The 144,179-nt window shown below is 45.0% G+C and overlaps 1 protein-coding gene across 2 annotated transcripts; it reads left to right on the top strand.

Moving 5' to 3' along the window:
* Positions 1–48,420: 48,420 nt before the first annotated feature.
* On the top strand, positions 48,421–142,925 carry PHRF1 (PHD and ring finger domains 1). Of its 2 annotated transcripts, none has more exons than XM_077458946.1 (20): positions 48,421–48,536; positions 72,260–72,376; positions 79,426–79,512; positions 83,834–84,039; positions 91,274–91,357; positions 93,835–93,950; positions 102,495–102,589; positions 103,429–103,595; positions 106,200–106,329; positions 106,705–106,799; positions 108,224–108,411; positions 108,643–108,759; positions 111,501–111,655; positions 116,497–119,264; positions 123,397–123,508; positions 128,403–128,728; positions 130,273–130,450; positions 131,319–131,374; positions 135,364–135,492; positions 142,252–142,925. In XM_077458946.1, the coding sequence occupies exons 2-20, from the start codon at positions 72,283–72,285 to the stop codon at positions 142,399–142,401; spliced, it is 5,253 nt and encodes a 1,750-aa protein (XP_077315072.1). In that variant the 5' UTR covers positions 48,421–48,536; positions 72,260–72,282; the 3' UTR covers positions 142,402–142,925. The 2 variants fall into 2 exon arrangements, with proteins under 2 accessions (XP_077315072.1, XP_077315063.1); XM_077458937.1 differs by having other exon boundaries at positions 123,397–123,652.
* Positions 142,926–144,179: the final 1,254 nt, after the last annotated feature.

Here is a 144,179-nt window from a genome sequence, read left to right as displayed (position 1 = left end):
AATCCTCAATGTGTGGCAGGCTACGTGGCAAGTGGCAATCCGCAATGTGTGGCAGGTGACGTGGCAAGTGGCAATCCGCAATGTGTGGCAGGTGACGTGGCAAGTGACAATCCGCAATGTGTGGCAGGTGACGTGGCAAGTGGCAATCCGCAATGTGTGGCAGGATACGTGGCAAGTGGCAATCCGCAATGTGTGGCAGGTGACGTGGCAAATGACATTCCGCAATGTGTGGCAGACTAAGTGTCAAGTGGCAATCCTCAATGTGTGGCAGGCTACGTGGCAAGTGGCAATCTGCAATGTGTGGCAGACTACGTGGCAAGTGGCAATCCGCAATGTGTGGCAGGTGACGTGGCAAGTGGCAATCCGCAATGTGTGGCAGACTACGTGGCAAGTGGCAATCCTCAATGTGTGGCAGGCTACGTGGCAAGTGGCAATCCGCAATGTGTGGCAGGTGACGTGGCAAGTGACAATCCGCAATGTGTGGCAGGCTACGTGGCAATCCGCATCTGGTGGCAGGCGACGTGGCAAGTGACAATCCGCAATGTGTGGCAGGATACGTGGCAAGTGGCAATCCGCAATGTGTGGCAGGTGACGTGGCAAATGACATTCCGCAATGTGTGGCAGACTAAGTGTCAAGTGGCAATCCTCAATGTGTGGCAGGCTACGTGGCAAGTGGCAATCTGCAATGTGTGGCAGACTACGTGGCAAGTGGCAATCCGCAATGTGTGGCAGGTGACGTGGCAAGTGGCAATCCGCAATGTGTGGCAGACTACGTGGCAAGTGGCAATCCTCAATGTGTGGCAGGCTACGTGGCAAGTGGCAATCCGCAATGTGTGGCAGGTGACGTGGCAAGTGACAATCCGCAATGTGTGGCAGGTGACGTGGCAAGTGGCAATCCGCAATGTGTGTCAGGCAACGTGGCAAGTGACAATCCGCAATGTGTGGCAGGTGACGTGGCAAGTGGCAATCCGCAATGTGTGGCAGGATACGTGGCAAGTGGCAATCCGCAATGTGTGGCAGGTGACGTGGCAAATGACATTCCGCAATGTGTGGCAGACTAAGTGTGAAGTGGCAATCCTCAATGTGTGGCAGGCTACGTGGCAAGTGGCAATCTGCAATGTGTGGCAGACTACGTGGCAAGTGGCAATCCGCAATGTGTGGCAGGTGACGTGGCAAGTGGCAATCCGCAATGTGTGGCAGACTACGTGGCAAGTGGCAATCCTCAATGTGTGGCAGGCTACGTGGCAAGTGGCAATCCGCAATGTGTGGCAGGTGACGTGGCAAGTGACAATCCGCAATGTGTGGCAGGTGACGTGGCAAGTGGCAATCCGCAATGTGTGGCAGGCAACGTGGCAAGTGACAATCCGCAATGTGTGGCAGGTGACGTGGCAAGTGGCAATCCGCAATGTGTGGCAGGCTACGTGGCAATCCGCATCTGGTGGCAGGCGACGTGGCAAGTGACAATCCGCAATGTGTGGCAGGTGACGTGGCAAGTGACAATCCGCAATGTGTGGCAGGCTACATTGCAAGTGGCAATCCGCAATGTGTGGCAGGTGACGTGGCAAGTGACAATCCGCAATGTGTGGCAGGTGACGTGGCAAGTGGCAATCCGCAATGTGTGGCAGGTGACGTGGCAAGTGACAATCCGCAATGTGTGGCAGACTACGTGGCAAGTGGCAATCCTCAATGTGTGGCAGGCTACGTGGCAAGTGGCAATCCGCAATGTGTGGCAGACTACGTGGCAAGTGGCAATCCACAATGTGTGGCAGACTACGTGGCAAGTGGCAATCCGCAATGTGTGGCAGGTGACGTGGCAAGTGACAATCCGCAATATGTGGCAGGTGAGGTGGCAAGTGGCAATCCGCAATGTGTGGCAGGCTATGTGGCAAGTGGCAATCCGCAATGTGTGGCAGGTGACGTGGCAAGTGACAATCCGCAATGTGTGGCAGGTGACGTGGCAAGTGACAATCCGCAATGTGTGGCAGGTGACGTGGCAAGTGGCAATCCGCAATGTGTGTCAGGCAACGTGGCAAGTGACAATCCGCAATGTGTGGCAGGTGACGTGGCAAGTGGCAATCCGCAATGTGTGGCAGGCTACGTGGCAATCCGCATCTGGTGGCAGGCGACGTGGCAAGTGACAATCCGCAATGTGTGGCAGGTGACGTGGCAAGTGACAATCCGCAATGTGTGGCAGGCTACGTTGCAAGTGGCAATCCGCAATGTGTGGCAGGCTACGTGGTAAGTGACAATCCGCAATGTGTGGCAGGTGACGTGGCAAGTAACAATCCGCATTTGGTGACAAGTGACGTGGCAAGTGACAATCCACATTTGGTGGCAGGCGACATGGCAAGTGACATCCTCAGGGCTCCCACTGATTCTGCATTATGGTGAGTTGAACCATTTAATTTTATATTACAATGTAATAATAGAAATAATACGCTTCAATCATCCTGACACCATAACAACCATGGTGCCGTAATGATTGAAGCGCAAATACCAGCCATTTCCCATATAAATTGCCCCCAAAAAAACATATTTTATAGCAGTGCCCCTCCCGAGATTAGACTCTGGATCCGCCCCTGCTGCTGAAAGGTAAAAGTGGCCTAAGGAGCAATGGGCTGGACTGGTGGCCCCTCTGTTAACTGGGGAATCGCAGAAAGCTTATTATGACCTAGAGCCTGACCAAGCAAAAGACTATGTGGTGCTAAAAGCAGAAATATTGGCAGGGCTGGGTGTCACCCTGGCAGTCCGGGCTCAGCGTGTGCATAACTGGACTTTTCAGGTTGGAAAACCTCCCAGGTCTCAAATGTATGATCTCATTCACCTGAGCAGGAAGTGGCTGCAGCCAGAGATTTTGACCGCACCAAACATTGTGGAACGTGTGGTTATGGATCGTTTCCTGAGAGCTCTTCCTACTGCCATCCAAAAATGGGTAAGCCATGGAGACCCAGAAAATGCAGATAAACTTGTGGATCTGGTTGAGAGGTACTTGGCTACAGAGAACTTGACCACCTCTTCCAGGGACTCACGGACTTTCCCCCCTAAGACCAGATCATCCCCAGTGGCGGGTAAGATGACTCCAAGGGGTGAGGGTGGAGAGAGTGAGAGGGTGGGAGTTCTACCTAAGGTCTGGCGGGAGCAGCCCAGGAAGCCCATGCTGCAAGAGGCAGCGAAAAAAATTATTTGCTACCGCTGCCGGCAAGAGGGACATATTGCAGCCAATTGCCCAGTTGTGGATGAGCCTATGCAATGTGACTTTATAAGGGAGAGACGTCAGTCGCTGTTTGCGACAGTTGCATGCACTGCCATTCGGGGACCTGAGAAACATTTATGTAAAATGTGTATTAATGGTAGACATGTTGATGTGTTGCTAGATTCAGGTAGCCTGGTAACATTGATAAAAGCTGAATTAGTTACTACAGAGGTCTCTGGGAAGAACAGGGTGGCTGTTATTTGTGTGCATGGGGACACCCGAGAGTATCCTGTAACTTCAGTGTTTTTTGAGACCCCCAAAGGTAACCTCTCTCATCAGGTGGGGTTAGTGTCTCAGATACCACATGATGCTATTGTGGGAAGGGATTTTCCAAAATTCTAGGAACTCTGGGATTGTCCTGAGGCCCCCATTGGTGCCCCTATAAACCAGGAAGATGACCAGAATTCCTCTGGGAGTGGTGAGGACTCTCCTGAATTTCCCTTGTCGGTATTGGCGGGGGAAACTCGAGAAACTGGGGAGGAGCCAACATCCTCAGATGAAAACATGCCGTCTGTGGAGTTTTCGGATCTTGAGGTTCACAGGGAAAATTTTGCCACAGAACAGTTAAAAGACCCCACCCTAATAAAGGCACGGGAAAATGTGGTGAAAATAGATGGCGAGTTAGTGAACCCAGATAAGACTTGCCCTTATCCTTACTTCACTATGGAAAGGGACCTGCTATATCGAGTGGCTCAAAGGGCAGAAGAAACCATTGAGCAACTTGTAGTGCCCAAACCTTACAGGAAGTTGGTGTTAGAATTGGCTCATGGACACATTCTGGGAGGTCATCTGGGGACAGAGAAAACCAGAGAGAGGGTATTGCAGAGATTCTATTGGCCTGGGGTCATGAAGGAAATAGAAAAGTATTGTTCCTCCTGCCCTGTGTGTCAGAAGTCGGCACCTATGCCACATTTCCGTAACCCACTGGTACCTCTTCCTATCATTGAGGTCCCCTTTGAGAGGATCGCAATGGATTTGGTAGGTCCGATAATGAAGTCTGCTAGGGGGCATCAGTACATTTTGGTTATATTGGACTATGCCACCCGTTATCCGGAAGCAATTCCTCTCCGAAATACCTCGGCCAAAACCATAGCCAAAGAGCTATCCCTTGTTTTTAGCCGCGTGGGTATTTGTAAGGAACTGCTTACGGACCAAGGTACACCCTTTATGTCCCGGGTTATGAAAGAATTATGCAAGTTGTACAAAGTGAAGCAATTGCGTACATCTGTGTATCACCCCCAAACAGATGGGTTGGTTGAAAGATTCAACAAAACCCTAAAACAAATGTTAAAGAAGGTGGTGGATAGAGATGGAAAGAATTGGGATTGTCTAATACCCTATCTGATGTTTGCCATTAGGGAGGTACCCCAATCCTCTACGGGTTTCTCACCCTTCGAGTTGCTCTATGGGAGACACCCAAGAGGGCTGCTGGATATCGCCAAGGAAACTTGGGAAAATGAGAGTTCTCCTCACAGGAGTGTGATTGAGCATGTCGCCCTGATGCAAGATAGAATTGCACAGGTAATGCCAATTGTAAAGGAACATTTAACCCAAGCGCAGTTAGCACAGCAGAGAGTGTACAACCGTGGGGCCAAGACACGTACTTTTTCAACGGGGGATAGGGTCTTGGTGCTAGTCCCTACGGTTGAAAGCAAATTTCTGGCCAAATGGCAAGGTCCATATGAAGTAATTGAAAAAATTAGTGAGGTGAACTACAGGGTTAGACAGCCAGGAAGGCGAAAGCCGGAGCAGATCTATCACGTCAATCTGCTGAAAGCCTGGAGGGATAGGGAATCCCTAGTCGCAGAGACTTTGTCACAAGTACAGCCTGATTGCTTAGTTCCTGAGGTTGGAATAGCAGACACCTTATCGAAACCCCAACAACAGGAGGTTAAAGAGATTGTACTTCGTAACAAAGAGATTTTCTCTGAGCTTCCGGGACAAACATCTGGCGTAGAGCATGACATTATCACCCCGCCAGGAGAAAGGGTAAAACTAAAACCTTATAGAATACCAGAGGCCCGACGGGAGGCAATACGTGGGAAGGTTCAAAGGATGCTGGAATTGGGTGTGATAGAGGAGTCCCAGAGTGACTGGTCCAGTCCTATTGTACTAGTGCCCAAACCTGATGGGAGCTGGCGGTTTTGTAACGATTTTAGACAATTAAATAAAGTTACAAAATTTGACACCTACCCCATGCCACGTATAGATGAGTTGGTTGACCGGCTGGGAACAGCCCGATATATGACAACTCTTGATCTCACCAAAGGGTATTGGCAAATTCCCCTGGCCGAGTCGGCCAAGGAGAAAACTGCGTTTGTAACCCCAGATGGGGCATTCCAATATAAGAGAATGCCGTTTGGGTTACAGAATGCACCGGCAACATTCCAGCGGAAAATGGATAAGATTCTGAGGCCCCATCAGAAATATGCTGCAGCTTACCTGGATGATGTGATTATCCATAGCACAGACTGGGTCTCACATTTGCCAAAAGTACAAGCAGTCCTAGACTCTATCCGGGAAGCTGGGTTTACGGCCAATCCAAAGAAGTGTACCATTGGACAGGAGGAGGCCAAATATCTTGGGTACACTATTGGGAGGGGGGTGATAAAACCCCAAGTCAATAAAGTCGAGGCCATACAGAGTTGGCCACGTCCCAACAGCAAGAAACAGGTACGAGCCTTTCTGGGAATCGCTGGCTATTATCGACGATTCATTCCCCATTTTGCTTCTCAGGCTGTGCCCCTCACCAACCTGACAAAAGGGAAAGAGTCGGTTATGGTTAAATGGTCCCCAGAGGCTGAAGAAGCATTTCAGTCCTTAAAAACAGCCTTATGTAGCCAGCCAGTGTTGTACTCACCAGACTTCTCTAAGGACTTTGTTGTACAAACTGATGCATCAGACGTTGGGTTAGGAGCAGTGTTATCCCAGGTCTGGAACGGGGAAGAGCACCCAGTCATTTACCTCAGCAGGAAGTTAAAGTCCCATGAGGTAAATTACTCCACGATTGAGAAGGAATGTTTAGCAGTGAAGTGGGCTCTAGATTCCCTTCGGTACTATCTGCTAGGTAGGCACTTTGACCTGGTGACTGATCACGCTCCTTTAAAGTGGATGGCTCAAAACAAGGAGACCAATAGAAGGGTAAATAGGTGGTTCCTGGCCCTACAGGAATTTAACTTTACAGTTAAGCATCGCCCTGGTGTTAAAATGGGGAATGTGGATGCTTTGTCTCGGATACATGCGTGTCTGGCTGCTTGTGTTACAACCCCAAGGTTGAAACAAGATGGGGGGGGTATGTGGCAGCACGCAGGTAAAATCACCTGGTTGTATTCAGGATGGGAAATATGTGTGTCCTAGATTCAGGCTTTATGCAGACTTTTACAATTAGAGGGGAAGAGTTAATGAGCCCAGCTGTAGTAAGTGGGCTCATTAAGACCTCTACAAAAAACCCCAGCATGCATAGGGAGATGCTCCATCCTGGAACCAGTTTTGTGTGTATAGACTGGGGAGTCTGAGATCTGTTCTGTGCGGTGAGTTAACGCCTGTGTGGCAAACCCCTACAATAGAGACAGGGACTGGGGCAGCACAAGGCTGCACCCAGTTGTTAGACAGGGAGTCTACATGTGTAGTTAGAGGTCAAGCTGACCAGGATTTATTTTCTTGTTTTATTTTGTTTGGCTGTTATATGTATCACTGCATGTAGCCTAAATAAACCGGATCTTTTGTTTTTTGCACCTACACCGCTGTCTGCTGTGCCTGACTTTGTGTTGTGAACCCGTCCAGGGGGTCACACACACCCGCTACCGAGCGAACCCCCTCACAATATATATATAAAATGTAAATTGTACTTGCTCCAATGTAATGTCAAGTTAGAATACAGCATTTTCTTAGCCGAAAGCACAATATTTTATATATATATATGCACTATATTTTATATATATATATGCACTATAATATATATATATATTATAGTGCATATATATATATATATAATATAGTGCATATATATATATATAACTACAACAATGCACCCCCAAGTCAAAGACTATATTATCTCTGCATGGGCTTTAGGTCATATTATCAATTTTTGGAGTAGCTTCTTCATTCATGGCAAAATGCTTCTTTTCTCAAATTAATAATAGTTCATGGATTATGTACAGTTTTATTTTCCCATATTGTAAAAATAACTTGTCATCTGCTTTACTGAGGTTTTGGTTTGCCTGGATCAATAGGATTAAAATAGTTCCACCATACTGAAGGTTGGTTCTCTTATTCTCTTTGGACCTTAGTAGCTTTTGATGGCACAGTGGCTTTGTTTGATGGGCACAGTGGCTGCGTTTGATTGGCACAGTGGCTGCGTTTGATGGCACAGTGGCTGCGTTTGATGGGCACAGTGGCTGCGTTTGATGGGCACAGTGGCTGCGTTTGATTGGCACAGTGGCTGCGTTTGATGAGCACAGTGGCTGCGTTTGATGAGCACAGTGGCTGCGTTTGATGACACAGTGGCTGCGTTTGATGGGCACAGTGGCTGCGTTTGATGGGCACAGTGGCTGCGTTTGATGACACAGTGGCTGCGTTTGATGGGCACAGTGGCTGCGTTTGATGACACAGTGGCTGCGTTTGATGGGCACAGTGGCTGCGTTTGATGGCACAGTTTGTTTGCACCCCCCCAAAAATTTTGAGCGCCAGCCACCACTGGATGGGATCATCATTGTGCCCTTCTCCTTACTTGTTGAATGACAGGCTGAGGGCATGTACATTCCAGTTGAATGCCATTTAATGAGGCTGGCTGTTGTTCAAACTGGAGGGCTTATTTTATTTTTAATTTTAATTATTTTAATTATTTATCTTGCTACTTATCTTGCTCATTCTGCTTTCAAAATTAACGCCAGGCATCTATTCACACACATATGTGAAATGTTTCCTCTACCAAAAGATATATAATTCTGTGCAGATATTTTTGCGATTCATATTCCTCTGCCAGACAGTACACCCAGAATGGTGTGACAGTACCACCTTCTCTATTACAGTTAAGTAATACAGCAGTGTTACCCTCTCCATAAACCTGCTGACGATGAAGAAGCATTAGACAGTTATCAATTATGCTAATTATGTTGTTATCATGGCTGCGCAGTCTCTGACCGTCTCCTGTATCATTGTCCACACAATCTCTGACCATTTCCTGTATCATTGTTCACACAATCTCTGACCATTTCCTGTATCATTGTCCGCACAGTCTCTGACCGTCTCCTGTATCATTGTCTGCACAGTCTTTGACCATCTCCTATATCATGGTCGCACAGTCTCTGATTATCCCTGTATCATGACCACACAGTCTCTGACCGTCTCCTGTATCATTGTCTGCACAGTCTTTGACCATCTCCTATATCATGGTCGCACAGTCTCTGATTATCCCTGTATCATGGCCACACAGTCTCTGACCGTCTCCTGTATCATTGTCTGCACAGTCTTTGACCATCTCCTATATCATGGTCGCACAGTCTCTGATTATCCCTGTATCATGGCCACACAGTCTCTGACCGTCTCCTGTATCATTGTCCGCACAGTCTCTGACCGTCTCCTGTATCATTGTCTGCACAGTCTTTGACCATCTCCTATATCATGGTCGCACAGTCTCTGATTATCCCTGTATCATGGCCACACAGTCTCTGACCGTCTCCTGTATCATTGTCCGCACAGTCTCTGACCGTCTCCTGTACCATTGTCTGCACAGTCTCTGACCATATCCTGTATCATTTTCCGCACAGTCTCTGACCATCACCTGCATCTTTGTGGTGTAATTGTCTTTCAGCACCCTGTCTGTGGCTCCAACTTTTCATACCGTGTTAGCCAGGTAAGAGTTTGCTTGTCATTACCATAATAAAACTCCTGTATCACTGTCGGCACAGTCTCTGACCGTCTCCTGTATCATGGCTGCACAGTCTCTGACTGTCTCCTGTATCATGGCAGCACAGTCTCTGATCGTCTCCGGTATCATGGCTGCATAATCTCTGACCGTCTCCTGTATCATGGCCACACAGTCTCTGACCGTCTCCTGTATCATGGCTGTACAGTCTCTGACCGTCTCCTCTATCATGGCCGCACAGTCTCTGACCATCTCCTATATCGTGGCCACACAGTCTCTGACCGTCTCCTGTATCATTGGCTGCACAGTCTCTGACCGTCTCCTGTATCATTGTCTGTGCAGTCTCTGACTGTCTCCTGTATCATTGGCTGCGCAGTTTCTGACCATCTCCTGTATCATTTTCCGCACAGTCTCTGACCATCTCCTGTATCTTTCTGGTGTGATTGTCTGTCAGCACCCTGTCTGTGGCTTCAACTTTTCTTACCGTGTTAGCCAGGTAAGGGTTTGCTTGTCATTACCATAAAACCGTCTCCTGTATCATTGTCTGCACAGTCTCTGATTGTCTCCTGTATCACTGTCGGCACAGTCTCTAACCGTCTCCTGTATCATGGCTGCATAGTCTCTGACCATCTCCTGTATCATGGCTGCACACAGTCTCTAACCGTCTCCTGTATTATGGCCGCACACAGTCTCTGACCATCTCCTATATCATTGTCCACACGCAGGCTCTGACCATCTCCTGTATAATTTTCTGCAGTCTATGACCATCACAGAGCATAATAAGCAGGCAGCTGCACAATTTGATCTATATCTGTGTGCGTGTAACATATATATTTATAATATATATATATGTATATATATATATATATATATATATATACACCAACCCACCATATGTTTAATATTTGATTAAAGAATAATTGGTTAGACAAATTTATAGAAACTGTGAATTCATGGTTCATAGGATTTAAGTTAATATATGCACATTTATACAGTTAACTTTTATTGTTTTTATAATATTTTTCCCATTATGGGCGTGAATGGGGCCTCATGTCTAAGTTTTGCCTAAGGCCTCACAAAGTCTAGAGCCGCCTCTGATTATAGCGGTATGTACTGGGTACAGAGCACGCAGACAGCACGCACTATCTCCTGACACTACTGACTGCAAGCTCTATTATTAAAGCTAGATCACTAGCTATATAGGTGAGGTGAATATCACGGTGTATACTGCGGTCAGGGCACGCAGACAATAACCAGAAAACAGCAGAGTTAAAGGGGTATATACAGATGTATACTGTGCTGTGCTGGAAGCACACACAACTTCCAATAACTCCTGCAGATGGCAATTGGGCCCAAATAGAGAACAGCTATGTAGGTGGATTATAGCGGTATGTACTGGGTACAGAGCACGCAGACAGCACGCACTATCTCCTGACACTACTGACTGCAAGCTCTATTATTAAAGCTAGATCACTAGCTATATAGGTGAGGTGAATATCACGGTGTATACTGCGGTCAGGGCACGCAGACAATAACCAGAAAACAGCAGAGTTAAAGGGGTATATACAGATGTATACTGTGCTGTGCTGGAAGCACACACAACTTCCAATAACTCCTGCAGATGGCAATTGGGCCCAAATAGAGAACAGCTATGTAGGTGGATTATAGCGGTATGTACTGGGTACAGAGCATGCAGACAGCACACACTATCTCCTAACACTACTGACTGCAAGCTCTATTATTAAAGCTAGATCACTAGCTATATAGGTGAGGTGAATATAGTGGTGTATACTGCGGTCAGGGCACAGACAATAACCACTACACAAGAGCAAGATAGGAAATCAGCCAAAAACGATTGGTGTGTAACTGTGTTGAAGGTACACAGAACACCCACTGCTTCAGATGCCAACACACTACACGAGGCCGCCTCAAAGGCGGCCTTATATAGTGTGGGGCGTGCACTACACAGCCTGAGCTATGATTGGCCACAGGCAGGATGCCTGTGGCCAATCATGGCTCTCCTCGCTGCTGGCGCTGCGATTGGCCAAGCATGCGGGGTCACAGTGCATGCTTGGCCAATCATGAGCCAGCAATGCACTGCGCCATCGCAGTGCATTGTGGTCCACGCGCGCCATACGAATTTTGACGCGAACGGACCAAGAGTTTGGATTTCGCCGAACGCCCGAACAGCCAATGTTCGAGTCGAACGTACGTTCGACTCGAACACGAAGCTCATCCCTACTGTCCATAGACTCCATGGACTGTTTGACTTTTATAAAAATGTATCAGTCCTGGATTACCAGCTATGAAGCCCCTGATGCTGACATCACTGATTAAGTCTTTTTGGGATGTGGAATCTCTGCAGGACTTCGAGATTGCCTAGCTTTGAGGGTGTTCAATCATTTCATCTGGAAGAATGTTTTTGGTATAGGTTTCATTGGCACAATTAACACCCAAAGACCAATTTTTCAGCACCTGTTTGACAGGTGCATATAATTGCAAGTTTTTCACAAACTTTTTTTTATTGATACATGTCCCCCAGGGCAGGACCCAGACCCCTATAACCATTGTATGCCCAATTACTTGCATATAAGCCTTCAAAATGGACACTTTTTTCATGTTTGATGTTCGGGTCCCATTGACTTTAATGGAGTTTGTTATTTGGGTCCGAACTTTCTCTGTGTTCAAAAGTTCTGGTACAAACCGAACGGGCCTCCGTTTGGCCCATCCCTAATTAATGAGCACCCGTGGAAGAAAAAGTTGGATCTGTGAGAAGTGCAAATGGTACAGTCCTTCCCCACACGAAGCTCAACCTTACACTTAGTGCAAAACAGGTCCTGGAGGTTGGTAGATCTGCTGCATTAGTAGAGTAACAACCTTTCTTTTAATGCCAGACATGTTGTGATATCCCAAAAAAGAATCCCCAAGGGTGCTGGCCTCCAGTTTGTATGTGCCTGGTGTCCACTTCTCTTGTAGGTGGCAGTATAACTCTGGGTTGCCTATTATCAAGGTGTGGGGCTCCCTCAATACATGAAAGAGAAGCAGAGTACTCTCTAGTCAGTCTTTGCTCCTATGTGCTGTAAGTGCAGCTTGAAGCCTGACATGTTTGGAGTGCAAGTCCAGGCCTGTCAAGCATACACGTCTGAAAGTTATAGATTTTGGGACAGAGCTAGTCCCCGTTTGGTGTGGAGTTAACAACAGATGAGTAACTGATAGACATGTGCAAAAGGAAAAAATGTGTTTAGTTTTGTTTCATTTTAATTCGTTAATTAATTAATTAATTTTGTTTAGTTATATTCGTTAAATTAGTTAAATTCATTTTCGGATTTCGTTTTGTTTTCTACTGAATTCGAAAAATCGGTCGCATTCGAAAATATTTCAATCAAATTCGAAAATATTTCTACCGGATTCAAAATGATTTCAACATGATTCGAAATTATTTCAACTGCATTCGAAACGATTTGAACCGGATTCGAAAATATTTTGCGACCAAACTTTAGGGCCATGTATCTCGGGGTCACTTGGTGCTAGATTTGGAGATGTTGTAGTGCTCCATTCTATTGTGTTTGCATACCAAATTTGGTGTTTCTAGCTATAAGTGACCCCGAGATATGTGGCCCCAAATTCGGGTCGCAAAATGTAATTGCTGCAGAAAAGTGCTTGACATTTTGTGACCCGAATTTAGGGCCACGTATCTCAGGGTCACTTAGAGCTAGAAACCTGTCACATACCTGGTAGGCGAGCCCAGAATGCAAGGAGCGGCCTCTCGTAGCCTCTGGCTCGAGAACCCCTGAGGGTGGTAACAGGGATTCAAAAGTTCAGAGGGCACAAGTGCCTGGCAGATGTAAGGCAGATCCGGATTGTCAGCAGCAACACAGGCAGCAGGTAAGAACGGCTGGTGACAGTCGGCAGGTGGCAGCAGGCACAGGCAGTTGGACTGGAATAGCAGAATATCATCAGCAGGTGACAGCAGGCTCGGGCAGTCAAGGCTGGAACAGCAGGAGGTTGTCAGCAGGAGACAGCAAGCTCAGGCAATCAGGCTGGAACAGCAGAAGGTCGTCAGCAGGTGACAGCCGGTACTTGGATATCCGATCGGATCAGCAGGAGGTAACAGCAGAGTCGGGGACAGGCCGGGTCGGTAACGGGCGGACAGCAACAGTGCAAGGGAAGAGGCAGAGACGTAGTCAGACTGGCAAGGAGTCGGTGGCAGGCAGCAAACGAACGTAGTCAGGAACAGGCCGGGTAACATGAATCAAGGCAACAGATAGCAAGTAACAGAATCTCCGGACACGCTGTAGACTGGACAGCAAGAGGGAAGCGGAGGCAGAGTCCTTAAGAAACCTTTAGGGCGCCAAAGCGGTCGCACGGCGAGTCTGCGTGCCCCCGCGAGTAGCCGTGCGTCCGTTCGTGACCCCGCGCACCCGTGTGCGCTCGTTCGCAACATCACGCACCCGCGTGCGCCCGGTGGTACCAACGCGCACCCGCGTGCGTCCCTTTCGCGTTAACACGCGCCAAAGGGTAACGACAGGTTCTCAGCAACGGGCCCCTGCGAGCAGACCTCCCATGTGCGATCGGATCGCCAGGACAGTCATGACATTGCCCCCCCCCCAAGGGGCAGCCTCCGGATGCCCAATTGTGCCATCTTACCCGGATGGGACCTCTTAAAAGCAAGGATTAGTCTCTTCGCATGGATGTTGGATTCTGGTTCCCAGGAATTTTCCTCAGGCCCGTATCCTTTCCATTTAACCAGGAATTGAATCTGGTTCCGTCTCTTCCTACAGTCTAAAATGGATTCAACCTCAAATTCAATATCCCCATCGATAATTACGGGTTCCGGAGGACTGGTATCTCGGTTGGCAAAAGAATCCGGAACTGCAGGCTTGAGAAGAGATACGTGGAAAACTGGGTGAATCCGAAAAGATTCCGGAAGCTTCAATTCGAATGCCACACTATTTAACTTCCTCACGATCGGAAAGGGACCCACAAATTTTGGGCCCAATTTCTTGGATGGGCAAGACAGTTTTAGATTCAGGGTGGACAACCAGACCTGATCCCCGACCTTGAGATCCAGTTCCCCCCTTCTCTTCCTATCATACACTTCTTTATTGTACTCCTGTGTCTTGGTCAAAGTCTCTTGCAGAAGCTTGTTGTTTGTCGTGAAGAAGTTGAGGTTCTCCTGCACCGCCGGTACCGGACATTCGGGGAGATTGCCAGATAGAAATAGCGGGTGAAAGCCGAAGTTTGCAAAAAACGGGGATTGCTTGGTAGCAGAGTGAACAGAGTTATTGTAGGCGAACTCAGCCAAGGGCAGAAGCGAGACCCAGTCGTTTTGAGAAAAGGAAGAGAAGCAACGTAGATACTGCTCCAACGTCTGATTCGTCCTTTCAGTCTGGCCGTTGGTCTGGGGGGGATATGCCGAGGACAAGCAGAGTAAAATTTTCAGGGCCTCGCAGAGTGCTCTCCAGAACCTAGAGGTGAACTGCACCCCCCTATCCGATGTGATATTAGCGGGGATGCCGTGGAGCCTCACAATCTCCCTAATGAAGGTCTTGGCCGTCTCTGTGGCTGAAGGAGTGCCCCTCATGGGCAAAAAGTGGGCCATCTTGGTGAGCATATCTACCACTACGAAAATTGTAGAGTAATCCTCTGAGAGGGGTAACTCGACGATGAAATCCATGGAGATCATCCTCCATGGTCTGTCAGGAACGGGCAGTGGCTTCAGCAGACCCCAGGCTCTCGACTTACTGCCCTTACTCCGGATGCAGGTGGTACAAGCCTCCACATATTTCCTGCAGTCTTCTTTCATCTGTGGCCACCAGAATGTACGTCGGAGTAACTCCAAAGTCTCATGCACCCCAAAATGGCCGGCCAACAAATGGTCGTGACAGGAGCTCAGAACTAAAGTTCGTACTTCCTGGGGAACAAAGATCCTATCCTTGTACCAAATGAGATCATCACTGGATAATAGCGGGATGTCGGGTGGAGAGGCAGTGCCTATGGAGGCTTGCTTAATTTGGGACAGTAAGTCTCCCTGGAGCAAGAGGAAGTTCCCTGTGGAAAGGATGGTATCCGGAGACGAAGGGCTTTCTGGTTGACTAAACATGCGAGACAGGGCGTCAGGTTTGGTATTCTTGGATCCTGGACGGTAGGTAATGTGAAACGAAAACCTGGAGAAGAAGAGAGCCCACCTGGCCTGACGTGGTTTCAGTCTCTTAGCCGATTTAAGATATTCCAAATTCTTGTGGTCTGTATAAACCAGGATCGGGTGAGTGGCGCCCTCAAGAAGATAGCGCCATTCCTCGAGTGCCGCCTTTATTGCCAATAGCTCCCGATCACCGACATCGTAATTCTTTTCCGCCTCGGATAGTTTGCGGGAGAAGAAGGCGACCGGGTGCAACAGAGACTTGGGCCCCTGTCTCTGGGAGAGCACTGCCCCAACCGCTATTTCTGAAGCATCCACCTCTAGGATGTATGGCAGAGTGGAGTCGGGATGTTTTAGGACTGAAGCTGATACAAATAAGTCCTTCAAGATCTCGAAGGCCTCCTACGCCTTGGGGGTCCATCGGAACTTCTGACCCTGTTTGGTCAGTCCGGTGATGGGGGAAATGATAGAGGAAAATCCTTTAATGAATTTTCTGTAGAAATTAGCGAATCCCACAAATCGCTGAACCCCCTTCTTGTCAGAAGGGGCAGGCCAGTCTTGGATAGCAGAGATCTTCTGGGGGTCCATCTCGATTCCTTTTACTGAGATGATCAGACCGAGGAACTGGATGCTTTGTTGCTCAAAGACGCACTTTTCAGGCTTGGCACACAGGCCGTGAAGACGGAGACGAGCTAAGACATTCTTGACATGTTCTCGGTGATCAGCTAAAGTGGAGGAAAAAATCAGGATGTCATCAAGATAGATTATTACAAATAGGTCAAGGTAGTCTCTAAAAATATAATTAACAAAGTGTTGGAATGTGGCTGGGGCATTGCACAAACCAAACGGCATAACTAGATATTCAAAGTGCCCGAAGCGGGTGCGGAAGGCAGTCTTCCATTCGTCACCCCTCCGAATACAGACGAGGTTGTAGGCACCCCGAAGATCCAACTTGGTGAATACTTTAGCAGATCCTAGTCTCTGAAATAGTTCGGGTACTAATGGCAGGGGGTAACGGTTTTTGATAGTAATTTTGTTCAGTGCCCGATAGTCCACACATGGGCGTAGGGAATGGTCTTTCTTTTCAACAAAGAAGATCCCCGCACCCGCCGGGGAGGTGGAAGGTTGGATGAATCCCTTCTCTAGGTTGTCATCTAGGTAGGATCTCAAGGTACTCAACTCTAGTGATGGACGAACTTCCGACGGGACGTTTCGCGAACGCGAAACGCGAACGGACACAAACGTTCGCGAAAACGACCGTTCGCCGCGGGCTCCATTGACTTCAATGGGAGGCGAATTTCGCAAACCTTTAGGTCGAATTTGCGGCCACGGGGTAATTATTAGGGGGTAGCACGTAGTCCCACCACCTGGACAATAGCATAATACATGTATGAGGTGAATTTGGGATCGATAACTACAAGCATTTTTTTTTTATTTGGGAAATTGTTCTGACAATTCAGGACTATGGAGCTAATGAAGGCAATGGAGGAGAGGGAAGGTCAGGGACCAGGGTAGGCAAACAAGAGGGTGCAGGAGATACAGAGCACTGACAGCAGCACCGTAATACAGAGCACTGACATCAGCACCGTGACATACAGCGCTGACAGCAGCTCCGTGACATACAGCGCTGACAGCAGCTCCGTGACATACAGCGCTGACAGCAGCTCCGTGACATACAGCGCTGACAGCAGCTCCGTGACATACAGCGCTGACAGCAGCTCCGTGACATACAGCGCTGACAGCAGCACCGTGACATACAGCGCTGACAGCAGCTCCGTGACATACAGCGCTGACAGCAGCTCCGTGACATACAGCGCTGACAGCAGCTCCGTGACATACAGCGCTGACAGCAGCTCCGTGACATACAGCGCTGACAGCAGCTCCGTGACATACAGCGCTGACAGCAGCACCGTGACATACAGCGCTGACAGCAGCTCCGTGACATACAGCGCTGACAGCAGCTCCGTGACATACAGCGCTGACAGCAGCTCCGTGACATACAGCGCTGACAGCAGCTCCGTGACATACAGCGCTGACAGCAGCTCCGTGACATACAGCGCTGACAGCAGCTCCGTGACATACAGCGCTGACAGCAGCTCCGTGACATACAGCGCTGACAGCAGCTCCGTGACATACAGCGCTGACAGCAGCTCCGTGACATACAGCGCTGACAGCAGCTCCGTGACATACAGCGCTGACAGCAGCTCCGTGACATACAGCGCTGACAGCAGCTCCGTGACATACAGCGCTGACAGCAGCTCCGTGACATACAGCGCTGACAGCAGCTCCGTGACATACAGCGCTGACAGCAGCACCGTAAGCAGCCCCAGGAGGAAGTCAGCACAGCACAGGGATGGTGTGATCCCCTCATAATAAGAACCCCCAGGAGGAAGTCAGCACAGCACAGGGATGGTGGGAGCCCCTCATAATAAGAACACCCAGGAGGAAGTCAGCACAGCACAGGGATGGTGGGAACCCCTCATAATAAGCAGCCCCAGTAGAAATATGACACCGCTCAACCTCTTCAAAGAGGAGGGTAGGGGCATATAGTACGGTGTGCTTTTTTGGGGCAGGGAAGTGAGCCAAATGAATTAAGAAGGTCTGTGTGCTTGATTCCAAAAATTGTTTATAGACATATACATGGTCTACTGATCACATGTGTTGAATTCCTCCGAGATCCATGCCTCATTCATTTTTAGAAATGTGAGGTAGTTAACACTGTGGTGAGCTAGGCGAGTACGCTTATCGGTCACAATCCCCCCTGCTGCGCTGAACGTCCTTTCGGACAGGACACTGGATGAGGGGCAAGCCAACAGTTCGATTGCAAATTGGGCAAGCTCTGGCCAGAGGTCAAGCCTGCCCACCCAGTAGTCTAGGGGTTCATCACTCCTCAGAGCGTCCACATCGGCCGTTAACCCAATGTAGTCGGACACCTGACGGTCTAGGCGTTCCCTGATGCTGGATCCGGATGACACCTGTCGATGGGTCGGCTGAAAGAATGACCTCATATCCGAAGTCACCAACACATCTTCAAACCGGCCTCTTCTTGCAGGCGCTGTTGGATTGGTACCCGCAAATCCTTCTCTGGGAGTGGGAATTGCTCCTCTGCCAGCGCACGCAAAAGCAGAATGCAGCATTTCTCGAAGCAAGGCCTGGAAGTGCTGCATTCTGACAGCCCTCTGCGACGGCGGTAACATTTCCGCCATTTTGTGTTTGTACCGGGGGTCTAAGTACGTTGCCACCCAGTACTGGTCCTTGACCCTCATGCTTTTTATACGGGGGTCCCTATTAAAACACTGGAGCATGAAGGCCCCCATTTGCACTAAAGTGGAAGCGGTGTGGTGGCCTGGCTCCTGCTCATCATCCAGGATAATGTCGTCCTCTTCATTCTCCTCTCCCCATCCTCGCACAACAGGGATCCCAGAAAGGTTTAAAGCATGCTCTTCTTGCTCCTGCTCATCCGCCCCGGCACCATCCTCCTCTGACTCCTCATCAGACTCCTGTTGTTGACTTGTCTCAGATAGAGTAGCCCCCCCTGGGAATTCATCCAGCATTGCGACTTCCTCATCTTCCCGCTCCTGCTCCTCCACAGCCTGATCAATGACACGACGCAATGCACGCTCCAGAAAGAAGGCATAAGGTACCATGTCACTGATGGCGCCATGGCTGCGACTGACCAGTTTGGTGATCTCCTCAAATGGCCGCAGAAGTCTGCATGTGTCGCGCATGAGCAGCCACTGGCGCGGTGAAAAAAAACCCAGCTCCCCAGAACCGTTTCTTTCGCAGAGTTCATACAGGTAGACGTTAACTGCACGTTTCTGCTGGAGCAGCCTATCAAGCATATAGAAGGTTGAGTTCCATCGCGTCGGGCAATCGCAAATAAGACGTCTGACCGGCAGATGGTGTCGCCGCTGAATGTCAGCAAGGCGAGCCATGGCCGTGTAAGATCTTCTGAAATGGGCCGAGATTTTCCTTGCCTGCCGCAAGATGTCCTGGACCCCAGGGTATTTGACAAGGAATCGCTGCACGACCAAGTTTAAGACGTGTGCCATGCACGGCACGTGCGTGATTTTGCCCTGTTTCAATGCGCTAAGCAGATTGGCACCGTTGTCACACACCACTTTACCAACTGTCAAATTGAGCGGTGTTAGCCACTCATCTGCCTGTGAACGCAAAGCTGAAAGGAGTGCCGGGCCAGTGTGGCTCTTTGCTTCCAGGCACAACAGACGCAGCACGGCATGGCAACGTCTCACCTGGCATGTGGAATAGGTTCTGGGGAGCTTGGGCGGTGCAGTGGAAGAGACGCTAGCAGCGGAAAAGGAGGAGGCAGCTGAGGAGGAGAGGGAGGAGGATGGAGTAGGAGGAGGAGAAGAAGAGTCAGGCCTGCATGCAATCCGTGGCGGTAAAACCAAATCTACACGGGTGCCACGGGTTACATGCTTGACGGCCGTCAGAAGGTTCACCCAGTGGGCAGTAAAACTGATATACCTTCCCTGCCCGTGTTTGCTAGACCACGTGTCTGTGGTCAGATGTATCTTGGCACCGACACTGTGTGCCAGAGATACATTCACTTGCCGCTGAACATGGCCATATAGCTCTGGGATGCCCTTCTCTGAGAAATACTTCCTTCCTGGGACCTTCCATTGTGGTGTTCCAATGGCCACAAATTTGCGAAAGGCCTCCGAGTCCACCAGTTTATATGGCAGTAGTTGGCGGGCTATGAGTTCTGACAAGCCAGCCGCCAACCGTTGGGCAAGAGGGTTATCCGGCGTCATCATTTTTTTACGCTCAAACATTAGGCCCACGGAAGCCTGCCTTTTTGCAGAAAAATGTGAGCTTGGCGTGATGGAAGGTGGAGTGGAGGACAATTGTGAGGAGAGAGGAGAAGGAGAAGTAGAAGACGAGGCTGGACGGTGAGAGCCTGCAGTGTGGCTTTGTGTGTTCCGTTGCTCCCACTGGGCTCGGTGATGGCTGCTCATGTGCCTTCTTAAGGCGGTCGTCCCTAGGTGAGTATTGGGCTTACCGCGACTAACGCGTTGACTGCAAAGATTGCAGATGGCAACGCTATTGTCAGCAGCGGACACGTTAAAAAAAGCCCACACTGCGGAGCCATGTGCCGGTGTCCTGGGAGCGCCAGATGTGACCGTACATGGTCGATGACTCGCTCCTGATACATTTGCAGTCTGCTTTGTCCCTGCTGTGCAATGTAAGTCATTGCTGCTTCTCCTCCCTATCTGCTGGTCCATATCTCCCTCTGAACTCCCCTCCTCTTCCTCTCTTGTGGGCACCCACGTGACATCACTAGACACGTCATCATCAACGTCACCTTCCCCACCGCTATAAGTAGAGTAGGCAGCAACACCGGGGACCAACCTCCTCCTTGGGCTGATCTGGGTACTGGCGTCAGACTGCTGAGTAGCGCTTGTTGCTACCTCCTCTTCCTGATCCAATACCAAGAGTGGCTGCGCATCAGAAATGTCCTCTTGATATGGATCGGAAAATAATTCCAGTGACTCAAGCGGAAGGTATGTGGTGGTGGTGGTGGTGGTCGTGTTGTTGGTGGTAGTGTCTTTGGGGGTGCACATAGCAGAGAGTGAAGAAGAGGGTGCAGATCGAGAGGATGAGGAGGGTGCAGAAGAGTAAGGCTGAGCGAGCCACTCAACCAAGTCTGGTGCATCCTTTAAAGTAATTGAACGCACCTTCTGCAACTTCCCACTTTGGCTCAAGCCTGTTGCTCCTGCCCTACCCCTACCACCCCTGCGGAAGGGCCTGCCTCTTCCTCTGCATGTCATTTTTTAAATGACCCTGTGACAAAACTCTTAGTCCCTATACCGCTGAAGGACTGCTGCAGTATAGGTGAGCGGTCAGCAGTGGTGCACGTCAACCCTATCTATTGTGGACCTATAGCGGTCCTTACAGAACAGCAGACTGTACCGCACTCAAGCCTATGTACCGTAGCACCCTATACCAAGTTACCAGTCCTTATAAGAACTTTTGTGGACCAAGCAGGTTGTGTATTAGTGTTTAGCAGACTGTACGTCAGTCCCTATACCGCTGAAGGACTGCTGCAGTATAGGGCAGCGGTCAGCAGTGGTGCACGTCAACCCTATCTATTGTGGACCGATAGCGGTCCTTACAGAACAGCAGACTGTACCGCACTCAAGCCTATGTACCGTAGCACCCTATACCAAGTTACCAGTCCTTATAAGAACTTTTGTGGACCAAGCAGGTTGTGTATTAGTGTTTAGCAGACTGTACGTCAGTCCCTATACCGCTGAAGGACTGCTGCAGTATAGGGCAGCGGTCAGCAGTGGTGCACGTCAACCCTATCTATTGTGGACCGATAGCGGTCCTTACAGAACAGCAGACTGTATCGCACTCAAGCCTATGTACCGTAGCACCCTATACCAAGTTACCAGTCCTTATAAGAACTTTTGTGGACCAAGCAGGTTGTGTATTAGTGTTTAGCAGACTGTACGTCAGTCCCTATACCGCTGAAGGACTGCTGCAGTATAGGGCAGCGGTCAGCAGTGGTGCACGTCAACCCTATCTATTGTGGACCGATAGCGGTCCTTACAGAACAGCAGACTGTACCGCACTCAAGCCTATGTACCGTAGCACCCTATACCAAGTTACCAGTCCTTATAAGAACTTTTGTGGAACAAGCAGGTTGTGTGTTAGTGATTAGCAGACTGTACGTCAGTCCCTATACCGCTGAAGGACTGCTGCAGTATAGGGCAGCGGTCAGCAGTAGTGCACGTCAACCCTATGTATTGTGGACCGATAGCGGTCCTTACAGAACAGCAGACTGTAACGCACTCAGGCCTATGTACCGTAGCACCCTATACCAAGTTACCAGTCCTTATAAGAACTTTTGTGGACCAAGCAGGTTGTGTATTAGTGTTTAGCAGACTGTGCGTCAGTCCCTATACCGCTGAAGGACTGCTGCAGTATAGGGCAGCGGTCAGCAGTAGTGCACGTCAACCCTATGTATTGTGGACCGATAGCGGTCCTTACAGAACAGCAGACTGTACCGCACTCAAGCCTATGTACCGTAGCACCCTATACCAAGTTACCAGTCCTTATAAGAACTTTTGTGGACCAAGCAGGTTGTGTATTAGTGTTTAGCAGACTGTACGTCAGTCCCTATACCGCTGAAGGACTGCTGCAGTATAGGGCAGCGGTCAGCAGTGGTGCACGTCAACCCTATCTATTGTGGACCGATAGCGGTCCTTACAGAACAGCAGACTGTATCGCACTCAAGCCTATGTACCGTAGCACCCTATACCAAGTTACCAGTCCTTATAAGAACTTTTGTGGACCAAGCAGGTTGTGTATTAGTGTTTAGCAGACTGTACGTCAGTCCCTATACCGCTGAAGGACTGCTGCAGTATAGGGCAGCGGTCAGCAGTAGTGCACGTCAACCCTATGTATTGTGGACCGATAGCGGTCCTTACAGAACAGCAGACTGTAACGCACTCAGGCCTATGTACCGTAGCACCCTATACCAAGTTACCAGTCCTTATAAGAACTTTTGTGGACCAAGCAGGTTGTGTATTAGTGTTTAGCAGACTGTGCGTCAGTCCCTATACCGCTGAAGGACTGCTGCAGTATAGGGCAGCGGTCAGCAGTAGTGCACGTCAACCCTATGTATTGTGGACCGATAGCGGTCCTTACAGAACAGCAGACTGTAACGCACTCAGGCCTATGTACCGTAGCACCCTATACCAAGTTACCAGTCCTTATAAGAACTTTTGTGGACCAAGCAGGTTGTGTATTAGTGTTTAGCAGACTGTGCGTCAGTCCCTATACCGCTGAAGGACTGCTGCAGTATAGGGCAGCGGTCAGCAGTAGTGCACGTCAACCCTATGTATTGTGGACCGATAGCGGTCCTTACAGAACAGCAGACTGTAACGCACTCAGGCCTATGTACCGTAGCACCCTATACCAAGTTACCAGTCCTTATAAGAACTTTTGTGGACCAAGCAGGTTGTGTATTAGTGTTTAGCAGACTGTGCGTCAGTCCCTATACCGCTGAAGGACTGCTGCAGTATAGGGCAGCGGTCAGCAGTAGTGCACGTCAACCCTATGTATTGTGGACCGATAGCGGTCCTTACAGAACAGCAGACTGTAACGCACTCAGGCCTATGTACCGTAGCACCCTATACCAAGTTACCAGTCCTTATAAGAACTTTTGTGGACCAAGCAGGTTGTGTGTTAGTGTTTAGCAGACTGTGCGTCAGTCCCTATACCGCTGAAGGACTGCTGCAGTATAGGGCAGCGGTCAGCAGTAGTGCACGTCAACCCTATGTATTGTGGACCGATAGCGGTCCTTACAGAACAGCAGACTGTAACGCACTCAGGCCTATGTACCGTAGCACCCTATACCAAGTTACCAGTCCTTATAAGAACTTTTGTGGACCAAGCAGGTTGTGTATTAGTGTTTAGCAGACTGTGCGTCAGTCCCTATACCGCTGAAGGACTGCTGCAGTATAGGGCAGCGGTCAGCAGTAGTGCACGTCAACCCTATGTATTGTGGACCGATAGCGGTCCTTACAGAACAGCAGACTGTAACGCACTCAGGCCTATGTACCGTAGCACCCTATACCAAGTTACCAGTCCTTATAAGAACTTTTGTGGACCAAGCAGGTTGTGTATTAGTGTTTAGCAGACTGTGCGTCAGTCCCTATACCGCTGAAGGACTGCTGCAGTATAGGGCAGCGGTCAGCAGTAGTGCACGGCAACCCTATGTATTGTGGACCGATAGCGGTCCTTACAGAACAGCAGACTGTACTGCACTCAGGCCTATGTACCGTAGCACCCTATACCAAGTTACCAGTCCTTATAAAAACTTTTGTGGACCAAGCAGGTTGTGTGTTAGTGTTTAGCAGACTGTGCGTCAGTCCCTATACCGCTGAAGGACTGCTGCAGTATAGGGCAGCGGTCAGCAGTAGTGCACGTCAACCCTATGTATTGTGGACCGATAGCGGTCCTTACAGAACAGCAGACTGTAACGCACTCAGGCCTATGTACCGTAGCACCCTATACCAAGTTACCAGTCCTTATAAGAACTTTTGTGGACCAAGCAGGTTGTGTATTAGTGTTTAGCAGACTGTGCGTCAGTCCCTATACCGCTGAAGGACTGCTGCAGTATAGGGCAGCGGTCAGCAGTAGTGCACGGCAACCCTATGTATTGTGGACCGATAGCGGTCCTTACAGAACAGCAGACTGTACCGCACCCAAGCCTATGTACCGTAGCACCCTAGACAGACCAAGTTACCAGTCCTGATAAAGAGCTTTGTGGAACAAGTGAGTTGTGAATGATTAGCAGACTGCAGCAGAAGGGCAGCAGTCAAGTATAATATTCTTTCTATATTTGGAAGAAAGAATATTATACGTGTACAAGCCTATTACCGTACCACTGATACCAGTCCTGAAAAGAACCTTTGTGGAACTAATAGTAACAGCAAGTCTTTAAAATTATCCTCACTGCCTGACACACTGCTTCCTGCCTGTCCCTATACAAATTGGCAAAAAAGAGTAGGCTGGAACGATTAGCTGGAATAGCTCTTTTGTGGACCTGATAGTAACAGCTAATGATGATGATGATGATGAAGAAAGACTAATCTGGCTGAGCTGTCCCTAAAATAGCAGCATACAGCGCTCTGTCCCTTTATCTAAACTGACAAAAGAAACTCAGGCTGCTGACCTAACACCTATACCAGTCCTGAAAAGAACTTTTGTGTACCAAATAGCTAGCGTTTTCTCTGTCCCTACTCCACACAGGATCCTTTCCCTACAGTGACAGAAGAAAGAATGTAAAATGGCCACCGGATCGGGTGTATTTATAGGTTAGGGGGAATGTCCAAGTGTCCATGAGCTGTCATGTCTCAATTGGTTGTCCTGTAACACATGATAAACGTGTCACGAAAGGTTAAAGTTCTTGTATACATTAAACACGTAAGTCCGCCGGGGCGAACGACGGAAAAAGGCGTTCGAACCCGCGGACGGCGAAAGTCGGAAATTCGCCGCGAAACGACCGCCGGGCGAACCGTTCGGCCATCACTACTCAACTCAGTCTCAGATAGGGGGAAAATTCTTCCGAAAGGAATCTCTGCCCCGGGTAGCAATTCTATAGGACAGTCGTATGGCCTATAAGGAGGTAAGGTTTCGGCACCCTTCTTACTGAATACGTCCAGAAAGTCATGATAATCCTTAGGTACGGCTTGTCGGATCTCAGCGTCTGTTTCCAAGCAGAGGAGGGCAGAAGAGTCCCTATCGACAACCGGGCAGCAATGCTGGAGGCAGTAGGCTGAGGGGAACTCAATTCTTCCTGTGGCCCAATCGATGCGTGGGTTGTGTGCCCTCAACCAAGGCATGCCTAGAATGACAGGGAACAATGGAGACTTGATGACGTCTAGGCATAAAAACTCCTGGTGAACCCCGGCAATGGTAGCGGACAATGGGGAAGTCTCCTGGGTCACTGGTCCGGACTCCAGGGTAGAACCATCGGCCAGAAATACAGAAAGTCCTTTCCCCCTAGGCCGAAGAGGAATGTTGTTCCTTAGGGCAAAAGACGAGTCCACAAAGCCACTACACTCCCCGGAATCAATAATTGCGTGGGTTTGGATAGTCCTTCCTGGAAGCTGCAAAAGAACAGGAACAGCCATGTGAGAAGTGTAATTAGACAAAACGGGTGAGGAAGCAGGTGGGATGAAAAGGCACTTACGCATCTTAGCAGGGCAAGTGCGAACAAAATGTCCCGGTTCTCCGCAATAAAGACAAAGGTTGCTGGCCCGGCGGCGTTGGCGTTCTTCGGGTGTCAGAGATGGTCGGAGTAACCCCAGCTACATGGGTTCCGGAAGGTCCGGTGTGGCCATGGCAGGAGCAGAAAGGGCCGAATGAATGGAGCTTGGCACACGTGGCATCATCCAGACGGGGCGAGAAGTTGTGGAGGAACGCTCCTGACGACGCTCTCTTAAGCGTCTGTCGATTTGGACCGAAAGGTCTATGAGGGCTTTCAGAGTCTCGGGGACACCTACTCGGGCCAGTTCATCTTTCAGAGTCTCTGACAAGCCCATACGAAATTGGTATCGAAGAGCTGCGTTGTTCCAGTCCATGTCGAAGCTCCAGCGTCTGAATTCCGACACGTAATCCTCCACGGACCTGCGACCTTGTTGCAGAGCGTGTAGGGCTGCCTCTGCGGTAGCAGCAAGTTGAGGGTCCTCATATAGCCTTGACATTGCCAGGACAAAAGGTATTCTAGAGATGGGTCCTTCCGCTCCAAAAGGCGGTGCGCCCAGGCCTGCGGTTCGTTTATCAATAAGGAAATGACGAATCCCACTTTGGTTGCCTCGAGGGAGAAGGTCCTTGGTTGCAGGGCAAAAAAGAGTTCACAGGAGTTGCGAAAGGCTCTAAACTTGTTCCGGTTGCCCGAAAACCGTTCCGGAGTAGGGACCCTAGGTTCGGGCGGCATCATCACCACCGATGGTGGGGCAGAGGACCCGGTGGTGGCTGGCGAGGTAGCAGATAAGGCTTGAACTTGTTCTTCCAATCGGCCGTAACCTTCCTGCAGGTTCTTCACCGCCTGGGTAAGGCCGGCAAGATGGCGGCAGAGCTCGTCCATAGGGGAGGCTCCCTGCGTGGGCTCGGACATGGCTGTCCAGTACTGTCACGTACCTGGTAGGCGAGCCCAGAATGCAGGGAGCGGCCTCTCGTAGCCTCTGGCTCGAGAACCCCTGAGGGTGGTAACAGGGATTCAAAAGTTCAGAGGGCACAAGTGCCTGGCAGATGTAAGGCAGATCCGGATTGTCAGCAGCAACACAGGCAGCAGGTAAGAACGGCTGGTGACAGTCGGCAGGTGGCAGCAGGCACAGGCAGTTGGACTGGAATAGCAGAAGATCGTCAGCAGGTGACAGCAGGCTCGGGCAGTCAAGGCTGGAACAGCAGGAGGTCGTCAGCAGGAGACAGCAAGCTCAGGCAATCAGGCTGGAACAGCAGAAGGTTGTCAGCAGGTGACAGCCGGTACTTGGATATCCGATCGGATCAGCAGGAGGTAACAGCAGAGTCGGGGACAGGCCGGGTCGGTAACGGGCGGACAGCAATGGTACAAGGGAAGAGGCAGAGACGTAGTCAAACAGGCAAGGAGTCGGTGGCAGGCAGCAAACGAACGTAGTCAGGAACAGGCCGGGTAACAGGAATCAAGGCAACAGATAGCAAGTAACAGAATCTCCGGACACGCTGTAGACTGGACAGCAAGAGGAAAACAGAGGCAGAGTCCTTAAGAAACCTTAAGGGCGCCAAAGCGGTCACACGGCGAGTCTGCGTGCCCCCGCGAGTAGCCGTGTGTCCGTTCGTGACCCCGCGCACCCGTGTGCGCTCGTTCACAACATCGCGCACCCGCGTGCGTCCGTTCGCGCTAACACGTGCCAAAGGGTAACGACAGGTTCTCAGCAACGGGCCCCTGCGAGCAGACCTCCCATGTGCGATCGGATCGCCAGGACGGTCATGACAAAACCCCAAACTAGGTATGCAAACACAATAGAACGAGCACTACAACATCTCCAAATTTGGGATTTTCAGCACCAAGTGACCCCGAGATACGGGGCCTTAAAGTTGGGTCGCAAAATATTTTCAAATCCGGTTGAAATAGTTTCGAATGCGGTTGAAATAATTTCAAATCATGTTGAAATCATTTCGAATCCGGTAGAAATATTTTCGAATTTGGTTGAAATATTTTCGAATGCGACTGATTTTTCGAATTCAGTAGAAAACTAAACGAAATCCGAAAATGATGAGATGGTGTAGTGCTAGGTCTACTGTGTTTGCATACCTAATTTGAGGTGTCTAGCTATAAGTGGCCCCGAGATATATGTCCCCAAAGTCGGGTCGCAAAATGTAATTCTCTGCTGCATAAAAGTACTTGGCATATTGCCCATATCTGGGGTCACTTGGTGGCAGATGACGTGGCAAGTGGACAATCCACAACTTGGCCACGTGGCACTTGTGGCTGACCACGTGGCACTTGTGGCAGGTCACGTGGCACTCGTGGCAGGTGTCGTGGCAAGTGGACAATACCCAACTTGTGGCAGGTGACGTGGCAAGTGGACAAATACAATACACAACTTGTGGCAAGTGGACAATGACATACAGCATATGCACTTGCCTTGCGATCGACATCCGTGACTTCTTCAATCAGGCATGCTGACAAATTCATTGATACCATAAATATAAATTAAATAAGATGTGTGGTTTTTTCCTTGCACTGGTACACTGCAAGTATGAAAAGTTGATGTAAGTAAGTAACTGACCATCTTCCAAAATTTCTAATTCAAATAGAAAAGATTAGAACAGAATAGAAAAAAATATATAATTTAATAGAATAAAATAGAAAGAATATACAACCATCTTCTGAAATTCGAATTTGAATAGAATAAATTTGAATTTCGAATAGTATGAATTCAAATTTTTTAATTAATTAATTTTAAATTTGGATAGAAAAGATTATAATAAAATAGAAAATAGAATAGAAAAACTATAGAATAGAACACAATAGAATATATTATATTTTATTCTGTTCTATTGTTTTTCTAGTCTATTCTTTTATATTCTATTAAAATCTTTTCTATTAAAATCGAAATCATTATATACTAAATTCGAATTTCGGAAGATGGTTTTATATATATATATATATATATTGTGAGGGGTTAGCTCGGCAGCGGGATCTCAGACTCCCCAGTCTATACACACAAAACTGGTTCCAGGATGGAGCATCTCCCTAAGCATGCTGGGGTTTTTTGTAGAGGTCTTAATGAGCCCACTTACTTCAGCTGGGCTCATTAACTCTTCCCCTCTAATTGTAAAAGTCTGCATAAAGCCTGAATCTAGGGCACACATATTTCCCATCCTGGATACAACCAGGTGACTTTACCTGCGTGCTGCCACATACCCCCCCCTCTTGTTTCAACCTTGGGGTTGTAACACAAGCAGTCAGACATGCATGTATCCGAGACAAAGCATCCACATTCCCCATTTTAACACCAGGGCGATGCTTAACTGTAAAGTTAAATTCTTGTAGGGCCAGGAACCACCTATTTACCCTTCTATTGGTCTCCTTGTTCTGAGCCATCCACTTTAAAGGAGCGTGATCAGTCACCAGGTCAAAGTGCCTACCTAGCAGATAGTACCGAAGGGAATCTAGAGCCCACTTCACTGCTAAACATTCCTTCTCAATCGTGGCGTAATTTACCTCATGGGACTTCAACTTCCTGCTGAGGTAAATGACTGGGTGCTCTTCCCCGTTCCAGACCTGGGATAACACTGCCCCTAACCCAACGTCTGATGCATCAGTTTGTACAACAAAGTCCTTAGAGAAGTCTGGTGAGTACAACACTGGCTGGCTACATAAGGCTGTTTTAAAGGACTGAAATGCTTCTTCAGCCTCTGGGGACCATTTAACCATGACAGACTCTTTTCCTTTTGTCAGGTTGGTGAGGGGCACAGCCTGAGAAGAGAGAAAGAGAAAATGGGGAATGAATCGTCGATAATAGCCAGCGATTCCCAGAAAGGCTCGTACCTGTTTCTTGCTGTTGGGACGTGGCCAACTCTGTATGGCCTCGACTTTATTGAATTGGGGTTTTATCACCCCCCTCCCAATAGTGTACTCAAGATATTTGGCCTCCTTCTGTCCAATGGTACACTTCTTTGGATTGGCCATAAACCCAGCTTCCCGGATAGAGTCTAGGACTGCTTGTACTTTCGGCAAATGTGAGACCCAGTCTGTGCTATGGATAATCACATCATCCAGGTAAGCTGCAGCATATTTCTGATGGGGCCTCAGAATCTTATCCATTTTCCGCTGGAATGTTGCCGGTGCATTCTGTAACCCAAACGGCATTCTCTTATATTGGAATGCCCCATCTGGGGTTACAAACGCAGTTTTCTCCTTGGCCGACTCGCCAGGGGAATTTGCCAATACCCTTTGGTGAGATCAAGAGTTGTCATATATCGGGCTGTTCCCAGCCGGTCAATCAACTCATCTATACGCGGCATGGGGTAGGTGTCAAATTTTGTAACTTTATTTAATTGTCGAAAATCGTTACAAAACCGCCAGCTCCCATCAGGTTTGGGCACTAGTACGATAGGACTGGACCAGTCACTCTGGGACTCCTCTATCACACCCAATTCCAACATCCTTTGAACCTCCCCACGTATTGCCTCCCGTCGGGCCTCTGGTATTCTATAAGGTTTTAGTTTTACCCTTTCTCCTGGCGGGGTGATAATGTCATGCTCTACGCCAGATGTTTGTCCCGGAAGCTCAGAGAAAATCTCTTTGTTACGAAGTACAAACTCTTTAACCTCCTGTTGTTGGGGTTTCGATAAGGTGTCTGCTATTCCAACCTCAGGAACTAAGCAATCAGGCTGTACTTGTGACAAAGTCTCTGCGACTAGGGATTCCCTATCCCTCCAGGCTTTCAGCAGATTGACGTGATAGATCTGCTCTGGCTTTCGCCTTCCTGGCTGTCTAACCCTGTAGTTCACCTCACTAATTTTTTCAATTACTTCATATGGACCTTGTCATTTGGCCAGAAATTTGCTTTCAACCGTAGGGACTAGCACCAAGACCCTATCCCCCGGGGAAAAAGTACGGGTCTTGGCCCCACGGTTGTACACTCTCTGCTGTGCTAACTGCGCTTGGGTTAAATGTTCCTTTACAATTGGCATTACCTGTGCAATTCTATCTTGCATGCTCAATCACACTCCTGTGAGGAGAACTCTCATTTTCCCAAGTTTCCTTGGCGATATTCAGCAGCCCTCTTGGGTGTCTCCCATAGAGCAACTCGAAGGGTGAGAAACCCGTAGAGGATTGGGGTACCTCCCTAATGGCAAACATTAGATAGGGTATTAGACAGTCCCAATTCTTTCCATCTCTATCCACCACCTTCTTTAACATTTGTTTAAGGGTTTTGTTGAATCTTTCATCCAACCCATCTGTTTGGGGGTGATACACAGATGTACGCAATTGCGTCACTTTGTACAACTTGCATAATTCTTTCATAACCCGGGACATAAAGGGTGTACCTTGGTCCGTAAGCAGTTCCTTACAAATACCCACGCGGCTAAAAACAAGAGATAGCTCTTTGGCTATGGTTTTGGCCGAGGTATTTCGGAGAGGAATTGCTTCCGGATATATATAATTTCTTTCCGACATTCGAATATCTTATAAAATGAATTTGAATTTGAATAGAAAAGATTAGAATAGAAATAGAGACTAGACTAGAACAATAGAACAGAATAGAAGAATAGAATATAGATACTATCTATTTCATTTTCAATTTTTTTGCAGATTACCATTTGTTTTAATAAGATCTCCTGCAGACTATTAGCATCTATTTCATTTTTTTTATTTTTTATATTTTCATATTTTTTAAATAGATACTAATAGTCTGCAGGAGATCTGATGGAAATAAATAGTAATCTGCAAAAAAAATGAAATAAATGCTAATAGTCTGCAGGAGATCTGCAAAAAAAAAAAGAAGTGAAATGGCTGTTAATAGTCTACAGGAGATCTAGATGCTAATAGTCTGCAGGAGATCTGGTGAGAAAACGAAATAGATACTAATAGTCTGCAGGAGATCTGCAAAAAATTAAATAGATGCTAATAGTCTGCAGGAGATCTTATGGAAACAAATAGTAATCTGCAAAAGACATTAAAAATTAAATAGATAGTATCTATATTCTATTCTGTTCTATGGTTTTTCTAGTCTATTCTCTATTTCCATTCTAATCTTTTCTATTCAAATTCGAATTCATTCTATACGAAATTTGAATGTCGGAAAGAAATATATATATATTATAAAACCACCATCTTCCGAAATTCGAATTTAGTATATAATGATTTTGATTTTAATAGAAAAGATTTTAATAGAATATAAAAGAATAAACTAGAAAAACAATAGAATGGAACAGAATAAAATATAATATATTCTATTCTGTTCTATCGTTTTTCTAGTCTATTTTCTATTTTATTATAATCTTTTCTTTCCAAATGTAAAATTAACTAATTAAAAATTTGAATTCATACTATTCGAAATTCAAATTTATTCTATTTGAAATTTGAATTTCAGAAGATGGTTGTAATATTCTTTCTATTTTATTCTATTAAATTATATTTTTTTCTAATCTTTTCTATTTGAATTACAAATTTTGGGAGATGGTTAGTTATTTACTTATATACATCCGTCACATCAACTCCTCATACTTGCAGTGTACCAGTGCAAAAAAACACACACATCTTATTTCATTTATATTTATCACATCAATGAAGTTGTCAGCATGCCTGATTGAAGAAGTCACGGATGTCGATTGCAAGGCAAGTACATATGCTGTATGTCATTGTCCACTTGCCACATCACCTGCCACAAGTTGTGTATTGTCCACTTGCAACATCACCTGCCACAAGTTGTGTATTGTCCACTTGCCATGACACCTGCTACGAGTGCCACGTGACCGGCCACGAGTGCCACGTCACCTGCCACGAGTGCCACATGACCAAGTTGTGGATTGTCCACTTGCCATGTCACCTGCCACAAGTTGTGGGGTTCCTAGCACCAAGTGACCCAGAGATATGGACAATATGTCAAGTACTTTTCTGCAGAAAAGAATGACCTTTTGCGACCCGACTTTGGGGCCACGTATCTCGGGGCCACTTGTAGCTAGGAACCCGAAATTTGGTATGCAAACACAGTAGAACTAGCACTATAAAATAACCAAATTCGGGGTTATTTCAACCAAATTCGAAAATATTTCTACCGGATTCAAAATGATTTCAACATGATTCGAAATTATTTCAAGCGCATTTGAAACTATTTCAACCGGATTTGAAAATATATTGCGACCTGACTTTAGGGCCATGTATCTCGGGGTCACTTGGTGCTAGAAATTTTCGAATTTGGTTGAAATATTTTCAAATGCGACCGATTTTTCGAATTCAGTAGAAAACTAAACGAAATCCGAAAATGATGAGATGTTGTAGTGCTAGTTCTACTGTGTTTGCATACCAAATTTGGGGTTTCTAGCTATAAGTGACCCCGAGATACGTGGCCCCAAATTCGGGTCGCAAAATGTCATTTTTTTAATTTGATTCGAATTACGTTTGAATTCGTTAGCATTGTAATTCGGTAATTCGGATGCATCCGAATGTCCGAATTTCGATTCGGAACAAAACGAAATGCACATGTCTAGTAACTGATATGACCATTTAGGGAGAGAGGCTTAGACAGCTCTGTCCTATTATCTAACTCCATCTTTCTGATCATGTTTAAAGTGGAGCTCCAGTCTCTTCAGTGAAAATTAAAAGTCAGCAGCTACAAAAACTGTAGCTGCTGATTTTTAATTAACAGCCACTCACCTGTCTCATGTTCAAGTGGTGTACTCACCCCAGCTTTTTTCTCCCTGTGTTCTCCCTCAGCAGCGCCAGCTTCTTCACTATGGGCACCCGGCTGTGACAGCTTGTGGCTTCACAGCCGGGTGCCCACTGCGTATGCGTGAGTGGTGCTGTGCTCTGTGACTGGTTCCGATGTCTTCTGGGACCTTTCAGATGTCCCAGAAGACTTCAGGGAGGAAAACATCCGCTTGCGATCGTCTAAGGTGACCGGAAGTGGATATTCGAGTGGGTACCCGATTTTCCCAAAAGTTCCATTTCAAAAACAGGAGACGGGGAAGGAGACCTTAAAGCAGAACGTCCCCTTATGGGTGGAGCTACACTTTAAAAAACATCCATATTTACAGTGTAACATGAAGCATAGTCATAGTATGCAGCCCATCACCCTTAAACAAGAACCCCCCCTCCCCTTTATGGAATGTGATTCCATAAAGGATCCATATATTAAAGCCTTGTCAGACCAGCTGTGGATTTTGATGCAGGCGAGGAGAGTGGAACGTAACTGCCATTAAAGTGGTTGTAAACCCTCTGGGACCACTTTACCCTACAGGTAAGCCTAGATTAAGGTTTACCTGTAGGTGCAATAAATATCTCCTTAACCCACACAGTTAAGGAGATATTTTACAAAAACCAGGCACCGATGTCTATGGCGCATACGGCACACGGAAGGAAGATGGATGCTTCGTGAAAGAGTGGGCAACGGTGACATCGCTGGCTCCTGTGTCAGGTAAGTGACACATAATTATAATAACAATGCTTTACCTTTTCAAGGAAACAAAATAGAGGACTTAAGGACCGCCGCATGCCAATGTACGTCATCAGAATGGCATGTACAGGCACAAGCACGTACATGTACATACTTGCCTTCCAGCGGGTGGGGGGTCCGATCGGACCCCCTCCCGCTGGATGTGGCGGTCCGTTTCGCTTCAGGAGCGATCCGGGATGAGGGGGTGGCCGTTGGTTTCTGGCCATCCCCTCTCGATCGCTCCTGGCGAATGAGAAGCTTCCCCCGCTGTGTATAGTAAACACAGGCAGGGAGGAAGTGATGTCATTCTCCTCGGGGCAGTCTTTTTGACTGGATTACGAGGAGAAGAGTGAAAGTAAGTGTGCACCAACACTACACTGACATGTAGGCACACATAGGCACACAAACACCCCCTATCCCCCCCGCCCCCCCTCCCAGTCACAGTGTCACTGATTGCAGTGATCATTTATTTTCTGATCACTGCATTCAGTGTCAGTTGTAAAAGTAAAAACTGTCAGGGCAGTTAGTGTTAGGTCCAGGGTAGCCCCCTACCACCCCCCAATAAAGGTTTAACCCCCTGATTGCCCCTAGAGTTAACCCTTTCACCCCCCTTTTGCCAGTGTCACTAAGCGATCGTTTTTCTGATCGCTGCATTAGTGTCACTGGTGTCGCTAGGTAGCTAGTTATTTTTTTAGGTTCACCGGCAAGTTTTTATAGCGCTAGGTACCCCGATATACTACCCAATAATGGTTTTAACCCCCTGATTGCCCCTAGTTAACCCTTTCAGCCCTTTTGTCAGTATCACTAAGCAATCATTTTTCTGATCGCTGCATTAGTGTCACTGGTGCCGCTAAGTAGCTAGTTATTTTTTTAGGTTCACCGCCAGGTTTTTATAGCGCTAGGTACCCCGATATACTACCCAATAATGGTTTTAACCCCCTGATTGCCCCTAGTTAACCCTTTCACCCCCTTTTGCCAGTGTCACTAAGCGATTATTTTTCTGATCGCTGCATTAGTGTCACTGGTGCCGCTAAGTAGCTAGTTATTTTTTTAGGTTCACCGCCAGGTTTTTATAGCGCTAGGTACCCTGATATACTACCCAATAATGGTTTTAACCCCCCTGATTGCCCCTAGTTAACCCTTTCACCCCCTTTTGCCAGTGTCACTAAGCGATCATTTTTCTGATCGCTGCATTAGTGTCACTAGTGCCGCTAGGTAGCTAGTTTTTTTTTAGGTTCACCGACAGGTTTTTATAGCGCTAGGTACCCCCATATACTACCCAATAATGGTTTTAACTCCCCGATTGTCCCTAGTTAACCCTTTCACCAGCGATCACCGTATAAGTGCCACTGGTGACGCTGGTTAGCCAGTTAGTTATTTAGGTTCCCCGTCAGGTTTTTTTATAGCGCCAGGGACCCCCATTCACTACCTAATAAAGATTTGACCCCCTGATTGCCCCTAGTTAACCCTTTCACCAGTGATCACCGTATAAGTGTTACGGGTGACTCTGGTTAGTTTGCTTTTTATAGCATCAGGGCACCCTCCATTTATTACCCAATAAAGGTTTAACCCCCTGATCACCCGGCGGGTGATATCAATTCGGTTTTAGGGTCAGGGTCTGCGTCGCCCCAGGCAGCGCTAGGTTAGTGCCAGTACCGCTAACACCCACGCGCAAAGCATACACCTACCGTAGTGGTATAGAATCTGAACAGATCAATATCTGATCTGATCAGATCTATACTAGCGTCCCCAGCAGTTTAGGGTTCCAAAAAAATGCATTGTTAGCGGGATCAGCCCAGATACCTGCTGGCACCTGCGTTTGCCCCTCCGCCCAGCCCACCCAAGTGCAGTATCGATCGATCACTGTCACTTACAAAACACTAAACACATAACTGCAGCGTCAGGCCTGATCCCTGTGATCGCTAACAGTTTTTTTGTAGCGTTTTATATTTAAATCCTGAAGGCGGTGCTTGGTTTTCGGGGTCCCGTACGCGGCTAGACTCCCAAAAAGTCCTCCACATGTGGTATCCCCGTACTCGGGAGAAGCAGTAGAATTTATTTCGGGGTGTAATTTCACTTATGCCCTTAGCATGTGTGAGCAATATATCATTTAGTGACAACTTTGTGCAAAAAAAAAAAAAAATTGTAATATTCCTGCAACTTGTGGCAAAATATAAAATATTTCATGGACTCAACATGCCTCTCAGTAAATAGCTTGGGGCGTCTACTTTCCAAAATGGGGTCGTTTGGGGGGGTTTTGTGCTATTTTGGCATTTTATGGCCTTCGAAACTGTGATAGGCAATGAGGAGTGAAATCAAAAATTTGCACCCTTAGAAATCCTGAAGGCAGTGATTGGTTTTCGGGGTGCCGTACGCGGTTAGACTCCCAAAAAGTCCCACATATGTAGTATCCCTGTACTCAGGAGAAGCAGCAGAATATATTTTGGGGTGCAATTCCACATATAACTATGGCATGTGTGAGCAATATATCATTTAGTGACAACTTTTTGTAAACTTTTTTTTGTTTCATTATTCAATCACTTGGGACAAAAAAATAATATTCAATGGGCTCAACATGCCCCTCAGCAATTTCCTTGGGGTGTCTACTTTCCAAAATGGGGTAATTTGGGGGGGGGTTGTGTTATTTTGGCATTTTATGGCCTTCGAAACTGTGATAGGTAGTGAGGAGTGAAATCAAAAATTTGCACCCTTAGAAATCCTGAAGGCAGTGATTGGTTTTCGGGGTGCCGTACGTGGCTAGACTCCCAAAAAGTCCCACATATGTGGTATCCCCGTACTCAAGAGAAGCAGCAGAATATATTTTGGGGTGCAATTCCACATATAACTATGGCATGTGTGAGCAATATATCATTTAGTGACAACTTTTTGTAAACTTTTTTTTGTTTTTGTTTCATTATTCAATCACTTGGGACAAAAAAAAATATTCAATGGGCTTAACATGCACCTCAGCAATTTCCTTAGGGGGGCCACTTTCCAAAATGGGGTCATTTGGGGGGGGGGGGTTTGTGTTATTTTGGCATTTTATGGCCTTTGAAACTGTGATAGGTAGTGAGGAGTGAAATCAAAAAATTTGCACCCTTAGAAATCTTGAAGGCAGTGATTGGTTTTTCGGGGTGCCGTACACGGCTAGACTCCCAAAAAGTCCCACATATGTGGTATCCCTGTACTCAGGAGAAGCAGCAGAATATATTTTGGGGTGCAATTCCACATATAACTATGGCATGTGTGAGCAATATATCATTTAGTGACAACTTTTTGTAAACTTTTTTTTTTTTTGTCATTATTCAATCACTTGGGACAAAAAAAAAAAATTCAATGGGCTCAACATGCCCCTCAGCAATTTCCTTGAAGTGTCTACTTTCCAAAATGGGGTCATTTGGGGGGGTTTGTACTGCCCTGCCATTTTAGCACCTCAAGAAATGAGATAGGCAGTCATAAATTAAAAGCTGTGTAAATTCCAGAAAATGTACTCTAGGTTGTAGACGCTATAACTTTTGCGCAAACCAATAAATATACGCTTATTGACATTTTTTTTACTAAAGACATGTGGCTGAATAAATTTTGCCCTAAATGTATGACTAAAATTGAGTTTATTCGATTTTTCTTATAACAAAAAGTAGAAAATATAATTTTTTCTCAAAATTTTTGGTCTTTTTCCATTTATATCGCAAAAAGTAAAAATCGCAAAGGCAATCAAACACCATCAAAAGAAAGCTCTATTTGTGGCAATAAAAGGACGCAAATTTCGTTTGGATACAACATTGCATGACCGCGCAATTACCAGTTAAAGCAGTGCAGTGCGAAATTGTAAAAAGACCTCTGGTCCTTAGGCTGTCAATTGGTCCGGGGCTGAAGTGGTTAAGATGAGCTCCTAGAGCACACTCTTGGTGGATGCCTGGATGGTGGGAACAATTGTGTTCACAACTTTCAAGAACTGTTTTTTGAGCACGTGATCTTCACATTTCATCACGTTTTGATGCACATGCACTTTATTATTTGGGACTTATTTTATTGTTTTTCATGTAAAATGAGAAGAATACCTGCTTTTGATTAGAGCACTTTTATTATCACTGTTTCACATATTATCGCATAATGTTGTATTTTTTTTTTAAATTAGGGATAGTCGTTTATGCATATTTGTCTTTTTGCTGTTTAGCTTCTTGAATTAGCACACTTTATCACTGTTTCACATAGTGTTGGAAGGCAACATGTTTTATTTCATAAATACAAGAGGTGTTTGAAATATGAGCTATGGCTATACCAGACCTTCACATTCTTGGGGGCTGTCTGAAATGTAACAAGCTGCACATCAAAGCTTTGTAGCATATGAAATTATTCATCTGAAGAAGCAAGGCTGAACAAAAACTTGGCTCCTGACCGTCTGTTGTGATAACGCTATGCAAGCGAGCTTCAAAAAGGGTCATGACTGGCAGTATGATTGATGAAGAAACATAAGTGGGCTGGCAATGAGGTTGGGTCTGGACGCTGTATGGATGACGTTTAAAAAGTGCACACAGAAGGGAAGTCGGCCCTTTTCCCTCTTGGCTCATGCCTGATGGCTCTCTGAGCCTCATGGCTCTCTCTGTTACTACCATCTTGAGCCCAGCTGATGAAACCGTGTCTTGCGATAAGAAACTTTGATGTTCTTTTGTTATATGCTTCGTAATATCTTTCTATAGTATTCTCATGTTAGCATTTTCCTATTTTCTTGAGAAAGAAATAAGATGTTGTTTTACTAAGCAGTGTGTTTGTTTTCATAGCTAACCTTACATTATTGTGCTATAAACAGTAACCATCAGAGTTTTTAACAAACTAGTTAACTATAGAAATAGACAAATTAATACATATATGGAATAAATAGAGGGAATCCGTAACCAACCTTAAATAATATTTAGTATAGAAGTTATTTCAATTTCAGTATTTATTTCACATAGTATCGTATATTATCGCATATTACTGCAATTTTTGTGTTGTGTTGTGTGTTTTTTATTATTAGGGATAGGCATTGATATATATTTGTCTATTTTTGCTGCTTAGCTTGAATTAGTGCACTTTATCACTGTTTCACTTAGTATCACATATTACTGCATCTTTTGTTTTGTTTTGTTTTTGTATAATTTTTATTATTTTTAAGAATTTCTTTTTTATGTTTTGTTAAATGTTCACCCTAATAAAAAAAAATAACTAAGATGTAATCCAGTGTTATATATTCATTTTATTCAAATATTTTAATGTTTTTATAAAGATCAGTTTTGTCTTACTGCACTATTCAGTGAACTGAGGTTTTTTAGGGAAATGGTAAAATTTAGGCCAAAAAAGCTAAACTAAAAATATTTCAATGAGAGTTGTTTTTTTTTTGTTTTTTTTTTACTTAGGCCACTTTGGCTTAGATTTTGCAGTTTTTCTGACAGTTCAGAAAAACTGACACTTGTCAGCAGCCTCCATTATTTGCAATAGTAGCGTGCCATAACCATCCTTTAATAGTGCCTATAGCATTTACAGTGCATTAGTGAAGCATTCATCAGGTATCAACTGGGGCAGAGGCAGTGGAGGTTCTTCTATCCCAGAATGTACTGGGAAATAATAGAGAACTGGGACAGAGTCCCTCCAGCCTCTTCATAGTTGTACAAAGCAGCCACGTGGTAACACCATTTGCTTCTGTGTGCAAAAGCATCAAGCTAGCTAACAATACTGACAGTGCAAACCAGGAGTAGAGGCATTGAGTGTTTTTGCCAGCGGCAAAGCTTTTTGTGTCAGCAAAGTGTCGGTGCCAACAAGAGTCGGTGCAAAAAAGCTACCGTGCCAGCAAGTAACAGTGCCAGCAAATGACATCGACAGAATATTGTCACTGCAAGCAATCTTTCCATGATCATCTTGACCTAGACCAAGCCAAGTGTCAATGTGATCAAAGTACCGTATTTATCGGGGTATAACGCACACATTTATTTTAAGAGGGAAGTTTCAGAAAAAAAATGAAATTTTAAAGCGGAGGTCCACCCTAAAGTGGACCTTCCGCTCATCGGAACCCCCCCCCCCCCCTCCGGCGCCACAATTGGCACCTTTCAGGGGGGAGGGGGGTGCAGATACCTGTACAGTACAGGTATCTGTACCCACTTCCGGGATAGCTCTCTGCGGAAAGGGGCGTATATTACGCCCCTTTCCGCAAGTGCCCGTCCCTTCCCGCAAGTGCCCCGCTGCCTGCTGGGAAAACACACAGATCCCAGAGGCAGCGGGGACCGTCCTTATTGCTCAGCGCGGCTCGCGCATGCGCAGTAGGGAACCGGGAAATGAAGCCGAAAGGCTCCATTTCCTGATTCCCATACCCAAGATGGCGGCGGCAGCACCCGAGATACGATCTACAGATTGGCTTCGGGTGCCGACATCGCGGGCGCGCTGGACAGGTAAGTGTCACTATTTTAAAAGTTAGCAGCTGCAGTATTTGTAGCTCCCGGTGGACTCCCGCTTTAAATAAGGAACTTTGAAGCAAAATAAGGGTCAATGCCCACCTGCAGCCTCCCCATTGTCATCAACACAGCCTGATCAATGCCCATCTGCAGCCCCACAAGTGCCATCAATGCAGCCTCATCAGTCCACATCAATGCAGCCTCGCCGTTGCCTTCAATGCAGCAGCCTCGCCATTGCCTTCAATGCAGCAGCCTCACCATTGCCTTCAATGCAGCAGCCTCACCATTGCCATCAGTGCAGCCTGATTGACAGGGAGGGGGGTGGGACGAGCACCGACAGATTACATACATTGAGAATCTCCTATGATAGACAGAACAGTGGTTCAATGGTGGCCCATGAGACCGGACTTCCTACAGAGGCCACGAGGGAACAGGAGATTCTCATATTATGTAATCTTCCAGCGCTCATCCCACCCCCCTCCCTGTCCTGTCCTGCCCGAGGCCGCTAAAATTAAAATATTGGCGCATAACACGCAGACGCTATTTGCACCTGATTTTCATGGTGAAAAAGTGAGTGTTATACGCCAATAAATAAAGTATATGAATCCATCTTGCAGAGAATTCACAAAAAAATCACACCACAACCTAAGTGGGGACACTAGTTCTGGTGACATGGGGTCCCCAAGGAATTCCCTTCATTTGCAGGAATTTCCTCTCAGTTCCTTTTTGGCTATGAGACAGGAAGTGAAAGGAAATCTTCGCAAATGGGACACCCCATGCTCTATCCACAAAAAAAAAAAAAAGTTTTTGCCTATAGTTCTACTTTAACAAGTGTATGCATGATGTCCTTGATACAGTATGTGCTTGACAGGAGCCCATTCTGTTACTGCATACCTCAAAACTTTTAAAATTGAGAATGAGGGACATTTCAGGGAGATAGTGACCTGCGGAGGGTGTAGCCAAACATGATAGTGGGATGGGCTTAAAGGTCATGGTTAATGTGGTACTAAACCTACAACAGTAAAATCAGTCTGTGTATGCAGTAAATCATGCTTGTTATACTCACTGTTGAACCTAAAGGAGTTAATCCTCTGCATTGTGTAAAAAGGCTGTTTGATCCTGTCTCCTCTTCTCCTTTCCTTCTTCCACTGTCCCTAATATAATTTCTGATAATAGAGAGCCAGGGAATAGGCTGCACGCATGGGTGTCTGCAGCATAGGGCAAGGGGGAGGCAATTGTCCCCCCTGGAATTGTAAGACGCTGTTGAAGACAGTTGTCCTGTGTAGCAATGGCTGCCGCAGCCACCGTCGCGGCCGCTGTGGACTTTTTTTCTGAGTCTGCTAGCCTGGGGCTGCTCTCTTTTCCAACTTATCACAGATACAGACACCCTCCCTCACCCTCCGCCCAATCATCGGATTGGCTCTGGCTCGGGCCTCTGCTCGACATCTCGGCTGTTCCATGATTGGCTGCCTGCCTGTGTATCTATGTCGCTATGCAGATTTGGCTGGCGCGGTGCTGGCCCCTCCCATAGGTGCGTGCAATCAGTCAGTGGCCGAGAATACGCTGCAAATGCCTGGGCCTATCGCATCACAGGAGTAAATCCTGAAGAACCACAGGTAACAGCAGTGCTAGTTAGGAGGAGAATTTATATATATATATATATATATATATATATATATATTTCTTGGAAAGTTGAACAGCTGAGCTATTGCCGGAAAAGATATTAGTGTGTTATATAATCTTCTTCACTTTGTATGGAAGTTACTCAGTCTCAGACATACCATGCTCATATAAATATAGCCTAGTGAATGTACATATTTCTATATTGCAATGTATTGAAATACATCTGTTGTGGCCATATTTTGAGCTTGATGAAAACAACTTATGCTGTAGTGCAATATAGAAAGAGGTACATTCTCTGGGCTATATTTATATGGGCATGGACTGGTACACCTGGAATGAATAACTTCCAATACAAAGTCAAGCTGAATTATCTCAAGAGCTATTGCACACTGCCATCTGGCCGCATTATCAGTAAAACGCTGCTAGCTAGCGGTGCTCTACCATTCATTATTCGTCCGCTAGCGGTTGAAGAAAGGGTTACATGCAACTGTGTATCGCCGCTGCCGAAGAGTTTAGTGTGTATCGCTAGAGAGTTTTTTTCTTGATGCTGACAAGAAAAGCGCACATCACACCCTTCTGGGAGAGAGGCGTTTAACCTCAGACAAGAATTTGAGATTCTTATGGTCAGTAAGAATGAGAACCGGCACAGTGGTACCTTTGAGGAGATGTCTCCATTCTTTCAGGGCTAAAATGATTGCTAACAGCTCTCTGTCACCAATCTCATAATTGCCCCCCCACAGCTGACAATTTGTTGTAAAAGTAGCCGCAAGGATGCCTAACGCTCTCATAGGTAGGACGCTGAGACAGAAGGGGCGCCAACTCCAGTCTCAGAAGCATCAACCTCAAGGATAAAAGGTAACGTAGGATCAGGATGTGCCAACACAGGAGCAGAAACAAAGGCAGCCTTGAGACTCTCAAAGGCCTTAATGGGCTCCGGAGACCAGCTCTGTGGGTTACTGTCCTTTCTGGTCATATCAGTCAGGGGCTTGACCAGGGATGAGAGGTTATGAATAAACTTCCAATAATAGTTGGCAAAACCAAGAAAACGCTGCAGAGGACGTAAACCCACGGGTCGGGCCACTGTAGGACTGCTGAAAGTTTCTTTGGGTCCATCGAAAAACCAGCTGTGGAAATTGCATAACCCAGGAATTTAACCTGTTCAATGTGGAATTCGCACTTATCCAATCTGTTTCTGAAGCATATGATGGTGGCTTGGAAAATATGAGGATATCATTGAGATAAACCACCACACATAACTGCAACAAATCTTGGAGGACATTGTTAATAAATTCCTGGAAAACTGCCGGGGCGTTACGAAGGCCAAAAGGCTTTACAAGGTACTCATAATAGCCTGTTCTGGTATTAAACGCAGTTTTCCACTCGTCACCCTCCTTAATCCTCATGAGATTGTATACCCTTCTCAAATCAAGCTTTCTGAAAACCATTGCACCCTTGAAGCATTCAAAGAACTCCGTAATCAATGGAATTGGATAGGCATTCTTAATCGTGAAGCTATTGAGACCCTTATAATCAATACAAGGTTTCAGTTCACCACTCTTCTTCTTTACAAAGAAGAAACCAGCACCAGCAGGAGATGAGGATTTGCGGATGAAACCTCGAGAAAGTGCATCTGCAACATACACCTCCATGGCCTTATCCTCCAAGACTGACAAAGGGTAAACCCGACCATGAGGGAATATGGAACCAGGTTGAAATCAAACTTCAGGCTTGACCTTTGACAAAGACATCGCTAAAATCGTAGTACTCCTCCGGCAGGGAGGAGAGTGAAGAGGTGCACCGGACCTTGGCTACCCTCTGGAAGCATGTCTTACTGCATTGTGGCGACCAGGAGAAAACCTCAGCACAGAGCCGAAAGAGGGGTTGTGCCTTTATAACCAAGGATAATCAATAACCAGCGGAAACTTAGGTGAGGAAATAACTACGGCCATGGACAATGGAACAGTCTCATGAGTCACATCGGCAGGCTGTATAAGTCTTCCTTCAAGAGCCTCAATGGCAAGTGGAGTGTCACGGATGACTCAGCCCAAGAAAGAGAGGCCCGGGGACGAGAGGATCAAAGAGGATCATAGCTGAAGGGCCAACATGACAAGTGGGAGAAGGGTGCAGCAAGGGGTTAAATTATTAGTTGAAATTTTGGAGCAGGAAGGGGGGTGGCTAGGTAAAGAACGGGCGGGGAGGGGTTTTAATTCAGTTAGGGAGGAGGAGGGGTTCCCGGGCAGCATTCCAGTGGGGAGCTAGGTTAGGAGAAGATTCCCGCCCACCCTCCCTGAGTGTTGTTTTGTGTTTGTTTTGTACTAATTTTTGCCTCTTAGGTGCGATTCCGGATTCGTCATGGCAGCATTCTGTGAGGCGGTGGCGGTGGTCTTGTTTGGTGGTAACTGACCCAGGAGACGGAAGTGTGGGGGACTCATTAGTGCCATGGGCTCCCTTGGTTAAAGCTAACATGGGTTAGCTGAGGATGGGAAGGTGGACACTGTGGGTAATGAGTTGTCTCCGGGCTGAAGTTATCACGGCCGGAGGCCTAGTACGGTAGCGTGCCCGCAGTGTAGAAGTTGAACAGTTATTTGGGGAAGTGCCGTACAAAACCACCGGGTAAAAAAACTGATATTTTGAGTTTGTTATTTATGGTTAAAGTTGATACATGTCTATATTTTGTAAATAAAAGTCTGTTATGGCCAGTTATACCCCAAAGAAAGTGTGGTCTCATTCTTATAGGTAAGAGGATGGGGAAACAGGTTGGGGGTGTAATGAAGGGGCAGCAGTCAGTTATGAAAAGAGGTGTACCTCTTATCTGCACTGGTCAAGGGTAACCAAAACCAGGGGCTTATCTTTCTGGATAACTGGGGACGAAACAATGCCACCTATGGTCTGTCTGTGACAGTACCTCAAGGTTCGGGCGTTCCCTTGACGGGTAGGACAAGACTTCAAAAAGTGACCTGCCTGGCCACAATAAAGGCACAATGTCTCCCTTCTCCTAAGGGTTCTCTCGTCTGCAGAGAAATGCATGAAGCCCAATTGCATGGGTTCATCTTCACAGACCGACTTGGTACCAGGAGGCATGGGAGGTGAGGGAGGCAAGGGTGGGGCTGCAAAGTTCAGAAACAAATGTACAGGAGGTTTCCGCAAGCACTCCTTAAAAGAGAGTCTTTCTCTGAGTCTGGAGTCAATGAGGATGGCAAATGTGATCAAACTCTCCAGCTCAGTGGGCATATCTCGGACCATAGTACGGAATTCAATGGTGTAATCGGCAACAGTTCTTGTACTGTGATGGACATAAGGCACTTGGAAGAAGAGGAGCGTGCAGGAATGTCAAATACCTTTTTAAAAGAAGTCACAAACTCAGAGTAACTCAAGACAACGGGTTTTTGCATCTTCTGAATTCATGGCCTTCGCCTACTGTCAGAAACCATGAATCAGACTGAGACAGAAATACAGTTAAGTCACACTTGTTTAATAATAATTAAAAAAAAAAGGTAAACAGAGTAAACGTAGTCAAAACATAGCGAGAGTTCAGGAACGGGAATGGATAGTCAGACAAGTCAAAACGTCAGGGAGCCAGAGATAAGAGTAGTAGAACAGCAAGCAGGATCTGGAGCCAGAAGGAATGCCAGCCAATCAAGTTTTTAACAGGAACACAATCGAGCGTCTCTAGAGATGTGACCAAGGCGAAGGCAGAGATCATCTGGACTGGATGGCTTAAGTAGGCAGGACTGACGAGCAGGATATCATCAACAGATGAGTCACTGTAGAGAGATAGGAGCTGGCAATTAGCAGACAGCTGACCAGCCAGCTTTGAGAAGGAAGGGCTGAGCCCAACCCTGACATTCGGATTAACAAAGGACAGAACACAAAATGGCAAACGCTTTAACAGATCTTTCACCAACTTTACTTAAATTGGGCTCAATGAGTCCAGGCAGGAGGAGTGATATAAATACAAAGAATTACCGCTCTAAAGGTAATGACTTCTCCCAAAACAGCTGTCTCCACAATCCCACAGGGTGCTGGCTCTGTTTGCAACAGGAACTGAAGTAGAAAAGATGTAGCTGGATAGCCGCACTCCGAATTATTCAACTTAATTTAAAAAAATTATTAAAATAATAGTGTTCGTGTTCGGTGTTCACACCGTGTTCGGTGTGAAACATGTCAGCGGCTGTGCAGTTAGTCTGTTTACCAGCCTAGATGCTATGATTTTAATTACATTTTTAAAATAAAGTTGAATAATTTGGAGTGCGCCTATCCAGCTACATATTTTCTACACCAGGCAGGAGGGTAGAGGAATGACACTTTCTTATGTCAGACCTCTCCCTTCTGTTCCCTGACAGCGCATGCCCAGAGAACCGCAAACACTGTATCTAGTGCAATGTTCAATAGTGTAACTCCCAAGTTCAGATACTCCGCTCATATACTGAGCCCTGGGTATATGTGTGTGCCCGTATGGCACCAGTAACTTTCATCCCTTGGAAGAAGGCATTGAATCTTTAATTAGTCGCTGTAGTTGATGCATATAGATGTCCTGTTTGGTAGAGTGAAAATTCAGTATGTTGGCAGTATTCAGGTAGCAAGGTGGACACTGTGACTGCTTAAAAAGGTGTAAGCCTACAAGTGTAGACAAACAGGAAACGTTGTCTGCGTGCAGTGTCTCTGTATCTCTGTAAAATGGGCAAGGGCCCACTCAACAAGGCCCAAGTGAAGTGTCCTAGAACAGGCAGGCTCTTTAGGTTGCCCGACTGGCTACCTCACAACTGGAACGCTTCACGCCATCTGTACAGGTGCGCCTGGAGAATGCACCTGGGATCACCCTCTCAGGCAGAATACAGAGAAGAGGAGAGGAAGGGGGAGAATTCCCCCACAAGCACTGACAGGCTGTGTCTCCTTGCCTGTCTGTGTGAGAATCTCGGCACGGCCAGAGGAAGATGCGGGCCGGTTAGTAGGCCACTACACATGGAAGACAGGAAGGATCACTATGGCACATGGAAGTCAGGAAGGATCACTAAAGCACATGGAAGGCAGAAAAGATCACTGAGGCAATACCCGAAAAGTGAGGCATGCATTTGTATTCAGCCACCTTTACTCTGATACCCCTAACTAAAACCAATTGCCGCAGACATCAGACATCCACAGCTCAGGTGGGAGAATCTGTCCACAGGACAACTTCTCCTCCCACCCAATCAGGAAGCGGGTCCTGAGACCCGATTAGCCGGGAGTAGGGTTGCCACTTTTTCTTCAAGTCAAACCCCAACACTTTAACGGTGCACAGCAATTTTTTAGCATTTAGGTTTGTAACAGACCTGGGAGACCTTTGGGCACTCCAAAGAGAATAGTAATGGTGCATAGTGCCCCCTCGCCCTCCTGTCAGGCCTTGTTGCCAGCCACATGCCTGTCTGAATAATGTCGGACAGTCTGGGTTTTGAATCATTTCAGTCCCGCTGAAACACGGACACATGATTCAAACCCCGGACTGTCCGGGTGAATCCCGAACAGATGGCAACCCTAGCCGGGAGTCCTAAGATCTGATTGCCAGGAAGAGAAGCGACCACCGGGAATAGTGAGGAGATGCATGGGGGGGGGGGGGGGCGAACTGTATGGGGTAAGTGCGGGGCTTGTGGGCGCCAGCCGAGCGAAGCAGCGACCGATTAAGCTAGTGAGGAGTGAGGACACCCCCTCCAAGATTGAGCACCAGCCGCCACTGTACTGAGCACTGCACCTGTCATCCACTGCTCGGAGTTGCAATGCTTCAAAGCAAACCTTTAATAAATGCACATGATTATTGTCAGTGTGGGCGTATTTCATCAGCGACCCCCTTCGGAGCCGCACATGGTACATCCCTATGTTGAGTCTCAGGAAACCGGAGATTCTCACTGAGCTAAATCATGTCAACCCAGGGCGGGGCTTTCTCCCCAGGTGACGTCACTTTTACAGCCGTGACCCGGAAGGAGAACCCTCGTGTTGTTGGCTTCCGGACGCCGATTGGCAGTGTGAGGCCGAGGCCACGAATTATGCGGTGAGGAGACCCCAGCGGGTGAGTGACAGAGCTGTGTGCACACACCGAACGCCTACCCTCTGACGTCACCGCGGATCGCCGCTCGGCCCGTGGCGTCGCCTGTGCTGAGCCCCTCACCCCGAATCCTGAGGTGCGGGCGACTCACTGGCCGACTTTTATCATGTGGGGGAAGGGGGGCACACTGCACATTGGCCTCTGTGTGTGAGTGCAAATACCTCCCCCTCGCCTCCCAGAGTATAGGGAGAGCTGGGGGGCTGTGTGACTGCATGACACTCACATTGATGTTACACAACACTGGGCTCCCTATGACTGGGGGTGAGGCCAGGCTGACCATCACTGCTGAGGGCATTACCAGTAGCAGCAATGGTGGGGAGCAGATGGGTCATCCATAAGAACAATGGTGGGGTGTGATTACCCATACAAAGGATGGCATGGAGCCGAGGGGGCATCAACATGAGCAATGACAAGGAGAGGTTATCAATGCAAGGGTTGGAAGGGGAAGAGAGGTTATCAACATGAGCAATGGAGCAGAGGGGTGATCGATACGAGGGATGCTAGAGTTCGGGGGCCTCCAAACTTTCTAAACAAAGAGCCAGCTTAAGCCTCCTACACCTGGACCAAATGTCGGGCCATATCAGCTGCTTCAATAGAAACCGGCTGGCTTCTGTCGAAGGGACATGACTAAAAAAGGCTCCCGGCTCCCAGTCAATGCTCTCAGCCAATGCCTGAGAGCATTGACTGGTGTGTTCGGGGGGGGTGGGTCCTGTCAGAACACAAGAGCACAGCAGGGGAGATCGCTGTACTAACATCAGATAATTAGTACAACTCTGCTGGGTTGAATGGGGGAAAAAAAACTAGTGTGTACAAGGCCTTACTGCCCTTTAAACTGAGGCTGTCTAGTGGGAGTGGAAAATGCCCAGGCCTCGGAGGAAGTAAACAATACCATAGGCTTGGTGATCAGCGGGAGTAAAAACAATTATATCATTGGTGTCAGTGGGAGGAATAGCGCCCCATTGTTGCTGTCAGTGGGAGGAATAGTGCCCTGGTATACAGAGGTGTGGTTGACTTGCCGACTTTATCATGGGGGGGTGGAGAAGGTGGACACACTGCCGATTGGCCTCGTTTGTGACCCATCATTAGTGTTGGGGGGGGGGGGGAGAATAGTGCCCCGTATATATGGTGTCAGTGGGTGTAATAGTGCCCCGTCTGGTGTCAGAAAAGTGCCCCAGGCAAGCAAAGGGCCACATCAGCCTATGGGCCGCAGTTTGGAAACCCCTGGTATAGAGGGGGAGGTGGGGTTTATCAATATGGACCATGACCAGGGGTGGTTATCAATACGAGAAATGTACAAGGAAGAGGGGTTATCAATAAACGATGGAGCAGAGGGGTTATTATAAGTGATAAGACACAGAGGGGTTATCAGTATGAGGGATGGCGTAGAGCTTGTGATTGATATGAGCAGTGACACAGAGCAGAGGGTTATTGGTGTTCACAATGGCACAGGGGGTTATACATATAAAAATCGGCATGCAGGGGAGAGCGTGTCAATATGAGCAACGAGTCAACAGGTTCTTCAACATGAACGATGGCACAGAGCGGGGGGGGGGGGGGGAGGTTATGGGGAGGGACGATGGCACAGAGCGGGGGGGGGGAGGTTATGGGGAGGGACGATGGCACAGAGCGGGGGGGGGGGGAGGTTATGGGGAGGGACGATGGCACAGAGCGGGGGGGGGAGGTTATGGGGCGGGACGATGGCACAGAGCGGGGGGGGAGGTTATGGGACGGGACGATGGCACAGAGCGGGGGGGGGAGGTTATGGGGCGGGACGATGGCACAGAGCGGGGGGGAGGTTATGGGGCGGGACGATGGCACAGAGCGGGGGGGAGGTTATGGGGCGGGACGATGGCACAGAGCGGGGGGGGAGGTTATGGGGCGGGACGATGGCACAGAGCGGGGGGGGAGGTTATGGGGCGGGACGATGGCACAGAGTGCGGGGGGGGGGGTTTATGGGGATGGACGATGGCACAGAGTGCGGGGGGGGGTTTATGGGGATGGACGATGGCACAGAGTGCGGGGGGGGGGGGTTTATGGGGATGGACGATGGCACAGAGCGGGGGGGGGGGGTTTATGGGGATGGACGATGGCACAGAGCGGGGGGGGGGTTTATGGGGATGGACGATGGCACAGAGCGGGGTGGGGGGTTTATGGGGATGGACGATGGCACAGAGCGGGGGGGGGGGGTTTATGGGGATGGACGATGGCACAGAGCGGGGGGGGGGGGTTTATGGGGATGGACGATGGCACAGAGCGGGGGGGGGGTTTATGGGGATGGACGATGGCACAGAGCGGGGGGGGGGGTTTATGGGGATGGACGATGGCACAGAGCGGGGGGGGGGGGTTTATGGGGATGGACGATGGCACGGGGGGGGGGGTTTATGGGGATGGACGATGGCACGGGGGGGGGGGGGGGTTTATGGGGATGGACGATGGCACAGAGCGGGGTGGGGGGTTTATGGGGATGGACGATGGCACAGAGCGGGGGGGGGGGGTTTATGGGGATGGACGATGGCACAGAGCGGGGGGGGGGGTTTATGGGGATGGACGATGGCACAGAGCGGGGGGGGGGGTTTATGGGGATGGACGATGGCACAGAGCGGGGGGGGGGGTTTATGGGGATGGACGATGGCACAGAGCGGGGGGGGGGGGGTTTATGGGGATGGACGATGGCACGGGGGGGGGGTTTATGGGGATGGACGATGGCACAGAGCGGGGGGGGGTTTATGGGGATGGACGATGGCACAGAGCGGGGTGGGGGGTTTATGGGGATGGACGATGGCACAGAGCGGGGGGGGGGGTTTATGGGGATGGACGATGGCACAGAGCGGGGGGGGGGGGTTTATGGGGATGGACGATGGCACAGAGCGGGGGGGGGGTTTATGGGGATGGACGATGGCACAGAGCGGGGGGGGGGGTTTATGGGGATGGACGATGGCACAGAGCGGGGGGGGGGGGGTTTATGGGGATGGACGATGGCACGGGGGGGGGGGGTTTATGGGGATGGACGATGGCACGGGGGGGGGGGGGGGTTTATGGGGATGGACGATGGCACAGAGCGGGGTGGGGGGTTTATGGGGATGGACGATGGCACAGAGCGGGGGGGGGGGGTTTATGGGGATGGACGATGGCACAGAGCGGGGGGGGGGGGTTTATGGGGATGGACGATGGCACAGAGCGGGGGGGGGGGGTTTATGGGGATGGACGATGGCACAGAGCGGGGGGGGGGTTTATGGGGATGGACGATGGCACAGAGCGGGGGGGGGGGTTTATGGGGATGGACGATGGCACAGAGCGGGGGGGGGGGGTTTATGGGGATGGACGATGGCACAGAGCGGGGGGGGGGGGTTATGGGGATGGACGATGGCACAGAGCGGGGGGGGGGGGGGTTTATGGGGATGGACGATGGCACGGGGGGGGGGTTTATGGGGATGGACGATGGCACGGGGGGGGGTTTATGGGGATGGACGATGGCATGGGGGGGGGGGGTTTATGGGGATGGACGATGGCACGGGGGGGGGGGGGGGGGTTATGGGGATGGACGATGGCACGGACGGGGGGGGTTATGGGGTTATGGGGATGGACGATGGCACAGAGTGGGGGGGGGGTTATGGGGATGGACGATGGCACAGGGCGGATGGGTTATGGGAAAGAATGATGGCGGAGGGGTTATTGATATGTTTGATGGACCACCTGGCACCCCGCCTGGGTGCTTCCACCAAGATACAGCTACCTCCACTTTGGAACCAGGAACAAGGTATAGCTGAGAATTGCACCCAAGAACTAGACAACACTATCTTAGGTACAAGCTGGAACTGACTTGTAAACTGAGAATATATACCACACACATTTAGGTAAGAGCTTGATCACATTATCTTAAAGAAGGCAAACTTTAAACAGTAATCTCATCAGTACATCTAATGAACAGTAAACGTAAACAGTAAGCCAATCAACCGCTAGAAACTAATGTCTAAAAGTGATCTAATTAACAACTAGTCACCTAGACAAGCGTAGGTGACTCAGGTCAGCGCTCACCCAGACAGTTCGACACCAGTATTCTTTTCACATCCATCTTCTCATTGAGTTTCAGGTTGGTCAAGTGTGAGACCATCTTGGCTTCCTTGACTATTAAATGTGGTAATGTCATCTTGCATTATATAACGGGACATCTTCCTGAATGCTTAGTCAGGCAAGAGGCTACCCTGCACTCCCCTCCCTGTCCCGGTTGGGTCTGTCACATTTCTTCCCCCTCAAAAGGAAAATAATTAGGTCCCAGACCGCTACCTGGTCTGAACATGCGTTAATCAGGCAGAGTGAACCCACATAGTTGGGCCACATGATTTCTATTCTTGGCCGCAGGAAACATTTGTCATTGGTAGGTAGGGGTGCAACGGATCAAAAAACTCATGGTTCGGATCGGTCCTCGGATCACAGTCACGGATCGGATAATTTTTCGAATCGGCAAATAAAAAAAAGACTCACTGCTGTAATAGCCATGTCATCTCCCCCACTCACTGTAATATCCACAGACTATCTCCCACACTGTATATCCACAGACAGCAGGTGGGTGTACCAGTATGGCCGCCGCACCGGAGCTAGGCCGAAGCCGCAGCCTTTCCTAAGGCAGCGGAGCGGTCCATGGATCGCGTGGTGTGCCAATCCGAACAGGCTGACCCGTTTGGATCACGGATCGGTGACAATCCGTTGCACCACTATTGGTAGGTGTGGGACAGAGATGGTGGACCCTCTGACTGCCAGCGCTTCAGCTGGGAGGTCTTTACCATTCCAGGGCTTGGTCTGCTGTTGGGGAGAGGAGCGACTGCCCTGACTCATTGAATCTGTGAAGACGCAGTAGGTGCTGGGCAGAGGCCAGTGAAGCTCTGGCCTATTGCTAGTGCTTCAGCTGGGAGTAGGAGCTTTGCTGCATTAGCCTATCAGTGGGGAGAAGGGCCACCTGCCCAGGCTTCTTGGAGTTACTGAGTTGGTGCTGGAGGTTGGTAGTACTCTGCCCTGATGCCAGCGCTTCTGCTGGGGACTCCAAATCATCTGCTCCAGCTTACTGTTAGTGAGAGAGGCCTGGTTCCTTTACTCCCAGGCCATGGATCTGCTGCTAGGGAGGTAGGATGATCACCACCTCTCCCGGACTGTGGATCTGCTGCTGGGGAGAGAGCGTGGCTTCCTCCTCTCCTGAGTCCTTGAACTGCTACTCCATCTGCTGGAAAGACATTCCTCTGTTGTTACTGTCTCCAAAGTGCACGGATCCTTGCTGGGGAGGGAAGACAGTTTCCTCCGCTCTGGCTGACTGTTGGGGAGGGAGGCTGGCTTCCTCTGCTCCCAGACTGGATCTGCTGTGAGGGAGGGGGACCACCTCCTCTCCCGAACTTTGGATCTGCCGTTGGGGAGAGTGCGATCACCACCTCTCCTGGACTGTGGATCTGCCGCTGGGGTGGAAGGATGACCACTTTCTCTCCCTGGTTCTGCGCTGGGGAGGGGGAATGGCTTCCCCTCTTCAGTTTGGACTGCTGCTTCTGAGTGAGGGCAGCCTCCTCCCTTCCCTGCATATTTGACTGCCAATGGGGAGAAAGTAGCTCCACATTCGCACCCTGGGCTCTGGAACTGCTGTGGGTGTGGGGCAGATGTTTTGGACCCTCTGTCCGGTTGCCAGCGCTTCAGCTATGAGTTTGAGCTTCTCTACATTGGCCTGTTGCTGGGCAGAAGGGCTGCCCACTCTGGCTCCCTGGCGCAATGTAAGTTCTGTGGGTGCTAGGCAGAGGTTATTGGTGCTCTGCCCTAATGCCAGTTCCTGGAGGTTCTCACTGGGTTCTTCCTCCTCAGCAGAAAAGTCTATCAAATCCTCAGTCTCTGGAATTCCTGAAAATCCAGGGCATGGGCTGGCAGCACTTGGGCCCAGTGCCGGCATGTTCACAGGTGACTCCTAATCCATAACATCCATGGGTGTTGGGGCATACTGTTGATCTTGGCCTAACAGTCTGGTATATGCTTGTTTAAGCTTCCACTCTTGCAGTATTAAAGAATCAAAATCTACTTGCAATCAGAGATTGTTGGGAATATCCATTTCGATGTAAATCCTGGTTGTCATATCTCCGTCACTCAACTGTACTTCCAAAGTCTGGATCTTCCTGGATTCTCACAAATAGTTCTGGACCATAAAAATCATAGCCCTCAATGGGCTCATCATCCTCTAGCCAGAGACAAACTTGGCTAATGTTGGATGAAGGATACTGAGTACTTTATTGGTACATCATTTTGATGCAGACAAGACGTTCCAGTGGGGTCAAGTATTCCTGCTGAGGCTGCTCACTGAAAAAGGCATCCATAAGTCCCGCTGGAGGCAGTACTGCTCCTCTGGGGTCGCAAAATCCTTTCTACAATGCTTACTCAAACTGTAGGGCTTCTCGCCATAGCCCCTGGTGCATGACACCCCCCCCCCCCCCCCCCCCACACACACCATTACGTTCTGTACAGAACCAGGTCCACCAAACTGGATGAGCTCTCACTGCATCCACCGCTGAAACTCCGCTTCCATTGCAGTGGGGAATAGCGCCACTGCAGTGGTTCCCCCGAAGATGTGTCCCGGTGGTAGTTTGGAGCTGCTCTGTAGGAAGGAAGCAGATCCCACTGCTGCTACAAAATGTGACAGACCGCTTGGAACCCCTCCTGGGTGCTTCTGCCAAAATACAGCTTCCTTCACTCTGGAACCAGGAACAAGGTATTATAGCTGAGCATTGCACCCAAGAACGAGACACTAGCTTAGGTGCAAATTGGAACAGATTTTGTTGTAAACTCGCACAGAATTTATACCACACAAAATCAGATGAGAGCTTGATCACGTTATCCTAAACAAGGCAAACATTAAACGACAATCTAATGTACATATAATGAATAGCTAACCTAAACATAAACAGTAAGCTAATCAACAGCTTGCAACAAATATCTAACAGTGATTTAATTAACAGTAAGCTAATTAACAACTAGTCGCCTTGGCAAGTCTAGGTGACTGAGGTCAGTGCCCATCCAGACAGTTCGGCACCAGTATTCAAGAAGTGTCCAAATTTCATTAACCAGCTTTGTTTCACATCCGTGTTTTTACTGAGTTTCAAGTTGGCATAGACCATCATGGCTTCCTTGACTGTGCTAATAACATGTCTTGTGTTATATAACAGGACATCTTCCTGAATGCTTGTTGCTGCCTCAAATTCTAGAGCCCATAGTCAGTAGGCAAGAAGCTACCCTGTAGTCCCCTACGAAAGCCCCTCTCCTGGTTGGGTCTGTCACAGTATAAATGATGGTGCAGAGGGAATAAAAAATTGCATTGGATTCAGGGCATATGGGGAGGAATGATGGCACGCAGCGGTGGGCATTTGGGGATGAACGATGGTACAGAGCTGGGGGTTAAAAGAAGAATAGGGGGGGGGGGGGTGGTGTTTCTACATTCATACTTGGCTAGGTGAATGCTGCATCAGTCTGATGCTGCCTCTGAACTTAAAACCGGGCCACCAAACACTGCCAATGGCTCAGTTCTCTTGGCTTCCCGAGCGGAGAGCTGCTGACTGTCAGTCAGCATCTCTCCTGCTCTGCTCCACGCTCATTGGAGCGCTGAGCTGTGAAGGTGTGGGGAGCGGCCATCTCAGCGGCTCCCTGAGAGGCTGAGACTGCCATCAGTCCATGCAGCTGGTGGATCCAGACTTCCTAAGTCGGGATGACGCGCTACCTCAACTGATTGCAGTGACGTCAGAGTGGACTTCAGACTGCTTTCCGCTGAAAACGGTTCACAGGAGTGCAAAACGAATTGCACTCTTGTGACCCATAGGAGTAGCCCAGCCTAAAAAGCTCAGACTGGCTTCTCCTTTAATGATGTAAATAGAAAAAGATCTCCACCTTCTATTGAGCCCCCAAAATGTGTTGTCTGCCCTGTTTCCTCATATGATGAATTAATAAAGGTTCTTTAGACTCATTCACCATTGGTCACAGATAGTGATAAAGGGCCAATCACAGCGGCTTTTTACCACTTGATCAGCTGTGTCGAATAACAGCTGATCACAATGTAAACACAAGCCGATTATCGGGATCCCGGAGAGGAGAGTTGATAACCGGCTTGTGTGAAAGGGACAGCTACACTGATGGGCATGGATAAAAACTTCCCTGATTATTGGCGCTGCCTCATCAGCGCACGTTAGTGAAGGCGACAAATGACCGGTTTGTGTGAAAAAAAAAAAATATTTTTTTATATGGGTACAATGTAGCATGACAGTGCTGAAAATTGGCCTGGGCAGGAAGGGGGTAAAAGTGCACAGTAGTCAAGTGTTTAAAAGAGCAGTGTTACCAGAGCTAGTGTGCTGTAAGGATTTGATTGCCTTTCTATGATGAGTTGTTGACACCCTAAGTTCCAGCTTCTCTTTTTGACATTCCTTTTATTTATTTATGTCTGTGACCCCTTTGACGCAATCTTCCTTCAGTTATGTTATCACCAGGGTATACATTAGAACTAAGCGGGTCAGCTGAGGTGGAAAGTGTGACAGAGATATGATCAAGTAGGACACTGAACAGGGGAGTTATAGGTACAAGATGGTACGGAGTGGAGGGGGGTTATTAGTGCGAACAATGGCTCGGTGCGCAGGGTTTATCGGTATGAGCAATGGCTCGGTGCGCAGGGGTTATCGGTATGAGCAATGGCTCGGTGCGCAGGGGTTATCGGTATGAGCAATGGCTCGGTGCGCAGGGGTTATCGGTATGAGCAATGGCTCGGTGCGCAGGGGTTATCGGTATGAGCAAAGGCACGGGAGAGCGCAGAGTTTTTTTTTCTTTTTCTTCTCATAGGGACCTGGGCATCAGTGGGATCTATTGGCTACTGTAAGTCAAATCCTGTGAGCAGAAGGCAGGGCCAAGCCATGCTGTCTGCATTAATGGACCCAGAATTGAGCCCACAGGCGCGCCGCAATAGGAAGCGGCTTCCTGTGGTCGCTCACTTAAACCCCATACACACTATAAGATGTTCTGCAGATTTTTGTCTTCGGATTTATCAAAACCATGTAGTGCAAGGATCTGCCTGTTTCCATACAAATTGAAACTCCTAAGGTTTGACCTCATATTATATGGTAAATCTGAAGATCAAAATCTGCAGAAAATCTAAGTGTGTATGGGGTCTTAGAAGAGGAGGATCGGGGCTGCTCTGTAAAACCATTACACAGAGCAAGTAAGTATAACATGTTCGTTATTTTTAAGAGCATTTACAACCACTTTAAGGCTTGTTGTGTGCCATGTTAGACCCTGACTTGGCTGGCATGTGTACTGTTAATCTCAGCCTTGGCTTGTATCCTGGTGGAACTTCCTGCTTTGATATAAACATTTACACAGTATCACTTCTTCAGAGATTTAACTGGCTAAATTCATCTGTTGTCAGTTAAAGTAAAGCAGTGCTGTATCGCAAACCATTACCTGGTCAGTAAGGGGGTAAATCCTTCCGGGGCTGAAGTGGTTAATGCATAGAATGCATTAAGATAAAAAAAACCTGCTGCCTTTACCTACTTTAAAGCTAAAATGGGCACCTATCTGATTCCTGGACCAATAGCTGAGCCAAACTCAACTTTACAGGTAAAGTTTACTTTTCAGCATAACTTCAGCTACCTATTTCTTTGGCTCTACTGTTTGATATGTTTTCCCCAAGTCATCCTCCATGGTCCTACAGGAAACGCAGCACAGAGATTTAAAAAGGCCGCCCCTCAGTTCTTGCATTTCCTGCGTTCTGAGAAAACGCATCCCTGCATTCGGCAGACTAGGTTGGGCTGCTGCAGGAGATTTTGGGAGGAGAGGATACAAAGAGGAGTCTGCGGGTCCTTTCATAGTCTCCCTTTTTTTTTTTTTTTCTCACCCTTGTGGGGAGTCCTACGATCCTCCTGCACTCTAGGTGGAGTGTGTGTGGAGGATTAAGGCCTAAGGAAGGGACTAACCTTGTGCCCGCTGGGAGGTCTGGATATCGCCGCCAGTCTCTTCGCCGCCCCCCCCCACAGATAGTCTGGGTAGGGTCCTGGTGTCTCCCCAATGCTATGACACACCGCTAGGTCTGTGTTGAGGTTGGAGACTTACCCTCACTTCCTATTGAAACCATTATCAGCCAAACAAAGTCAGAGAAATTCACTAACTGAGCCCTGTATAGCAATAAAAGCTGACAGGGATTCTAACCTCTAAGTCATGGCTGTCCATGCACTTAAACCAGAAAAGGGACAAAAAGGTTAAAGTAGTTTTTAGTTGTAAATGGGTGAACATATGTCACTTTTTTTTTTTTCTTTTTGTCTTCTCTACCATCAAGATGATTTCCTTCACTTTCTGTGCTGTATACACAAGAAGAAGTAAAAGGAAATCTCTCAAACGCGAAGGAAATGCCCTCTGAAAACCCAGTCACACCTACCTGATGCATGGTGTTAAAGGCTAACTCCACCCTTGAGAAAAAAAAATTGGACTTTTAACTTTAAAGCCTTTAATGCGTATTAAGGCAGGACATTGTTTTAGTGGGCTGTCAACGTACCACAATGGCCCAAGAAATCTGACATGTACAAGTTTTTGTAATGCAGCTTACCTCAGCAAATGGTTGTGTTGCTGTGCCCTGCCGCACATGTGCGTTTTCTTAGTGTGTTGAAGTATCGGTGAAAGTGAACTGCACCACAGTGCACTAATGCATGCATGGTGCATAGGAATGAATGGACCCTTAGCCATTTGTTTCTGTTTCAAAGCTAAAAAGGGGCTTTAGAAACATTTTAAATTGGTTATAAAGCTTTGTTTAAAAAAAACAAAAAAAACAAACATGCCTTTACCTGCTCTGTGCAATGTTTTTTTCACAGAGCAGCCCCAGTCTTCTTCCTCTGGGGTCCCCGCTGGTGCTCCTGGCTCCTCCTCATTGGTTGCCCCCACGGAAAGCCACTTTCCACAGAATTGAGGCTGGCAATCACAGCTTGTGCCCTCCCTGTCACCTTTTTTTTTTTTTTTTGTGCATTCAAGAAAACTCGTTAGAAGTGACTTTAGATAAGAGGAACAAGGCAGCAGACAGAAATGACACTTTGTGCTCTGGATAGAGAAAAATACACACTATAGAGGGATATTCTTTGTTCATATTTCATGTCATAGATTTACAACCACTTGAGGAAGGAAACTTCTCTTGTAGAGATTTCCTTTCGCTTCCTGTTGTGTTTCTGGGTGGGAAGTGAAATCTCCCCAAAGGAACACAGTAGGCATAAAATAAACACTTCCCTACTCTATCCAAACCACAAAAAGAAAAAGTTGCATTATCTGTGACTGTATTTTGGGCCACTAAGGTCTACTTGGTTGCCCATGGCAGTCCTATAGCATTTCACAACAGCTGACCCCCTGCGGAGTGGCCTGTATGTGACTTGTGTGTCTCTCTTTAGACTGCAGTGTCTTTTGTAGCCTTCTGCCTCCTGTCCCTTGAGATTCAGTTACATGATATTGTCAGCTGCAGAGCTGGCAGGATAAAGGCTCAGTGAGTGACAGGTGTGGAGAATTGTGGAAAGACTGTAAAGCGGTTTCTAATGAAAAAGGCACATCTTTAATCGGAACCTGCAGCCTCCACATCTAGAGACTGGTAAGCTACAACCTGTAACTTGTTTGGTTTTGGATATGTTGTAAAGTGGAACTTTAGCTTTGAAAAAGAAATTTATTGCAGAAGAGACTGTAGATCTCACCTGACCTGCCAGCAAGTTTCTCGGTTGTACTCTGAGCTGCACATGCATATTTTAACAAGGTAGTATCCCTTTAGATCATGGACAGTGGATAAGAGTCCTCTTACATCGGTAGTCTATATAGAGGTGATCCATTGAGATCTGCCACTGCATAAAGTTATGGCACTATAGATATGGAATGGCAGAGGCAGGCATTTATTAGCATCCTATGGCTTATTTAGACATTTGCGGTTGGGAGGTGTTAACGTGTGGTTGAGCCATGTTTTTAGCACTCCCCCCCCCCCCCCCCTCCAAGCTGTAAGGACAGCAGACAGGTGTTCACATGTCACAGTTGCCTGTGGCAAAAGCTATCACAACTCCTGTTTGGCAGACAGCCCACAGAACATGACCTATTCAAGAAAAAAGTGAAGTTTCAAAAACTCTCCAAAAAAGCTGGTGCGTCAATTATGGGGTTAAAGCATGTGGTGAGGTGTCAATACCTGTCAAACACCTATAAAAAGCGATCCGAATGCAGATCACTTTTAAGAGGTGTGCCCATTTAGACGCAAGTCTTCATGCATATGGCCACAGATGGCCTTGTAGCGTACAATACGACCTCCCTGAACACAGACAGGTGCATATGGCCTTGTATGCATGTAGCCCCTCAGATTTGTGTCTATAGATACCTGCTGATGGCGCTGTATGCACCTCCTGTCACTCCCAGCAGACAAAATGCTGCCATTTTGTATGCTATTCGGCCATTTGAGGCCACGTGCATGCAGCTTTAGGCCTCGTTCTCACTGCTAAACCTTTATACATATGCATTTAGAGTATATTTCTAGATGCATATGAGTTTTCAATGGCGCCTGTGTTGAGATGCAGTCCGTTTAGCTGTGATCAAAGAAAGGAGAATTTTGTACTTCCAGGATAAAGTCAGACCCTCCTAGATGTGGCAAAACAAATGAGAACGTGACTAAGCATGGATAAACCTGTTCTAAGGCAGGAGCAGCTAAACATAGGAGAAAGTGATGTGGAAGGCCTAAGAGCTGGCTCAAACCGCATGTAGTCCAGTGTATTGTGATTTTTTTTTTTTTTTTTTTTCCTGCATCAAAAACACACGGACAGTAGGTTACATGCATTTTAATGGCAAAGATCACACCACTGCAGCACGTCCCAGTTAGTCAACAAAAGTAGAACATGCTGCATTGGAACTGCACTGGATCACCTCAAATGCACTGGAATGCATTACAGCAAAAAATAGGAACCAATGTGAAAAAATGAATTGGAGTGCATTGAAAATGCACTTGAAATGTATCCAAACTGCATTTCGGTGGTGTGAACTGGCCCTAAAAGTTGTCTATACTTCTCACTGCTTCTGCTGCAATGGATACCTGTGCTTGGGTATGGATGTCCATGTCTGGCCAAATGTGACTGTATCCAGGCTTGTACATCAAGTACCCGCTGGGTGTGTAGCTACATGTGAAGAGCGACTGGCTGCTGTCATGACTTTGTGCAGGCTGAGCGGTCACCACTACCTGCAGGCATCAGTCATTCCAGTGGCGTGGGAGTGACATCATCGTGGCTCCAGCCAGTCACAGTGCTGGAGCCCTTGATACCTGGAACTGACTCTAGAAGACATCTTGCGGGCCAAAGCGTTATGCTTCGATCTAAGGTAAGTATATCATAATGGGCTAGTATGCTATGCAAACAAGCTCATTATGCCTTTGTCTTGTAGGGTTTTTTTTTTATTTATTTCTCCCGATGGGTTTCCAACCTCTAAGTGTCCAATTTGTCTGCCGCAAAGATCGCTGAAATTACTAGGAAAAATGAATTCCATAAAAATATCTCATCGTTTGTAGATCCTATAACTTTTGTGCAAACCAATCAATATACGCTTATTGATTTTATTTTTTTAATTTTATTTTTATTTTTTTACCAAAAATAGGCTTAATACATATTGGCTTAAGTTAATGAAGAAATTAGATTTTTTTTTTTTTTTTTTTTTGGATATGTTTTATAGCAGAAAAAGTAAAAAAATGTGTTGTTTTTTTCTTTCAAATTTGTCTTTTTTTAAATTTTATTTTTTATATAGCGCAAAAAATAAAAACCGAAGAGGTGATCACATGCCGCCAAAAGAAATCTCTATTTGTGGGAAAAATGTATAATTTTTATTGGGGTACAGCGTCGCACGACAGGGCAATTGTCAGTTAAAGTAATGCAGTGCCGTATCGCAATAAATGGCCTGATCATTAAGGGGGGTAAAACCTTTCGGGGCTGAAATGGTTAAAGTAGGAAGGCCTTAACCCAGGGAGATATAATAGTTTATACTTACCAGAGAACTTCTGCATTTACAAAAGCGAAATGCTGGAGTGCCAGTGTGATTGTGGCCTTTGGAGCCATACGTGCAGAAAACCTGTGGCTTCCTATTGGTTCTCCTTATATGACCGGGGGAGTACTCCAGTTTCTGTTCTATTTATTTTCATAAACAAAAGGTCTGTACTTTTTTTTTTTTTTTTTTTTTTGTAGTTTAATTTGTTGAGCATTTGGCACCACCTTGTGTTCCTTGTGGACTTTGAACACATTTTTCTAGTTTAGTATCTGGTTTCAGGCAGTAATTCCAGGGCTCATAAGGAAGCCCATAAACAGTACATGGCCTGTTTGAAATAACTTAATTCGCAGGTGTTGTCATGTGTTAATCTAGAGGTTTGGGAATGACACATTATCATATGCATCACATGCATGCTGGTTGTATCCGGGGTGGGATAACCTTTACCAAACTAAAAAAAAAAACCACAAAACAATGGAATGCATATGTTTGAGTGTTGTGGCTGCTGATCCACTCCAGGCTAGGGACCTTCCTGGAAGAATATCTTAAAGCCTAAGGTTGGTCATACACAGTTTGAATCTCAGCCGCTTCAACAGAAACCGGACGAAATTCAAACCATTAATGGGCACGCTAAATGTATACAACCAGCCTGTTGGATTCTCTTGCAATTTTTTGCTTGCGTCTGCTAAAGCCACTAGCCATAATCACTATCTTCTCCCGGTGGGAAAAAACAGTGGCCTGGCAGGAGGGAGTCCCACGGTCTGTTGATTGGGGAATCAAGCAAATTTCTTTCCTGCAACCAAAGGTTTTTTGAAAGTAATTTGCTCCATATGTGGCCAGCCTAGGTTTGCTCCAAAAAAAATAAAATAAAAACAGGAGCCATTATTTAGTCTAGTGCACCAAACCCACGGAATAAAACAGAAGTGCACTTCTTTGGTTTGAGTTTGAGGGCCACCGGTTGAGCACCCTTGCTTTAGTCATAGATCATATTTTTTTTTCATGGAAGCTCTCATACAGCTTTTATGAATGGAGGCAGAAAGGGTGGGTTTATTCTGCATTCTTGATGAGTGCATTAAACATCCCTCAGCTGTATTCTCCTTCTGTACTGGAAGATTTCAGGGGTGGGGTAATCAGAGGTGAGAACATTTAAACTAAGGCCCCTTTCACACATGCGGACATTATGTCCGTATTTCATCCATCCGTATTTCATCCGCAAACGGGCATACATGCATTCCTATGGGATAGCGGGACACCCGCTATCGTCCGCCTCCGCTATTGTCTGATTCTGCAGACGGAGGAAAATCCTATTTTTCTGTCCATCTGCAGAGCAGATCGGATGAACACGGACAGACGGTCCGCGCTCATCCGATCCCCCATAGAGGAGAGCGGAGAGCTGAGAGGGCGGTCCCTGCACAGTGTGCGGAGACCGCCCTGACCACCGCCGGCTCAGCGGAGATCGCTTCGTTGTCATGTGGTCTCGCGCTGTCAAGCGGATCATCACGGTCGGATCAATACTGATCCGTCCCATGTGAAAGGGGCCTAAGTCTGCAGCCAGTAGCTCAAGGAGCACTTCTTATTGACTGTAAGGCCCCTTTCACGCAGGGCGATCTCCATTTTGTTTGCCTGCTCAGCGGGGAATCTGTCAACTGATCCCTGCTGACTGCGGCTGACTGGCCTGTGACCGCTCCGCTTATGCAGAGCAGACAGACACAGCCCACTCGCCTCTATGGGTGGTTAGATGTAAACGGACCGCCTGTCCATTTACACCCAATTGCTATCCTATCCGCCAGACAAATGGAAACAAATCCCCATGTGTCTGTTTTTAGCAGAACGGATGTCAATGGGCATATGTCCTTGGGCATCTACATCTTCATAGAGGAGACTGGAGGGTCCGATCGGATCCGCCTGAAAAACGTACAGGTGCGCCTAAATGTAGCCTAGGCTGCTAGGCTACAGACTAAGGCCGCGTACACACGAGAGGATTGTCCGTCAGACAATCCGACAGACAGTCCATCATACTTTTGAATGAATGGACTTGACCACACACGATGAACAGACAGTCCGTTGAAAGCTTGCGCGATGACGTGTACAGCACGTATGACGGGACTAGAAATACGACGTCCAATACACTGCAATGCAACCTTCCGCCGTGTAAATCCTTTCTGAGCATGCGCCATACTTAGTCCGTCCAACTAGCCTACTCACGAGCGGACTGTCTGCTGAAACCAAAGTTGGACGGACTGTATTACGGAAATTCTGAAAGACTTAGTCCGCCAGACTGTCCGCTGAAAAAGTCCGCTGAAGCCCACACACGAGCGGACTGTCCCCTGAAACACGTTTCAGCGGACTAAGTTGGACGGACAATCCTCTCGTGTGTACGCGGCCTAAGTCTTTTATTCTTCCAAGAAGAAACAAACAGCACTTGGATAGGACATACAGTTGACGCGTTTCACACAGATTGCTTAATCATAACTGGTAACGATTAAGCACTCTGTGTGTGAAAAGCATGTGCAGCCACTCTTCATGTATGCATTGGCGAGCCGGAGTTGGCACCTGTGCGTTATCCCTGTGAACCTCTACTGAATGGTTTTCTGCTCTTCATTGGATTGGTGAGCTATTCCCAGAGGGTAATCACATCTAAAGGGATGCAGGCCCTGACAATTTCTTTATTGGAGCCCCATACAGATTCACTTTGCACATGGATCCAGACAAACTGCTGTTTTTCAGAATAAAAAAAGGTAGGAATCTGCAACTGTTTGTTAAAATCCTTGCAGAGTACATACAGTGGGGACGGAAAGTATTCAGACCCCCTTCAATTTTTCACTCTGTTATATTGCAGCCATTTGCTAAAATCATTAAAAAAAATGTTTTCCTCAATGTACACACAGCACCACATATTGAAAGAAAAACTTAGAATTGTTGACATTTTTGCAGATTTATTAAAAAGGAAAAACTGAAATATCACATGGTCCTAAGTATTCAGACCCTTTGCTGTGACACTCGTATATTTAACTCAGGTGCTGTCCATTTCTTCTGATCATCCTTGAGATGGTTCTACGCCTTCATTTGTGTCCAGCTGTTTTTGATTAAACTGATTGACCTTGATTATCAAAGCCACACACCTGTCAATATGGGGGGCTGTGTGTACATTAATGAGGAAAAAATGAACTCTTAAATGATTTTAGCAAATGGCTGCAATATAACCGAGTGAAAAATTTAAGGGGGTCTGAATACTTCCTGTCCCCACTGTAGATCACCCAGAGGGGAATGTGTTGAGTTACTCTTTAATAAAAGCCCAACACAGACTAACCCTTTTCTCGTTTTTTCCCAAAACGAAATAAATGTTTTGGCTGGGGTTGGCATTCCATATCTTCATTAGACCCTATGCATGCTGAGCTTTGAGCCCAAGTGCATGGGGGTTTGGCCAAGGGCACAGGTGCACCATCTAGCCTTGCTTCCGGCAGCCTATCAAACGCGGAGTCTGACCGCTGCTGCGGTTGGATGGGGCTGGGTGGCGCACCTAGAGGTAGGTAAGTATGCACTCAGGGATGGATGCCTGAAATGCAAGTAGTCTGCTTTCTGGGCATTTGTACCTGGACAGGTAAGTACCACTGAGTGCATCACCCAATCCTGTTCAGCTGCAACAGTTGTAAGACTCAGAGTTTGACAGGCTGCCAGCAGTGGGGTTGGTTGGTGCACTGGCATCCATGCAGCAGGGCTTGATGACCAATGTGCATGGGGTCTTCTTACTGATAATTGCCTGAAATGATTCCGATTTTAAAACTGAACTTCAGGATAAGAAAATATTGTGTAAATTCAAGCGGTGCATGTGTATTTATACTTTAATCATGGTGCCCTTTGTGTGTTTCTTCTAGATCTATGTAATCCAGCATGAAACTTTGTATAGGCACTTGCTGTGATCACTGCTGCTCTCTTGTGCAGTGTGGCTGGTCTTGGATCTGCCCTATCCCAGAGCCTGTGATCGATGGGCCTGCTGGGCTCTCCTAAAAGCTCCACGTTCTGCCCTGCACAGTGATGTCATCCCGACGTTTAAGTAATATCTGGGTTTGAAAAGGCATTTGGTGCACACAGTGTATTTAACCACTTCAATACCGGGCCATAGTAAAAGGACATCTTTGACTTGGGGGGGGGGGGGGGGGGGGGGGTGTGTGTGTATATCTATCTGAATGAAGCCTGCAGCTAGAGGCATCATTCAGATATTTCCAGCCGCCGATTCTGTGCACGATAAGAATGATCATAGCGGCATTTACGCCGCTTGATTGTTCTTATAGGCGTCGGGAGGGGACCTCCCGCCGCCATCCAGTGCTGCTGCCATCAGGGGCCCGGAGAACGAATCGGCCGGCGCCGGATGATGACGATAGATGGTGCCAGATTGTCACCAGTTATCTCTATGACCGTCTGAGGCCCGTGCGTGACGTTATGACATCACGCCCGGGTACCCAGAAAATAAACGAAGCCACGATTGTGGCTGTCAGCAGGAGATTGGTGAATTTGTTTTCCCGATCTCATGCTTTCCAGCCTGGAGGAGAGATTTGGGGTCTTGTTGACCCCACATCTTTCCATAAAGAGGACCTGTCACAATACGTTCCTATTACAGGGGATGTTTACATTCCTTGTAATAGGAATAAAAGTGATCAAAAAAAAAAAAAGTAAAATGCCGCTGTCCCTGGTAGCTCGCGCTCAGAAGCAAATGCATACGTAAGTCCCGCCCACATATGTAAACGACACACAAACCACACATATTGCTATGAGGTATTGCCGTGTGTGTTAGAGCGTGTGCAACAATTCTAGTGCTAGACCTCCTCTAACTGTAAACTGGTAACCTAATTTAAAGCGTCGCCTATGGAGATTAAGTACTGAAATTTGGTGCCATTCTGTGATTGTGTGCAATTTGAAAGCGTGACATGTTGGGTATCTTTTTACTCTGTGTAACATCTTTCATGTTATACAAAAAAAAATTGGGCTAACTTTACTGTTTTTTTTTTATTTTTTTTTAATATTCATGTAACCCTTTTTTTTTTCCCCCACAAAAAGGTGTTTGAAAAATTGTGCAAGTACTGTATGAGATAAAAAGTTGCAATGACCCCCATTTTATTCCCTAGGGTGTTTGCTAAAAAAAAAACATATATAATGTTTGGGGGTTCTGAGCAATTTTCTAGCAACAAAATGATGATTTTTACATGAAGGAGAGAAGTGCCAGAATAGGCCCGGTATTGAAGTGGTTAAGTCTATTTTGGCTATAAATTAATATATTTAAATACATGTTTGTGCGCATTTACACAAATAATTAAAAAAAAGCGTAAAGCAACTGTTAATTATTCTGATGGTCTTTAGGTCAGAGGTCCTAAAAGGACAATATTATTAGTGGCTCTCCCACTGAGAAGTTGAAAGCCGCAGATGGTGCAGGGGCAGAGGGTGTGAAAAATCGGCAGGGAGTTTAACAAGTCCTCTTTATAACATTAGTCATATTACAAATGCTATGTAGAACAGTGTTGCTTCAATGTGCCCAACCTAAAGAGGACAGAACCTGCATAAAGAAAAAAATGACATTATACTCGGCTCCTGCAGGTGGTGCCCGAGACGAGGACTGTCCTCACTGTACTTCCATTGAGATACTGGGAACATTAAATATTTCAAATTTACTGAAAAGATTCTCCAGCTAAGTGCAGGAGCATCATCTTATGAGCTTTGGAGTCTTCAGTGTTCCCAAGATCTCGCCAGGTAGATTTTGTCATGCATGCCCTGTCTAGCTGCTACTCGAAAGCTGTGTATACATTTCTCCTTTTGGGGCTTTTCTTTATTTTTTTTATAACGGTGTAATTGTGAGGATCTCACATGGAGTTGGACCTCTTTCCCTAGTGATGATTTTTTGATAGCTAGTTGGCAATGATCAAGGAGTGGTGCAGAAAGAACAGATCCGCAGAATAAATGAAGAAGCAGTTGGGGTTCCTTGCACTGCAGATCTTTGGGTACAGTTTTCTCTCTAGAAAGGAGCACAGTGAGCATCACAGAAGTGACAGCATTAAATTTCACTCCAAATGTTCTGGGACAATATTAACAAAGCAAATATTCACTTTTTGAGTTCAGATCGAACTTGGAAAAATATTGGGAAAAGCTCAAAGTATTTTAGACTCAATTCACACTTTTATGACTCCAAAGTTGTGCCGACTTTGGAGTACAACTTGGATACGACTTTGGCTTTGACCAGTGATAATGGACAAGTGTTGCACACAAGTTGTATTGTATAACATTCAGGTATGACTTTCATGCAACTTCAGAGCCGTAGACTTCAATGTTAACCCTCAGATGTTGCATGAAAGTCGGACCAAAGTAATGCAATAACTACTTTGAAGTTGCTGCAAATTTTGCGCATATACGAATGGGTATCATTGGAAAATGTGGGAATAATAAAATTGCCTTTTTTGGTAAAATCTGGGACCCATGGATTAAATCTCTCGGATGCCATATTGGACATTTATATTAGTCGTCTCTACAGGCTAGAGTGCACACCTGTCTTTGTACTGTTCTCTTACTTTTCTCTTTCCCTCTTTCTTGTTCTCATAATTGTGATGCGGCTGGTTCCCACGGGTTCCCCATTCGTGGGGCCCTAGTAGAGGGACCGATTATCTGTCAGTATGTCAGTACACCGCAGCACCATCCCCATCTCTTCTCCCCCCCCCTTGCGACTAACGGTTGGGGGGAGAGCTTAAATGTGATTGGGCAAGAGAAGATACATTTTTGTTGTGCCCAAGTTTGAACCTTTATGAGTTCTGGGCACAGAGTAAGTTAATTTGACCATACAGTGACTTTCTATGTAAAGATTTTTTGTTTTCTGACGCTCAACTCCGGTCCAATATTTGTAGTCAATGTACCTGTTGAGTGTTGCTTTCTCTTTCTGATAATCCTTAATAAAAACCTTTGTAGAAAACATGGGGAGTGACTTGTCATGCAACTTTGATGTCCAAAGATGCATGACAGGTCACACAAGTGTGACTGGAGCCTTAAAGCGTGATTGCAAAGGCCGGTTCAGCAGGAATTGGCTGAGATTCCAACCCTGTAAAGGCAGGCTGAATGTACCCAAGCTGTACCAGCTAATTTCTAGTATAGCTGCTAGTAATAATCGGTGTCTTCATCCCTGGCAGGAGAATACAATGGCGCAGCAGGTATTATCCTGTCAAGACTATCTGTGGTTGCAGGAAAGAAATACGCTCCGTGTATGGCCTACATTTTCTGGTTATCTGAGTAATGAGAAAATTCAAAGGAGCAAGTTGGACATGTTTTCTAGAACAAACTCATTTCTAATGAGTTTTTTTTTTGTTTGAGAGAGTCCATTTATTTCAAAATTGAATGTTAAAAGCACGCAAAATTTTGAAGAAGGAAAGGAGATCAGTATTCACATTATATTCACATGTCTAAAAGGTAGTAATGTAAACCAGTGCAATATAACTATTGTAAGGCCTTCCCTGTCCTGGATAGTCATTCTAGATTGACATTCCCCCCTAAACATTGGGGGAGGGAGAAGGAGTGCACCAAAAAATAAAAATAAAAAAAAAAAACTAGGAAAAATATTGCAGTAGGTAAAGAATATATGAAATATGGTTTGAAACCTAGGATATGAAAGTACGCCTGAGGCATCTGGGAAAACGTCCGTTACACCGGGTTAATTGGTTCACAAAATACTACAGGATTAAGATTGTTGGTTCTGACTGGCCTGGACAAGTTGCCCAAATGCAGCATCCGCCAAGGCTAGCAAGGCAAGATCCAAACTAGAGGAAACTGGGGCAGAGCTAGCTACATGAGTCCGCCATGGGGCCAAGATAGTCTAAGCATTCTCGGATGCCCCTGCAGGTGGCGATCCAATGATCTCCGTCACCTTCCCAACCCAGTCCTGCTCGCTCAGGATGTACTGACTTTTCCAATGGATTGGTATGAGGCATTTCACAGCATTGAGAAGGTGGGGTAGAACACTAATTTTATAGCAGGAGAGAGGGATGGAATGGCGGGGGAGTGTGGAGCAAGATGTGGGACGTGGGCACTCGGTACCATCTCGACAACAGTTTATAATTCTATTCTTGCGTTTTTGTAATCCACTGAGCTAGTGTGCCAAATGGGAACAGATGATGCTGCTGTTCATCAGAGAATACACACTGAAGGTCATGCTCCCATTTCTTGATACATAAAGGTTTAGGGCTAGGGGCTGTCGAACCAAGCGGTTTATGAAGAGCCGAAACCATATGGGGTCTTTAGCGGCCCATAGGCATTTAAACTCTGTAAGGGTAAACCGGATCTGAAATGCATGGTGTTTTAAGGCAAAAAAAATTGGTAAGTTGGTGGTATCTCCAAAAATCCAAGGGAAAACTGCCATATCGCTCCCTAAGGGTAGCTAGCAGGGCTAGGATACGCCCCTCCATAATTTGCGACAGACTGACATCCTCATCATTTACCCAATGTCCAACAAAGGACAGATGCTCACCGGGGGAAATTTTGAAGTACTTTTAGAAGACAAGTTTAGTATGAATGTTTGTGCGACTGTTCTTTGTAAAATCTGCTAGTGTAAATGTGGGGAGAGAGGTGGGCATTAATGTTTTATTCCTAGCAGTGTGCCTTTTAAACTTGCTAGAAATTTGACTACTCCCTGCACATTGTAGCTCTGTCCTTCAGACTGTACTGTCCCAGCTCATCCGCACATTCCTTCACCTTCCTAGCTAACCTTCAGTGCAGCTTCCAGGGGAGGAGTGAAGGGAAATACTTTACTGTCACCTAAGTGTCTACTGGAGCTTCTGACATCACATTCAAAATGGCAGTCTCAGTTATGTTGGATGTCGACACAAGGGAGGCTATTCCAGGCAAATATATGCATAATTACATTAAATGGATAATCTGATAATATTTTTTTTCTTTTCTTTCATGTGGCTACCTCCTTTTTCCTGGTTCATCAGCTCACAGTCAGAAGGTTAAAATGACAACCAGGCAGATAGCATTTTCAGAATGAGGTCATCAGTGGTATTCTACATATATCTTTTGGAACATGCTGCCTTTACAGCAGCTTACTTATGTGGTTACCCTGGTAGGAGATGAGACCTCGCCTGAAATCAAATCTGTGTACAGTGCTCCTTTTTGGATTCTCCATAACCGGAGTCTTGTCTGAGCTGTAAGAACAAGTAGATGATTGTATCACTGTCCTCCCAGGACATAGCCAAGCTGGTTTAAGTTGCAGTAACATATTTAACGCTAAAGAAGAATCTGCTTAATATAAATATATGTATATCTATATATCACATTTATTTTTGCCTTTTTTTCTGTTCCTCTTCCTCACTTCATCAATGTGTCAGTGACTTTTTTTTTTTTTTAATAAAACCTTTCTGTTGTCATTACGTACCTTATTTTAGAGCCAGGTATATTCTCACTGGGTCTTTGTGTGGGATTATGCTGTACATAACTTCCTGAAAACATCTACGCACACCTCCCAGGACTTCTCAGCCCTAATTAAAGCAGTGGGCAGGAGTTTCACAAATCTTAAATGGCTACTTGTGCATGAACCTCCATATATATAAAGAACTGACTGTGTGACTTTTCAGGCAATAGTAGACTATGGTCTACAATATTTCTAAATGTGTTCCTAGTTACTGACTGTGTCCTCCATCTTGCAGGGAGCGTCTTCTGATGCAGAACAATGGATGATGAAGAGAATCAAGATAATCTAATAAACAGGAATACCTCACAGGGTAAAAACCGGCGCCAAGGGCTCTTTGCATCAAGTGATGATGGTAATGACTGCTGGATGAGTAATCTAGGCCACTGAACTAAACTGCTTCATTTGTTTTTTTTTGTAATGAAGCCTGTGGTTTGTGTAAAGCGGTATGAAACCCAGAACCAAAAAATGTATATGTTTTAACTTACCATTCATTAGATGTGGTGGCTGCATTTAGCTTTCTTTAGGCTCCTCCCCCCTCGGTTTTACCTGGTGATCTGGCGCCTAACACACCTGTATTAGTGTGTCCCCACACTGAATGAAAGAGCACAGGGGCATATTTGGACAGCAGCATTGTCAGTCTAGGGCAGTGATGGCGAACCTTGGCACCCCAGATGTTTTGGAACTACATTTCCCATGACCTCATGCACTCAGCAGTGTAGTTGAGCATCATGGAAAATGTAGTTCCAAAACATCTGGGGTGCCAAGGTTTGCCATCACTGGTCTAGGGAGTGTTAGAGTATGTAAACCCAACACTTCATGATATGTGCCATGTGCTTGTATGAAAAAGTATCCTGTTCTCTTTGTGTGAAATCCCTGGTGTTCCTGCCAGTCCCCGCTTTCCTATTAAAAACTGACCACAGTAGGAAGGAGAACACCGTGGTCAGTTCTCTAGCTATGCTGGGAACTTGGCCTGCTCTCCTCCAATGATCATGCTTGTCCTGACACCTTTCCTGCACAGCTATTCACTGGGAAGTTTAGTGTGCTGCTGTTTCTCTTCCCCCCCCAGGCTCTTATGCAGCTGAGAACAGAGGATATGTGATCACTTATAAAAAAGGGGAAAAAAGTGTGTGTGTGGGTGTTTTTTTTTTTTTTTTTTTTTTTTATCTATACGCAAATGTTTTGCCTTTCTTTTCTGTTTTTAAACTGAATATGTTGTTTTGCAAGGTGATCGTTTACAATCACTTTAATCTGGCCATACATGAGTTCAAATGTGCCTAGTTCAGCAGATTGTAGCCAGACAAATTTAGATCCATGTATGGGTAAAGTGATTGTACAGAAGTTGATTTACCAATTGACTTCTGTACAACAGCCCTGTGGATTTTTACCAACTGTTCAAAGACATCTCCCTGCTGTTAGAATACAGTAACTCAGCGGTCAGGATTTCATCATCCACATTGAGTTTGCTTCTGGGTTTAACCAGTTGCCGACCGCCGCACGCCGATGTACGTCGGTACAATGGCACGGGCAGGCATAAGGACATACATGTACGTCCCTTGCCTCCCGCGGGTCGGGGGCCCGATCGGGCCCCCGCCCGGTGCCTGCGGCGGTCGGTATTCGTACGGGAGCGATCCCGGACGAGGGGACGGCCATTCATTCATGGCCACCCCCTCGCGATCGCTCCCGACGAATAGAAATCCCCGGTGACATCACTTCCTCTCCTGTAATGTAAACACAGGAGAGGAAGTGATGTATTCTCTCCTCCGTGTCGGTATTTTTCGTTCCGACACGGAGGAGAGCGGATCAGTAAGTTGCACCAACACTCTACACACACAGTAGAACATGCCAGGCACACTCACACCCCCCCTTTACCCCCCGATCACCCCCCCAATTACCCCTGCCCCCCAGTCACAGTGACACCAATGTCATTTTTTTTTTTTTTTTGCATTGGTGTCATTTGTGACTGTAATAACTGTTAGGGCAGTTAGAGTTAGCCCCCTTTAGTTCTAATGTACCCCCCTAACCCCCCCAATAAAGGTTTAACCCCGTGATCACCCCCCGTCGCCAGTGTCACTAAGGCTGGGTTCACATTGCAGCGGTTTATGAGAACGAATGTGATTCGCACCGCACTGCAGTGCAAATCACATCCGATCTCTGTGCGATTCGAGTTCAGCCATTCGCCGCACCCGCCACACCCGCCGCAAATTCGCACGGGACCCTTTTTTTGGCCCGCAGCAGAATCGGATCGCATGGGTGTTCACACCATGCGATCCGAGTTTGCAGATCGCACTGCGATATGCGAACTGATCTGGGGGTGTCAGTAACATTTCACTGACACTCCCAGCAGTTCGCATAGGGCAGTGTGAACTGCCGCCGGGAGGCATGCGATGCGGGAACCCGCCGCGGATTCGCGGCGTTTCCGCATCGCTCCAGTGTGAACCCAGCCTAATAAGCGATCATTTTTCTGATCGCCGTATTAGTGTCACAGGTGACGCTAGTTAGGCAGGTAGGTATTTAGGTTCGCCGCAGCTTTTTATAGCGCCAGGGACCCCCATATACTACCGCATAAAGCCCCCTGATTGCCCCCTAGTTAACCCTTTCACCAGTGATCACCATATAACTGTTACAGGTGACGCTGGTTGGTTAGTTATTTTTTTATAGTTTCAGGGCACCCGCCATTTATTACCTAATAAAGGTTTAACCCCCTGATCACCCGGCGGGTGTCATTTGTGACTAATAACTGTTAGGGCAGTTAGGGTTAGCCCCCTTTAGTTCTAAGGTACCCCCCTAACCCCCCCCAATAAAGGTTTAACCCCGTGATCACCCCCCGTCGCCAGTGTCACTAAGGCTGGGTTCACATTGCAGCGGTTTATGAGAACGGATGTGATTCGCACCGCACTGCAGTGCAAATCACATCCGATCTCTGTGCGATTCGAGTTCAGCCATTCGCCGCACCCGCCGCAAATTCGCACGGGACCCTTTTTTTGGCCCGCAGCAGAATCGGATCGCATGGGTGTTCACACCATGCGATCCGAGTTTGCAGATCGCACTGCGATATGCGAACTGATCTGGGGGTGTCAGTAACATTTCACTGACACTCCCAGCAGTTCGCATAGGGCAGTGTGAACTGCCGCCGGGAGGCATGCGATGCGGGAACCCGCCGCGCATTCGTGGCGTTCCCGCATCGCTCCAGTGTGAACCCAGCCTAATAAGCGATCGTTTTTCTGATCGCTGTATTAGTGTCACAGGTGACGCTAGTTAGGCAGGTAGGTATTTAGGTTCGCTGCAGCTTTTTATAGCGCCAGGGACCCCCATATACTACCGCATAAAGCCCCCTAATTGCCCCCTAGTTAACCCTTTCACCAGTGATCACCATATAACTGTTACAGGTGACGCTGGTTGGTTAGTTATTTTTTTATAGTTTCAGGGCACCCGCCATTTATTACCTAGTCTCACTAGTGTACCCCTAAATTTAGGGGTGTCTACTTTCCAAAATGGGGTCATTTGGGGGGGGTTTGTGCCATCTTGGCATTTTATGGCCTTCAAAACTGTAACGCCCTTAGAAAGCCTGAAGGCGGTGCTTGGTTTTCGGGGCCCCGTACGCGGCTAGGCTCCCAAAAAGTCCCACATATGTGGTATCCCCGTACTCAGGAGAAGCAGCAGAATTTATTTTGGGGTGTCATTTCACATATGCCCATGGCATGCATGAGCAATATATCATTTAGTGACAACTTTGTGAAAAAAAAAAAAAAAAAGTTTGTAATTTTCCCGCAACTTGTGGCAAAATATAAAATATTCCATGAACTCAACATGCCTCTCAGCAAATAGCTTGGGGTGTCTACTTTCTAAAATGGGGTCATTTGTGGGGGTTTTGTGCCATCTTGGCATTTTATGGCCTTCAAAACTGTAATAGGTAGTGAGAAGTGAACTCAAAAATTTACGCCCTTAGAAAGCCTGAAGGCGGTGCTTGGTTTTCGGGGCCCCGTACGCGGCTAGGCTCCCAAAAAGTCCCTTATATGTGGTATCCCCATACTCAGGAGAAGCAGCAGAATTTATTTTGGGGTGTCATTTCACATACGCCCATAGCATGTGTGAGCAATATATCATTTAGTGACAACTTTGTGTAAAAAAAAAAAAAAAAATTTTTTTTTGTCATTATTCAATCGCTTGAGGCAAAAAAATAAAATATTCAATGGGCTCAACATGCCTCTTATCAATTTCCTTAGGGGGTCTACTTTCCAAAATGGGGTCATTTGGGGGGGTTTTGTACTGCCCTGCCATTTTAGCACCTCAAGAAATGAGATAGGCAGTCGTAAACTAAAAGCTGCGTAAATTCCAGAAAACTTACCTTAGTTTGTAGATGTGACAACTTTTGCGCAAACCAATAAATATACAATTATTGACTTTTTTTTACCAAAGACATGTGGCTGAATACATTTTGGCCTAAATGTATGACTAAAATTGAGTTTATTGGATTTTTCTAATAACAAAAAGTAGAAAATATCATCATTTTTTTTTCAAAATTTGCGGTCTTTTTACGTTTATATCGCAAAAAATAAAAATCGCAGAGGCAATCAAATACCATCAAAAGAAAGCTCTATTTGTGGGAAGAAAAGGACGCAAATTTTGTTTGGGTACAACATTGCATGACCGCGCAATTACCAGTTAAAGCAGCGCAGTGCCAAAGTGTAAAAAGACCTCTGGTCATTTACCAGCAAAATGGTCCGGTCTGAAAGTGGTTAATAAGCACTTAAAAGTGGTTGTAAAACCTGTTATACCGCTTTTACCTACAGGTAAGCCTATCGCAAGGCTTACCTGTAGGTACCTTGAATATCTCCTAAACTTGCAGTTTAGAAGATATTCCGTATATGCTCTGCTGCCGAATGTCATGGGCGCATGCGCACTGAAGAAAGGGGGCGCTGGTGCCATTTCTACAGGAGTCATGCTGTGACCGGCAGCTCCAGCCAATCGCAGTGCCAGAGCCATGAACCTCAGGCTCCGGCACTGTAACTCCAGTGGAAGATGTCCGCACTGTACTCAGAGGGCCGACGCCGATCCAGGGCAACGTTCTAAGGTAAGTATTTATTTTTTATATTGAGCTAGTATGTGATGCATACTAGCTCATTATGCCTTTTTGTCTTGCAGGGTTTTTATTTTTTTCCAAGTTTACAATCTTTTTAAAGTGGATGTAAACCCGAGTCATTCAATTTTGAGCTGGGCACACCTATCTGGAGTGTGTTCTTATCTCTCTTCAAAGCACAAAGTCCCGTGTCTTTCTCCTGCTTCACTCTTCTGTTATCAGAATGATAACTTTTGACAAGTTCTCCCTAAATGGAGATAAAACCAGCCTGAAAGGGGAGGTTGCTATAGATTAGCAGAGAGCTAAACTATTCACAGGAAAGCCCTGAGAGTCTGTGGAGTGAGGGTGTGTCTTCCCACCTCCCATCAGCTGTCTTGGCTGCATGCCCAGTCTTCGCACACCATGCTGAACAGGAAGAGAAAATCTCTAAGTTAATGTGAACTTTCTAAAGAATATATAAAGCTGAAGACCGCAGATATACATGTCAAACTTATGTAGGGAGATTGTATCATCTGAGGCTGTTCACTTCACTGGGTATATATTTACATTCAGACCCCCCCCCCCCAAGCAGCGTATATTCTTATCTTGCTCTCGCTCTGCACAGTTCCACTGTGTGGACTGATGAAAGAAAGTCATAGGCAAAGGAAAATGTTGCTTTAAGAACTAGCAGCATAATGTCACGAATGTTTACAAGTCTGTCACGCTCTGTGCTCTGTCCCTCCAGCACTCACTGGAGTGCAGAAAGTGTAGGCGGTGAGACTGGACATCTCAGGCGGTCAGTGTTGCCTGAGAGGCTGAGCCGGCTGCAGGTTAGGCATCTGGGAGGATCCCAACTTTGTCCAGATCCCTACAGAGCCTGGACTGGCTCTGTGACATCAGCTGACGGCTGATATGGTTTTTTCACATGAATATAAATGTTTGATTTATCTTTCTGATGTAAATATTGTACTTTTTGAAGTGGAGAGCGCTTCACTATTTTTAAAAATATTTTTCAAGGTTTCTGTGACGGGCACTAAATAGTCATTATACTACCTTTGGAAGAGAGAGCTATTAGTAGTTTGTGTAGTAGCATGGGGAAATCTATACACTTTATTTAAGAGCCCTTTCACACTTGGGTGTGGTGGCATTGGCAGTAAAGCGCCGCTATATTTTAGCGGGGTTTTTCGGCCACTAGCGGGGCGCTTTTAACTATGCTATCGGCTGAAAAAAGGTTAACACCCGCAAAGCGCCACTGCACATTGATAAAGCACCACAAAGATGTTGTTTGCAGGACTTATTTTTTATTTTTTTTTGATATCCTGCCAGTGCACCACTCATGTAAAAGCCTTCGGGCTTTTACAGGCGCTATTTTTAGCGCTCTAGCGCCTTTAAAGCACGTTAATGTGAAAGGGGTCTAAAAGCTCTGTATTGCAGTACACATGTATGTAAATCTGTGAAAAGAGAGAAAAATTAACAACACGAGGCTCAGAAGAAACAATAGCACAGTATAATATATACGATGGGAAGGGGGAGGTAAGTATAGAGGGCTTTAACAGTATTTTGCTTGGAACGTGAGATTGAAAGCAAAGTGGTTGTTAACCCACTTTTGTTACATGTTGCCATCCTCTCTGCAGCATTTTAATTGTCCCTGTGCCTGTGTTCTGAAAAAAAACCTCCAAGCTGAGCGGCTGGAGCTGAGCTCATACAGTTACAATCGTGCAGTGCAGTTTTATTTTTACAGAACACAGGCACATGGACAATTAATATAAAGGCGCAAAGAGGATGCGAGCACAGACGCCAGTCATCAGAGCGTGATGCGGTGCGCCGCTGGATGTCGATTATGCCTGTGCGTGGCCGGTGTAATGACATATTGGGCGACCCATCACAGTTTGCTATGGAAGTGACGTTCCTTTGCCGCCATCTTGCTACACCCCAAACTCGTCCACAGTAAGGATACACTAAGAAGGGGGAAAGCGGACATGTTACACCCACCGGAGTTTTGCATTTTACACATATTTATAAAAGTCAGTTTATATAGGGAAATACAGGACTTGCAACTCCATCTTACTACTTAGATCTTGAATTTTAAAAGCAGCGCCAACCCTGAGTGTGTGTATGTATATAATATTATTATTATTATACAAATACATACATTTTTCTCCTGTATATCTATCTAAAATGTGCTGTAGCATTTTATGGCCTCTCATTGGATTCACATACTTGGGCAGCTTTTGTGGTGGTTAATTATCTTTATTTTTTATTTTTTGTGCGTTTCAAAAAAAGTGTACGCAATCCTCCTGATAAATTGTGATTTATAATTATGACTGTCATTTTTGTTGCGGTAGATGATGTTGCAGAGTCTGAAGAGTCGGGGAGTGAAGATGAAGAGGATGACCTTGATGAAGAGGATGGTGAAGAGGAGGAAGGATCTGGTTAGTTTCAACACAAAGATCATAAAATCCAGTCACTTTTCTTTATTTCCCCAGTAGATCTAAACCCAAGCTTTTATTAAAATGTCTGGTGACCCTGCCATAAAGGTCTTTAATTTCAGTTACTTCCTGTTAGGTGACAAGTTGTGCCTCTGGTAGGTCACTGGAGCAATTACATGTAGACAGCAAGTGGAGGTCTGCGGTTCAATAGGGAGAGCTTGGAACTATTTTTTAAAGAGCAACTGTCATCTCTGTCCTGCAGCGGCTCCTCCCCTGACCTACTGTTGACTCACCAACAGTCCCATTCACTTTAATGTGACGTCTGGTTTGGCAGTGACGCAACACAGCAAGGGACGTGGTGGCAGCAGGTGAGTGGATGCCCGCTAATGGGCATGATGGATCTGAAATGACAGGCTCTCTTTAAATGCAAGGACTTATTCTTGCTGGTAGTTAGTATCTTTAATATTTGCAAACAAAATGAAGGTTACCTATTTAGAATAATAAGCTGTAATGTTAGACAACCCAGTCTAGCTACGTTGACATGAATTGAGCATCCACAACGCGGGCTGCGTAACTATAAAATGCACCTTTTTAAGGGGCATGCGGGTTGGTGACACAGGCATTCCCAGGCACTTTAACCATCAGGCTGAGCTTGATAGCAGCGGCAGTTGCTATTACGGCAGTGCGTTTATTTTTTGGTGGTACCTCTGCGCTGTGCTCAGCACTATGACCAGAGGAGGTATCTTGTATGCCGCAAAGACCAAGGATAGGAAGGGTCACCCTCAGGTCCTAAGGACCCTCCCTCTGCAACACCATCCTGTACTAAGGAGGCTGGTCAGAGTGAGTTATCAGGGGCAGCAATTGCTTCCGACACTTCAGCCCCTGTCTATAGAACTGAGCGGGTTTTCTCAGCTATTAATGGCTTTAATCACGTCTTCACACAGCAGAAGGAAACGCATTAGGTCCCCTTCTACCACCCAGGATCCCCAAACGGAGGAACTATAGGAGGGGGTAGATGAATCCCCACTCAGGGGACCGTGAACAGGCTGATTCCTCTTCTGAGGAGTCAAGTGGATAAGTATCAGCTTCACATGCTGAGAAGTTGCTGGTACATTTTCTTACTGAAATGGTTCGCTACACTTAATCGAGTCGGTTGAAGTGCCCACTTCTTGTTTGATTTCACTAAAGCCTCCTCCAGCCTTGCGTGCCTTTCCTGTCCATTCATTACTAGAAACCCAGATGAAGGCTTTTTAGGAGGGAAAAAGTGCTTAACACTTTATCCTATGGAGGAAAGATTTACTAAGATGTGGAGGAGTATACCAGCAATTGACGCTGCTATATCCTCTGTGAATAAAAATTTGACATGTCCGGTTGACAAATGCGCAAATGCTTAGGGATCCAACTGATAAAATTAAAATTCCTGTAAAAAAAAAAAAAATTTCCATGGGAGCCTCACCTTTTCTGCCTCTGGCCTCCCTTGTTTCAGAAGTCTGCAGTAGAGAGGACAGAACTCCACGGCTGCACAGGATCTGGCAGAGGAGAGGCTCACCTCTGCCACCACCCCCCTCTGTCTCGGCAGTCGACAGCAGAGAGGAGGACAGAACTTCAACAGATCTCTGTGCAGACACAGCACCCCCTAGTCCAGTGATGGCGAACCTTGGCACCCCAGATGTTTTGGAACTACATCTCCCATGATGCTCAACTACACTGCAGAGTGCATGAGCATCATGGGAAATGTAGTTCCGAAACATCTGGGGGGCCAAGGTTCGCCATCACTGCCCTAGTCTCTTCCTCCTATGGTCTTAGCATTCAGAAGATTTGGGCAGCTGACTCCAGATCCTGCACTTTCTGCTTCTTCCCAGCAGCAGCACACACTTCGGAGTGGGGAACTGTGATGTAATGGAGGGTGGGGGTCTCCTCAAACTATTTTCTGTCTGAGAAGTCTCCAATAAAGTTTCTTGTGGATGATACCAGTGTTGTCTGACCCTCTTTTTCAGACTTGCATCATGTCTTCAGTCTTGCGCTATTAAAACTAGTAGTAATCAGATGCAGAGCAAATGATCTAATATGATGGTGTAGATACATTTTATAATGTCTTACAGATGCAACCATGATGTGAATATGGCCCGCAATGAAATAGTTTGTCACCCCTGCCATAGATCTTATGCTTTAGTTATTGTCTAGATTGTTTGTTTTTTGTATACAGTTGTGCACATACGTTTACATACCCTGGCAGGATTTATGGTTTCCTGGCCATTTTTAAGAGAATAGGAATAACAACACAAACTTTTTTTCTTGCACTCATGGTTAGTGTTTGGCTGAAACCATTTATTATCAATCAATGGTTTACTCTTTTTAAATCATAATGACAACAGAAACTAGCCAAGTGACCCTGATCAAAAGTTTACATACCCTAATACACTTAATACCGTGTATTGCCCCCTTTTAACATCATTGACAGCTTGAAGTCTTTTGTGGATGAGGCTCTTTATCCTCTGATGGTGAAGCTGCCCATTACCTTTGGCAAAAAGCCTCCAGTTCATGTAATTTCATGGGCTGTCTTGCATGAACTGCACGTTTTGCGATCTCCCCAGAGTGGCTCAATGATATTGAGGTCAGGAGTAGAGATGGGCTCGGGCGTGTTCGCACAGCCCACGGTGTTGCGCTAATCATAAGCAGTGAGACATTTCCCGATCTCTGCAACCGCGCATCGGGAAAATGTCTCGCTGCTTGTGATTAGCGCCGTGCCGACTTCCTGGCGGGCTCTGCATGTGGAGTGTGCAAACACGCCTGAGCCCAACCTTAGTCAGAAGACTGAGATGGCCACTCCAGAACCTTCACTTTGCTTTAGCCAATGGCAGGTCGACTTGGATTTGTGTTTTGGATCATTGTCATGTTTTGGAATATCCAAGCACATCCCATTCACAGATTCCTGGCTGATGAATGCAAATGTTCCTCCGGTATTTTTTTGATAACATACTGCATTCATCTTGTCATCAATTTTGACCAAATTTCCTTTGCCTTTGTAGCTCACACATCCCCAAAACCTTCAGCAATCCACCTCTGTACTTCACAGTAGGAATGGTGTACCTTTCGTCATAGGCCTTGTTGACTCCTCTCCAAATGAAGCATTTATGGTTGTGGCCAAAAAGCTAAATTTTGGTCTCATGACTCCAAATCACTTTGTGGCAGAAGGATTGAGGCTTGCTTCTGTGCTGTTTGGTGTATTGTAAGCGGATACTTTTTGCCATTTGTGTAGTAATGGCTTTCTTCTGGCGACTCGACCATACAGCCCATCTTTCTTCAAGTGCCTCCTTGTGCATCTTGAAACTGCCACACCACATGTTTTTAGAGTCCTGCATTTCATCTGAAGTTATTTGTGGGTTTTTCATTGCATCCAGTACAATTTTCCTGGCAGTTGTGGCTGAAATTTTATTTGGTCTAGCTGACCGTGGTTTGGTTTCAACAGGACCCCTCATTTTACACTACTTGATTAGAGTTTGATTAGCATTCTCAATTCCTTGGAAATCTTTTTTATATCCCTTTCCTGTTTTATACAGTTCAACTACCTCTTCCCACAGATCTTTTGAGAAATCTTTTGCTTTCCCCATGACTCAGAATCCAGAAACATAAGTGATGCACTGGATTAATGATGCAAGGGTCTGTCAGTAGTCCAGAAACTCATTGACTTTTTACACACACACACACACACACACACACACACACACACACACACTCTCTAATTTCATGCAAACAAATCACAGGGGAGGGTGGTTACCTTTTTTTAATAGCCATTCAAACTCCTTTGTGTCAACTTCTGTGCATCTTATCAGGCCAAAATCGCCAGGTTATGTAAACTTTTGATCAGGGTCATTTTGGTAGTTTCTGTTGGTATTGTGAATTAATGAGAATAAACACAGTTGATGATAAATGGCTTCAGCCAAACACTAACCATGAGTGAAAAATTATTTTGTGTTATTCATATGCTCTACAAAATGGCCAAGAAATCATAAATTCTAACAGGGTATGTAAACTTATGAGCACAACTGTACATGATTGTGCTGTTAAAGTTGTGTGTGTATATAATATATAATATATATATATATATATATATATATATATATATATATATATATATATATATATATATATATATATATATATATATATATATATATATATATATATATATATATATATATATATATATATATATATATATATATTTTTTTTTTTTTTTTTTTTAATTAAAATTATGCATTTGTTTTTGTGTTGCCTTAAATCTTTATCCATCATAGACTTTAATAAATGTCATATCTGTTAGATTCAGAGGAAGAGGATGAAGAAGAGCTGCCTTTACAAAGCTCAGAACCTGCTCTTTCTGCAGCAGATTTGAATGAGGGTGTGAGCTCAGATGAGGAAAGAGAGAACTGTCCCATCTGTCTGAATGGCTTCAGAGACCAGGTTGTGGGAACCCCAGAAAATTGCAACCATTACTTCTGCCTGGACTGCATCGCAGAGTGGTCTAAGGTTAGTTACGGCATGTACACATCTGATGAGAGATATGGTCCCTTTATGAAGTCTTCTGATCTATCCTCTTTTTGTTCTTGTAATATGGCTGGTGGTGTATGTTTTTGTGTGCTTATTTGACTTGAATTTGATTTCACTTTATTTAAATGCCACTGGTTTTGGATTTTTTTTTTTTTCATACTTGCATAAAATGTGAGGTGGTCATATTTCGTTTGAGTGTTTAGCAGCCCTAATGTCGTGAATGATGAGTTGTGTATAATGTTTAGAATGTGTGCTGTTTTACAATATGCATCATCCCTTTTTATTGAAATAACCATAGATAAACTGATATTGTAGTCATTGTTCTATGGTAAGTGTGTTGATTTTGGGCAAGTGTGTGTGGTGGGGGGGCAGATAATCATGCCATTCAAGCTTCTTGTATAGAAGACTGAATCTTTTTGGACTTTTTCATGCTGTGTTGTGTTTTGTGGGGTTATGTGGTTGGGTTTTTTTTTTTTTGTGTGGGGGGGTACATTTAATAGGCTACTTGCCCTAAAATGTGTACTGAGCTGTAAGGCTTGGTTGATACACTACAGTTGACGTTTGGCATTGCAGCGCTTCCCTCGCCAAAAACACTGCACTAGAATCTCTGAAGCCTTGCACTTCTAAACAAATAGAAGGTGCCACCATATCGGTTTAAATCAAAATATCAATATTAATAATAATAATAATAAATCAAATATCAATATCATATCAAAAACTGTTTAAAGTGGTTGTAAACCCTTACAAACCACTTTGACCTACAGGTAAGCCTAGATTAAGGCTTACCTGTAGGTTCAAGAAATATCTCCTAAACCTATATGGTTTAGGAGATATTTGCCCAAAAACAGGCACCGCTGTCTACGGCGCATGCGCCGTAGACAGCGGCGCACTGAGCGCGGCATTCTCAACGGCGGAGCTGCCGCGCGTGTCGGCTCCCGTGCGCATGCGCGGGAGTGACGTCATAGCGGCTTCACTGAATGACAGCGGCGGAGCTGCGAGACCCCACCAAGAAGATGGATGCGGCGGACTACAGGGGACAGTGGTGACTTCGCTGGCTCCTGTGTCAGGTAAGTGACACATAATGGACTACTATGCAATGCATAGTAGTCCATTATGCTTTACCTTTGCAGGGAATGAAAGAGGAAGTAAACTCATCAGGGTTTACTTCCTCTTTAAAAATCCACTCCCAAAAGTAGAAGAAATGCAGGTTCATTATCTGTCTTTAGTCACTAGTAGGACTCTATGGAAAGCAGCCAAAATGCTGGCAGATGGATATGTAGTGCACACGGATCATCCAATACACTGCTGGAAGAGCTGCAACCATCATACAAGTGATTCTCCCTAATTGGACTTATTTACCTTGAGACTTTATTCTTTTCTTTTTCATACATCATGGAACACAGGCTAATATTCATTACCTGCTGGGTTATACTCCATCTCCAGATAAATGAACACTGGTAGACCAAAGGTCTTTAGACAAGAAGTGATTCCCCTATATAACCCCTCCCATACACGAAGTACTGCAGTTTTTTGTTTTTTTTAACCAGTGTCTACAAGGTAGATGGCATTTTTTGTTCGAGCTCTCTGAGCTTCAGGTCTCTTGTCGCACAAACTGTTCTTAAATCAAGGGATTAACTGATCGGATCCATTTGACACAGGCTTTACATACTTAGATAAATGGTGCCCTAACCTCGCAAAGAAGAGTCAAGATCCTGCAAGCTGTTGCCTGTAATGTGGCCTCCAGGTGCTGGACCCTGCGCAGTGGAATCCTGGACACCACAGCGCTAAGCCATTCCTGCCGGGTGGTGTACAGGTCCAAGGGAGTGGACCCTAAACATAAAAAATGGTACCCAGTCCTTGAAGGTCTTCAAGTGACAGGAACCTGGGTGAAGGGTTGAAGGGTTAAGATTGGGTTCTTCGTTTCTAAGCTGCCCTACGCCTGGATGTGTAAGTGAAACCCCCTTTTGTTGTTGTTGTAGGGTGTCCCAGTGATTGTAACAATCAGTCAAGCTAGCTAGAGGCTGGACACCTGTGTGCAGTGATCATACAGGGGAAGTTATGGGCTAGATGTGGGTGTTTGCAAAGTATACCTTTTTTATTGTCTGGCTGTTTTTTACCTGTATAAAAACGCACGATGGTGCACCATTTTGCCTTGGTTCACCATGGTGCACGTGCGTTTGCAAGAGTGCTGCTGTGCGCACATGCATTGGCAAAAGCTCTGCTGGAAGGCAGCTGTGGGACACAGAGTATGCTCTGCACAGGCACTTGCAGCAGTTCATTTCTGCTTACCTGGGTCACGTGAGTTACCTAGTGATGCTTGGCAGGCTAACATTGCTTAGCAGGATTGTTACATAGGGGCTTGGTGAACCTTATTAAACGGTCTCCCTTCTGAGGTGTTTTAAATACTACACAAAAGTACTGTCTTTGTGGCTAGTAAATGTCTTAAAAAAAAAAGAGGAGCCGGACTAACACTACAGGGAAGGGCACACCTACGTCGTCAGTTTCTGATGAACCTAGCCGTATCTAGTGTTGTAACCTCTGAAGGACCAGAGGCTTCTGGGCAATCTGAGCCACTGTGCCTATCTGGCATTGTGCCTACAGTCATCGCTGCTGCTTCACCCTTATCACCAAGGATGAACTGTCCTTGGCCCTAGCTGGAGAGCACAGGATTTCTGGCATGATTGCCTCCATCCCGCAAGGTGGCAAGAAGCATGACAGATCCCCCTCCCTGGAGCCTCCTAGTCTGGAGCAGGAATGGGTTGAGGATAGGGAAGAGCTAAAAGCTCAGGCTTCTGCGGAGGGCCCGGCAGATGAGTCTGTTTCTGGACAAGAAGACATCCAGTTGATTTCTCTCACTTGCAGAGGCTTTTGAGCCTGATTCTGACCAAAATGGTTCGTCCCGCCTTCAAGTTGCCTCTTGCAGAGGTGACTGAGCCCCCCTGGTCCTCTTTGGGATCCCTGAGGCCTCTTCAGGCCGCACAGGTTTTCCCCCTGTTGGAACAGGTGGTGTATGCTGATTGGGAACATCCTGACAGGATTTTTGTTCCTCCTAAGATGTTTTCCCTTTTATATCCCGTGGATGAAAAGTTCATTAAATGGAGCATGCCAGCCGTAGATGCAGCAGTCTCTTCCTTTAAACAAGAACTTAACTTGTCCGGTAGATAACACACAGGGCTGGAAAGACCCTGTTGACAAGAAATTTGAGTCATTAAAGCTTTTTCTTTGGCCAGTTCAGCTATTCAGCCAGCTGTTGCAGCAATTGGAATCTGCCAGTCCCTAAAAGATTAGGTCAAATGGCCTGATAGGCCTAACCAGGAGGATGATCTGCCTGAAAGTAAGACAGATATTCCTCGAGCACTGTGTTTTGCTGTCGACTCCTTTTTTAAAGGATTCAATACAGCAGATTTCTCGTTTGGCTCTCTTGTCTATACATATGCACAGCTTTTTGTGGCTCAAGAACTGGTCAGCCGAGCTTCCTTCTAAAAAGTTTTTGGCAGGTTTCCCATTTTCATGGGGAATGTTTGTTTTTTATTTGGTGATCATTTGGACAAATATATCCAAAAGATTTCCAGAGGAAAGAGTTCGCTAATTCCTCTGAAGAAAAGCACCAGACGTCCCTCGTTTTAAACAACAAAAAAAATGATAAAAATGGCACAGCAGCTACACCTATTGTACGCTAGACTGGAGAGGAAAGACTACATTTTAGAATCCCTCAGTCATTGCATACCGTCACCTCAAAAGTTAACTTAATCAAAAGTCTGAGATGTGTTCCTCTGAAATAGGGCGAGCATACAAGAAAAAGGGGAGAAGAAATTCTTCAAAAAGTAACAACCGGAATTATCAAAAATATAAATCTTTTATTGAAAAAATCTACATAAACACTGATAACTAGTGCATGTATATATGCTACACCTCCTCCACCATATACAATAAAAATAGACAATATTGTCTCATGACACAGATGGCCACCGCCACCCTCGTTTGAAACCTCAGGGACTACTTCCTCAAATGTCTCTGCATCAAGGTGGTTCCTCCACCAACAGGGCGCTAGGGCCAGGAGCAAGCCGCAGGGCCAGTAGAAGCCCTGGGTCCAAAACTCTTCCAAATCCCAGCACCAAGCCCCCCTATTGAGGGAACGCCCCCACTCCATTGAGTGGAGTGAAAGTTGCTGCACTTTGCAGACATTTGGAGAACAATAATTCAGGATGAATGGGTCACCTCAATTATCTCTCGGTTATAAGCTGAAGTTGCGGGCGCTTCCCCCTCCCCCTTTTTAAGATCCAGCATTCCCTCGGATCCTCCAAAAAAAACGTATTGCTTCAGGCACTACATCATCTAGTGCATCAAGGACTGATTGTAGAGGTTCCTGAATCCGAAAGGGGCACAGAGTTTTGCTCAAACCTGTTTACGGTTCAGAAACCAAACAGGGACACAAGGCCCATTTTGGACCTAAGATCCCTAAACAAGTATCTACTCATACAGTCCTTTCAGATGGAGCCTGTCCACTCAGTAGTAGCCTCAATCCAGAGGGGAGACTTTCTAGCTTTTATCGATATAAAAGGCGTGTATTTTACACATGCCTATCTTTCAGCCTCATCAGAGGTTCCTACGTTTTGCAGTAGAGGAACGTCATTTTCAGTTTGTGGCTCTACCCTTCGGGCATGGTACAGCTTCCCGGGTGTTCACAAAGGTCCTAGCACCAGTAATGGGTCTTTTAAGGGCCCAAAAGATCCTGGTGCTCGGGTATCTGGATGACCTCCTGCTCAAAGATCACTCATTACAGGCTCTAGAGCAGAACATATGCACAGTGCAGTATTTGAAAAGCTTAGGCTGAATCATAAATACCTAAAAGCCTTGAAACCAGCTCAAAGTCTAAAGTATTTAGGTCCGATCCTAGAAACGGTTCAAGCAAGAGCATTCTTGCCACCTATAAGGATCTGTGCCCTGAAGATTCAGATACGTCAGATAAAGGGGCACCAGACAACCCTCCATATGGCTCTGTATGAGTCTTCTAGGGTGGATGGTATCCTCCGAGGCAATGCACTATGTATGCCCAGTTCTATTCCAGGCCTTTACAACAAGACCACTTGTTGGCTTGGAACAGAAGAGGACAAGCCCTGGATTATCCAATGTGCTTATCTCCTCGGGCATGCTTTCTCCCGGTAACTTGGAGAGTACTGAATACAGATACCAGTCTCAGGCTGGAGAGTGACCCTAGAAGGGCTCACAGCTCAGGGGAAATGGTCGGGGACAGAACAGATCCTGCCCATTAACGTGCTGGAATTACAGGCAGTATGTCTGGCCCTAGGGCAGTCCTGAAGCTCCACTGTCCAGGACCATATCGGGGTTCAGTCTGACAATGCCACTGCAGTGCCCTATATAAACCACCAAGGCAGTACCAGAAAGGAGATGTACCACATACTAGCCTGGGCAGAGGGACATGTGCCGATTTCCGTAGAGAATTCCAAGGCCAACCTATTGCCATCCAGGTTCAACAAGCTACAGAAATTTGTGTCCCCAACATTCTCTGGCAATAACAGATTCTCTGATAGTTCCATGGAGCCAGTACTCCCTGGTTTATGCTTTCCCTCCATTCCCTCTCCTTCCACATTTGTTGTGCAGGAATCGGAGAGAGGGGGTTCCAGTCATTATGGTGGCACCGGCCTGGCCCAGAAGGTTCCCAGAGATGGTGAGACTAACAATATATGGGCCATGGACGCTTCCACATCGCCCCGATCTACTGTCTCAAAGTCATCCATTTCACCCCAATTTACAGTCTCTAAATTTGACGGTATGGCTATTGAAGCCAGGGTGCTGAAGGACCGTGGCATCTCGGAACCAGTAATGCCTACCCTAGTGAATGCTAGAAAAGCTGTCACTAGGAAGATTTATCATAAGCTCTGGAAGACTTGTATTGCTTGGTGTGAAGCCAGAAAATGGCATTCTCGGAAATACGTGATTGAGAGTATTTTCTCTTTTCTACAGTCAGCTGTGGAAAACAGATTGTACTCAAAGAGGTCCGATTTCAGCCTTGTCGGTTTTCTTCCAAAGGCCTTTAGCATCCCATTCGTTAGTCCGAAACTTTATGCAAGGGGCAACTCATTTGCTTCCCCCCATTAGGTCACCTAATGTGTCCTTGAGACTTGAACTTGGTGCTGTCTGTTACAGATCCCAATCGGGGAAATTCTAGACTTGCTGTCACGCAAGCTAGCCTTCCTGATGGCCATCACCTTGGCTAAAAGGGTGTTGGGGTTGAAGGCCCTTTTTGTGCAGGGAACCATACTTGATCCTTCACCACGATGGGGTAGTGCTATGACCTGTTTCCTTCTTTTTGCCAAAAGTGGTGTTGGGCTTCATTTTAAATCAGAACATTTTGTCGCCTTTTTTCTCTCAGCCTCACTCGGCGGAAGAGAGACGACTGCATTCATTGGATGTTGTCCAGGCAGTCAAGGTTTATCTGTCTATATCTTCGAAGATCTGAGGATCAGACTCCTTTTTTGTTTTACCAAAAAGACCCATGAAGGTGCAGGCAGCTTCCATTGCCAATTGAGTCCGTCAATTGACCATTTAGGTCTACGGTCTGAAACGTAAAGCTCCTCCCTTTTAGGGTGATAGCCCATTCTACCAGGGGTGTAGGGCTTTTAGCCATCAGGTATCTTTGGCTCAGATTTGTAAGGCTGCATACGTTCACAAAGTTTTATCAAGTGGATGTTCGAGCAGCAGAGGATTTGGCTTTCGGCCGCAGTGTACTGCGGGTCTGTCGTATAAGTTCTGATGGCTATTGTTTGGCAGGGTGTCTCCCTCCCGTCAAGGCTATTGCTCTGAGACATCCTAGCAGGTAATTAATATTAGCCTGAATCTGCGCCCCATGATGTACTCGAAAAGGATTTTACAGGTAAGTGTGACAAAAAATCCAATTTTTTTTTTTTTGCCCCATTTGAGTTTTTTTTCTAATCACACTTATGATAGCACTAGGATTATTCTGTAAAGTTGAGATTAGAATTGCATATATTATCCATTGTTTTACAGAATTTATATAACGCAAAGTTTGTGCAGCTCTTTACATAATTGTGGGAGACAGTACAGTTCAACACAAGGGGTTAGGAGGGCCCTATTCGTGAGATTTTCCAATCCAAAATGATGCAGTTGCATATAGGACATTTCTGTTGCCTTGTTAATCCTGCTGCTAATTTTGTAACTGTTTTTTCTGCAGAATGCCAATTCTTGCCCTGTGGACAGAATCACTTTCTCCTGCATTCATATTCGGGCACACTATGGTGGTGAGATCCTAAAAAAGGTGAGTCCCTTTTATCTGATTTACCATGTAGGGTTAAAATTTAAATTAAAACATTTTCCTAATTGTTTAGATGTACATGTGATCATTATAAACAATGCAGATTCTTGAAATCTGCACAGGATTTTTTTGAACATGCATTTTCTCGTTATTTTATTTATTTTTAACGCTATAACTGATGTTTGAATTACACTAGTGATTGCGTTGGATATTAAAAGCACCACTGAATACAGTAAGGGCCGGTTCACACTGCAGGCGAGGCGACACCGACTTGCCTCGCCGCGACCTGCCGCGACCTCAGCGGCAACTTGCAGATGACTTCTGTATAGAAGTCAATGCAAGTCGCCCCGAGGTCGCCCAGAAGTAGTACAGGAACCTTTTTTCTGAGTCGGAGCGACTCGAGTCGCTCCTCTCAGAACGGTTCCATTGTACAGAACGGGGGCGACTTGTCACACTGCGGCGAGGCGAGTCGTGTCGCCTCGCATCGCCCGCAGTGTGAACTGGCCCTTACTGCAGGTATTTTTTTCATGGAAAAAGTTTTTAAAGGTTTTAACGGAAGCTAGTGTATAATGGTGATCATTTTAGAGCAGAAATCCAAGTACTGTATGTATTGGCATATAACACGCACTTTCCCCCCCTTAAAACGGGGAAAGTTGTAAAAAAAAAAAAAAAGTTGGAAAGTTGGGGAAAGGCTGCCATCGAGGGGAAGAGCGCTGCCGAAATATAGCTGGGTCTCCTGTCTGCTTGGCTCGGCTTGCTGTCATGCTCAGTCCCGCCGCCCCCCTGGATGGCTCCTAGAATGGGTGTCCCGGCATTATGTCCATCATAGGATCTGGTCCAAGGGACGGCTCTATTTTGGCAGCGCTACCCCTCGATGGCAGCATATATAATGGCAAGACTGCGGGTGGGTACGGATTAGGCTGCAGGTAGGCACAGATCAGGCTGCACTGAAGCTGCAGATGGGCACTGATCGGGCTACATTGATGCTCACTGACCATTATTTTGCTTCAAAGTGGTTTAATTATTATTATTTATTTTACTGAAACTTCCCTCTTAAATTGGGGTGCGTCTTATACGCCGGGACGTGTTTATATGCCAATAAATACGGTAGATCTAAAAAGCAAGTTATGCTATATGCTATATATATATTTTTTTTTTACATGTTATACTTCCCTCCACTGTGCAGCTCGTTTTGCACAGAGTGGCCCCCGAACCTGCTCTTCTGGGGTCCCTCGGCGGCTGTCTCTGCTTCCTCCCACAGGTGCTTCTCACGTTCATGCGAGCTCCCTTGCATGGTGAGAAGCATCTGTGGGTGCGCTCCCGTGATACAGCCGGCGGCTATAGCCGGTCGCTGTATCATGCGGCCCCGCCCCCCATAGAATGCATTAAGGTACAAAAACATTTACCTTTACAACCCCTTTAATGCAGTTTGCTCCATGAAAATTTAAAACCTTTTAGCTAAAGCTAGTTTAAGTACCAGATTTTGTATTGGTATTGGCCTAATATAATCTCATGTGCTGCATGAAGTTTTGCTTTTTGGTTTGCCTTTTTTATTTTATTTTTTTGATGAATTTCTATTCCCAAGCGTCTAGGGTTGCACACATGGTAAGGCCCCTTTCACGCTTGTCCAACTTGTCGTGGGACTTGGGACTGCAAAATCTCATGACTTCAAAGCAGTCCTTGCACTTCTTTAGGTCCAACTTTGTGACTTGAGGTTCATAGACCTCAAGATTAAACAGGCATTGCTTCAAGTTTTGGCAAGTGTGAAAGGGGCCTTTTTAAACATTTTTTTGCACATCTTTTGAAAAGTGGCTGTTGCATTAGAAGCAGTCTATGCCACTAAGGCCCCTTTCACACTTGTGTGACTTGTCCTAGGACTGTAAAGTCGCATGACATGTCGTACCCCATGATTTCCAATAAGTACTGTTTTTATATCTGCAACTTCAAGTCGCAGCAGCTTCAAAGTAGTCCCTACACTGCTTTGGTCCGACTTTGATGCGACTTGAGATCCATAGACCTCAAGATTACACAAGAATTGCTTCAAGTCACCTGACTTTCAGGTCGCACAAGTGTGAAAGGGACCTAACTCACAGGATACATTCCTCTCAATTACATCTACAGAGCATAGAGCGTGTTCATATGAAATCTAGAGCAGCATCAGTGGGTAGGAACTGGCAGAAAAAAGACTGATTAAATCTTTGCAATATACAGAGCAAACATTATTTTTAACACGTTTAAATGCCATTTGATAATACAATTGGTTTTAGCCATCATTCAGCAGAGACATTGATCACATTCGCTTTTATATATGACCTTTTAAAGCAAGAACCTCCTTAACTGCCCAGGAAACTGTATTCCCAGAATTTGATGCGAACTGTTTCATGTTAAAAAGTATTGAGCAATATCTACATCAAATCAAGCAAAAATGATTGTGTGCAAGTTATAGCATATATTACCAAATTTTTTTTTCCCCTTTTTAGGTTTCTATACAAAACAAAAACCTGACCGAAGAGGAAGATGATCCAACAAACTGTGAGGTTTGTGGGCACAGTGACCGCGAAGACAGACTGCTACTTTGTGATGGCTGTGACGCTGGGTAAGCACTTTGGTGTCAGCCTATTTTTACATGGTCTGCTAAAGTTAATCTTTAGGCATGAGGTCTAAACACACAGGGCGTTTTTACAGCTGCTTTTAGCAGCGTCAGACTTTTTTATTCTTTTTTGCAGCTTAAAAACTCCTCTCTGTTGCTCTGTGTCCATGCACACACAGACTTTTAGGAGAGTTGTAAGTGGCATAGGCATTTTCAAGTGGTAAAAACAAAGCCAGGGCCGGTGTTAGCACTGTAAAAACTAGGGGTGCATCGAATGGGTTTTTTGGTGCTGAAACCAATAGCGAAAATGAAAAATACACTAGGCCGAAAACAGATATCGAAAATGACCGCTACCGAAACTTATTTAAAAAAAAAAAATAGAATTATACAGGAGATTGTCAGAGGCTGGGGACATGGTACAGGAGATCAATGCAGCCTCACCAGTGCCGTCAGGTGCAGCCTGCCTTTGTCCCCCGTGCAGCCTGCCTGTGTGGCGGAGGAAGAGAGGAGAGCTGCCGCCGCCTGGTTGATTAGAGCACCGAGTACATAACTGCTTTCATTTCAATAGCTGTGTGTTCCCCGCCGCGTGCCGTCACAGCCCCTCTTCTTTGTCCGAGCACTTGGATAGACAGATCATCCGTCCAATCCTGGGACGAGTGATCTATCTATGAAAGTTCCCCGGACAAGGGGGAGGGGCTGTATATGACGGCGTGCGTCGGAACAAACAGCTATTGAAATGAAAGCAGTTATGTTCCTGGCGCTCTACTCAACCAGGCAGCGATTCTTCTTTCTCTGCTGTGCTATAGGACCGGTGATGGGCAGCACCAGGGGCAGGGGACAGAGCCCCGGCCATTTTTCTGTCTCCATTATTGGCCATTTTTCTCTTTCGGCAAATTGCTGAAAAGGCCATTTTCGGACGATATGGTTCGGTGTATCCCTAGCAAAAACGTCTGACGCTGGTAACAGCTGGGTTAAGCCTCTTCAAGCGTTTTTTTAATTTTATGTCAAAATCGATGGTTCCCTATGAGAACCCATTGATTTAAATAGAGGTTGCGCCGTAAGTCAGATCATGATGATCTGTCTTGAGGTGCAGCTTGTGCGCTGAGGATCTTGAAGGGGAACCCTCGCCAAAACTGAACACTTTTTTTGGCATGGGGTTCCCCCCCAAGAGCATACCAGACCCTTCAGTCTAGTATGGATCTTAAGGGGAACCCCCACGCCAAAAAAAATTGGCATGGGGTCCCCTCCCAAAATCCAGGCAATGCCCCCTTATGATGTCACTGATGGGGCATGATGGGGTGGGGATGTCACAAGGAGGCGTGGCCTCCGGATGACGTTCCAGGGTGTCGGGCGAGGCTTTGCGCTGTCTGTTAGGCTTCGTTTTTACTTTTCTGTCCCTTTATTTTTCGCTGTGAGGTGCCTGTGTAAAAATTTGCCTCAAGAAAGGCCGCCGCCATTTTGCTGAGACCGCAGCCATTTTCCTGTAGTCTATGCAGTGTATGGGTTGTTGGCCATTTTCTTGGTGATTTTTGTGCTAAGGACGGCCGGCGGCCATTTTCTTGTAGCCCCACCGCCTTTTTACCTCTAGTGCTGGGTCTGTGTACCTCAGAACAGCGCGGTTTTCACTCTGAGCACTTTGTGACTGAAACAGGGCAGAGCGGCAGCGCAGCACTCAGGCAGGGTGGTGAGTCCCGCGGAGGGGCTCCTCAGTCTGAGCACCTAGGAGGGTGAGATTTGTATACCTTGCCTTAAGTCCCTAAGTTGTGGCAGGCGAGTGAGGGTCAGCATGGTGTCATTCTTCCCCAGACATCCCTGCTATTGCAACTGGCTCCCCTGCAAAAAATGCGGTGCCTATGGACGGTTTGTCGGCGGTCCTGGAGGTCCTTTGTTGCCAGGGTGGAAGCGGCGTGCGGGCGCAAGGGGGGTAAAAAAAAAAGCCCCCTGCCACCAACCCCCCGTCTTCTGGGGAGAGCTCTGATTCAGACTCGGGTCCCATGGTGACTGGCGGCCCCCGTTCTGACGTGTCAGAATTTGACTTATTTTGATAAGTTCATCAACAGGGAATGGGGAAGTCCGCAGCAGACCTTTTCAACCCCAAGAAGAATGGCGGTGTGTTACCCCTTTTATGGAGAGCCTCCAAAAAAATGGATGTCTCCTCCGGTCGTTGAACCCCCCGATATCCAGGTTAAATAAAGTAACCATGATTCCGGTAGAAGGGACTTCTGCCTTCAAGGACCCCGCCGACAGGAGTGCCGAGGCAGTGGCCCGGTCCATGTTTATGGTAGTAGGGTCAGCGTTACAATCTGTGCTGGCCATGGCCTTGGTGTCCCAGGCACTTACTGAATGGGTAAAGTTATTGCACTGTGAATTGGAGAAGCAACAGTCTCCCCCGGTCTGCGTAGAGCTGGCAGACCAGTTGGTGCATGGCCTTAAATATGTCTGTGATGCGGCCCTGGATATGGCCCCCCTGCTGTCTAGAGCATCGGTATCAGCAGTGGTGCTACAGTGCCTGATTTGGCTGAAATGCTGGTCTGCGGACCAGGCATCTAAAGCACTGGCGGATTTGCCCTTCCAGGGAGAGAGGCTGTTTGTAGCCATCTGGATGACTGTATTAAAAATGTTACTGGGGGTAAGAGTATGTTGCTCCCACAGTCCAGGAAAGGTAAGGAGCCACGCCGTAGGCAAGGGCCCTCTTTTTTCCGCTCAGGAGTTTTTTTTTTTTTTTTCCATCCGCCCGGGTCGGCAAGTAAGCGTGCAAAATTTTATAACAGATAAACTTTTAGCAAAAACAAAACAAAAAACCCAGGGGTGACTACATGCCTCCAAAAGAAAGCTCTAATTTGTGTGAACAAAATTATAACAATGTAGTTTGGCTACAGTGTTGCGACCATGCAATTGTCATTCAAGTGTGACAGTGCTGAAAGCCGTAAATTGTCCTGGTTAGGAAGGGAGGTAAATGTGCCCTGTATTAAAGTGGGTATTGAATTTTATTGCACACAAACACAACATAATACCTAGGTGTTTTGTGAAATCTTTGTGAAAAGATGTTACACTCCGAGTAAATAGATGCCTAACAACATGTCACACTTTAAAATTGCGTCTGCACATGGAATGTTGGCAAACTATAGTACTTAAAATTCTCCATAGGCGACACTTTAAACACCTTTACAGGTTAGAGATACACAGGAGGTCTGGTACTAGAATTATTGGTCTCACTCTGATGTTCACGACAATGCCTCACGTGTAGCGACCACCATTTACCTATGTGTGCTGGAGTAATGTATGCACTGACACGTAAGCATGGGGGACGGGGTGCTTTCAATTTATTTTCTTTAATCCAAATTTTTTTTTTTTTTGTATCACCTTTATTGCTATCACAAAGGATGAATATCGTCCCTTTTGACAGCATGGGCCATGACAGGTCTTCTTTATGGAGAGATCTGGGGTCTAGTAGACTCCAATGCAGCTGATCAGACGCATATCGGTCTGATCGGCTGCTAATGAGCAGGTAAACAGAGGTGGAACTGACTACATACTTGTCACTTTCCGTGGGGTCACAGAGAGGGAGGAACGTTGGCTCCTCTCTCTGTTATTTGCAGCTGTCGCTGCCAGTTGCATTGCTCCTGGGCCCCATGATTGGACACCAGAGCCCGGAAAGGCTGGGAGGGTGACCCAACCCCTTCCGCCACCCTCAGAACTGATCACTTCTGCTGAAGAGGGAATCACCAGCTGAAAATTGTCATCATCGCTGCAAACCGAGGACATCTATGGACGTCCTACAATCAAGATGTGGTTAGTTTGTGTGTGGGTTTTTTTTGTTTTTAAAGAAAAGGCTGCTTATCTACCGTATATACTCGAGTATAGGCCGACCCGAGTATAAGCCGAGGCCCCCAATTTACCCCCAAAAAACTGGGAAACCTATTGACTCGTGTATAAGCCGAGGGTGAGATATGCCTGTCCATCCCTGTGTGTGTGTCCATCCATCCATCCCTGTGTGTGTGTGTGTCCATCCATCCCTGTGTGTGTGTGTCCATCCATCCCTGTGTGTGTGTGTCCATCCATCCCTGTGTGTGTGTGTCCATCCATCCCTGTGTGTGTGTGTCCATCCATCCCTGTGTGTGTGTGTCCATCCATCCATCCCTGTGTGTGTGTGTCCATCCATCCATCCATCCATCCCTGTGTGTCCATCCATCCATCCATCCCTGTGTGTGTGTGTGTCCATCCATCCATCCCTGTGTGTGTGTGTGTCCATCCATCCATCCCTGTGTGTGTGTCCATCCATCCATCCATCCCTGTGTGTGTGTCCATCCATCCATCCATCCCTGTGTGTGTGTGTGTCCATGTGTGTGTGTGTGTGTGTGTGTGTGTGTGGCCTTGTGTGTCCAGCCTACCTGTGTCCTGAGCCTCCGTCCCGTCCCGAGCCTCCGTCCGGTCCCGTCCCGTCCCGAGCCTCCGTCCGGTCCCGTCCCGTCCCGAGCCTCCGTCCGGTCCCGTCCCGAGCCTCCGTCCGGTCCCGTCCCGAGCCTCCGTCCGGTCCCGTCCCGAGCCTCCGTCCGGTCCGGTCCCGTCCCATCCCGAGCCGAGCCTCCGTCCGGTCCCGTCCCGTCCCAGGATCACCGCTCTTCGTCGGCGCCCATTCCCCTGTTCAAATGCCGCGCCTCCCTGTCTGTGATAGGCGGAACACAATTTCCCAGCAGCCTGTGTTCCGCCTATCACGGACATCGTCTCATCCTCGTCCGTAGTACGAGGATGAGACGATGTCGGTGATAGGCGGAACACAGGCTGCTGGGAAATTCAGTGTTCCGCCTATCACAGGTGAAGGCGGAGCCGGAGGCGCGGCTTTTGAATTATAGAATGGCCGCTGTCTGTCTGCTCGACACGCTGATCGAGCAGGCAGACAGCGATGACTCGAGTATAAGCCGAGGGGGGCACTTTCAGCCTCAAAAAAGAGGCTGAAAATCTCGGCTTATACTCGAGTATATACGGTATATAGATTTGTGTTATTTTGTTTATATTGACACTATCACTGTGGCAGCCCATTCAAAGAAAAAGTTCACCCTTTTACAAAAAAATAATACGCATTCTTTTGCAGGTAAATAAATAAAATATGTGCATTTTATTATTTTTTGTTTTGGTAGCCTGTCTGTTGTACCATGCAGCACTCCTGCAGATCTGTCAGTGTATCGGTTTGCTTGTACCTCATACGGACAAGCCATTACAGGCAGAATCAATGAACTACCATAGCGCTCACAGCACCATGGTAGTTAATTGAGAACTACAAGCTGACAGCTGCTAAGGACTTTTCCATTCACAGTGGACAGGTATTTTTTAATCTTTGACAGCTAGCGGGGGTGGGGAGGGGGAGAGAGAGAATCTATCAAAGCTGGGGGAAGGTCCTTTCATAACAGGTTACACCCTGAATATGGGTGTAACCTGTTATGAAAGGTGAACTTCTTTTTTTTTATCCACTTGGTGACTGCCCAGCACAGATATACTGGGGCGGGGGGGGGGGCGCTCTGTGCCAGATCACGTACCCTAGTACATGATTTGACACTTCTGAATCTGGGGCATGCCCCTGACGACCTGCTCCCACTGTGATTGGACCCGCTGATCATTCGGGAGAAAGGCAGACCGCCGTTCTGTGAAAGGCGATTGTGCTGATCCTGTGTTCCCGGTAAGCAGAAACACTGATCTTTACATTCCCCCAGTCAAAGCACATCCCCCACAGTTGATCACTCCCAGGGAATACATTTAACCCTTTGATCGCCCCTGTTGCTAACTCCTTCCCTGCCAGTGTCATTAGTACAGTAACCGTGTATATTGTTGATCATTGTATTGGTGTCACTAATGTCACTTATTTTTTACCAGAAATATGTAGCGGAATACATATTGGTCTAAATTGAAGACATTTTAGATTTATTTTTTTTACATTCTTTTTTTTTTTATTTTTATGGCAATTTTTTTTTTTTTTTAGCAGAAAGAAAAAACTATATATTTTTTTTCTTTTTCAAAATTGTCAGTCTTTTTTGTATATAGCACAAAAAATGCAGAGGTGATAAAATACCACCCAAAAAAAAAAAATGGCCTGGTCATGAAGTGGGGGTAAAGCAGAATGTTAACCACTTGCCACCGAGGCCAATTCTGACATTTCTCTCCTACATGTAAAAAATCATAATTTTTTTTTTTTTTGCTAGAAATTTACATAGAACCCCCAAAGATTGTTTTTTTTTTTTTTAGCAAAGACCCTAGAGAATACAATGGCGGTTGTTGGAACTTTTTATCTCGCACAGTATTTGCGCAGCAATTTTTCAAACAAGTTTTTTTTTGGGGGGGGGGGGGGAAGAAACAGTTTTGTGCTTTAAAAAAAACAAACAAAAGAAAAACCGTAAAGTTAGCCCAATGTTTTTGCATATTGTGAAAGATGCAGTTATGCTGAGTAAATAGATACCCAACATGTCGCGCTTCAAAATTGCACGCGCTCGTGGAAGAGGTCTAGGGATAAAATTATTGCTTTCTCTCAAGCTTTCGCGTCGTTACCTCACATGTATGGTATGAGCACCATTTTCATATGTGGGCGGGACTTGCGTATGCGTTTGCTTCTGCGTGCGAGCACACAGGGACAGGGGGGCGCTTTAAAAAATAAAAAATAAAATTTGACGCATTATTTTTGAAAAATAAATAAATAAAAATTTGATCACTTTTATTCCTATTACAAGGAATGTAAACATCCCTTGATATAAGAATGACATGACAGGTCCTCTTTATAGAGAGATATGCGGTCAATAAGACTTCACATTCACCACTAGCCTGGAAAGCCTGAAAAAAAAAATCACTTCCCAGCTGAAGCGGCGTAATTTTTTTGAATGTAGATGCATAACACCGCGCGACAATCATAGAGACTCCGCCGACCATCTGATCAGCTGGAAATCTCTATGATCAAAATCGGGGGGCGGCGGATCTCGTCTCCGACTCGCCAATCTTGGTGGTGAGTCGGGGTCACAGAGAGTAGAAGCATCGGGGGGGGCGCACCCCCCCTGTGCCCCCTCTCGCCTCCCCCCCCTCTCGCTCCCGTAAGAACGATCAAGCAGCGGAACAGCCACTATTATCGTTCTTATGGTGTAGGGAATTGCCGGCTAAAAAAAAAAAAAAAGCAATATCTGAATGATGGTGATTAAACAAGGTTGATAATTCATAGATTCTCTTCTATGGGCTCCCTCTGACATTTAAAACCAGTGGTTTAGAGGTCCACCTTTTTTTATTTTGGGCTCACCTCCTATACCGAAGGTCCTCAAGTGGTTAATCTTCTTCTTCTTCTTCTTCTTCTTCTTCTTCTTCTTCTTCTTCTTCTTCTTCTTCTTCTTCTTCTTCTTCTTCTTCTTCTTCTTCTTCTTCTTCTTCTTCTTCTTCTTCTTCTTCTTCTTCTTCTTCTTCTTCTTCTTCTTCTTCTTCTTCTTCTTCTTCTTCTTCTTTCTTCTTCTTCTTCTTCTTCTTCTTCTTCTTCTTCTTCTTCTTCTTCTTCTTCTTCTTCTTCTTCTTCTTCTTCTTCTTCTTCTTCTTCTTCTTCTTCTTCTTCTTCTTCTTCTTCTTCTTCTTCTTCTTCTTCTTCTTCTTCTTCTTCTTCTTCTTCTTCTTCTTCTTCTTCTTCTTCTTCTTCTTCTTCTTCTTCTTCTTCTTCTTCTTCTTCTTCTTCTTCTTCTTCTTCTTCTTCTTCTTCTTCTTCTTCTTCTTCTTCTTCTTCTTCTTCTTCTTCTTCTTCTTCTTCTTCTTCTTCTTCTTCTTCTTCTTCTTCTTCTTCTTCTTCTTCTTCTTCTTCTTCTTCTTCTTCTTCTTCTTCTTCTTCTTTCTTCTTCTTCTTCTTCTTCTTCTTCTTCTTCTTCTTCTTCTTCTTCTTCTTCTTCTTCTTCTTCTTCTTCTTCTTCTTCTTCTTCTTCTTCTTCTTCTTCTTCTTCTTCTTCTTCTTCTTCTTTCTTCTTCTTCTTCTTCTTCTTCTTCTCTCATTTTCTGTAAATATTAAGTCAGAAGCTACAAATACTGTAACTGCTGACTTTTTAATACACACACTTACCGGTACCGGGGTCCAGCGCTGTGCTCATCCGAGCCCCTTTCTCCACTTGTCTTTTGATCACCTGCATCTTGGCTGTGGGCTAAACGGGTACCTGTCAACCAACCCCCACCCCCAAAAAAAGTTTAATTACTTGGGAGCAGGGGAGGGCCTTAAAGCGTAACATTATTTTATGCACTTCTCGAACAGATATAAAACATGCTTTCAGTGGTGTATTTAACATATACCAAGTGTTAGAAAATAAGAAGTTCGTTGTTCTTGTTTTGCATATACTTTTACACAAGCCATTTTATAAATTACAAGTGTCCTTTCCTTTCTACACCCTGATATGATTTTCTAAAGCGGCCATAGAATTAAAACCTCTTCCCTGTAACCATAGTAACACTGGAGGGTTGTGTACAGAATGATTGATGTTTAATTCTCAGATTTTGTGATTTCATTACTGCTATTCCTAAAGTTAATTTAGGGAAAATGTTAACCTTCCTTAGGTATCACATGGAATGCCTGACCCCGCCTCTCAATGCTATTCCAGTCGATGAATGGTTTTGCCCAGAGTGTGCTCCTATTAACCGGCCAGGTGAAGGTACGTTTTGGTATTGCTGCACCACCAAAAATAGTAGTCTGTCGTGGCATAGATTTGTATTTGGAACAGATGCCTTGAGCAGCCATAGAAAGATGGCCATCTTGTATCTATGATGGCAGACGGATGCCTGGTGCTGACAGCTGTTTGGGGTAACATCAGTTGGTTAGGTTAGGAAATCTTTTTCAGTTGCTGTTTTCCCACCCTGAGTTAATTGGCTGCAACAGAGTCTGCCAGCATTGATCTATTCCTTTTTCAGTTTGTGGAGACATTCAACTGTTTAGTTTGTAGAGCCATGCTTGCAAGGTATTAAATATTCTGGAACTTTTGCTCAATTTTTCTGAAAACTGCTTCTCCTCTCCATACCCAGCATGTGTCAGGATTCACCCTTGTCCATACATAGAATAGAGTTTGGTGCACACAATACATTCATCACGTTTTCTTCTATAGAGTAGTAATCTATCTCCCTGTGACAAACACTGGGGGTCTCCAACTGCTAGAGATTTTAGGATTGGATAGAGTAGGGAAGAGTTGGGTGTTCGCTGTTTTCCAGGTCCCCATTAGAGATTTTTCTTCACTTACATGTTATGTAGAAATTGGTTTTACTAAAAAGGAAATAGGAGATGATCTCCAACAGTAATGCAGACAGACTAGCAGGACACTAGATTGCAGTAAAAAAATGCAGGGATTTGGATGTTTACCCATGTGTCTCCCAAAAAATTAATAAAAGTGAGCTTGACGTACCATTTACATTTCGGGAAGAGGTGGGGAATAGGATGATAGTTTGATGCCTCTCTCAGCCCCATTTAATAAGTCAACGTTGTACCCATTTGTTGTGGCAGAGCAAGTGAGTGAAGAGGAGGTGACCAGCTTGCTTGCCGATGTGATTCCCACCACAAGCCGGCTCAGGACCAATATTGTAAGGACTCGAGCCATTGCACGTACCAGGCAGAGTGAGAGGGTGAGGGCCAGTGTCAACAGGATCCGCACAACAGCACGCAGCACACAGGTAATAGTACTATCACTGTGTTTGTTTGTTTCATATTGACTCCTAATCAAAAAAAAAACAAAGCCATGGGGTCGAGAGTGCAAAATCTGGTGCAGCGTTGCCTGGTAGCCAATTCGTCTCTAACTTAAGGCTTATTCAATTAAAATTTGACAAAAAACATGGTTTCTATGCAGAGCTTCACCAGATTTTTCACTCTCCAGTTTTGGTAAATGAACCCCCATATGTTGTGATGTTGATCCAGGTGCCTCTTGGGGGATTAGGAAGGGATTTGTTCCCCTGCTAGAACAAATTGTATCCTTCATTACTTGGGGTTTTTGCCCTCTGAGTCAACTGTGGGTATAGGATTGTTTCATTTAAAAAAATTTTTTCCCTTCTATTGGTTGAACTGGATGGACTTGTTTGTTTGTGTGTTTCAACCAGACTATGACCCTATTTTTTGTAAGATGCACATAATTGATGCCAGTTGGCCATTCATTGACTCCTTTACCCATTCCATGGTTATGATTTGAAGTTTAATTTTAAGGCCCAACTTCCACCACTGCATTTTTATTTTTGAAAAACCTGTCAACAAGGTTATGCCTTGTTTTATTCCCTTGGTATTTTTTTTAATTTTTTTTAACTGTTTTACTGAGCCCTAGTGAGCTAATGCCAAAAATGAGGGGCCAAGGTCCCAAAGAAAGACCATATACTGTCTGGCATCACTTTATACCTACTTTCTTTGGGACCTTGGCCCTCTCTCCTTTTTTGCCAGTGTTATGTTTGGTATGTTGATCCACTTATATATTATGGACTTATTGCTGTGTGTAATGGTTCCTCCGCCTTACCAAAATGTTATTTTGGTGTCCTTTATTAATACCAAAAAGTGTAGAAGGAGCCGTACTTCTGTCCGCTGCATCGGAACAAGGTTTATGCATATAGTTCTGGTGCTGTGGTGCTGTGCTGCTGCCATCTCCCTCACAAAGCATAGCACAATGATGACACCTGTGGTGCTTTGTGAATGGCACAGCAGATGGAAAAGGGTGGAGGCACAACACCATAATTTGTGTCTGCCATAAACCTTGTTCCGATGCAGCATTTTGGAAGTAGCTCACTGGGAATCCATTAAGGTTATTTCATGTAAGAAATTAAACATGACATAAGAAACCTCATTAGGTTTTAAAAATGTAAAATCCCTGTAAAAGCTGGCCTTTAACAATTTGGGGTTAATTTTCCAAAACTGGAAGAGAGCACAATCTGGTGCAGCTGTACATGGTAGGCAATCGGCTTTAAATTAAGCTACCGTATATACTCGAGTATAAGCCGAGATTTTCAGCCTCTTTTTTGAGGCTGAAAGTGCCCCCCTCGGCTTATACTCGAGTCATCGCTGTCTGCCCGCTCGATCAGCGTGTCGAGCAGACAGACAGCGGCCATTCTATGATTCAAAAGCCGCGCCTCCGGCTCCGCCTTCGCCTGTGATAGGCGGAACACTGAATTTCCCAGCAGCCTGTGTTCCGCCTATCACGGGCGTCGTCTCATCCTCGTACTACGGACGAGGATGATACGACGTCCGTGATAGGCGGAACACAGGCTGCTGGGAAATTCAGTGTTCCGCCTATCACAGGCGAAGGAGGAGGCGCGGCTTTTGAATTTTACAATGGCCGCCGACGAAGAGGGCACGGGACGGAGGCAAGGCACGGCACGGCACGGGACGGGACGGGACGAAGGCTCGGGAGGGGACGAAGGCTCGGGACACAGGTAGGCTGGACACACACACACACACACACACACACACACACACACACACACACACACACACACACACACACACACACACACACACACACACACACACACACACACACACACACACACACGGATGGAGACACACACACACGGATGGATGGATGGATGGAGACACACACACACACACACAGGGATGGATGGATACACACACACACAGGGATGGATGGATGGATGGAGACACACACACACAGGGATGGATGGATGGATGGATGGAGACACACACACACAGGGATGGATGGATGGATGGATGGAGACACACACACACAGGGATGGATGGATGGATGGACGGACACACAGGGATGGACGGACACACAGGGATGGACGGACACACAGGGATGGACGGACACACACACAGGGATGGACAGGCATGTCTCACCCTCGGCTTATACACGAGTCAATAAGTTTGCCAGTTTTTTTGGGGGGTAAATTGGGGCCTCGGCTTATATTCGGGTCGGCCTATACTCGAGTATATACGGTAGTTCAATTGTGTTGGAAAAACATGTCTGATGGATGCCCCACCTCGCAGCCTACAGGATATAAAGAATCTGGCACTGATTGCTTGGTGCCAGATATCCCAGCATACCTTCAGATGTTTAGTGGTGTCCATGCCTCCATTGGTCAGGGCTGTTTTGGTGGCAAAAGGGGATCTACTCAAAATTATGTGGGTGGTCATTAAGTCATGGTTGATTAGTATATGCTTTGTATCAGTTAATTTGCTTAGCCCTCTGTATTTGCTTATGGAGAATCCAGAAGGAAGCGAGAGATGACATAAATGGATCATTCTATTCTCTATATACTAAAGCCTCTTTATTTTGTTCACAGAATGTCCCCAGATATTTGTTGTCATCTCTCCTCGATGAAACCATTGAAGCAGTTGTGGCTGGACTGAACAGTGCTGTGTACACACGTAATCTTACCCCTCGTCCTGCATCTACCAGAAGAAGGAGAGTCGGTGAGTGTCCGAGAAGGAAACGAAACATAGATCTAATCAGGACATTAAGGTTCATCATCCATAAATATTAGTGTGTGTTCCCCAACACCTGGCTACATTACATCTGACCTTTTTTTCTAGTTCAGAGTAGGAAATAAAAGATGGCACCTGATCAGACACTATATTTATGCCTATGTGTGACTTTCTCTCTCAAAGTTAAAGATGGTACAAATGTACACCAATCTCTTTATGTATTTTCTTTTATTACTCTCTTAGCAAAAAGTATAAAGAATACTTGTATACATTTGATACTGTTAATGCAAGCCCTCCCACACACACCACAGTGTCTGTGGAAGTAGATGTAAACCTTCTCTCCTTTCCTTCCCCTCCCCCCAGGAAAAAAGGGCCAGTCCAAAGTGTCTAAAGGAAGTCGTGGCGTGGGTAAAAGGCGGAAGCGGCGGGCCAAGAAACGAAAAGGATGGAGGAGAACTGTAAGTGTCTATTATCTTGGAGCCCAGTCTGTGGCCTGAGGGGGCCAAATGTGATACTTTTCGGCCCTTTGTAGTAATCCCCGTAGTGGGAATGGGAGCATTGATTTGTAAAATGGACATTAATGGCAGTGATCTGTAGCAATCTCATGTAACATGTCCCCAGTCTTTCTCCTGAGTGATGGAAAACAGTCTGATTTAATGCAGCACAACACGTTGGTGAACAGTATAAATTTTGAAAAAATGAATTGGGGTGACGGTGGAACTCCCCTTTTAAAGCCTATTGCTGTGTCCCGGGTTAGCACTTCGTCCATTATGATCTACTATGCTATTGGTTGGGCAGAGGACACTGATGATGCGGGGCGGGTTGTTGTCAGAGGACATTGTGCCCTGACAACACTGCTTTCCGGGGACAGAATTGGGCAGTGGGAGAGAGGACACTACTAAGGGAGGGTGCTACTTTCGGAGGAAACGGGACACTACGTGGGAAAGGGGTCAGAGGACATTATTGTTAAGGGGGGAGGGGGGGGCAGGGGCAGAGGATACCACTGTTGAACACTGCGTTCTTCATGCTGCCTATTAAAAAAAAATTTTTTTTATTGGGGAACATGGTGGTGGGGTGTTTTATTTTTTTTTATTTTTTTTGGAAATTTCTGTGAATGGCTTAGTGCTCAGCCTTTCTTGCATCTGTTAGACCCCTTTCACAGCACACCGCCCATTGCGTCGGCGGTAAAACGCCGCCATTTTAGCGTTGTTTTCCCGCCGGATTTGCGGTGCATTTCGGCCGCTAGCGGGTCGCTTTTACCCCCCTACTAGCGGCTGCGAAAGGGTTAAAACCGCTGGCAATATACCGCAATAGCGGCGTTTTGCCGGCGGTATTACAGCGCTGCCCCATTGATTTCAATGGGGAGCAGCAGTGGATGAGCGGTAAACGCACCGCTCCTTCACCGCTCCAAAGAAGCTGCTGGCAGGACTTTTTTCTGACGTCCTGCCAGCGCACCGCTGTAGTGTGAAAGCCCTCGGGCTTTCACACTACACACAATGGTGCAGCTTCTTTAGGGCGGATTGCAGGCGCTATTTCTAACGCTATAGCGCCTGCAAAACGCCCTGGTGTGAAAGGGGTGTAAGTGAAGTAATTTGTTTGGACCACCTTGGAGATGATCGATTGCTCATTCTAGTGGATAAGCTGCAATTTGCTATATTTCACAATCATAAACTTATGGAAAAATATTATGGTTTATTAATCTAAAACCATAAAATGATCAAAATACTGTATATGCTTACTGAAAGACTTCTATACATTCCCTTTAAGTTACATAGCAGAAAATGTATTGCACTCAATTAAATTTAGCCTCTAAGGAGCTTCACAAAATTATTTTTGCATGCTGATCACCCGTAATGTTTGTTTTTTTTCCTTCTCTTTACAGAATAGAAAAGTTCCCACTTCTCATAGGCGCATAGCTAAATCCTTGGGTCTGTGCAATCCTGCCCGAGGGACTACATTACCTCGTATACAGAGGGCATCAGAGCACACACTGGGCTCCATGAGAAGTGACATTGGCGCTGCCACACTGTCTGTATTTGGAAACGCATATGACCTAGATCCCTTTGACAGGTAAACACTTTACAGTCTGCTTTCTGCAATAAAGCTCATAAATACACTGTAGACTGGTACTCCGTTATAATATTGAATTGGAAAAAATAGCCTTATAGTAAGCCTGGTAACTGCAGGAGTAAAAAATATTGTGGGTTGTCTTTTATGCTTATTTTAATTTTGTTATAAAAGCTTGATTTACTTCCAAAAGTAGGTTTATATTTTCGTCTGATGGTTGTGCATTTTTTACAGTAATGAAGATAATGCCAGTAGTCCATCTCCACTGACTGCTAAGAGAAGAGTTCTGTCTCGTTCTGCCTTGAGGTCCCATCAACCTGTTGCAAGACCAATCTCTGTGGGGGTGTCAAGGTAAGACAGATCTAAACAAATACAGTGTATCGGGAAAGTATTCACATCGCTTCACTTTTTCCACATTTTGTTATGTTGCAGCCTTATTTCAAAATGGATTACATTTATTTTCCTCAAAAATTTTGCAAACTATACCCCATGATGACAACATGAAAGACGTTTGTTTAAAATCTTTGCAAATTTATTAAAAACAAAAAATTTTAAAAATCACATTTACATAAGTATTTACAGCCTTTGCCATGATGCTCAAAATTTGAGCTCAGGTTCACTGATCATCCTTGAGAGGTTTCTTGATTGGAGTCCACCTGTGGTAAATTTAGTTGATTGGACATGATTTGGAAAGGTACACACCTGTTTTATATAAGCTCCCACAGTTAACCGTGCATTTCAAAGCACAATCCAAGCCATGACGTCCAAGGAATTGTTTTGTAGACCACCGAGATGGGATTTTATGGAGGCAGAGATCTGAGGAAGGGTACAGAAACATGTCTGCAGCATTGAAGATCCCAATGAGCACAGTGGCCTCCATCATCATCCTTTAAAAGAAGTTTGGAACCACCAAGACTCTTCCTAGAGCAGGCCGTCCAGCCAAAACTGAGCAAATGGGGGAGAAGGGCCTTAGGGAGGTGACAGAACCCGATGGTCATTCTGACAGAGCTCCAGCGTTTCTCTGGTGGAGTGCTGCAGAGATGGTCTTTCCTCTAGAAGGTTCTCCTCTCTCCACAATCAAGTCTGTATGGCAGAGTGGCCAGACGAAAGCCGCCACTCAGTAAAAGGCTCATGACAGCCCACCTGCAGTTTTCCAAAAAGGCACCCAAAGGACTCAGACCATGAGAAACAAAATTCTCTGGTCCGATGAAACAAACTCTTTGACCTGAATGGCAAGCGTCATGTCTGGAGGAAACCAGGCACTGCTCATCACCTGGCCAATACAATCCCTACAGTGAAGCATGGTGGTGGCAGCATCATGTTGTGGGGAGGTTTTTCAGCAGCAGGAACTGGGAGGGTGGTCCTGATCAAGGGAAATATGAACACAGCAATGTACAGAGACATCCTTAATGAAAACCTGCTCCAGAGCTCAGGCTTGAACCTGATTTAACATCTCTGGAGAGATCTGAAAATTGCTGTGCACTGACGTTCCCCATCCAACCTGATGGAGCTTGAGAGGTCCTGCAAAGAAGAATGGGAGAAACTGCCCGACAATAGGTGTGCTAAGCTTGTAGCATCACACTCAGACTTGAGGCTTGAGGGGTACCCTGCTCCCACTTCTGTTCGGTGCGCCGTGGCACCTGAGCTTCCATATCCCCCTCCCTTCCTGCAGTCTTCTGGGACACGTCACAGGTCCCAGAAGATTGCCCGGCCATTCAGGACGTGCAGTTCAACTTGCGCATGCACCGTGCACACCCAGCTGTGAAGTTGCAAGCTGTCATAGCTGGGTGCCCACACTAGGGATGCCGAGGAAAGGGAGAGATCCTAGGCTTTGGACGGCCGCATCGCTGGACCATTGGACAGGTGAGTGTGTTTATTAATAGTCGGCATCTACACTTTTTGTAGGTGCTGACTTTCAATAAACACCGAAACGGCTGGAACTCCTCTTTAACCACTTCAGCCCCGGGATTTGGTTGCTGAATGTCCGGGCCATTTTTGCGATTCGGCGCGGCGTCACTTTAACTGACAGTTGCATGTGGTGCGACGTTGTACACAAACCATATTGACGTCCTTTTTTTCCACAAATAGTTTTCTTTGGGTGGTATTTAATCGCCTCTGTGTGTTTTTTTTTTTTTTTTTTTTTTGCGCTATAAACAGAGCGCCAATTTTGAAAAAAACACAATATTTTGTACTTTTTTCTTTAATAAATATCCCCTTTTTATAAAAAAAAAAGCTAATTTTTTTTCTCAGTTTAGGCTCATATATATTCTTCATATTTTTAGTAAAAAAAAAATTGCAATAAGCGTACATTGATTGGTTTGTGCAAAAGTTATAGCTTCTACAAAATAAGGGATAGATTTATAGCAGCTTTTATTTTATTTTTTTACTAGTAATGGCAGCGATCTGTGATTTTTTTTTTTTTTTTTTTTTATCAGGACTGCGACATTATGGCGGACACATTTGACACATTTTTTGGGACCATTGGCATTCATACAGCGATCAGTGCTATAAAAAATGCACTGATTACTGTAAAATTTCACTGGCAGGGAAGGGGTTAACTGTGTTCCCTGTGTGTTTCTAACTGTAGGAGGAGGGGAATGGCCTAGAGGAAATGACAAATCGTGGTTCTTAGCTATTAGGAACTCGCAATCTGTCACTCCTCACGGAACAGGGATTTGTGTGTTTACACACACACACACACGTCCCTGTTCTGTCTCTTGTGCCCACGAGCATCGACACCCCCGCAGTGCAGCAGGCACGTGTGCGCCTGCTATCCCGATCCCGCAAGCCGACTTATTGCTACGTCGGCTCGCGGGACCGTTCCGACCTGCCACAGTATAATGATGGTGGCTGGTCGGCAATCGGTTAATTCCTAAAAATTTTAATGAACTAGCACATCTACTACCTTTTGTGTGAATTGGGCATCATTTTAGTGCGCATGCTCTTGCCACATTTTGACTGGTACAGCAGCCTAGTATATTTTGAGCTACTCTTTTAAAGAAGCCTGTTCAGTGTTATCACAATGTATGTAAACTAATGAGACATCTGTTTTTTTTTTTTTGTTTTTTTTTTATCTCATTTACGTTTTGCAGAGGCAGCGTGGCACCGCTGGCTCTTGGCTCGGTGGCAGTGGCTGAACCTGTGCCAGATCTTCTGGGAAGCATCTTGTCTGAACAGAGCATACTGATGATGAAGAGCTCAGATGTCGTCATCAGTAGAGATGGATCCTTGTCGACTAAGAAAGCTAGTAAGCTACTAATTGTGTGACGTGTACTTTTGTTCAGTATGAAAAATGTTAGTAGTTATCTAGATTAACAAGCAGCGAGAAAACGGGCAAGATTTACCAATGAGTTTGACACTGCACTTGCATGGTGGGTGGAAAGTAGTTGCTAATCCTTTGGTTGTACTGTAGTGTCTCATTTGGCAAGACAGTCTTGCTTTTATTTATATTTAATGTCAAATGCAGACTTTAAAGGGATCCTGTGCTAAGCGAAATATGTGAAATGCCATATCTGAAAATTTTGGTTGTGTTGCCATCAGTGTGTGGCTTCAGCAATCGCCTAGTCACTGCAGTGGAAGGATTCGTATCAGAACTTGTCCTTGCTTGATGAATTCTTGTTCTGAGTCTGTCTTAAAGTAAGTCATAGATTGACAACTAGCATTTTCAGCATATATTTCTTGTAGATGGGTTTCCCTTAATACAAAAAAAGAAAAAACATTTTTCTTCTTGTCCTTTGAGGCACAGAAAGTCCTACACCTTTGGGTTATGGAGCTGCCTATAGGAGGATTGGACACTGGCAAAGAAACTGTAGGCCAGTTGACAGTATAACCCCTCCTACTACTATCATGCCTCCGTTTTATTTATTTTTTATTATTATTTATTTTTTTGCTAGTTTCCAAAAAAGGTGAATGTAATTTCTTTAACTCTGCTGTTTTAAAAGAAAAGTGTGATTAAAGCTGGTTTAGCCATACTTCTCATATGGGTCACAATAATGCACTTACTTTTGCTCTCCAGTGACCCAGAGTCAGCCGACAGTGGGCTGAAGTGAACTGTGTGTTGATGTCACAAACCCATTTCACTCTCTGAGAGGATCCTGACAATCCCAACAAAAAAAAAATCAGGATCCACCCAGATTAGTGACTGGCAGCTGGCTCAGGCATTGGCGCACAGCTGGGAGCCTACCGCTCCTGCCCCTCCCACAGCCTGGTGCTCCAGTGATCACTAGAAGGGCAGAGGAGAGAGTAGTGATTGACAGTCACCACTGGCTGTCGTCCTGCTTCTTGGTCACTGGTTTAACCGCATGGATGTTTAAGGACAGGTTCTAAGGGCGAGGGACATTTCAGTCTGTGATTCCTGCAACGCTCATGGCTAGGAAGTCCACTTTTCCCAAAATCAACTTTCATAGGTAGAACACGTTTTACGCCTAGTGTAAGTCCCCAGGGCTTCCAGCCCAGGAGCTTCTCAGTGGGAGCAATCGCCTTTTGGCTCTTGGCACCTATTGTTGTGCTTTTTAAGGACATTTTCCCGCACAATATTAAGTAATTTTTAACGAAGATATTTTTAAGATACAGAATCAATCTATATGACACAGTCTATACATGTGAAACGTATTCACGGAGACGAGTGATCATACAAAATAGTTACATTTATTGGTCGACAAAAGACAAATATTTACATGAAATATTAAAATACAGATTGCGTTACTTGATCATTTTGACAATTACTGGAAACACCCTCAAACTGGGCGTAGTAGTACCTTCGACACAATTATCGCCATTATCACTTCTCGGTACAATCAATAACCTTTTGATAATTGACAATTAAACAGAATGTCTGTATTTCACACGTCCAACCGTTACTATACTGCAGGTAAGTAAGTGGTTAACAATGTGAAATAAATTAGACATTTGTTTGTCAATAAAATTGGCATCTATGCAAAAAGAAATTTATAATGAAAAATTTAATTTAGAGAAAAATCTAAAAGGCGGTTATTGATTCGGGAGAAATATTTAAATAATAGAATATTCAAAAAAATCAATATTTAAGAGAACATAGAATAGATGATAAACATATACTTATCAATGTGGTATATTTACCCATTCCGATTGGCTACTAGTGTGGATTGTTGGTTACCAGGAATTTTAAAGCGGAGGTCCACCCTAAAGTGGACCTTCCGCTCATCGGAACCCTCCCCCCCTCCGGCGCCACAATTGGCACCTTTCAGGGGGGAGGGGGGTGCAGATACCTGTACAGTACAGGTATCTGCACCCACTTCCGGGATAGCTCTCTGCGGAAAGGGGCGTATATTACGCCCCTTTCCGCAAGTGCCCGCCCCTTTCCGCAAGTGCCCCGCTGCCTGCTGGGAAAACACACAGATCCCAGAGGCAGCGGGGACCGTCCTTATTGCGCAGCGCGGCTCGCGCATGCGCAGTAGGGAACCGGGAAATGAAGCCGAAAGGCTCCATTTCCTGATTCCCATACCCAAGATGGCGGCGGCAGCACCCGAGAAACGATCTACAGATCGGCTTCGGGTGCCGACATCGCGGGCGCGCTGGACAGGTAAGTGTCACTATTTTAAAAGTCAGCAGCTGCAGTATTTGTAGCTGCTGGCTTTAAAAAAAAAAAAAAAAACGCGGAGTCCCGGCTGACTCCCGCTTTAAGATGGCTGCCGTGGCTTTCAACATGGATTCTCTTACAGAGGAATTACTTTGTGTGACCTCCGAGTTCCAAGGAGCAGGGATCTTCATGAATGTAAAAATGTGTATTCAGGCATGTCTTCCAGTGTCCCTTCTCAGGGGGGGGTCCCTAAGCTTCCCCCTGACTCTCTCCCCCCAGCTCTCCTCCGAGCTCTTCTTTTCTTTCTCCTTATGGCCATCTTTCTAGTTTCTTAAATATCCTCTTAAACAAAAAGATCATAAAATTATCCTAAGTTCTGCCCAGAGGGTATGTGTCCCTTTCCTATTGGCAGGCAAACTTAATGATCACCTTTCCCAGTAGTCTCGTGATTTTAATGTAATAGCACCTTCAACCACCAGGTGTCTCACATGTGTTTGGTGTTTTATCTCTTTAAGCTAATATTTTTATTTCTATAATATGCGTTCGATGTTTATATATGTTCTAACGAATATATCTCGAGTGTTCAGGAATGGTAGTATAATATAAAATACGCTTAACATAATTTTGAATAATCACTTGCATAAAATGGTGATATATATGTATATCAATGTATATCTGTTAATCTTTAGTCCATTTATAAAGGACGCAGGTTATATTATATCAAACAATATCACATACAATTATCTATATGGATACATGTATAATTCGGGTATCCAATATTTGTTTATCTAAACATAGGTTAAATTCTTATACAGTTATAATCATGATTATATGTTTTTCATAATACTAATTCGTTGCTAAAACACTTCTACTTATGATCACACTTTCATATATAATCTCTCCATGACAAAGTTCCCCAGATCACTAGATACCAAACCACAATATCTCCTTGTTGTGACCTATATATAATTTGAATGGCTTAGAAAAATATGGATGATACTGGTATATGAATCTTACTCCAACATTGTGACACAACACCCCAGATATATGCACCTGTCATTCGACTCTCGGTTTTTATAACTGTTATCATCCTAGCGTGTGAATCTCTCCTGCCATTGTCTCATGAGATGCTAGGACAATACTGACTACTTGGCTTATTGATCTCTCACTTTCTGAGACGATGGGATATTTGTTCTGGTCATTCAGGTTTAATGGCTGTTGGTCACAGGTACTCCTAAGTACAGCCCAAACCTTGCCATATATATTTGCATGGCCTTCTTTGACCATTCAAGGAGCTAGATAAGATTTTTTTCTGGTGTTTGTGACCAAACATCCCTTTTGTTCAGGCCACACATTTCTCAATACAGACTTGTAGAACTTTAAAAGATAGCTAATCCCTTTAACATTTGGAAAAACCTGTGAGATTTTGTCTTTTGCTTTTTCAAGTTCTCCAAGAGGTCACAGTTCAATAATATCAAAACTATTGTTCATCCACCTTTTTTCTAGGCCTACTGAAATCTCTCATCTCTGCCATGAATATTAAATGTATTTCTTCATGAATTCACAACACTATCAAACATCAGATCTCTGGCTTGTTAATTAGTTTGAGACTGTTGACTTTTCACTCTAAGACCCTTGTGCAGGGGGTCTTGCATATGGGTCCCCCAGTCTTACTTGGGCTCTGAATATGTTTCTCTTAGAGCTGAAAAAGCAGTTTGTGTGTTTTTTTTCTTTTTTCCCTTTCCAATACCACTCTTGGCTTACTACTGCTTGTTGTACACAGTGAAGTTTGTAACCTATTCTACTTTTTCACATGTTAAATCTGTTTTTCATGGATACGGTATACCGCTCCTTAACGGTTTGTGGGTTGTTGCATGTTTTTGCTCACTGGTTTCAACTGTTCTCATGCCTTTGTATTGAAATACTTTAAACTTTGAATAAAAAGATATTTAACCCAAAAGCTACCATTTGAACCAATTAGAAACATTCCTCTCATTACACTTGTCTTCAGACATGGATGGTATATTTTAATGTGTAGATAAAATTCTGAAGTGTAAGCAAAGTGGCTATTTAAATCTAGTAGCTAATTAACATTTATGAGTAAAAAGGGAAAATGTTTCTAATGGAAGAAATATAAGAGCCAACACTGGTTTGGGACACATTGGTTACATGATTCCTGAGATTTGTCCTGCCCTGCAGATAGAGGTGTAAGCACATGCCTGCATTAGCTTTATCTGCTCTCCCCAAATGATGGGCAGTTTTATTCAGGCAAAGCTCTGGCACATATTGGTAGTTTCCACCTGCTCTTCTACATGCCGAGTTAGAGCACTAAAATTTTCTACAGATGTATGTGTCTCCATTTGTTGGTATGTACTTTTATACCTGTCAGGAGCTTTTTCCCTGAGTGTTAGAGTAATGTGAGTACGAGCAAATTTGGGGTGTACAAATAACCATTTTTTGTATGTTCACATGTTAAACTACTTACACTCTCTTGAGAAATATCACATCCGATTTGTTTTATTCTTTTACAGGAGATGGAACCTCACAGAGAAAATCTATAGAAGCTGTTGCACCAGCAGACATAATGGAACCAAGCCCATCTCACTCAGGGTCCCCAACAACCACATCTTCCAGTACATGGAAACCCATTGAACAGCAGCCATCCCAACCCAGTTTTTCTCCAGCTGGTCTTTATTCTTTATCACCATCACCATCACCACCTTCATCTTCAAGCAGCTTAGATAGGTTATCTGGTACCAGTCCTTCAGTATCTGGAGGACCCACCTTCAGACTAAGGAATGCTTTTACACCAAGGGTAGTCCAGGTACATTCTTCTGGTAGCCGCCTAAATTCTAAGCCTGGAGAGACTTCACGCCTCAATGGGACTTTTTACAAAGGAGAACTTCCCAACAAAAATGATCTTACACAACCCAAGAAACCAGAGATCAAGTATACTACCAAGCCACCGTCACTAAGACTGGACATTTCGGAATTTCCCCGGATACCAAAGATCAAAAGGGAAACTGACAACAGCCCTAGTAGTGAAGTCAATAAGCAACTGGAACCCTCAACCAACAAAAGCTCAGAAGCCCATCCTTCAGGGCCTATCATGAACCAACTAACTGGTCGAGGCGACAGTAAGCAGTTAGGCAGGTTTTCTACAGCTGAAAACACAGAAAGAAACACCAGACAAGAGTCACAAGCACATTCAAGAAACACTGGTGGTACATCATCTACTCAAACAGCATCAAGCAGTAACAAAGCACCATCTTATTCTAACAGTTCAAGAAACATTGGTTCTTCAGATTCTGGAGGAGGTGGACTTCGAATAACAATTAGCGGAAGTTCAACAAATTCCTGCAGACAATTTAGTCCTGTTTCAAAAGATCCTTTTCGTACTTCAGATGGCAAAATGCCACAAAAGGCCACATCGCCTTATTCTACAACAGTCAAGAAAGAAAAAACTATAAAAAATGAAATTTATGATCCTTTTGAACCAACAGGTTCAGATTCAGGTTCTCCCAGTAGCAGCCCAGAAAGGCCAGCTACAACACCGTCTCCCCCACCCGCTCCTCCTCCTCCTCCTCCTCCTCCTGTAGAAACTACTGCAAGTGCAACTCCATCTAGTGGCGTAAAAGTAGGAGCATTTAGAAGCTTTAAACTTACCAGCCACTCAAGCAAAGTGAGTGTTTCTAAGCTTGGCCCAGACTTTTCTGGAATGTCGCCTACCAATAAAGAGCCAGAAGAATCTATAAGCCAGGTTAATGCAAGTCCTACCATTCCTTCATTTTTAAAGTTGGAAAAAGAAATCAAGAAAGAAATAATTCCAGAAGAGACAAATGAGCATCCGCCCTTTAGGATATCTTGCCCGTTAGGACTAAAAATTACATCTGATCTGAAAGCAGGAGGCACGCGTGGATTTCATTTTGACATGGAAAACGAACACCCTGTAGTTTCTGTTAAACCTGATCCAGACGTTCTTCCACATAGGACTTGCCTTCAAAGTACATCAAGCAGTCGGCTAGTTTGGGATGCAGAAACCCCACATGAACCCACTAGCCGTACCAGTGAAATGCAGAAGAAGAAGATAACTGTTAAGGAGGAATTAAAAGAAGGCTCAAGTTCACGATTGAGACCACATTCCCGAGAACGAGATTCAAGATCTGCTTCTATGTCCATTGAGGACAGAGAAAGGGATAGAAAATATAAGTCAAAATCACATAAAGGAAAAAGAGCACGTAGTGACAGATCAAGCTCAGGAAGTTGTGAACGTTCTAAGAAAAAGCGTCAAAAAGAAAGGAAGAAAGATAAAAAAAGAAAACGCTCGGAGTCTAGGGAAAGGAGGCGGTCCAGATCAAGCAGTCATAGCAGTTCTTCCCACAGAGCCTACAACAGTAAGAAGAAGAAGAAAAAGAAGAGAGATTCAAGAAGTGAATCACCAGGCTATTCAATTAGTCCTGATAAAGAGAGAAAACGGAAACACAAAAGTGAAAAGAGTTACTCCAGCAAGGAAGGGAGCTCCAGGCCAAAAGAGAAAAAAAAATCGAAGGATGATCGAGGAAAGCAAAGATCGAAATCGCCGCAAGTCGACAAAGAATTGAAAGTTCACAAATCGAAAGACAAAACCTATTTTCGAGACTCTGAAATAACTAGACATATCGTGTTGTCCCCAAATAACAATGAAAAGACTATAACTTGTACAGTTAGCTTTAAAACAGAGTCTCCCACAATTACCCAAGAGACAAAGAAGTCTGTGCTCAGTCTACCAAAAGAGGAGCAAGAGGAGGAAGATGAAGATGACCCTTTCCTTTTTTCTGAAAGGAAAGTTTCCATTAAACAGGAATCGGCTTCAGACTTGTCTGATCACTCATGTGATGAAAAAATTAAGCTTGAAGCCAATAGCCCTCCATGGTCACCTTCTCTTCTGGATTCTTTGCTTCCAGAAACCAAGAGTGAAGATGATCCAGAGCCTCCCTCACCCCAGGATGCTTCTCCTGTAAATGACTTCCTTTCTGATTCAGAAATTGCAAGTCCTCAGAATTCTCCCATGTCTGTAATGTCAGATATACCAAGTCCAAAGCTGCATAGTCCACATGCTGGTTCTGTTGAAGGCGCTCTTCAGTCTGCCCCTATTTCACCAGTCAAAAAGGAGGTTGATGACCTTCAGTGGTCACCATCACATTTGGATGACCTCCTTCTAAATGAACTTTCAGATGATGTATGCTCAATAGATGCAGCCAGCCCTGACGATGTTGACCTAGAAGAAGCTATATTAATGAAACGGGAAGGTGACTATAAGGTAAACTGTATTGCTTAATACAGGGTTCGGGATTGTGAACCTGTTATGTATTGTCCATTTCCATTTCACTTTTATTCTGGTTCCCACAAAAGTGTACCAATCTGTACACTGGGCCATGTTTGCCCAGGAAGCACAGGTGGTGCCTAAAGCAGGCCTTTTCAATTAATGACAGGCTAACGCCTGCATGGGCCGTATTTGGCCACAGGACCTCCGGTTGGAGACGCTGTCCTAGGTTAATGCCGAATTTTATAATTGGGCTCACTGGCCTGTTAAATATATTCAGTTGTAAGAGGTTGTTCACCCCTGCAATATAGATAGTAATGTCTTAATAATGAAGGTTTTTACAAAACGTATTACACCTGGAAGCAGACTTAAAGTGTATTTAATACCACAGAACAAAACGTATATAGTGCTTGTGAAAGTATTTTTGCCTGTTGTGTTGCGTTATAACCTAGAATGAAATAATCCTCCAATCATGGGTCTTGTGATTTTAATATGTTAATTGATTTGCCCACATCCTACTTGGGAGTTTAGATATTTTTTTTCCGGCTTGATTATTTGTTTCACAATAACCCATTTGATATGCATCATTTATTTCACGATATGCAGTTTGATAAACGCCTGTCGTTTGAAAAGTCTGATCACATCTAGCTATTCACCAATGTTATGTTGTACTGTACTGCATATGTGCTCTGAAGCGTTAACAAAATGGTTTGTAACATATACAGTCTTAATTGTATACCTTTTTTCTTATAAAACCAAATAAGAATAAACTAAAAACATTTTGCACCGTCAAAGGCATGTTGTGTATATCACATGGTACAAAGCCCCAAAAAATATTAATTCCAGGTTGTAATGCAACAAAATAGGAAAAGCACCAAAAAGGGTCAATATTTTCGCAAGGCACTGTAATTGTCACTCATTAGGTGTGGTGGCGGCAAAATGTTTTTTTCGTTTTGTTCTTTTCATCTTTATTTTTACCTAGTGATCCTGTCAGTAACAGTATTTCCTGTCTCAGGGTTATATTACTCACTCTCTGTACTGTAGACATGGCTACAGAATCTCCCACCCCACCCCCCTTCTTTGCGACATACAGCAGAAGCGTTTTATAGTTCACGGAAATGGCTGGGAAAAATCTTTATAAACAAAAGGCCAGTTTACTGTTTTTTAAACAGGAGGACCGGACTGTGTTGTGGGATTGAACAATGCCCCATCATTGGTATTAGGGGGAGGAGCAATGCCCCATCGTTGGTATCAGAGGGCGTTGTAGTGGCCCATCATTGGTATCAGTGGGAGGAATAGAGCCCCACTTTTCCTGACGGTGGTTGAAATAATACCCCAAGGGCTGGATAAAAGCAAGAAGAGAGCCTTATCTGATCCCTGGGACAAAGTTTGGAGACAAGCAATATATCACACAGAACTAGCAGGTAGTGTGTGTCAGCGCTCACTGACAGCTATAAGTTGGAGCAATAAGGGATCAATAACGGGGGGGGGGGGGTAGTGCAGCACAAGATATAATCAAAACAAATTGGGTAAGAATTTGTCTATACAGTCCATGGTGGTAAGGAATATCAAGGAGAAGTCCGCAGGACGGATGGATCCATAGGTTGATGGGGATAGCACACGGTCACCAACAGCTCCTCAGTAGGATATGGGAATTCCCTCAGACACAAAAACTGCAAAAAACTTGCATAAAAGTATCTTGCAAGCAGGGTGGATGTGGATCACCAGTCAAGCAGGTAGCCGCCACAAGGGATAAGAAGACTGCTGTGGGGATAAACTCGGATCCGCCATATTGAGTTGTGTATATAACCAGTGGCGTCTCCACAAAGCTAGCAAGAAACCAAATCGGGATGGGGCGAAAGTCATATTGTCTGGACGGAATAAAAAAACAGCCAATCGGCACGGTGACCGGGCGTGGCTAGTTGCCTAATCAACAGGGCAATACTGCCCGGCTTTTATAGCTGCGGTCCAGTCTCCAATGTGTGTAACTGTCATAGTGTGGCACAAGTGTACCTATAACACAGCCATGCTATGACAGGTATACATGTTGGAGATTGGATTGCAGCTATAAAAGTCAGCCAGTATTGCCCTGTTGATCGAGCGACTAGCCAAGCCCCGTCTCTGTGCTGATTGACTGCTCTTGATTCCGTCCAGATAGTATACATTTTTCCCTCTAGAAGGGGGCGGCGCCTCAGGAATGCGATGCGGCCCCGCCCCGTCCTGATTTGGTCTCTTGCTAGCTCTGAGAGAGACGGAGATGCCGCCCTTATATACCTCCATGCGGCAGGTTCCGTGCTTATCCCCACAGCAGTCTTCTCCTTCCTTGTGACAGCTAGCTGCTTGATTGGTGATCCATATCCACCCTGTGTGCAGCTTGCAATATACTTTTATGTAAGTGTATCTGAATAAAGTGTTACTTCATGCAAGTTTTTGCACTTATCAGATATAACAAAACAAAAGGGAGAAGATAATAGATGTTCATTGCTAGTGTTTATTATACACGTCACTAAGGATGAGCTCAGGTGTGTTCGCAAACAGTCGGTGCAGAGCCTGTCAGGAAGTTGGCACTGCAGGCGCTAGTCACAAGCACTGAGACATTGTATCAATCCGTGCCTGCAGAGATCGGGAAATGTCTCACTGCCTGTGATTAGCGCTGTGCAGTGCCGACTTCCTGGCGGGCTCTGCACCTGCTGTTTGCGAACACACCTGAGCTCATCCTTGCACTTCACTACGCTACACAGGTCAGAACTCTCTAGATTTGCAAATTTATCTAGGTAGGTCAGTTGCCAAGAAAATATTGAATCAGTTGGACCAAAGAGACAGCCAGGCAGCTAGAGTGTTCTTAGAGGCCAACAATGACGATCTATTTTTTTTCTTAGTATAGGTATTCTTTAATCAATTCGTGCACTTTTTTGTTTTTTGAAATGGAACCCCAAGCTAATGGTACAAAATATATAACGCTTCCATGAACGATTTTTTTACTTTCACAGAAAATGTGTAAGTTTATTCAGCCACATTTTGTGATTCACTCACCTCTGCAATGTGCTGTGAGCCCTTCAATTTCCTGGTTTAGGTTTACAGTTTTCTGGGTCACCTTTTAGTTCTACAAATGAGTAGAGTCTGATTTTTTTTATTTTTATTTTTTGAGTTGGAAGCTGAACCTGGAAAGTGAACGGTCATCTGCCTGGCTATGCAGTGGGACAGATGTGTATTTCTAAGAGAAGCTCTACATATTTACATCAAATAAAAATTCCAAGATGTGTTTTTCACATGTGTATTAAAGTAGAATTCTGGTCAAAACTATTGTACTCTTAACAACGCTCCTTCCCTCTCTGAACTCCATTTTTTACTAACCCTTGTAAGAAAAGTTCTGTATAAATACCCATTTTTAGCCTGGTCTGGTCACGTGATCTTCCCCTGTGGCAGCTGTAGGAGAATGGAGAAAGGCGCTCAATAACACCTGGAAATGCCTGGGAGCAGTGACGTCGCCCATAGGCTTCCTACGGCCCGTCTGTTATCGGCACTCTCTCCTGTCCCCTGCAGCCGGTGCTGGCTGACAGGTGAGTTAATCACGTGCCTGGACCAGAGTGGCCTGAACATAAGCAAATATATGGGCTCTTTCTTACATGGGTTAGTCAGAATTGGTTACTTTTATTATTAATAAAACTAGTGTATACTCAAATTATTATAATTAAAGCTATCACTAAGGTAATGTGCAAGGCTTGTTCACCCTCTGTTCTTGTGGGTTTTTTTTTGTTTTTTTCTTTTGAGCTTCCCCAGCCCACTGGGGGCTGCAAAGTTTTGCCAGCATTGGAGTAGTTGAAGATCTGCGATCCATCTATAGCGGATCACTTGATTTGCTTGCAGTACATTATTCTTTTAGTCAGAATTGGTGTTAGAAGAGCAGAGGGAACATTTTTAAGAGTAGTTAGGTTTTGCTTGAAAATTGGTCTGTATAAATCCTGTCAATGTATATATTTGGGTAGCGTGTGAACAAATTAAATATGTATTGAATAGGAACATTAATTGCAAAATAAACTTTTTGTACTGCGTATGTAGCCCTTCTGATGAAAGCACTAACCTGAACTTTAAGGCAAATTTATTGAGTAACTTTGTTTTCATATTCTAGGAGCAGACTTTAATTAACTTCTCCAAAACATCAGTCATTCCATTTCTTCAAGATGATGAAAATTTGGTAGAAACAGAGGCTGGAAATCACATTAATGAAAATACCTCAAAAAGTAAGCCTTCTGAAGAAAGCAAGTCTGATGAGCTTAAAGAAAAAGAACCCACTTCCACCTCTAAATCCAAACCTCAGATAAAGAGAGTCACCTGGAACCTTCAGGACAAAGCGTCTGAGAAGGAAACCCCAGACCAATCTCTGTGTAAGATTCTGGTCTTTTTTTCCAAGGTGCACAGTGGATCCGATGTGTTGTACTTCTGGAAGAATGAACAAATCCGCTTCCACTATAAGACAATGCATAGATGTGCAAAGTGTAGTAAACGATAAGAGGCAAAATAGACTTCACCTTACTGGAATGAAAGATGGTTTCCATTTCCTTGCTTTCGATTACTTTTTATCTACTCATTGCCCTTTGCATTGCCTTATTGAATCTGCCTGACTCTGCTAGGAATTCTCGGTTTAAGATTAATCTTTATTGTATAGGAGCATATAGTAAAAGAAGATGAGCATGCAGAATGTAAAGGGTTTTCTGCTTTCAGAAAATATCATTAGTTCCTAGTTCAAATTTAAAAATGAATTGGGATTTATGGAATAACACTGGGCATGGAGTCATGAATTGCTAACAGCAGAGTATAAAGTTTTAACAGTCTAAGCCCTTATCCACCAATGTATTTCTATAAACATCCTGGCATTTAAAGGTTTAAAGCCTTTTACAGCAAAGTAAATGTGGACCGTCTGGGTTGATAGAGCAGTCATGACATTAGGGGTCTAATAGACCCCTGATGCCTCCATAAAGAGGACCTATTGCCTGCACTTGCCACCCTTGATGGCGATAAAGTTGAATAAAAAAAAATCGTGTTAATCTGAAATATAATAAAGTACCATTGTCACCTTTGTACACACCCAAATATAAACGAGCACATAGGGAGAACAGGTCTGTATAAACAGAAATTGCAACACGCATGTGAGGTATCGTTGGGGGTGAGAGCAATAATTCTAGGGCCATCATTTATGGCTACGTATTATCAATTTAGAGGTTAAGACTTAAGGTCTATGAACCGTTTTGGGTATCAGTTTTTTCCATGTCACAGATGTGCACAGGATTAGGGCTTAACATGATTGATGTATAATTACTCTGACATGGTCATCTACAGTGGGGACGGAAAGTATTCAGACCCCCTTAAATGTTTCACTCTGTTATATTGCAGCCATTTGCTAAAATCATTTAAGTTCATTTTTTTCCCCTCATGAATGTACACACAGCCCCCCATAATGGCAGAAAAACACAGAATTGTTGTTTTTGCAGATTTATAAAAAAAATAAAGAAAACTGAAATCTCACATGGTCCTAAGTATTCAGACCCTTTGCTCAGTATTTAGTAGAAGCACCCTTTTGATCTAATACAGCCATGAGTCTTTTTGGGAACGATACAACAAGTTTTTCACACCTGGATTTGGGAATCCTCTGCCATTCCTCCTTGCAGATCCTCTCCAATTCTGTCAGTTTGGATGGTAAACGTTGGTGGACAGCCATTTTTAGGTCTCTCCGGAATGCTCAATTGGGTTTAAGTCAGGGCTCTGGCTGGGCCATGCAAGAACAGTCATTGAGTTGTTGTGAAGCCACTCTCGTTATTTTAGCTGTGTGCTTAGGGTCATTGCCTTGTTGGAAGGTAAACCTTCAACCCAGTCTGAGGTCTTGGGCACTCTGGAGAAGGTTTTCGTTCAGGATACCCCTGTACTTGTCTACATTCATCTTTCCCTCGATTGAAACCAGTGGTCCTGTCCCTGCAGCTGAAAAACACCCCCACAGCATGATGCTGCCACCACCATACTTCACTGTTGGGACTGTATTGGACAGATGAGCAGTGCCTGGTTTTCTCCACACTTAGAATGAAGGCCAAAAAGTTCTATCTTGGTCTCATCAGACCAGGGAATCTTATTTCTCACCATCTTGGAGTCCTTCAGGTGTTTGCTTAAAAAAAAAAACTCAATGCAGGCTTTCATGTGTCTTGCACTGAGGAGAGGCTTCGGGCCACTCTGCCATAAAGCCCTGACTGGTGGAGGGCTGCAGTGATGGTTGACTTTCTACAATTTTCTCCCATCTCCTGACTGCATCTGTGGAGCTCAGTCACAGTGATCTTTGGTTCTTTACCTCTCACCAAGGCTCTTCTCCCCCCGATAGCTCAGTTTGGCCGGATGGCCAGCTCCAGGAAGGGTTCTGGTCATCCCAAACATCTTTCAATTAAGGTTAATGGAGGCCACTGTGCTCTTAGGAACCTTAAGTGCAGCAGAATTTTTTTTTTTTTTTTTTTTGTAACCTTGGCCAGATCTGTGCCCTGCCACAATTCTGTCTCTGAGCTGTTCAGGCAGTTCCTTTTGACCTCATGATTCTCATTTGCTCTGACATGCACTGTGAGCTGTAAGGTCTTGTATAGACAGGGCTGTGGCTTTCCTAATCAAGTCCAATCAGTATAATCAAACACAGCTGGACTTGAATGAAGGTGTAGAAGCATCTCAAGGATGATCAGAAGAAATGGGCAGCACCTGAGTTAAATATGAGTGTCACAGGAAAGGGTCTGAATACTTAAGACCATGTGATATTTCAGTTTTTTTCTTTTTTAATAAAGCTGCAAAAATGTCTACAAATCTGTTTTTTTGTCAATATGGGATGCTGTGTGTACATTAATGAGGATAAAAATGAACTCAAATTATTTTAACAAATAGCTGCAATGTAACAGAGTGAAAAATTTAAGGGGGTCTGAATATTTGCCGTCCCCACTGTATGTATAAAATAACATGTAATACATTTGGGCACTGAACAGACATTTTAAATACAGTGATTGTGTCCTGTGAATCTGATCCTGCAGCTGCAGTATTAACGTTTGAGTCCCAATCAGAAATAATTCCATAACACCGCCCAACTCCATCTTTATATTTGGCCAAAAATTGGGTATTATATGGTTTCTGAGCACAAATTCATTTTAGTGTATTTTTTCATGAAAATATGCATTTAATCAACAGTTGTGCGACATAGAAAATTGCAACAGACACCATTTTTTATTCTTCAGTACCCCCTTTTTAGGAAAAGATATCAGTTTAAAATGGTTTTATTTTAAATTCAGATTTTAACTTGTATGTAAAATTAAAAAAAATTGCCATGGCAGAAATGTGGTTAGAGCAATCTCTCATTGGTTTGTGGTTGGTTACTAAAGAGACATTGCTCTTTATTATAATCCCTTAAAGATGAGCTATTTTTTTAGGTAAATTTTATTTAAGCCTATGCATTTTTAACACAACACTTGCATTTTTTTGTCTGCACTACAAAGCGCATGCAGAACACTCATCTGTGTGCTATGAAATCTGTAGTACATTTGCACATTTGTGTTTACTGTATAAGTGCATTCGGGCACAGGTAAAAGTGTACCTGCCTGAAAATGGATGGTTCACTTTGCTGTTGTTGTTGTGTTTTTTTTTTTGTTTGTTTTTTTATGCCCCACCCTCAATACATAATGCAAAAAATAAAATAAAAAATTAGAACCTCTGCTCCAGCTTCCAATGCTTCTGGGAGGCTTGTTGAATGTTAACCTCTATGGCGGTAATTCTTAGGATTAACTCATTTAAATCTGTCCAAACCAGAGTCTAGTAGACATCCCGGGTATGAGAAAATTTGAAAAACAATAAATAAACAAATAAATCATAAAAATTATTCAATAATGTAATCAAATCAAAAACACTGAAATTTGCTCAGTTGCAGAATTGTCACTGTCATTACTTTTCAGTATTTGATGACGGATCTCCCCACAAATCGCTATCGCTCAATTCTGCGGGTGATTCTAATTTAATATTGCTGTTTTCTAGCTGGTCTAAAGCCACTTTTGATGTAAAGGAACAGTTTTGGTTGCTATGGACAATCTCCAGTTTCCAGGCAGAAAGAACAGTTTTTATAATATAAAACTACATGCAGCGCACTGGACATCCCACTAGGGGCAAAAGGGATGTGAAATTATTTCATACAGTAATGTAATCTGTAAGATTACATTATACTGTATGTAATGTGTGTGTTTTACTTTTGGAATTTGGCGCCGTTCTCCGTCCCCGTGCGGCGCAGAGAACGGCCCGTTCACACAGCGGGAGGACATCGCTGGATCCAGGGGATAAGGTAAGCACACTCTTCCTGGATCCTGCGATGCGAACCCGAGTGTGGCTCGGGGGTTACCGCTTTTGGTTCTGAAATTCCACCCCGAGCCACACTCGAGAATACCGTCAAGGAGGTTAATGTGCCTCCAAGCAAAACAATCCTGTGAGAATGCAATTCAGCAGTGTGCCGGAGCGCATTCTTGTGGGTTTCAAACATCCATCTTTTCTGAAGGGCATCAGTAAGGTTCAGTGACATGTTTTTTTGAAGCTAGGGCCGAGGTAAGGTGTGTTTTTTGTTTTGACAGACCTGAAGCAGAACTATACACAATGATTTAAGTTTCCCAAAATGGCTACAATATAGCATTTTTTTAATGAAAACTTTCATGGTTGCTTGTGCTCTAACCCAGATTGTCTAGCCATCAAATAACCAGTGTCATTGATCACATGCAGCACCATGGCAATTGCGGACCAAACAGAGGATAAGATGGTGTCTTCCTTGGCTGTAAAGGAAAGGAGATTGGTTCTGCTTTAAATTCTATGTATTTCATGGGCGGCGGCTGTCAGTTAAGTGGACCTTCCATGTAAGGTCTGCTTTAAGAATAGTTGGCAATATGAAACCTACAGTATGCATAGTGGTACATTAAAATGCTTGTTTTACCACAAATCGCTGGAATAATCATGAAGTTGTAGTTGAAGCAATCAATAGGAAGTGACGTTTCATTGCTGTCTTTTATATATTTTCTCTTTCTATCTGGTTGTATGTAGTATGACATTAGCCATTATATAATTTGTATCCTTTTTCTATCTTTTTTAAAGCTTCCCCCTTCAACAACACTCAGCAGGATGAGTCTTGGTCATCCTCAGAGAAGAATACAGATGATAAAGTATCCAGTTATGAACTTGACCCCATTAGTGAGACATCCACTTCAGTTACCTGGACACTACCAGAGAAAACCACCCAAGACTCCAGGAAAGAATCCTTAACTCAGGCTTCATGGGATGCTGGCAACAAATCCCCGACACCCATTGTGAATAAGCCGGAAGACAAACCTGCGATCCATATGGTAGACAGGCATGCTGCACAAGCTCCTGCGATAGATGCCAGTCAAGTCCCTTGGATTGCAACTGATACACCCTTGCAGGTACCCAGCCTAATTAGCCTAATTTTAAAACTACACTACCTAGTTTTTATTCATACAAGTTTACGGTTTGTATAAATTATTTTTTCAAGACATAACCTTGTTTCAGGTGACCAGCTTGTGAGCAGTATCATGACGTGCATCCACGATCTTAAAGGAGTTGTAAACCCTCGTGTTTTTTCAACTTAATGAGTCCTATGCACTAAGGTGAAAAGACCTCTGACACTGACCGGCCCCCTAGCCCTCCTACTCACCTGAGCCTGTTTGTTCCCCCGGGGGAGACGCGATGTATCTCTCTGCCCGGGGTTCTTGGCTCTTGATAGGATAGATTGATATTAGTGCAGCCATTGGCACCCACTGCTGTCAATCAAATCAATGTCTGGGGGCAGGGCCGAGTCCAGCATTCTGTCTTTATGGATGCAAATTCTGGACTCGGGGGCACGCCCGAAAAGTAACCCCCAGGGAGAGCGCTTCTCTCAGGGGTCTTAACGTTGCGAGGAGGAGCCGTGAGCGATGCCGGGGGACCCCAGAAAATGAGGTTAGGGCCACACTGTGCAAAATTTACTGCACAGTGGAGGTAAGTATTTTTTTTAAAGGGTTTACAACCTCTTTAACATTCACAGAGTTGACAGATATCTGAGATCTTAGCTCGTAGCTTATTTACCAGGTGCTCTGATAAACATGGGTTGAGAAGGGTAGTGTCCATGCAAAGAAAAGAAAAAACATAGCGATCTAAGTAGCTATATAGTTAGAACCTTTCCTAGCAACTAATAACTGTCAAAGAGGCTACAACAAGAGCTACTGCATCCCCTGTTACTGTGAGATAGGTGATGTGTATCACCGAATGGATCTCTGAAGAATAAGCTATGACTAATTAATGATTTCCTGCAAGAAATCATAACTCAGAACATTCCTCTCCTTTAAAAACCATGGCTTCCATACACTGTACTGATGATTTTCAACAAGCCTAAAGCAGATGCAGTTTGAAATAAATAGCTCTATAAATTTTAATTTTGTATCTGCACTATACACCAGTGGTTCTGGATGCATAGTTAGCTATGGTATTTATTGCCTGAATTGCATGGCTCTGCCCATGGTCTTGAAATAAGAAATATTCCTATTTTTTTGGAATATGCTTTGAAGTGAGACCTATAAATACCTTCTGTTCTAGGAAGGCTGTACTGTGCTACACCTTATTCCGATTGTGCAAAGAGGCTTGTGCAATCCTCAGTGCAGAGCTTTCATAAAGCAGTCTACATGCATCTACAGTGTATCAAACTTTTTTTCTGCAATTATAAATGCTGCTGCTGTGCATCTAACAGAGAGCATGACAGAACTCTTTTATTTTTTTTATTTTTTTTATTTTTTTTTATTTACTCTGTATCTAAACACGCAGGTAAGATATCGCTGTGAGCTTCCAGGCAATGCTATAAGACTTAAGTTTTTATCTTTTGTTTTCTTAGCATTGCCTAACATCTGTCCTAATGTGTACAAATCCTAAGGATTGTACTTGAAGTCTGGCTAATATTTCTGTCCTGTTCTCACAGGTATTCCCACAGACCTTGCCTCCATTACCTCTCCCACCAATCTTTCCTCCCTATGCTCCTGTAAGTGAGCCCACAGCGCCATGTGTGGTTCAGAGCAGCCAAGCAGTCCTCAGCCAAACCCCAAAAGCTGGCAGTCTGGCTACAACTAATGAGCCGAAAATGCAAGCAGCAAGCACAGGTAAAAAATTTGGTGTCCAGTGGTTTCAGTTTCTTCACATTCGAACAGTTCCAAGGCATAACACAATGAAACGTGTAAATCCAGCACCAGTATGTCTTGGCATTAAAAATGTATATCTTTAATCCATCAAACGTGTTTTAGCCTCCTACATAGGCCTTTGTCATAATGATTATGACTGAGGCCTATGTAGGAGGCTGAAACTATTTTGCTGAATTAAAGATATCAGTTTTTAATACCAAGACATTCTGGTGCTGGATTTTAGACGTTCAGTACTACGCGAGTCCGGCCTCAGTTGTCTTGATCTCATCCTGAATGGATTTTGGGGTCCTTAACACTGACATCTTTTTAGTATGTTTATATTTTAATAACAAAAAGCAAGCCATCTGCTTATAATGCATGTAGACAGTTTATGCATGTCTTATTGCCTGAATGTATATGGAAGTGTCTCGTCCTTTCTGCCTGACAGGTAGGTTGGTAGTAATAAAATGCTTCATGCAGATATCTAAAAATGTGACCAAGTAACACACTCTGATCCTTGGGCAGTTGATCCCTGTCAGTAGGTAGTGATAATCTGTACTGAAATCAAATGTGCTTCATTTTACTACCTTTAAGCAATTGGATGCTGTTGCAGATTTACTGTTTTAGAATCTTGCTTTTTCCAAAAAGCTTGACAGGGATTTTATCTGAATCTACTTTGTCCGCTGTCCTGAAAGGGTACATTTTTTTATTTTATTTTTTGTTCTGCTTTTATATGCCAAACTTGAAGATTCTAAGGACAGTAATGTGTGGATTAAGTTCATTGTTTGATTAAAAATGTGTAAAAGGATGCTTGATTTATGATTTTGTTATGTTTTATATGGTCCTCTAGGTGAAGGGAAGGGAAAATCAAAATTGAAAAAAGGAGAGACGGTTAAAAATGAAGAGGTAAGATTTTGTGCACTGAGAGCCCGAGATGGCTGCTTACTGCCCCTACACAGCTCAGTGCTTCAGTGAGCGTGGGGTGAGGGGGAAGAGAGCTGCTGACTGACAGGCAGCAGCGCTCTGTTGGTGAGCTGAGAGAACCGAGCCGTCGGCGATGTTCGATCGCTCAGTTCTCCTTGCAGGGGGCAGATGCAGCATTGGACCAATGCTGCATCCACCTAGGTAAGTATGATTAGGGGATAAAAAAAACGTTACTTCTCTTTTTAAAAGGTGTCTAATGAAGGTACCTTTTGAACATGCTAATAAGTACTCAAGACTAAATTCCGGGACTTGCTAAAGCTGAGGTCCCAGTTTATCCACTTACAGACCGGACCATTTTGCTGGTCAAAGACAGACCACTTTTTGCGATTCGGCACTGCGTCGCTTTAACTGACAATTGTGCGGTCGTGCGACTTGGCTTCCAAACAAAATTGACATCCTTTTTTTCCCCACAAATAGAGCTTTCTTTTGGTGGTATTTGATCACCTCTGCGGTTTTTATTTTTTGCTCTATAAACAAAAATAGAGCGACAATTTTGAAAAAAACACATTATTTTTTACTTTTTGTTATAATAAATATCCCCCAAAAATATATAAAAAAACATTTTTTTTCCCTCAGTTTAGGCCGATACGTATTCTTCTACATATTTTTGGTAAAAAAAAAAATCACAATAAGCGATTGACTGGTTTGCGCAAAAGTTATAGCGTTTACAAAATAGGGATAGTTTTATGGCATATTTATTTATTTTTTTACTAGTAATGGCGGCGATCAGCGATTTTATTTTTTATTTTTATTGTGACTGCGACATTGTGGCAGACACATCGGACATTTTTGACACATTTTTGGGACCATTCACATTTATACAGCAATCACTACTATATAAAAGCAGTGATTCCTGTGTAAATGACACTGGCAGTGAAGGGGTTAACCAGGGGGTGGCAGTGTAGGGGTTAAGTGTTCCTAGGGGTGTGTTACTAACTGTGGGGGGCTGGGCTTTCATTTAGTGAACACTGATCTCTGCTCCAATCACATGGAGCAGAGATCAGTGTCACTAGTTGCTAGGCAGAACGGGGAAATTCTGTTTACAACGGCATTTCCTCCATTCAGCCGCCCCGTGAGACGATCGCGGGTATGCCCGCGGTGATCGAGTCCGCGGGACCCGCGACTGGACTCACAGGGGTCCTGACCGACACGCGATGGCAGGGCAGCATTGAAGATTGGACGTACCCGTACACCAATATGCCTGCCCGTGCCATTCTGCCGACGTACATCGGCGTGCGCTAGTCGGGAACCGGTTAGGTAGCAGTACCTGTCAGATAAAGCTAAATACAGCAGAACACATTTTGGGCTTCTCTCTGGCTATCTTCACTGTGTGGCCTGCACAGTATGGACTTTATAATTTCTTGTGAATTCACTACAGTGGAAGGCTTTCTAGTGGGTTGACTGGATGTGATAGACGTGACATTCAGACCACACATGTAGAAGGCACACTGGCCAACTTAAAGGTTTTAAAGGAGCACTCGAGGGGAAAAAAATTATTTTTTAAATCCTGAGTCACAAATGGTTAAATCTCAGGAGGTGTATGCCACAACCTGGATTGCTGATTTTTTTATTTCAGTTACAGCGTGCACAGAGTGTTGATAGTTCAGCTTTTGTGATCCCTCCGGTACTCAGACATGCGACTTGCAGCTATACATGTGGCACGTTGACAGGAGACTTGTGACCTATCCTAAACAGCAGCTGTCTTTTTCTTTGTTCACTCTTCCTGTCCTCTTGCCAAACATAGAGCACTTTGTATTCTGTGAACCCATTCACAAAATGCAAAGCATTCTGAGACTGGACAGTGAGGAAGATGGGCGAACACTGCGGCTGTAGGAGAGCTGCAAGTCAATTTACAGGCAGCAATCCAGGGGTTACAAAGAATTACCGCTCTAAGGTAATGACTTCTCCCAAAACAGCTGTCTCCACAATCCCACAGGGTGCTGGCTCTGTTTGCAACAGGAACTGAAGTAGAAAAGATGTAGCTGGATAGCCGCACTCCGAATTATTCAACTTTATTTCAAAAATATAATTAAAATCATAGCATCTAGGCTGGTAAACAGACTAACTGCACAGCCGCTGACATGTTTCACACCGAACACGGTGCTTAGTCATAGCTAATGAGCAGAATATACATACAGAGCTATATACACACACACACAAGCAATTAGACAAATGAATAAAATATGTGTATGACAAGATAGCAATTAAGGAAACGCCTGTGAACATCCAAAGTCTGAAGATTAGCATTTAAATGGATGAAAGGAAAAATACTTTTTCCCCTAAAATGCCAAAATCAAGCTGACACGTTGAAAGCATACATAATGGTAATAAATGAATGACATGATAAATCTTATCCTTAGGTGAAGAGGTATAGGTGTAACCTAAAAAAATATAAATAAAAAATGACATAAGTAAAAACATTTTTCATTTTGTATGTAAAAAAAGTTATATTTTTTTACATGCATTGGCAGACACACAAAAAAAGAAGAGAAAGAAACAAACTCTCAATGTGTGTGCATGCCAATACATGGGGCTCATTGAATGTCAAACCCACCAGAGAAAAACACACAAAAAATATTCCCTAAAAATGACACATCCCAAAAAAGGTTTCATAATAGAAAGATTGCAAATATCTCATTATTGGATGTGTCTACTTAGGTCTTCTCCTATGATACAATGCATAGATATCAAAAATAAAAGTAAATATAAATATAGGAATAGACCAAGTGAACGATCGATATCGAATGTTCTAAAACCAAGGGCAGGTTCAATGCGAATATCACTATACCGACAGGTATAAGAAGCTGATAAAAAAAATTCAATGAGCCCCATGTATTGGCATGCACACACATTGAGAGTTTGTTTCTTTCTCTCCTTTTTTTTTTTTTTTTTTTTTTTTTTTTGTCTGCCAATGCGTGTGAAAAAATATATAACATTTTTTTTACATACAAAATGAAAAATGTTTTTACTTATGTCATTTTTTATTTATATTTTTTTAGGTTACACCTATACCTCTTCACCTAAGGATAAGATTTATCATGTCATTCATTTATTACCATTATGTATGCTTTCAACGTGTCAGCTTGATTTTGGCGTTTTAGGGGAAAAAGTATTTTTCCTTTCATCCATTTAAATGCTAATCTTCAGACTTTGGATGTTCACAGGTGTTTCCTTAATTGCTATCTTGTCATACACATATTTTATTCATTTGTCTAATTGCTTGTGTGTGTGTGTATATAGCTCTGTATGTATATTCTGCTCATTAGCTATGACTAAGCACGGTGTTCGGTGTGAAACATGTCAGCGGCTGTGCAGTTAGTCTGTTTACCAGCCTAGATGCTATGATTTTAATTATATTTTTTAAATAAAGTTGAATAATTCGGAGTGCGGCTATCCAGCTACATCTTTTCTACTTCAGCAATCCAGGGGTTGGCATACACTTCAGTGTTTGTAACCCAGCAGATTTAATTTTTTTTTTTTTTTTGTTTACTGCATGCAATAAAAATATAGCCCTATAGACTACATAGAGCAGGGGTGTCCAAACTACGGCCCTCCAGCTGTTGCAGAACTACACATCCCATGAGGCATTGTAAAACTCTGACATTCAAAGACATGACTAGGCATGATGGGGATTGTAGTTCCTGAACAACTGGAGGGCCGTAGTTTGGACACCCCTGACATAGAGAAACAATTGCTATCTACTTTTGTAAGTGAGTACATAAGGCCCCATGTCAGTTATTTTGAAAAATTCTTAGTGCAAGTGGAATGGCCATATAAGAGAAAATACAGGGCTCATCCATGATAACACTGAGGAAACATTGAGGAAGCCAGAATGGTGCTTTGCATGATGCCAGTTTTCTTCTTCCCTAACATTTTTAAAAACAATTTTTTTTTTTTTTTTTTTTATCAAGTACATGAAGAAACTTCACATACAGGAACGAGCAGTCGAAGAGGTCAAGCTGGCCATCAAACCATTTTACCAGAAGAGGGAAATCACAAAGGATGAATACAAAGAGATCCTGCGGAAAGCAGTACAGAAGGTGGGTGAGGTTTGTAATGTATAACACACCACGATGATGAAGGCAACTGCCCTGTTCAGGTGACTCATTTTTTCCTTCCTTCCTTGTCCTGGTGTGTCTAGGACAAAGAAGTAAGGGAAAAATTCTTCAGACAGCAATACAGCTGAACAGGAAATTTTTTATTTTTTTAATTTTTATTTTTTTTATTGTACATCCCGGGAACAGAATCTTCATTACAATAAGGTTATGCCACTTGCTGGTGATTGGACACTGGCAAAAAAGACAGGAGATCCTTTCCTAGCCATAACCCCTCCCAGTTAGGCAAGGCTTCATTTTTTTTTGCTAGTTTCTTAGGTAATGATTTGGTCTGTGCAATCTAAATATACTGCTTGTGCCTAATGGTTCTCACAGGTAAAGGTGCCAATCCCTAATAGCAAATAATGAATAAACACTAAATAGAGGATTTGTGCTGGGATATCCTATCCTTAATTTTCTGCGTGGTCTCACCCACATAATATAATCCACATGTTAATTTTAAAATATAGATCACATTTATTATTATACAGATTTTATATTGCGCCGACAGTTTGCACAGCACTTAACTAAAGGCAGACATTACAGTTACATTACAATTTGGTACAAGAGGAATCGGAGGACCCTGCTCAGAGCTTACATTCTAAAAAGGAAGCGTCAATTTATACAAAAGGTAATAGCTGTGGGGGATGAGCTGATGGAGGAAGTAAAACAGTGTTAGAAGCAGGATGAGCTTCTTTAACCACTTCAGCCCAGGACCATTTTGCTGACTTAAGACCAGATCACTTTTTGCGATTTGGCACTGTGTCGCTTTGACAATGCGCAACCGTGCAACGTGGCTCCCAAACAAAGTTGACGTCTTTTTCCCCAGAAATAGAGCTTTCTTTTGGTGGTATTTGATTACCCCTGCGGTTTTTATTTTTTGCGCTATAAACAAAAATAGAGCGACAATTTTGAAAAAAAACGCATTATTTTTTACTTTTTGTTATAATAAATATCCCCCAAAAATATATAAAAAAAAATTTTCCCCTCAGTTTAGGCCGATGCGTATTCTTCCACATATTTTTGATAAATTACAATAAGCCATTGATTGGTTTGCACAAAAGTTATAGCGTTTACAAAATAGGGGATAGTTTTATGGCATCTTTATTCATTTTTTTTTTTTTTTTTTTTTACTAGTAATGACGGCGATCAGCGATTTTTTTATTGTGACTGCGACATTATGGTGGACACACCGGACATTTTTGACACATTTTTGGGACCATTGTCATTTATACAGCAATCACTGCTATACAAATGCAGTGATTCCTGTGTAAATGACACTGGCAGTGAAGGGGTTAACCAGTGGGTGGCAGTGTAGGGGTTAATTGTTCCTAGGGGCGTGTTACTAACTGTTGGGGGCTGGGCTTTCTTTTTAGTGAACACTGATCTCTGCTCCAATCCCATGGAGCAGAGATCAGCTTCACTTGTTGCTAGGCAGAACTGGGAGATGCTGTTTACAACGGCATCTCCCAGTTAAGCCGCCCCGTGAGACGATCGTGGGTATGCCTACAGCGATCGAGTCCGTGGCACCCGCGACCGGAGTCACGGGGGTCCCGACTGGCACGCAATCGGCAAATTTAAAGGGACATACAGGTACGCCCATTTGCCTGCCCGTGCCATTCTGCCAACGTACATCGGCGTGCGCCAGTCGGGAATTGGTTAAAGAGAAGTGTTTTCAGGGATCGTCTAAAGATGGCTACATTTGGGGACAGTCGGACAGATTGGGGTAGGAGGTTTCAAAGAATGGGAGGTGCTCTGGAGAAATCCTGGAGGGGAGCATAGGAGGAGGTGACAAGAGAGCTAGAGAGCAGGAGGTCTTGGGAGGACCGAAGAGAGCAGCTTGGTTGGCATTTTGGGACTAGGTTAGTGATGTAGCTGGGGAGTTATGGATGGCTTTGTAAATTGTTAGTACTTTGAATTTTATTGGGAGAGTGGAAGCCAGTGAAGGGGTTGTCAGAGAGGGCTGGAGGAGACCTGAATGGTTGGTAAGGTGGATGAGTCATGCAGCGCCATTCATTATGGACTGGAGGGGGGATAGTTTATGTAAAGGTAATCCAATGAGGGCGGAGTTGAAGTAGTCGAGACAAGAGATTAATCAGGGAGCGAATTAGAAGCTTGGTGGTGTCATTAGTTAAAAAGGAGCGTAGTCTGGAAATCTTGCGGAGGCTAAGGCGGCATGAATTGGACAGGGATTGTATGTGGGCCTGAAAGGACAGTTCAGAGTCTGTTACACCTAACACCCTGGCATGTGGGGACGGACTGATAGATGTGCCATTGATCTTGACAGAGAAGTCAGGGCAAGGGGCATGTGGGAGAGGAAATATTAGTAAGTAGTTTGTGAGCTTTCGGAGGGCAGTTTCTGTGGATTGCTGTGGCTAAATCCAGACTGAAGGGGATCAAGAAGGTTGTTCTCAATGAGGTGGTTGCCCAGTCAGTTGTAGACTAAACGTTCAAGGAGTTTGGAGGCAAAAAGGCATAAAAAGATGGGTCTTAGGTTGTTAAGATTGGTGAGGTCTAGTGAGGCCTTTTTTGGTATGGGAGTGACTAAGGCCGCGTACACACGGGCGGACTGTTCGCCCAACTTTGTCCGCTGAACAGTGTTTGGGCGGACAGTCCGCTCGTGTGTGGGCTTTCAGCGGACAGTTTCAGCGGACAGTTGGACGGACAAGGTTTTTCGGAATTTCCGAAAAACTGTCCGCTGAAACCTTGTTTCAGCGAACAGCCCGCTCGTGTGTAGGCTTGTTCGTCAAACAAAGTTGCGCGCATGCTCAGAAAGGATTTTCACGCCGAAAGCTATAATGCAGTGTATAGGACGTCGTATTTTTCGTCCCGTCGTACGTGCTGTTCACGTCATCGCGCACGGTTTCAGCAAACTGTTCGTTCGTCGTGTGTGGGCATGTCCGTCCATGCTAATTTTGAGCGGACTGTTTGCTGAAACTGTTGGACGGACAAAGTTGGGCGAACAGTCCGCGCGTGTGTACGCGGCCTAACGCATGTTTTAGAGGGTTGGGGAAGATGCCAGTAGAGAGTGGAGGAGGTTGAAGATATGAATTAAAGAGTATAGGATAGTCAGATTGTGACCGTAGTATTTAATAAGGAACAGGGGGCAGGAGGTTAGGTGGGTGTTAGAGAAAAGTTTAGTGACTATATAGTAGCTGGGTTAAGAGGGAAGTATTGATTGTGCAGGAGGACAAAGAGTTCAAAGTGAGTATCTGTAGAGCAGAGATCTTGAGACAAATTGCCTCAATCTTATTTTTGAAGTGATTAGCAATCTCCTGGGCAGTAAGTTTCTGTACATACATATGTACATTGACATATAAAAAGTCCTTTACCTACAAATGTGGGTACTCCCATCACTTTCTCACTTTGAAATTCTGACTTTGATAAGATGGTAATGGAGGGGTTTGAAACTCCTCAACATCAGTAAAAGCCTCCCAGAATTCTCCAGTGTTTAAGCACTGAATAAATCTGTGTAGAATCTGAATGATACTGGGGAAACAAATGGAATTCTCTTGTTCTGTCCGTATTGTCAACCTTCTCTCCTATTAGCTTGCAAGTCCTGCACTCAACTTTTCATGGGTTAATTGCTATCTGCAAGTCTGTTTTGCATCTCTAATAAACAGTCCTGTTTCACTGGCTCCTTACTGACTATGCCACTCACATGTGCCATCTGGCTGCAGGGTATAGATTTAAACACTGGCAGATGACAACTAGAGTAAAGCAGTAACTAGTTACTATCTGTTTAATGTATAACGTCACCCGCTGCTGCCCTTCGGAACTAGACAGACACATGTCTATGATCTATGCCTTTACTAAATCATTTTAAATGTGAGTAGTCCATGTGTGGACATAATTACATTTTATTATCATACAGTGAGCACTTGGATATTCTTCTTTTTATCATTTATGGTCTGGTGTCCGTATTGAGCTTTGAGGAGTCTGGAAAGGAGTATGTGATCCGTTTCAACCCAATGATTATTGGGATCTGCTTGCATGACTACCTGTTAGTTCAGGAGTCCATGCTTTAAGGTGAGCGTAGAAAATAAGACCGAAGGTGGAGGGACTGTCACCTGTTGTGGATTATATCACTGGTGAAGGTTTTCTGGGACCTGTTGTCCAACTCTCTGGACTTTCATTACTGCACTGAAAATACATTTTGGGACTTGTTGATCTATCAACTTTTTGGGCTGTTTTGTTTGCGCTGCACTTGTACCCTGATATTACATAATGTATAAATCAGTCTCCATTTTACTGTCCTGCAAATACACCTTACCATCTAAGAAGGGGACCGATTCATCACTGTACTGCATGTTAAACTGTAGTACCGGTATCAGATTATTTAAGTATGCATCAACTGCTTTTAAAGATTACATGTCTTCCCCCCCCCCCCCCCCTCCAAACATGGCAAAATTATCAGTAAATCTAAACTAAACCACGCCATGTGACAAAAACATTGGGTGTTCAAAAATTTAAGAATTTTCAACCGTGCACAGTAGCATATGGGGGGGAGGGGAGAGCAGACAAGTGAGCCCAGTGCTGCAAAAAGAACTTATCAAACCTAAAAATATATTTTCAAGAACAAACCTTAGTAAATTAGCAAATTGTATCTGTGCCTCACTATATAGAGCATAGGACCATAAAGGTTTCACTGGCATATATGCCCATCTCATGTTCTATTGATGTATGTAAGCTTGCTACATCCCAGGTAACTAAAACAGATTGTTGGGGTAATGTCACATTGCTCAGTTTAATCAAAAAATCATTAGTGTCTTTTAACCGCTTCCTGACCGCCTCACGCCGCTATACGTCGGCAGAAGGGCACGTGCAGGCAGAATCGCGTACCTGTACATTGCCCTTTAAGAGGCGGCAGGGGCGCGTGGGGGAAGCTCCATGAGTCGGGTTGCGGTCCCGCAGACTCTATCACCACGGGGATCCCCGCGAAGTAAACAAGCATCTCTCCGTTCTGCCTAGCAACAGTGTCACTGATCTCTGCTCCCTGTGATTGGACAGTTGGCAACACGTTCCTAGGACACATTCGACACCTACACTGTCGCCTAGTGGTTAACCCCTTCACTGCCAGTGTCATTTACACAGGAATCGCTGCATTTGTAATGCACTGATTGTATAAATGACAATGGTCCCAAAAATGTGTCAAAAATCTCTGTGTCTGCCATAATGTCGCAGTCACGATAAAAATCGCTGATCACCACCATTTAAAAAAATTTTTTTTATAAAAATGCCATAAAACTATCCCCTATTTTGTAAACGCTATGACTTTTCCGCAAACCAATCAATAATCGCTTATTGCGATTTTGGGGAAAAAAATATGTAGAATACCTATCGGCCTAAACTGAGGAAAACATTTTTTGTATCTATATTTTTGGGGGATATTTATTATAGCAAAAAGTAAAAAAATGCATTTTTTTTTCAAAATTGCTGCTCTTTGTTTATAGCGCAAAAAATAAAAATTGTTTGGGAGCCATGTCGCGCGACCGCGCAGTTTTCAGTTAAAGTGACGCAGTGCTTAATCGCAAAAAGTGCTCTGGTCAGGAAGGGGGTAAATAAGATTTTCCTTTTGCTAATAATGGAGAAATAATTTTATCAAGATAGATGGCCAAAGGAGCACATATAGAACCCCTCCCTGCCACAATAGGCCTGCCTGTTGGCACAGAGGTTTTCTTATGAATTTTAGGCACTGTATACAGACCCGGAACAATAGGATGAGGCTCAAGTAGGAAAGTAATCATTTTGTTATCAAGTAGACTATTTAAATGCAGTGTGAACTGCTCTTTCAATCTTCCTAGTCCTGAGGTACTTTAAAAATCTCCATAGGCGACGCACTAAATGCCTTTACAGGTTACCTGTTTAGTGTAAGACTGCTTTCACACTTCAGCGTTTTGACTCGCGGGTGGATTTGCCACAATTCTGCCCTAGATAGCAAAGCGCAATCACAATTAACCCATGAAAAGTTGAGAGTGCAGGACTTGGAAGCCAATAGGAAAGTAAGTTGACAATGTGAACAGAACAAGAGGATTCCTTTTGTTTCCCGTTATCATTCAGATGCTACAGATTTATTCAGTGGTTAAAAAACACTGTAGAATTCTGAGAAGCTTTTCCTGTTGAAGAATTTCAATCCCCTTCATTACAATCTTATAGAATGGGGTGGACTATTAGGTATATGGTTATCAAGTCAGAATTTCAAAGTGAGATGGTAGTGCCCACATTTGTAGGTTCTAGGAGGAATGGTTCCTTTCCCTGTCTATCTTGTGTACAATGCTCCAATATGATTAATGGTACTATTTACTCATCCCCAGTCAGGAAAATCTATTGATATTAAAGGATTTTTTACAAGTCAAAGTACATATGTGATCTAAATTTTAAAATGTCCATGTGGATTATATATGCATGAGACCACTCAGAAAATTGAGGATAGTCCTCTGAATATTAGCGGCTGTGTTTTAATTGCGTTGCATCTTATTTGATTATTTGGTGTTGCCAATTTCCAGTCCAGGAGAAATGTGCTATATAAAGAGTATATGTGAGCTTGACTTTCATGCCTGTTATACCCGATGAAGGATCCTTTTTTGGTTTTTCCTTATAAGGGAAGTATTACATCATTGTAATTGCATGTATTGTTTGTTAGCTGTTTACCCCCAATTGTATTGGTGGTGACTGATCAATGTATTTATCTTCTTCTTTTTTTAGATCTGCCACAGCAAGAGTGGAGAAATTAATCCAATCAAAGTGGTGAACCTAGTGAAAGGCTATGTGGACAAGTACAAGCATATTAGGAACAAGAGTAAGAAGTCGGGAGGAGTAGATGATCATGTCTTCGGGCAAGAGTCACCATTATGAAGAAAGTGTTGTCAGATTCAAAACCTAGACAGCGTAGATTGCTAGATGTCACAGTGGAAGACTTGTATAATAGGATGATTGTGGACACTGTCCTTTTTGTTTTCAATGATAAGCTCATCTTGGAATTTAATTTGCTGGTTTTGTTGCCATAAACTGCACACCAATCATCTGACAGTCATGTGACGCTTCACAGTGGCCCACCAATGTTCCAAGGCACTGAGGAGGTCCTGAGCGATGACTTTTCAACACTTTGGCATCAAAACTGGGATTACTGTGGAGGCCGTTGTCATTTCCCCTACAATTTCTCTGTGCTACAGAGGTGTATACAGAAGGAGGAATTTGTAACAACTATTTTTGATGGCTATGGATACACTTATTTTAATTGCCAAAGGAGGAACCGAGAAGGGGACCCAGTGCTTTATATTCAGAGCGATAGAAAAAAATGTTCTGGAATAAAGTTTTTGTCCTTTGACAAAGTAATATGTATAAAGGACAGTTTATAAATCAAATTTTAATTGTTTCAATGTTTTTGTCTTGTGTTTTTATTTTTTTTATTTTTTACCTTTTATTCTAGTGAAGATAATCCTCGTGCACCTTGTAAGCGGGAATATAGTTTCTTTAACAGCCTTTTGGCAAGTTTTTATATCTGTGGGCACTTCCTGCATTAAAGGGCTACTATATAAAAATATATATAGTCTTTATAAAAAGATTTATGAAAAAGCGGTTTCTTACCACATGCACATATAAATATGAAATTGTTTAGGAGACAATTGTTTACAGTTCATCACACAGCTAATTTTTGTCTTGTAGTAATGCTATAAAGGCAATGGCAGATGCTCATTCTGTCTCCCACTATAGCCTCTTATGGCAACAATGAAGCAAAATGTTAAATGTTTAATTTTTATTGTTGGGCTTCTGGATTCCGATAAGATCCGAGCCCACCCTAATAACCACCGGCTGAGGTTGTCAAGAAGAGGCCCTTGTTCCCATCAAAATGGGGATAAGGTGCTTTGGGGAGGGGAACTCTATACTGTTTTTAGTGTGGGGTTCCCCTTCAAGATCATCAGGGCACAAGTTGCATGCCAAAGTCGGTTCCTTTAAGATGATGATCTGACTTCAATGGGCTGAAGTAGGATCAAAGTCGGACCAAAGTAGCACAGGAACCTTTTTCAAAGTTGGACCAGATAAAACAGCTCCCCTAGGGAACCATTCATTTATACACATGATGCAACTTGTGCTCCCAATGTCAGAGCATTTGTCATGCCAGTGTGAACCCAGCCTCGGGAGGACACGCTCACTGTGAGTTATGGGCCCTACCATTAGGAAACAAGGCATGGAGAATAGATGAATAAAAGACTACAATCTGTCATTAACGTCAAAACTTCATTATCACTTATGTTTTTCCTCCACACCACCTATGCAGTTTCAATTTGCCTTATAATCTTACATTTCATAAGTTGGTTGTGCTGATGCCCACAGTATGGGTGAAGAAGGTAACTCTTCCCCTCTGCCAGAGTCTTGGCTGCATGTTTGCAAATGGGTTAGGACTTAATGAGTCCACATCTTGTATTACCCTTAAGTGGTGAATAGTGACCATATCTTGTGTGTGTGTGTGTGTTTGTTTTTTTTTTTTTTTTTTTTAGGGTAGATGTCATTTTGTAAGGCTGCACCATTTGGAGAGCAACTGTATACAGTGGGGCAAAAAGTATTTAGTCAGCCACCAATTGTGCAAGTTCTCCCACTTAAAAAGATGAGAGAGGCCTGTAATTGTCATCAGA

This window comes from Lithobates pipiens, unplaced genomic scaffold, assembly GCF_037356315.1.
Source record: "Lithobates pipiens isolate NorthernLeopardFrog02 unplaced genomic scaffold, aLitPip1_a1.2 Scaffold_10, whole genome shotgun sequence".
NCBI lineage: Eukaryota > Metazoa > Chordata > Amphibia > Anura > Ranidae > Lithobates > Lithobates pipiens.
Note: the sequence above shows the minus strand (reverse complement) of the source record. Positions and strands in the feature narration are given on the sequence as shown.

What these genes read in the sequence shown, in the direction of transcription:
- PHRF1 (XM_077458937.1), top strand. Translation starts at nt 72,283, where the DNA reads ATGGATGATGAAGAGAATCAAGATAATCTAATAAACAGGAATACCTCA. An exon ending in TGAAGAGGAGGAAGGATCTG is followed by an intron (nt 79,513 to 83,833) that starts GTTAGTTTCAAC and finishes CATATCTGTTAG; the next exon opens with ATTCAGAGGAAGAGGATGAA. An exon ending in CAACAGCACGCAGCACACAG is followed by an intron (nt 103,596 to 106,199) that starts GTAATAGTACTA and finishes TTTTGTTCACAG; the next exon opens with AATGTCCCCAGATATTTGTT.